The sequence below is a fragment of the Jaculus jaculus genome, chromosome 1, assembly GCF_020740685.1.
Source record: "Jaculus jaculus isolate mJacJac1 chromosome 1, mJacJac1.mat.Y.cur, whole genome shotgun sequence".
Lineage (NCBI taxonomy): Eukaryota > Metazoa > Chordata > Mammalia > Rodentia > Dipodidae > Jaculus > Jaculus jaculus.
In genome coordinates, this window is record NC_059102.1 from 62515241 (window position 1) to 62659419 (window position 144179).

The window sequence follows — 144179 nt, forward strand, 5'->3', positions numbered from 1 at the left end:
AAAAAGAAATGAAAGGAAAGGAAAAGAAACACTGTAAGAGATGTCATTGGGCATAGAAAAAAAAAATCAACCAATATAAGATTTAAAACAAACAGGGCAAACATCAAACACTCCAAGTCCTACAACTCTTAGCTACTGACAAGTTTTCAAGTCCAATAATTCTAACTAGTTACAAGTCTCTTGAGTTTTAATTATGCCTCACCAGCTAGGCTACTCACAGTCTGGGTGTTGCAGTCAGGTTCACATTGGTGGCAGAAAACACCTGACTAAGAGCAGCTTGTGGGAAGAAAAGCAGTTTCTTTTGGCTTAAAGACTCGAGAGGAAGCTCCATGATGGCAGGAGAAAACAATGGCATGAGTAGAGGGTGGACATCATCTCCTAGCCAACATTAGGTGGACATCAGCAACAAGAGAGTGTGGTAAACACTGGCAAAGGAAAGCTGGCTATTATATCCATAATTGTGTCCCCAGTAATACATTGCCTCTAGGAGGTGTTAATTCCCAAATTTCCATTAGGTGGGAACCTAGCATTCAGAACTCCTAAGTTTATGAGGAACACCTGAATCAAACCACCACACCAGGAAATCTTCACCTGGTGAAAGCAGCTTTCCATGGTAGCCATCCCATAGTACTGGCATCTCCATTGGGTCTCCACTGCAACACAGTTCATCTTCATGGTTCCATCAGGTGTCCACAGAGGTATCCAACAAGCTTGCTTCATACTGCCCATGGCAATTTCCAAAATACAAAACTGTTGCAAATTTAATGACCTTCTTTTTCCTGTATTTGTTATAGTCCATAGTAGCATTGGGCTATTAATTTGTTAATCCAGTGAGGAATAAAGCAGACTTTGAAGAAAAGGACACTCCTTAAGGATATAGGTACCTTAAAAAGAGTCTTCATTCTTCCTGTTGTCTGCATACAGATCAGCTGTCCCAATCTCAATGGTTGTAATCTATCAATCAATTGCAACCAAACAGGCAGCAGTTTTGGACCAAAGATTTCCTTTCTTTAATGTGCCATATATTTTAGCTCATACCAGTCCATTTCTACTTAATGCAACCCTACACAAGTTATCAGGACACAGACATAACAGCAAGCCTCTCACACAAACTGCTTTTAGCTCAGTCCAAGCAAAGCTCTTTCTCAACCTCATAAGCCATATCTCACATTCCTAGTTCTTGATGCATTCAGGTCTTTCAATTTTGATCAGAATGGTCCAACAAGCTGTACTTACAGCATTGCATCGCCAAATGCTAAAGCCACAGAATCAGGTTTGCAGCATCCACAACTGCACTTCTTGGTAACAATTTTACTATATCAGTCAGCTTCAGATTATTGGCAGGAAACACCTGACCAAGAATGGCTTCTGTGAGGAAAGAGTTTATTTTGGCTTATAGGCTTGGAGGAAACTCCATAATGGCAGGGGAGAATGGAATGGGCAAAGGGTGGATATTACCTCCTGGCCTACATCAGGTAAACCCAGCAACAGGAGAGTATACCAAAAACTGGCAAGGAGAAGCTGGCTATAACACCCATAATCCCAACAATATACTACCTCCAGCCAGAGAAGTAGAATTCAGTCAACACAAGTTTATTGAGACATCTGAATTAAATCACCACATCTGCTGAGAACAAAACAATCCTGGTCTGGAGAGATGGCTCAGAATTTTAGAAGCCCAAGGACCTAGGACTAATTCCCCAGTACTCATGTAAAGCCAGATGCAGAAGGTGGCACATGCATCTGGAATTTGTTTGCAGAGGCTAGAGGCCCTGTCATGCCCTTTCTCTCTCTGTCTCTATCTGTCTATATCTATCTCTTTATCTCTCTCACTTTCTTTCAAATAAATAAATGAAATATTTAACAACAACAACAAACAAAAAATGTAATCCCTCCCATGAAAAAGGGAGGAAGCACATGATGGAAAGGAGGCTTCTAGACATTATAAGCTGTCTGCTCAGACCATGTAGATACCTGGCTGGAATCTGGAAGAGAGATAGTCCCCAGACATTTAGCCAGTCTAGTGCTGAAAGGTGCTACATGAAGGAATGGGGTAAGTGGTCGACATCTGTCCAAGGAACTCAAAGTCTAAGCAACTCAGAAGCAAACAACAGGATGTGATGATCACACAAGTGCAATAGTGGCACATAGCTATAGTTGGTAACCAACTGCTCTTGGATTGGCTAACAGATCCACTCAGTGGAATGGAAACCATATCTAAACTGGGAAACAAGTCAAAATCAAATATTGATTCTGTTTTCCATTGTCAAACTCCCATTAACTGTAGATGGTAAGATGGTCTAAAGTCTTTTAATTATTTTCAAATTAATAGTGGTTATCCAATCTAACTGATGCTGACTTCATTCTCCATTGGACAATCTGCTTCTCTTTTTCAGAACCAATTTGCAATGAATAAAATCAAATAAATAGAAACATAAATTCTCAGGGCATTTTTTTTTTTTATTGTGGAGACACTCTGTATACTGCATCCTCCTGGAGTTTTTAATTATTGCATTAGCAATATACAGTGGGATCTGAAAAATACTGAATATCACTATCTTTGCTTCATTATGATTTCTCAATGGAGCATTTAGAAAGCCACCTGGGGACATACTATTGCCACAATTCAGGAGCACCAGTACCTTAGGGAGAGTTTTGAGGGGTAACAGAGAGCAGCTCTAGTTGTGGCATCCATGTGAAGCTCACTGCCCATGCTCCCATTCTACCCTGCAGTTGAAGACCTTCTTAGTATTGTGCTGTGCTCCCATTAGGAAAACAAGTAATTCATAAAGGAGTGATAATCTCTTAAGCCTATTTCCCTTGGAGATTATAGATAGATAGATAGATAGATAGATAGATAGATAGATAGATAGATAGATTTTTGTGTTAAATATGCACTTTTGTGTTAAATTTCATCCAGTCCTTTGGATGTGTTCTTGTAATCATATCACCAACTCCACACTTATCACTGTGTCCTGTTCTCACAGTACCCTAAATCAAACACATTATCTTTCCATGTGACACTCACATTCCTCTCTAGAATTCCAATTAATACATTTGGACTTGATTTTTGTGTATGGTGAAATGAGTAGGTCTAATTTCATTTTTGCAAATGGTCATCTAATTTGTCCAACCGCATTTGTTGAAGATGCTATCTTTTCTCCAATCTACATAATTGGTACCATTGTCAACTGTAGTTGCTTGCCCTAAGGTCTGGGTCTTCAATTCTGTTCCAGTGGCCTGTATTTCTGTTTTTATTCCAGTACCATGCTGTTTTGTCACTATGGCTTTGTAATATAGCTTTAGATTAGGTATAGTGATACCGTCAGTGGTGTCTTTTTTATCTGAGGCCTTTTGCCATTCCATATGAATTTCAAGATCATTTTTTCAATCTCTATGAAGAATGATGTTGTTATTTTTATTGGTATTGCATTAAATCTGTACATTGATTTTGGTAGAATTGCCATTTTCACAGTATTAATTCTAGCTATCCAGGAGCATGTGAGATCATTCCATCTTCTCAAATCCTCTTCTATTTATTTGTTGAGTGTTTTTTTTCTTTTCATTATATAGTTCTTTCCCATCCCTTGTTCATGTTATTCCAAGGTATTTAATTTTTTTGTTGCTATTGAAAATGGGACAGCCTCACTGAGTTCTTTCTCTGTATATTTGTCCTTTGCATATAGAAAAGCTGCTGATTTGGGGCATTGATTTTGTATCCTGTCACTTTGCTGAAGGAATTTATCACCTATAGAAATTTTGAGATGGAGACATTTGGGTCACTTATATAGGATCCTGTCATCTGCAAATAGAGCTAACTTGACTTTTTCCTTTCTAATTCAAATCTATTTGTTTCTTTCTCTTGTCTTATTGTTTGGGCTAGTATATCTAGTACTATATTGAAGAGCAGTGATGAGAGTGGGCAGCCCTGTCTTGTTCCCAAACTCAGTGGGAACAACTTGAGCTTTTCCCCATTAAGTATTATTTGGGCTTTAGGAGTCTTATATATAGCTGTTATTGTGTTGTGTTATAAAAACTCTGTGCATATTCTCTCCAGTGCTTTGATCATGAAGTGGCACTGTATTTTTTCAAAGGTGTTCTCTGCATCAGTTTGGCCAGTGGTTTGTTTGTCTTGTTTATTTTTTCAATGAACCAACTCTTCATTTCATTGATTTTTAAAGTTGTTTTCTTAGTTTCCAATCCATTGATTTCTGCTTTAATAATGATTATTTCTTTCCATCTGGAACTCTTTGGGTTGGATTCTTCTTGTTTTCATAGCACCTTTAGGTGGACAGTCAGGTTGTTGAGTCTCTGTCTTTGCAATGAAAGCATTTAGGGCTATGAATTTCCCTCTTATGACTGCATTTAAAGAGCCCCATAAGTTTAGGTAGGCTGTGTTTTCATTATTCAATTCTAGGAATTTTCCAATTTCTTTCATTTCATTGTTTAAATGTGTTTTGTTTAGTCTCCAGGAGGTGGTGGAGTTCTTGATGTGTCTTTTGTTAATTTCTAGCTTTAAAGCATTGTGATCTGACATGATGCAGGAAGTTACATCAATTTTAATGACTTTATGAAGGCATGCCTTATGGCTGAATATATGGTCAATTTTGGGGACTGTTCCATGGGCTGCGGAGAAGAATGTGCATTCTGTAGAATTTGGGTGGAAAGTTCTCTAGATATCTGTTAGGTCTAGTTGATCTAAGATGTTGTTGAGCTTTATTATTTCCTTGTTGATCTGTCTATTGATCATAGTAGAGTATTGAATTCTCTGGGTATGATGGGTTGGTGTTTATTTCTGTTTTATTGTCGAATAGATTTTATTTTATAAACTGTGGTGCCCCTGTGTTTAGTGCATATATGTTTATGATTGTGATATGCTGCTGTGGAATCATTCCCTTTATGAGTAACTAGAAGTGACCTTCTTTGTCATTTTTGCTTACTTTTGGTTTGAAGTTTATTTTATCAGATATTAACATAGCAATGACTGCTTGTTTTTTTTTTTTTTAATATCCACTTTCTTGGAATATCATTTTCCAACCTTTCTCCCATGTGGAGGTGTCTATATTTAGCAGTGAGGTGGGCTTCTTGAAGACAGCAGATAGAATGGTCCAGTTTTTTGACCCATCCTGATAACATGTGTCTTTTGATGGGTGAGTTAAGACCATTAATATTTAAGGTCATTACTATGGTTTGAACTAATCCCTGCCATGGTGAGGTCTTTTATGGGATGTGGTGCTTTCTTGTGCTATGTACTGTTTGAGCCTGGTTTATTTTGGTTATCATGATCTTCTTCTTGTTGCCTATTGAGATTGGTTGTTTTTTTCTGTGTGGAGTATTCCCTCAAGTATTCTTTGTAGGTTTGGCTTTTATTTTCATATAATTATAGAGTTGACCTTTTTTTCATGGAAAGTTTTTCTTTCACCATGTATTAGGAGGGGTACTTTTGCTGGGTAAAGTTGATTGGGTTGGAAGCCATAGTTTTTAGACTTTGAAGTACTCCATTCCAGACCCTTCTGGATTTCAGGGTTTCCATTGAGAAATCTGATGTAATTCTGATGGGATTGCTTGTGCATATTGTGATCTGCTTCTCTCTTGCTGCTTTTAACACTCTCTCTTTGTTTTCATTGTGTCTTGGAGAGTTTCCTCTTTGGTTCTGTGTGGAGTTCTGTTTCTTGTATATAGATGGGCCTCTCTTGCAAGATTCAGAAATTTTCATCAATAATTTTGTTGAGTATGTTCTCTATGCCTCTAGTCTGGATTTCCTCTCTTTTTGGTATACCATTGATCCAGATATTTGGCCATTTTTGGGTATCCCACAGTTTTCTCATATTCTGTTCACTTGATTTTTTGAACTTAGCAAAGTTTTTGCCTCCCGATCAATTTCTTCTGTCCTGTCTTCAAGGTCAGAGGTTCTGTTTTCCACATGAGTAACTGTTGGTAAGTGGCTCTAGAGATGTTTTTGTATAATTTCTATTTGATTTTTGTTTTCTGTTGTGTTATTTTGTATTGTGTCTGTCTCCTCATGAGGTATGATTTCAATTCAAGTTCTGATTTTCTTGTAGCTTCCTGTAGTTCATTCTTGCATTTGATCAAGTCTTCATTAAGCTTAATCAATCGATTGTTGAGGTCTTCCATATCTTGACTTACCTTCAAATTTTTTATATATCTTTTGAGGGGTCTGACATTTTCTTCAATCCAGTTAAGCCTACTGTCAAAAGCTGAGTACTCTAGGAGATTATTCTGTTCAATTTCATTGATAGAATTGTTGGTTCTTTGATAGCTTGCCTCAAGTTCAGTAATTTTTTTTTTTTTTTAATCAGGGTCTCATTGGTTATTGTGCTTTCATTTTGGGAATGAATTTCTGTTGATTTATCTTTGATATCATTGGAAGCCTCCACATAGGACTAGGCATTCTTCATGGAGGTCTCTCAGTTTTCTGATTTTCATTGACTTTTATGCATTGTTGTCTGCCCATTTTAGGAAGACTCTTTATTTTATTGAGGAGGAAGCAAGTTGTTGTCCTTTGGCACATTCACCCTCTGACTCACATGAACAGGGATGTTTGTACCTAGTGGCCAGTCAGGATACCAGAGCAAAAGGCCTGATTCCATAGCTCACACAGGGACGAGGCTTCCCCAAGCAAGGCCCAGTGGGAACTACCAGGACCAGGGGACTGGGAAAAGCAAGGGGACAGGGATCTGGCATACTTCATGATACACCCTCCTTTACACAGACCAGTGCAGGCAACCAAGACTGGTGGGAGAAGCCCCGAGGTGGGTCTGACCTACTCACTCCAGACTGCTGCACCCATTCACACACTGTCTGCACAAGGAACTCCCATGTTTGTTTTTTTTTCTTTTTTTAACTTTAAGATTTGTCAAACCTATTTTGAATAGTAAAACACACACAAAAAATTAATTAATTAATTAATTTAATTTAATTAAAATTTTATTAGAGATGCCAGAGGAGTAAAATGAGTGTCCTATATCCAAGTAGTTACTAATTTTAAATATGTTCCTAACAAGATTTTATCAATATCATTCTCTATATAGATATCTATTTTCTTTGAGACATATTTTGTAGATATTTGTCCCTATAGCCCAAAATATTTCAGTAACTCTCAAAATAAAGTTGTGCTTTCACAAAATCACAATAGTATCATGTAGTTCAGGAAATTTAACCTCCACATAATACTCTTATTTAATACAAAATCCTTTTAAAATTGTCTTCAACTGTCCATTAAATCTCCCTTATGACATTCTCCTTCAAAATATTAATGTTAAATTATGTGTGGCATTGATCTGGTGTGGTTTTTTTTTGTTACTATCCCTCGATGATGGGGATAGAACTTAAAAGCCCACATCAAATCCATGCAATCAGTTTGAGAATGCACCTTGGACACTAGAAGGAAAGCTAGGAAACATACAAAGCTGACAGTCACTATGTTAACAACAATCAGCCCTGGATGTTGGATGGTTGAAAGGGAGAAAGCACTACATCTCCATTTTGAATTATCAGTATCCTTGTGACAAGTTTATGGTATGGATAAAAACGTTCCTTCCCCACTAGACAATGGTGGAAAACACCTTTGTTTCTTTATGAGTGTTGGCCCTTTGGAAGTATATATTAAGTGTGCTTTGTCTTTTCATTCCCAAGCTTACTTACTTGGACCTTTTACATAGTATGAAGTCACTTATAATCTGATGACAACAGGGATGACAACTTAAATTGCCTTAGCCACATAGAAATTCTTCTTCCAAGGTACGCTTATGCTAGAAAAATGCTAATCTCTGGGATTAAACCAAAGATAAATTTTGACTCCAACTCTCACAATTATCATACCTTTGGCTAATAACCAAATCATTTTCCAAACAATCATTCAGCAGATCATTCTGGCTATTGATAATCAGGAAGCAGTCTTTTCCTGAATCCCATGCCCCTGGAGCCCAATAATCTGTTTTCAAATCTTTATACTCATTGAACATGGGATTAAGACAAATTTATTCATATTTCTAAGTGACAATTTTGCTGGGCTCCCATGGCAGGTAGTGCTTGGGAAGGACAAGGCCTGCTGGTTCCTCCCAAGGGGTTGAGGAGGAGGGTGGGTGTCGATGGCCAGGAAGAAAACCACTGAGCCAGGAGTCTTGTCAAAGCAGGAACTCACTTTATTGTTACAGGTGGGTGTTTATATAATGTTGAGAATGAAGGCTGGGATTTTAGGATGGGGTGAGATGTCAGGGCCAATAGCATACCATGACCTTTGAGATGATTTGTTCTAAGCATGTACAGCAGGGACTCTAACTTCCTGTGTGAAAGTAGCAGGCCAGGGGCCATTAGGCCCCCTGTTGAGTCATAGCTGTGTGGAGGCAGTTTGCCAAACTTTAGCTAGGCTCATGAAGTTCACTAGGCCTCATATCCTGGCCTCTCAAGGCCCAACATCTCCCCCTTTTGTTTTTGTAAGAGCATTAGTCAACATGGCCCCTGTCTTAGGTTATCCCCCTCTGGGGATCTTACCTATCACTGGGTACCAGGCGTTTAGCTCACTGATAACCCAGTCCATGGCCTGTCTTAGGTTGTCTCAGTCAGTCTGAGATCTTACCTGTCATCAGTCACATGGAGGGCAGAGGAGGTGGCAGTGAGTCATTTGAGGAACTTAATTTCTGAGTTGTCAGCCTTTGATAATGTTTCTCAACCTGATGGATTTTTATTGCCTCTAGCCACTGGTGAATGAATTGTGTACTTTTGTTAATTACACAAGGCCAGACAGTGCGGATAAGGGAAAGGAAAAGAAGTAGTAGAGGGAGGAGGCAGGGTAAGAAGCCATGCAGGCCTGCCCACAATTGGTTGTCCTGGAGGTCCTGCCATCTCTTCTCCAGGTCTCTCGAAATCTTTTGATCTTGACTTGAATGATTCCCAATCTTTTGGCATGGAAACTGCATTTTTCCTGTAAAAACAAGCATATGCCTCCCATTTCAGCTGTTAAATAGGTTTAGTCCCCTCCTGTTTTGTAAGATTACCTCAGCCAGGGAATCTATCTGTTGTTGGAGATCAAGGATAGTGTTGGACATGGCTTTTATGTCTCTGATATTCCCAACCCAACGAGTAGGGGCATATGGGCAACTGTAGTTGTATCATTGGAGATTACTGTAAGCCGCCGGGGAGGCCCAGATCAGAGACAAAGCTAGCAATCCTCTGCAAAGGAGGGAATTATTTGGTTTAGAAGGGTGACAACCATTTTAGGAATAGTCTTCGGGGTGGGGGGCACTCCCTGGAGGTGTGATTATCAGTGTCCCCTTTTTGGGGTAAATATTTTAGGTTCCTTGCTGGTACCCACATGGGTCTTTTTTCATCTTGAGGGAAGACACATCCAAACTCTCTCTCTGCTGTGAAGGGTGGGTCTGGTCCTCTCCAGGCCCCAGACAATGGGTCTCTCCATTTGACCTTGATTGAGCTGTATGTGACAGAGGATGTCCAATGTTTTTGAAATGGAGACATTTTTCATTTCTAGAATAATTTCAAATATTCAAGATGAATAATGCTTTCTTTAGCTGATCATGGAGGGGGTAGTGATTCCCCTTTTTGTTTTTGTAATTGTGATTTAAGTATTTGCTTATATCTTTCAATGATAGCTTGGCTTCGAGGGTTATATGGTGTAGGGAGCCAATGCAGACGCCATTACAAAATGGCGCTGGCTTCCTGCCAGTCTTGAGGTAAACAATTCCACTGCAGGGGGCTAATGCAGATGCCATTACAAAATGGCGTTAGCTTCCTGCCAGTCTTGAGGTAAACAATTCCTTATTTGGGCAGCACCTTGTCCTGAGCCTATCCCGTGGCTCCTGTTGGGCGGGTGAGCCTATGGCAGCCAATCAGCAGGCGCCCCATAGTATTCTGCCCTATAAAAGCAGCTACACTCCTGCGCCCCTCGCCCCTCACCATCAGCTTTCCTGTTAACCAAGAGGCTCTCCAATAAAGTGTGATCAAGAAGGATCTTCGTTTGCTGGTCATTCTTCTCCTGCTGGTCAGGGGGTTCGCCGCAAAATGGTGCCGAAACCCGGGACGCCGGGTGCTTTGTGGTCACCGGGCGAGGGGCCGAAGAAGATCCAGAACTTGACACATGGAGAGGAAGACGTCGGTAAGGAAGACGTAGGTAAGTCATCCCCAGTCATAATGTTTTTTCACTTAGATCCTTACCTGATCCTTCTTATTTTCATTCCTGTGTGGTTTATTGTCCTTATCGTTTGCTGTGAGTGCAACATGGGCAATTCTCAAGAAAACCACATGGAACTTATTAGAAGGGGATGAGAAATTCTCGCAAGACATCAGGATAGCCTTTCTGAGTCAGATTCAAAGGGGGAGTCAAAAACTAGGCCTAGAAAAAAAAAATAAAAAAGAAGGGATTAAACAAAGAAAAAGGTTTACAAGATGAGCTCAGAGAAACAGGTGAAATCTATAATTGCCCCCCCCCCCCGAGGGGGAAAAAGGAGCCTTTAACAGGCTCTATCCTCCCATTAAGGAGCTTATACATTTAAATGTACTTGACACAGATGAGGAGGCTAGCTCCAATTCTGCAGAGGAGGAAGAAGAAGAATTATTTAAAGGGGAAGAGGAAAGACAAAAGGAGGCCACCGCCTGTTATAAAAGGGAACAATATAGGTCCCCGCCTAGGCGCCCTCTGCTAACAAAGGGGCCTAAAGGCCAAGGGTGTGGTCCTTTACAGTTGATAGAGCCTTCCGCACCCCCACCCTATAACTCCCCTGGGGACACATGCCGCTTCATTAAAACAAAAACCTGGTTGCGGCTGGCCTCCGCTTTTCCCGTTTTTGAGGACCCAGTAACTCAACAAAGGAGACATGAACCAGTTTCCTATAAACAACTAAAGGATTTGGTTCAGGCTGTCAAGTATTTTGGACCAGGTGCAGATTATTCCGTTGCGCTATTGCGCAGAATCATTACAGCTCCTTTGACTCCTACAGATTGGACAGAGTTGGCAAAGGCTTGTCTTTCAAAAGGCCAGTTCCTTGAGTGGAAATCTTTGGTTACAGATAATGCTCAGACACAGGCTAGACAAAATATCCAGAATGGCCATCCGGGATGGACAGCTGACATGCTCCTGGGGCTCGGCCCTCACATGGCTAACCAAGTAAATTTTCCCATAGAGGTATATCAACAGGTTAATGACATTCACTATCGAGCATGGAGAGATGTCCCCAATAAGGGGGAAGTAGCTGGCAACCTGACAAAAATTATACAAGGCTCAACAGAACCTTTTGCAGATTTCGCTGCCAGATTGATGGAGGCTGCTGAGAAAACTATAGGTACTGCAGATCATACCATGCCCTTTGTGCTCCAGTTGATATATGAGCAAAGCACAAAGGAATGTCAGAGAGCTATCAACCCAGTCAGAAAAATGGGAATTGAGGCCTGGATCAAAGCATGTCGCGAAATTGGCGGGCCACTGTCTAATGCAGGCCTGGCCGCTGCAGTTCTTGCTGCCACAAAGTCTCACAGACTCAAAATTCAAAAGGATGTTTTAAATGTGGACAGCTTGGGCATTTTAAGCGTCAATGCCCTCAGGCTGGGGAATCTGCCCCCCTAGTCAGGGAGGGACCAAAGCAGCGACCACCTGGTACTTGCCCAAGATGTAAGAAGGGTAATCATTGGGCTAATGAGTGTAGGTCAGTGAAAGATATTAATGGTCTACTTATACCTCCCCTTCAACGTGCTCAGGAGTCAAAAAACGGAATGAGGGGCCCCCGTCCCCAGGGCCCACAAATTTATGGGGCACTCCAGGTGCCAGTCCCAACATTGGGCCCGCCGCCGTCCTCCCACTCAGAAGAGCCACATCAGGCTCCGCAGGGCTGGACCTCTGTGCCGCCTCTGGACTGGTCCTGACCCCTGAGATGGGTGTACTAGCCATAGAGACTGATGTCCGCGGACCTTTACAAAAGGATACCATGGGCCTCCTCTTAGGATGTTCATCATCAACTTTAAAAGGATTGCTTGTTTTCCCTGGAGTCATTGATCCTGATTATATGGGCACAATAAAGATTCTCTGTCATTCCCCTTATGGGGCTGTGTCTATTGTACCAGGAGATCATATTGCTCAATTGTTGATTTTGCCTTCTACTCATTCCTCATTCCCGGCCCAGCAGAGAGAGAGGGGAGATGGATGTCTTGGGTCTACCGGGATAGACTTGGCTTGTTTATCACTAGAATTAGATCAGAGACCACTTTTACAGTTGACCATAGAGGGAAAGACATTTTCAGGCCTGGTTGATACAGGTGCAGATAGAAGTAAATTCAAATGAATTCTTGGCCCAAGTCTTGGCCCCTGCAGAAATCTTCTCAGACCCTTCAAGGACTGGGATATGCAGAAACACCCCAGATGAGTGCAAAAGAACTAACCTGGTATACCAATGAGGGACAGAAGGGAAAAATACAGCCTTTTGTATTGGCAGTACCAATCAATTTGTGGGGTCGGGACATTCAGTCCCAGTTGCGCCTCCGTCTGACTAATGACTATTCGGAGGCTAGTAAAAATATGATGAAAATACAAGGCTTTGTCCCAGAACAGGGACTGGGAAAATTCCTCCAGGGACGTCCAGACCCAATCATCCCAAAAGAAAAGTTGGGCCGCTCTGGATTGGGTTTTTCCTAGGGGCTGTTGAAAACGCTGCTTCCGAGAGAGTCCAGGTGCCCATTCCTTGGTTAATTAACAAAGCCATATGGGTTCCTCAATGGCCCCTATCACAGGAAAAACTGGAAGCAGCAAAAGTCTTAGTCCAAGAACAGTTGAATCTTGGCCATCTAGAGCCTTCTGTGTCCCCCTGGAACACCCCAATATTTGTGATTAAAAAACAATCAGGCAAATGAAGATTGCTCCATGATTTGAGAGCGGTTAATGCCCAAATGCAGATTCTGAGGCCTGTTCAAAGAGGCCTCCCAGCCCTTTCTGCCCTGCCCAAGGGATGGCCTATCATAGTTCTAGATGTTAAGGACTGTTTTTTCTCTATACCGCTTTGTCCTCAAGATAGGGAACGTTTTGCTTTCACTCTTCCCTCAGTTAATCATGAGAGGCCGGATGCTCGTTTCCAGTGGCGTGTGTTGCCACAAGGAATGGCTAACAGCCCTACTATCTGTCAGCTTTTTGTAGATGCTGCGTTGGCCTCTGTCCGCCAGGAGTTCCCTTCTCTTCGCATGATTCATTATATGGATGACATTTTGTTAACAGCCCCCATATTGGCTACCCTACATTCCTCTTTTCAAAGAGTTATTCAGGCCTTAGAGAATTATGGCTTGACCATTGCCCCTGAAAAGATTCAACAGACAGATACTGTTACTTTTCTGGGGTCTGTCATTAGCCCTTGTTCTGTGGGGCCACAAAAGATGTGCATTCGCACCTCCCATTTACATACTCTCAATGATTTTCAAAAGTTACTGGGAGATATTAATTGGTTGCGAGGATTCCTTCATGTGCCTCGATCAGAGCTGTTGCCTCTCTTCTCCATTCTTGAAGGCAACCCCGATGTTCTGTCTCCTCGCACGCTTACACAACCTGCCCGTGAGGCACTTAATAAGATTGAAGAGGCACTTAGTAAAGCACAACTTGATCGGTTTGATCCTTCTAAACCACTTCTTTTATGCATCCTAAAAACTAAAGATGTCCCTACAGGAGTGATCTGGCAGGAGGGACCTCTATTATGGCTTCATGGAAACTCCTTGGGAGCCCGCACTTTCCAATATTTTCCACAGCTGGTAGCCCGACAGGCTTGTTTGGGGCTTAAGTATTGTTTATTACACTTTGCAAAGCTGCCTGACAAACTCATCATCCCCTATACTAAGGAACAGGTAGAAGTTTTGTCTGGCACTGTGGATGATTGGAGCATTCTCATGTGCGCTTTCCCAAATGTCATAGATAATAATTACCCAAAGAGCCCTATTTTGTCTTTTGTTAAAAATAATTTGGTGTATTTTCCTAAAATCACTGTTCAAGAGCCTATTACATCAGCCCCTGCCATCTTTACTGATGGTTCAAAGTCTGGTCGTGGGGCCTACTTGGTACAGGGCTCGGAGCCTATTGTAAGAATGTTTAGACCTGATTCCCCTCAAATTGTTGAATGCCTAATTGTTTTGGAGGTCTTTCGGACATTCTCTACTTCTTTTAACTTGTTCACGGATTCCCTATATGTAGCTAATGCGGTTGCTGGCCTAGAGATTGCCGCTTCGGTTCGCTCTGCTAGTCTAGTGTCTAATATTCTTTTACAACTTCAGTCTTTAATTTTACAGCGAACTTGCCCTTTTTATGTAACTCATATTCGGGCGCATTCGTTGCTGCCTGGCCCCTTATCACAGGCTAATGACCTCGTGGACCGGGCCACTAGGCTCACCATGATTTCTCTGGAAGATACAAAAGCTTCAGCTACTGAATTCCATAGACTATATCATGTTCCTACAAACACCTTGAGAAAGAAATTTTCTATTTCTAGAAATGAAGCACGAGACATTGTAAAATCTTGTCAGTCTTGTGTCACCTTTCTACCCTCCCCACATGTGGGTGTTAACCCCCGGGGCCTACGTCCTGGAGACCTTTGGCAAATGGATGTGACACATCTTCCAGAGTTTGGGAAAATAAAATACCTACATGTCTCAGTGGACACATGCTCAGGTATTAATTTTGCCTCACCATTGGCAGGTGAGAAGGTCTCTCATGTCAAAACTCACTGCCTAGAGGCCTGTGCTGCTTGGGGAAAGCCACACCGCCTAAAAACTGATAATGGCCCAGCGTACTCATCTGGTGGCTTTCAAGCCTTCTGTGCCCAAATGCAGGTTGCTCATACCACTGGCCTTCCTTACAACCCACAAGGTCAAGGTATAGTAGAAAGAGCCAATAAAAGTCTAAAAGCTCTTTTATTTAAACAAAAAGGGGGTATAGTGGAAAATGCAACTCCCAAGGAAAGAGTGTCTTTAGCCCTTTTTACCCTTAATTTTTTAATCTTGGATAATAATAATAAATCTGCAGCTGACAGGCACAGTCAACATGTGATTCAATCATCCAGTGAGATGGTGATGTGGAAGGATGTCTTAGATAATAAATGGAAAGGACCGGATCTTGTTGTAATAAGATCCAGGGGAGCTGTTTGTGTTTTTCCACAGGAACAGGATTCCCCTCATTGGGTTCCAGCCCGGCTGGTGAGGACAGTCAAGCGATCTCCGGAGGAGGGTCCAGGAGACAGTGATGTCCATCAGGGTGGAGATGATGAAGGTCTTGTGGATAATCTTCCTCCTGTGCCTGGAATCCATTGAAGGAGAGCCACGTTGGGGTATTCTGTGAACCTTTCCCAAACCTATGCCGGTGCTCCATTCTGCCACGGTCTTCCCTCGCTTCTTTACAACTCCATTTTCAAAGTGGATTTTGTGTGGGAAAAATGGCAGCTGCACGGACTTTACACCCTTTGTACTGTTACAAGGAGGACTTGTAGCTTACAATAATGTGTCTGGGACCCTCCATACGGAGAATCAAGTGGAAGAGAAAGAGACACAAGATAAAGGGGCATCTTGGAAGTGCCTCAATACATCTGGGGGTGTTAATGACATTGGACATGGCTGTGGGAGGAATACTTCCTTTGCCCCTGCGCCAGTGTGTGTTCATCCACCGTTTCTGTTCGTTCTTAGTAACTTCTCTTTTAGTAATTACACCAATGCTTCCTGCTATCTGTCATTTTAAGGAAGGGGTAGGAGTGGGAATGTTCCTAGTGTGCTGCCTGGGAGGATGCGTACTTTGCCTCTGGTTGATTTGCCGCCTGCGAACCCAGACCAAGAGAGATAAGATGTGCTGCCTTGGAAAGTGGTTCCTCCCCCCAAATTTGGCTGTCAGCTTTAAAGGGCAAATAGCTCCCCTGGCCCTTGCACTCTAAGGGTCTCAGAGTACCCATTGCATGAGGATGGGCAGGGATCTGGTAGCTTTCGTTTGACCGCCGCCTTTGCACTCTCAGGGGACCTGTCCCGTTGCACTGAGGAAGGGGAGGTTGAACTTCTTCCCTTGATCGGTCAACACATCATGAGGTGCGGACCTGATCGGGAAGATGGCTATTTTTCTGAGCTATGCCATAAGTTAATAAAAAAGGGGGATCTGTAGGGAGCCAATGCAGACGCCATTACAAAATGGCGCTGGCTTCCTGCCAGTCTTGAGGTAAACAATTCCACTGCAGGGGGCTAATGCAGACGCCATTACAAAATGGCGTTAGCTTCCTGCCAGTCTTGAGGTAAACAATTCCTTATTTGGGCAGCACCTTGTCCTGAGCCTATCCCGTGGGTCCTGTTGGGCGGGTGAGCCTATGGCAGCCAATCAGCAGGCACCCCATAGTATTCTGCCCTATAAAAGCAGCTACACTCCTGCGCCCCTCGCCCCTCGCCATCAGCTTTCCTGTTAACCAAGAGGCTCTCCAATAAAGTGTGATCAAGAAGGATCTTCGTTTGCTGGTCGTTCTTCTCCTGCTGGTCAGGGGGTTCGCCGCAATATGGGATGCCTGTGGCATGTGTAATTTGCCACATTTGGAGGAAACTTGTAAAGTTTTTACTTACAAAGCAGGGGCCATTATCTGTTTTTACTTGATCAGGCAGCCCGAGAGTGGCAAAACATTGAAGCATATGACTAATGGCATGTTTAGATTTTTCCCCCGGCATATGTAGATGCCCAAGAGGCATGGGAGAAAGTATCAACTGATAAGATATATTTAAGTTTTCCAAAGGGGGAATAATGAGTAACATCTATTTGCCAAAGATGGTAGGGCGAATGCCCCGAGGGTTACTCCCAGAAGTTTGGAGGGGGGGAACCTGGAGGAAGGGTTGGTAAGAACTGCATGTCCTAATAAACTTTTTAAGATTTTTATTTGGTATTTGGAGGAATCTTTTATAAGGCCTCTCCAGTTGGTGTGGGTTAGGGAATGATATTGGATAGCCTCTGAGACAGTGTGACAGTGAGCTGCAGAGGCCAATTGATCGGCCAAGCTGTTTCCTTTAGACAGGAAACCTGGTAAATTTTGATGGCCTCAAAGATGTTATATGAAGATAGGGTGGTCTCTTTGTTTAAGTAGGGTGCAAGCCTGGATCATTAGGGTTGGAATCAAGTCTAATGTGAGCTTCAATAAGATTGGGCAGTAGGTTTACCACATAGCAGCTGTCAGAAAATAAGTTGAATGGCTCCTGAATAGTATGTAGAGCCAGAACAACTGCCAAAAGCTCTTTGTACTGTGCTGATCCCTCTATTTCCTGAGAGATAGACTTGATGGGCTAAGGTTTGACCCCCAATTTAAAGGGGGAGATACACAACCAAAGAAGCCCCCAGGCACCCCCCATCTGTAATGGCAATGAGGAAGTCAGGGTTGAGTTGCTGTAGGAAAATCCTGGGGGGCGGGGTCTCCACTCCAGCCTGGAAAAAGAGCTCATCCACTTATGAGGGCCATAATAGCAGTCAGTGGTACCCAGGAACCCTTCAAGTGCCATAGCGACCCTTACATTGTCTCTTTGGAACCAAGTAAAATCAGTTATCTTATACAGGGTATTAATGGAGTGAGGCTCAGTACCAAAGAATCTAATGGCAGTTTCCCTTCCTTTAATGATGTAATCAGCTACTTGGTTACTTAAAGAATAGATCCCTAGAGGCCCCACTGATTGAGAGGTGAATCCACTGAATAGGTTCCCACTTTTGAGCCAACAGAGCAGTGGTCAGGGTCTCCCAAGGGAAAAGGTAGAGGGAAAGAGGGAGATCAGGGCTGAATCGTTTGAGATTAGAGTTATCTATGGTCTCTTGGACTCTATGGTGGACTTGTCTCTGCCCAGGTGCAAGGGTTACTTGGGACGAAAGATCAAGGCCCCTTAGTAGGTCGAACAAGGGGGATAATTCCTCAGTGGTTATAGGCATCCAAGTCCTCATCCAGTTAATTTCTCCCAAGAGCTTTTGGAGTTGAGGAAAGGTGTAAGAATCCTGAATATAAAGTTGTGGTTTAACAGGTGAAACTGTATGTAGGGTAAGGATCAAGCCCAAGATCTTAAAGGGAGGCACAGTTTGAACTTTCTCAGGAGCTACTTTAAAGCTGTGAGTATGAAGGATACTTAAGACATTGGTGGGTAAGGTCCTGGGGTGTGGAGATATGTAGGCACCCAAGAATAATATCATCCATGTAAATATAAAACAGGGTATTAGGGAGATTGATAAAAGAAGAGAAAATGGATGACAGGTAATATTGACAAATGGGTGGGCTATTAGCCATGCCCTGAGGTAAGGCAGTCCACTCAAATCTCCTATCTGAGCCACAAAAATTAACAGTGGGTACAGAGAATGTGAATTTTTTTATGTCTCCTGGATGGAGAGGGATAGAGAAGAAGCAATCTTTAATGTCAATGATAGTATTATGGTATATATTGGGAATAGCTGGGATCTATGGGAGTCCCCTCTGGGAGGTTCCAAAGGGGATCATGCATTCATTGATCTTCCTTAAATCATGTAAAAATTTCCAGGACCCATTAGACTTTTTTATGACAAAGACAGGAGAGTTCCAGGGAGTAGTGGAGGGACAGATATGTCCAGCCTCCAACTATTGATCAATAGGTATGTGGAAGGCCAGGGAGTACTCTCAAAGGGATCAAGTGAGAGGTATAAAGATGTACCCTTTCCTGGGGTTTTTAAAGCTGTGTCTATAGGAAGAGTAGCCAGATCAGGCTGTATACTTTTTCCTTTGTCTTTTGTTTATGTTTGGTTGGCCTTGGAGGGAAGTAGCCCTTGAGGTCCAAGATTGTAGGGAGGACCCCTAAGGGGGGTATTTGACCCTTCTTCATATGTGCCCAACAAACAAGGGCCTCTACCCTATACCAAGTGTCCCAATCAAAGAGATTTCCTTTCAGCAGCCATGGCACCAGCTTAGGAAGGCAATCCCAGGTCTGTTGAACCTGATTATCAATTAAATTAAGCCCTCTACTCTTTAGGAGTGCCCTGAGAGATACTAAGGCAGGATTGTATTTAGAGGTAGACTGTCCAGTACTATAAAGTCAAGAGAGAAATGTCGATAAAATTAGGGCTATAGCAACCCACAGACACATGAGTACAACATGAACACAAGGAGCCAAAAGATAGGTAAACATGCTGTACAAAAGCTGCAGATGCAGCTTGCCTGCAAACTGAAAGTGAAAGGTAAGAAAAGGGAATGAAGAGATTTTGACAAGCAAGAATAGGTTATAGAAACAAAGTTTAGCATATTAAATATGAATCCTGCCTCATAACTTATGAGGGTACACTCACCTGCACACTGATTGACCTCCTTAATAAATGCCTCTCATGGGGCACTAGTCTGCCGGGTTCCTGTTGCACCATGTTTTTTGCCAGATGCCGGGCTCCCCCGGCAGGTAGTGCTTGGGGGACCAGGCCTGCTGGTTCCTCCCAAGGGGTTGAGGAGGAAGGTGGGTGTTGATGGCCAGGAACAAAACCACAGAGATGGGAGTCTCCTCAAAGCAGGAACTCACTTTATTGTTACAGGTGGGTATTTATATAATTTTGAGAATGAAGGCTGGGATTTTAGGATGGGGTGAGATGTCAGGGCCAATAGCATACCGTGACCTTTGGAATGATTGTTTCTAAGAGCACACGGGTGGGGACTCTAACTTCCTGTGCAGAAGTAGCAGGCCAGAGGCCATTTGGCTCCCTGCTGAGTCATAGCTGGGAGGAGGCAGTTTGCCAAACTTCAGCTAGGCTCATGAAGTTCCACTAGGTCTCATATCCTGGCCTTTCAAGGCCCAACATAAGCACCTATAAAAAATAATGGTGGGCTATAGAGATGGCTTAGAGGTTAAGCGCTTGCCTGTGAAGCCTAAGGACCCCGGTTCGAGGCTCGGTTCCCCAGGTCCCACGTTAACCAGATGCACAAGGGGGTGCACGCGTCTGGAGTTCGTTTGCAGTGGCTGGAAGCCCTGGCGCGCCCATTTTCTCTCTATCTGCCTCTCTCTCTCTCTCTCTGTCTGTTGCTCTCAAATAAATAAATAAAAAATGAACAAAAAATATTAAAAAAAATAATGGTAACTTCCCACTTGGATCATTCTAGCAAGTATAATGTTTCTCAGAAATGTTGCTATAACAAGTGCCTACTGCATGTTTCTGACCTATCTAATAAAACCTCCATTTAACAATGAAAATATTTCAACAAAAATAGTAGTTTCTTATATATACCAAGTCTTCTAGTGACATTGATATTATATTTTTTTCTTTTTTTCTGAATGCCACTTTTATTAGCTTTTCTTTGACTGCTAGGCAAATCTCAGTTAAGGACCTCTGGAATTGTGATTGTGTCTTTTGCTTTCATTCTTTTCATTTTCTTAGTCATTGTCTACAGATAAAGGTTCAGATTTACTATCAAAAAAGAATAGTGTAAGCCAGGCGTGATGGTGCACTCCTTTAATCCCAGCACTTGGGATGCAGAGGTAGGAGGATCACTATGAGTTCAAGGCCACCCTGAGACTACATGGTGAAATCCAGATCAGCCTGAGTTAGAGTGAGAAAAAAAAAAAAAAAGAATATTGTAGAGAAGAATGTGTGTGTAAAAGTTGTCTTAAAGTTAGAAAAGTAATACCAAAGAATAATATTCAAATTGAATGAACTTCACCTGCCTTTCACCAAGTCACCAGTCATCGGTTAATCTTTGCAGTAACAGAGGCAGAAGGACTAAGTAAACAGCAAGCAGAAGAGGTGGGTCTCCAGTGCAGCTCAGAGGCCACAGTGATGCTGGTCACCAGTCCACTGAATCAGAAGCTCAGCACCATGACTCAATAGGGAGGATTAGGACACTGAAAGCACCTGGCTTAGCATTTTTGTCCACTGTGCAGTCGGTTGTCATTCGTGAAATCACATGTGTCAGAGCTGGAAAGGAACTTGTTTTTCTAGCTCAATAACTTCATTTTATAGAGACATGGAGAAATCAGTGGACATGTAAAAACTTAACAAATTATCAGAATAGAGTTTTCTTAAGACTTTTTGTTTGTTTGTTTGTTTCCAACTCATATACAAATCTAAACCTTTGAAGCTGTAATCAATATATGAGAGAGAATATGTGGTATTAGACTTTCTGAGCCTGTGTTACCTCACTTATGATACTCTTTACCAGATCCATCCATTTTCCTGTTTCTGTTTTCTTTGAGGTAGGGTTTCACTCTAGTCTAGGCTGACCTGGAATTTACTATGTAGTCTCAGGATGGCCTCGAACTCACAGTGATCCTCCTACCTCTGCCTCCTGAGTGCTGGGATTAAAGGTGTGCACCACCACACCCAGCTAAGATGTTTTATTTTCGAGTTCTGAGCTGTACATTGCTAGCTTTGACCCATGTGTCACTGTAGTTGTGTTAGTGATATTTGATTAAATATACAATGTCCACTGATGTATGCAATTATATGGATTTTATTTTTATACTTTATTCATTTGTCTAAGAATAAAATTACGTAATGCCAACATTTTGTTTATATTTCTGCATATTTCATTCATTAGGTTTGATTAATTTTACCTACAGAAGAAAACATTTAAATGATAGATTACATACACAAATAAAATACTAAAATTATTTTCAGTAATTTCCAAAGAAGTCTTGATTCTTTAGTTCCAAAATAATAATCCATTAAATAGACTCAATGGTCAGTGAAGTTTAAAAATACAATGGACAAAGTACTGCAGATAGGGCTGGAGAGATTGCTAGCAGTTAAGGCACTTGCCTTCAAAGCCTAACAACATAGGTTTGATTTCCAGTACCCTCATAAATACAGACGCACCAAGTGGTGCATGCATCTGGAGTTCCTTTGCAGTGTCTGGAAGTACTGGCATGCCCATTCACTCTCTCTGTTTCTAGCTCTCTGTTCTCTGTCTCTCTCTCTCTGCTTCAAAACAAAGAATATATATACATATACATATACATATTCATATATATATATACATATATATATATACATACATATATATATATATATATTACTGTAGACAGTATGAATGTTTCCTGAAAAGTTCCTGGAGCTTTTCAGGTTGTGTTTAAGTCCAAATCTCTCAGATAGGACTCTTATATTCTTATTGACCATTGCTGGCAAGAGATTTAGAATGAGTGGTCTTGATTGGAGGTAACCCTCCTCAGAAAAAGAGAATTATGGCAGAATACATTCATTATTCCCTAATAGCCATATGTACAAATGTGACCAAAGGAGACATCTATCACCTCTCTTCTTACACATGGGCCTTAAGGACAAAAAGGTACCGATGCTCCTCTACCCATGACTGTGTCCAAGTTTGTCAATGGTGATTATGGTGTTGCTATAGCATTCCACGTTCCTCTCCCCTAAGGTTCATTTTCAAGCAAAGTAGTTCTTGAGGAAAATATTAGAAAAAAAGGGGGAAAATCTTCAGAATTAACTTTTTGTTATTTGTGTATGTGTATACTATGTATGTGTGTGCATGGTTTTGCACGGTACAGTGCACATATGATGTACAAGGATGGAAAACTTTAAGGTTTTGGTTTTCTACTTCTACCTCGTTTAAGACAGGGTCTCTATTGTTTTATTTATTTATTTATTTACTTTATTTTTTGGACAGTTTTATTTACCCCTCTGGAAACATGAGAATGAATATCATCTAAGAAATGTAGTGACATTTCTAAGTAAACACAGGAATGGAGTGAACAAGACAAAGATTATGCTATAATCTGTATTACCACAGACTGCTGGTCAGAGCACACGTATCTCCCACTGTACTAGGAAAGTCAGAGTATACCAGAGAAATGACAGCAAAGATCAGCAATTCAGTGCAAGACTTTGGGGGAAGTAAACTCTTCAGTATGGGAAGAAGAAGCTTTGCTTAGAGATGGAAAAAGGGTCACATTTCAAAAGAGGGCTACAGGGGAAAGAGATGCAGGAAATGCTGCTGGGGCTGTGAAATGAAGGTGCTGTCATGTGTCTCCCAAAGGAATGCTCTCCTTTCATAGGTCCTACCTTCCATTCAGAGGCCTATGGTCTTACCTCCTAGTTCTGATTGGTTCTTTTCCCTTTTAGTATTATATTCACTAGAAACAGCATAAACATGGAAGCTGTAGGTAGGAAACAATACCCTGAGCATCAGGGTTCCCTCTTCCTGCAAGGGTGTGAAAATTTTATCCCAAGTGCTTTTTTATCCTAGAGGGTGTGACAATGGCATCAAAGGAACATATTCATGGTGTGTGGGCTAGGATGCTACAGATTTCTGAATTATATAAAGAAATATTGGAAGTAAAAATCACTATGGTAGATCCAAAGAGTTTTCCCCACCTCCAAGGAAGCTGTATGGTTCCTTAAAGCTGTCTATAATAGCTGTAGTCAAGGCAAATCAAGGAAGCTTGGTATGTCACTGATGCTGTGAGACATGTCCCATCCTGCCCCAACATAAAGGGCTGGGACAGATGTAAGTGTTCAGCTACAACCTCCATATGAGATGTTTCCAACAACATTGAAAAGTTGATTCTGTCATTATCACTGTGGAGTTCTATATGATGCTAATAATCCTATTGGCATACATCCTCATACATAACAGTAGGCTGAAAATGACACTGTAATACTAAGTGATTGCAGGTGATCTCCTGAAAAATTACATCAACACTTTTTCTTCTCTCTAATCATTCTGGGTCATGTTGGGAAGAGGACAAAGGCAACTAGGCAGGATTGTCTCAAAAGTATATAGAAGAGTTTAAGGAAATATTGCTTTCACTGAGCCTTTGTAACTTTCTTCTTATCTTCCCCTGATCTACATATTCTTTAGTAAGAAAGAAAATGCCAGAGCTGTGACACACCTATAAATCACTTTATTTTAATTAATTTCAAAGTGTCTCAGTCAGCATCATATTGCTGGGTTGAACCTCCAAACCAGACACAGTTTGTGGAAGGAATGAGATTTATTTCAGGCTTACACATCCAAAGGAAGTTCCATAATGGGAGAAGAAGTTGATTCCCCCTTTCACAGACCTATGCACAAAGAAAAGAAAATCACTATCATAAGCAAATGCACACTGGGAACCCCAGGCTGAGCTCAATAACTTCACATACACTGAGGGCTGCGATTCAGATCCATCCCCAGTAAAACCTTAGGGCTGAAACCAAGGATACTGCCACAGTGACACCTCAAGCCAGCATCTGGGAGATCTGAGTTACAAGCATTATTAAACTCCTGAATCTGTATGGGACATTTATTTAAACTACCACATGAGGGATTTTATTTTTAATCATATAATGTTGCTTGTCATAGATTTAATTAGTAAGGCAGAATCATGTGAGCACATAGTCAAATTATTCCTACTAGAAGCATAAGCTTAGGGATGCGAAGGGGTGCCATATGCACAGAGCTTAGGCATGTCATTATGTAGCTGTGTAAGCTTGTGACGGTCACTGTCACTCAGCTACTAAGAAGCAGTAGCAGGACTAGGGGCCAGGATTACTGCCTGGCATTTCCTACTCTCACAATACCAGTAGCTTTTCAAACATAAAACATTGCAGCTTTGAGACAGAAATTTTTTGATGCACATTCTGTTGGCTATCATCTAGTTTTTTCAACATGTGTTTTAAACCAGTTTTCTCTATTTTCATTCCATGTGGTTTAGCAACATAAGAGCTCCTTTCTAACTTCAGGGATGGATACATAGTACAGGTTGGACCAATAAGAAGCCTTAATTTCTTGAACCAAAGGCTTCATATAGGGCTAGACAATTGCCCCAGTCAAGCTGGTCAGCACACTACCCAAGGCAATCACCTGGACAAGAAAGTATGCTTGCTGACACATCTAGCATCCTCAGTGAGATTTCAAGGAAGTAATTACTATACAGCCTTACTTTTTATGCTGTGCTGTCTTCTGAAAGTTTCATGAACCCTTCCCTATTCATGAATTTCATATAATTCAACCAGCTGAGCATAAGAAACATTCAACACTGAACATGCACAATTTTTTCTCATCATCATTACCTCAACAATATAGACACTCCACATGGAAATTAAATTGCATTGAGTATTATAACTAATTGAGAAATTGTTAAGAGTACAAGAGAGAATATGTATATAGTCTGTGTCAATATAATGCTAGTTTATATAAGGGACCTGAGCTTGTAAAAATTTAATGATCCATAGATACTTTATTTAAGATGATCATCATCTTATTGCACAAGCATTCTTATCTACTAACTTCCCTCTTCAGTGAATTAAAAGTTCTTTACACTTGTAAGATGTAATGCACCATTTTGAATGTCAAGTACCATAAAGCCAACTATTTGAGTTGAAAACTATTTTTCCAGTTCTAACTGCAGTTTATGCAATCTAGAATGCATTACCTTTGTAGTAGATACTTGATAGAGAGAGGGACAAACACTAGCTCAGAAAAAATGCATGGCATGTATGGCTTGCCTTGTATAGTTTCAAGAAATATTACAAGCTTTGTAACCTTGTCAAAACACATTAAATTGGTATACTTCCAAAAAGATTCTATATGCTCAGCTCTTCTTTGTATAATAGTTTTTAAATCTTTTCATTTCTTTAGATATTATATTCTATACATTAGAGACAAAATTATCAAAAAAATTTCAAAAAGAGATATTATAGTGATTACAAGTATGAGTTTCGTAGATATTCATTTGTTCTGATTATGGATACCTGGCCAAGAAGATATTGTATGCATTTCTGTCACCTCAAAGTCACATATGATACTCAAGTCTATGAAAAACCTTTTTAATGCCAATGCCTACATATCAAAATAACAAGATTTGGTAAATTTTCTGAAGCAATTAGGTATAGACTTCAAATATGTACCAAACTAAATTTACAAATAATCACTATTAAAACACACTCCTAAAATCCAACAGATAAAAATTGTGCACAAATATTAAAATGGCCTTTACTTTTGTTAAAAATTTTTTTAAAGCTGCCTCATGGGAATCTAAGTGATAAAAGAAGCAACAATTTTAGGCTGAACATTGTTGATACAAATCATGGCAATTCTACTAGAATACAAATCTCTGATGTTTAGCCTTTCTCTTTCTAAAAATGGTTGTATTTCTTGTGCAATAGGCGGGACACTGTGTGTGTGTGTGTGTGTGTGTGTGTGTGTGTGTGTGTGTGTGTGTTTGCACTCAGTACAATTTCTCTTTTTTCTAATGCCATTTCTCTTAAAATTTCTTTTATTTTTCTGTTACATTATCAAATACTGATTAAATTGTGTTTTAAAAACTAAAATTAGTAGGCAATTTTTTAAATATTCTTTTCTTTTTTTGATAGTTGTGTACATACTTAGTGTGTAAACAACCTTGTTGGTATTATTGTTAGCCTCCTCCTTGTTCTTCCCCCCGATGAAAGGACCCTCCTCATTGAGGATTATGGGTCACGCATTATGGGGATATCCATTAGTTATGGGGAAGCAGAAATGTCTCTTTGCATAATGTCCCAACTTGTGGCTCCAACAATCTTTCCACCCACTCTTCTGTGAATTTGCCTGAGCCATGTTGGGTTAGTTGTATGTCTACTTCAGTTATGAGGTGTTTGGAGCCTGTGTGTCTCTGGATATCTGGTTTGGTAGGAGTTGAGTGTTCTCTGTGTTGATCTCCTTCACTTTTGTGTTAGTACCTGGTTTACCAAGAAAGTAGCACCCTTTCTCATTTCCCCAGTTCCTCTATGGTTTCAGCTGGAGCCCTGATGAGGTGTGATGGGTTGATTTTCTCCTCAGGATCTGTGTCCATCTGAGAAAGAGAAGCAGATTCTCCAACAGAGAGTGATGTCAACACTGGATAAATGGGTTAACCATTATTATTTTAGAGGGAGGTTGACAGGTATAGGCCTTCTTATAGCCCAAGATTGGTTGGAGCTTGATATTGGGGAGCAGACTTGCTTTTTTATTTTTTATTTTTTTGGGGATATGGTTTCTACTTGTTTCCCAATTCCAGCTATAGGTTCCTTTCCTTTGAGTGGATCTGTTAGCCAATTCAATAGCAGTTGGTTACCTACCATGGCTGTATGCCACTATTGCATTTGGGTGAGCATCATGTCAGGTTGTATGCTACTGAGTAGCTTAGACCATGAGTTGCTTGGACAGATGCTGGTCATTTTCTCCAGGTGCTCTTGTAGCACCTTCTGGTACTAGACAAGCTAATTGTCTGGGGACTGACTTTCTTCCAGATTCCACCCAGTTCTCTCCATGTTCTGTACCAACAGCATCTTTCATAGTAGGGTCTTAATATTAACCATTGGTAGATAATCAAGTGTTCTGACAGAAATCTGTCTTCTTTTGGGAAACCTTGTAGGTCTCTCTGATCACAGCTTATTGTGGATGTTAACCGCATCTTGGTGCTGGGAATTACAGGCCAGTGGCAAAAGAAAAGAAGGAGGAAAAAGATAGACAATATAAAAGAGAAAGAAAGGAGAGAGAAAGAGAGAGAGAGAGAGAGAGAGAGAGAGAGAGAGAGAGAGAGAGAGGAGAAGATTAAGGTTAGTCTTCATCATATCTTCTACAGGGCCCTTTGATTCTGGTGTTTCCTCTAAGGACCTGGTGAAGGTTCAACCTTTAAGTCTGTCTTTTAGAATATAAAATTTTATGGTACCATTCCCATTGGGTCCAGTTTTGCATGCCCCTCATTACTCTCCTGTCCTGCCCCCCCCCCCCAGTGCCCCTTGAGATACCTATTGGGTATGTCAGCCTCTTGGGCAGATTCAGGTTAGGAGCCATAGATGAGTGAGACCATGCGATGATTGTCTTTCTGTGATTGGGTGAGTTCACTGAGAATGATCTGTTCCAAGTTCAACCATTTTTCTTTAAATTTCATTGTGTCATTTTTCATTTCAGTATGAGTTCTAACAATTCTGATAATACCAAAAGGAAGTGAACAGTACCTACAATATTATGGAGGAAGCAGAAGTTCAAGAAGTGGAAGTTATGTCTTCACAAAGCTAGCAAATATGGAGTTGGCAGCAGTGTGGAGAAGACTTCCTATGGCAACCCTTAAAGTAATGCATGTGTAATATACAGTGATTAAATACATGCATGTACACTTTAAAATTCCACACATACTTATGATATTTTTATAATCATGAACAGGTAACAATTAGAGAACAGAGGAACAGGAGCTATGAGGCTATGAGGTCTGTTTTGCCTTTTCCCAGAAACTGAACAAAAACAGGCACTAGAATGACCATGCATTCCCTCTACCCTAGTGTGCTTTCACTATCCATTCCTTTATTCATATGTGTGTTTGATTATTCGTTAATTTATTAACACTATATTTAACTGTTGTTTGTTTTAATCCTGGTCTTATGGTTGTCCCATCCTTAGACAATCTCCACACCTAGAGAAACTACATTCCTAAGAATATTGCTACCAGCCCCTGACTAATGGGAGAATACGCCCATATTACCACACCCAGATTTCAAATTACTGTTTGTTTTACAACAGGTCAATGGGAGTAAATCAACTAACAGTAAGTACTTGAAAAGGTTTTTATCAAGCTTTTGATTTTGGGGCGGTTTGCCTCATGAAAGGGAACAGACCACTAACACCACTATGAGAAACTGCATAAAGAAATACAATACTTTCTTTTATTACAGTTGAGACATTCATGATGTGAAAGCAAGCTTGCTTTGGAATCCTGTTTGTTTTTTTTTTTTTTTCCAGTTCTCATTTTGTGACCTTGATCAAGTTAAGTCCAAGATTGTTGTTAAAGTTTGAGGAATCAAGGTTCAAGAGGGGAGATATAAAGTTGGACTGACCTTCAAGGAAAGCCCTTCCTAACACTGTCAGAGTCAGAAGGAAAGCTTCAGTCTTCTCAGGGAAACAGAGCCTTTAAGACCCCTTGTGAGAGAGTGGAGAGAGGGAAAAATGTTTTTCTATGAATAAATGGTCCTAGATTGGTTAGTATAACCCATGTATACTTAGAAGTGTTTGAGATAGGCATTTGGAAAGCCCCAAGCACATTCTTGGTAAATGGGCATATAGGCAATGGATCTAATTGATACATGATTGCTGTGTGTGACAGTGGCCATTCTATCTCTGGGACTGGGGACAGGGTTACTGAGTATTTTCTTACCATGCCTTCAGCATTTTTCATATAGGGCTTTGTTGTCTTAAATGGCATGTTCTCTTAAAGGGACTAGGGACTTGTTTGTGATAGCTGTTCAGGAGAAAGGCTATAGCTGATAGTGGCCTACCTGTTATTCATAGTCTCTGTGAGAGACTGTATTAGGAGAGTATAAGTTCTAAGAGTTATCACTTGCCATGTGGAGAATAATACAGTATCCAAACCATAGGTCAAGAACAGGGCAGTGGAGAATTCCTACCACATTCAACAAGTCAGAGGATAGTCACTACTCTAGGTAAAGGAGAATACAGGGGAATCCAATGCTCTTAGAAGTTCAGGCTCTAAAGACTATTGGGAAATAGCAATATAAGCAAACATATGACATTTGATTTTGTGTTACAGAAGAAAAGATTTGCAAAGCAGGATGAAGACCTAAGATGGACTACGGAGAGACAGAAACAGTCTTAAGAGACATGGATGGGAAGAAACCTATCTGCCCTCCTACCCAACATACTAAGTCCAATAACTAGAGCTCTGGTAACAACAGATAGATGATCAGTGAAAATAAACTGAGTTTATTTAAATTTTTCTTTTGTGGTGTTTCTATATATGTGTGATATGCATATGCATTTATATGCATGAGCATATATGTGTGACTGCCCACGTATGAACAAGGAGGAAAGAGGTCAATGCATATGTCTTCCTCTTTCACTTTCTTCCTCATCTTTCACAACAGGCTCTTGCACTGAGCATAGAGCTCACTGATTCAAGTTGACTAGTCCGCCAATCCAAGAGATCCTTCAGTTTCTGCTTTTCTAGCACTGAGATTACTGCTGTGTGACATCACCCATGGATTTTCTCACATAGGTACTGGGGATCCAGCCTCATGTCCTCATGCCTATACAGCAAGCACTTGAAACACTGTACTGTTACCCCAGCCCCAGTATTTAAGTTACATTCAACATTTTTAAAAACTTATCAGGAAATGGAAACTTTACTATTTCTATAACAAGATGAAATGAAAAGTTGTTTAAAAAATGCTATAAAAATAGAGAAGAGAAAATGGTAATTAATTTAAAGGAATGAACATACTTGTTTCTTTCATCTTTTTCCTTTCCTTCTTTTTTGTTTTCCAGTTTTTCAAGGTAGGGTCTCACTCTAGCACAGGCTGACCTGGAATTTGATATGTAGTCTCAGGCTGGCCTCAAACTCATGGTGATCCTCCTATCTCTGCCTCCCAAGTGCTGGGATTAAAGGTGTGAACTACCACACCCAGCCACCATACTTGTTATGATTTAGATTTCTCATCATGTCCCTTTAGAGATAAGAATGGTTCCTCTCATATAACAAAAGGAAGGCTAGAGAGACATCCTCGTAAATGCTGCTTCTCAAATTCCTTTCATTTAAAATACTCAATAAGCTACAATGACAGATTTTGCAGATCATTTTCTGAGACTTTAAGAGACATGGAGCAGGGAACACAGAATGACATTATACTTTCTCCAGGTATGCAACACTCCAAAATCACTTGGAAATTCATGTCTACACAGGTATGCTAAACATTAGCACTCCCATTTATTTGATTGGAATTTAAAAACTCTTCCAGAAGGTAAACAAAAAATTTCCACTGGGCTTTCCTTGCTCCTTATTTTCCCAAGTGCCTGCATGCATACATCTAGCTACATACTGTCTATGTTTTTGGATTTCTGAACAAGCTATTCTTCACTCAAGCCTAAGATTCTTTCATAGATGAAGAGAGAGTTAGAGCAGTTTTACTCACATATCTCCTGATTTTTAGGTGCTGGGCACACATGTGCAAAGTTGAACTAGGATGTTCTTCAGATCATCCTTTAACTGGGCAAAGTGGCTTTTCCAGGTTTGTCATCATTAGATCATGACATCAAACTTCAATGACCTAAGCTTATTGGGAAGACCCCAGAAGGACCTCACAACTTCAATGTGTAGGATAAAGCAGGGTTTTAGGCAATGGTTCTCAAAGAGGTTCATGTTCTTCTGTCATAGATGGAATCGGACCTGTATTGTTTGTCTAACCTGCAAAAATTCTTAATGTTTGAGCTGCTTAGTCTATGGAAAATGAACTGAAAATGGAACACATGGAGAAGTGATGACAGAAATCATGACTTAGTTTTATTGTTACATGAAAACGCAGCAAAATTTAAGGCATAATTGAGCATATTGAACTTTGGCATGTGCAGGAACTGGTGTCCAAGGATTCTTTTGCAGAAAGCTTTCAAGTCATCTCATTGTTTTGGAATGTGGAAATAAATATTTTTAAATGCCTTTCTGAGGCTCTGTTTTTATTTTTCTTTCCTTTGTCTCTTCCTGTTGCTCTCAGGGAGTTGAAGGTAGGAGGCAGGATGAGAGCAAAAGATAGGGCAGGGTGATTTTCTTTCTTGAGATTTTTCCACTGAAACAAACGATTGTAGTACTTGTAGTGAATATTTATTCAATCTTCCCTGGCATATGATTGCTTCATTAAATCTTTTCATCTTTGGACTCTATTCAGAGATGACATTGGCTAGGAATGTGGTTGTGGCAGAATGGCACATTGCCCACAGTCCTAGCTGCCCTGGCTTCTGGGAAGTGCTGTAAACTAGGCTGGCTCTTCACACTGTCTTGAGAAGTTTTATCTGCAACAGATATGTTATAAGTCACAGCTAGAGATGGGGCCCATTGACATAACAGTTAAAACAGGACAATAACAAAGATGCATTCCAGCAAGAACATCTAAGGGAAGAAGCAGGTCCTCAATACTATTCATATATATATTTTTTTCATCCTCTAAGCTGAAATAGAACTTGAGCCATTTCTGAAGTTAACCCTTTATAAACTGACCTCTGTCTTTCACCAATGAAAATAAGCCAACAGAGAATAAGAACAAAGGCATTGTGTAAGCATTTGTCTCAATATAAATGCAAACCATTCACATAACCCTTCCATTGAATGGCCTTCTGGGATGCATTTTTCTGTCAGCTTCTACAGTAGAAATAACTTGAGGTAATCATTGCCTGTTGCTCTGGGCCCTGTTTCTTCTGTTCTTTGGAAAGACAACTTTGTTGTGATTTTTTTAAAGGTCCAACATACCTAGATTACCCATTGTCCTACAAACTTGCTTCTTGTTGGTTGCTACCAATGGAAAGTATTTGTAAAGTCCTAAATACATGAACTATTTAAAGGAAATATAGAGCAATCTATACATGGAGTTTTCAGTTCCATCTGACACCAGTGATATGAATATCCTAAAATTAGTCATTCTCTAGGATGAAATATAAGGGGGTTTCAAATGCTTTTCTACTATATATTTTCTTAATAGATAGGGTTTTTAATTGCACATTGTCAGGGCTTAGCTAGCTATGACAATCACCATTATTTTATTGTATTTTCTCCCTTCCTCCCTCCCTCCCTTCCTTCCTGCCTTCCTTCCTTCCTTCCTTTCATTTTTCTTCCATCTTTTTCTTTTCTTTATTTCTTGCTTTATTGAATCAGTAGGTCATGTGGTTCTGCTTCTGTGAACTGAATTTTCCAATTTTATGAAGATTCTGCTCCCTATTTTTCCTACTTTTTTTTTTTTACATTTAGCTCCTTGTTCCCTGTTGATGTTTCTATATAGTCAAACAGTAAGACATAAACTAGCATCATTGTTTTATATGTTGACAGAAGATCTTTTCAGCACCATTTGTTGCAAAGACTATCCTTTCTACCTTAACTTGTCTTAAATTAGTTGCTAAAAATCAGTTTATGACACATATGGGTTAATTCTGGTCCTGCACTCCTAGATCATTTGTCTGAATATATCTTAATGTTAGTATCTCGGAGCTTGATTACTATAGCTGTATAGTAAGTATTGATATAACAAAGTGAAAGTATTTCAACTTTTTCTTTTTCAATATTGCTTTGATTATTTTGGATCCCTTGATATCTCACAGAAATTTTAGGACAGATTTTCTATTTTTGCAAAAACAGTCATTGGGCTTCATTATGGATTGCATTAAGGGAGTCAAATCTTTCACTCATTTTACCATTATGATGTCACTTTAAAATTAAACCTATATTTCATGTACTTTTTTTCTATTTTATGTATGGTTTTCAAAACAGAATAGTTCTCCTTTGACTGACTAGGTATTTTCCTTTATTTTTTAAAATTTATGTAATTCAGGATATCAAGTATTGAGACAGAATTGGGTCAAATATCATTCTAGTTTTTCCAATAAATGAAATCTAATATGAGGTTTGTGTGCTGGGGTTTGGAACAACAACAATCTCTTTAGTTAAAGGAGACCCTGGGGTTCCAGTGATCATAGAGAAGGGTCTATCTGGGTAACTTATAAATGACAGACAAAGCCCCACCTAACACAGGTGCTGGGACTTCTCAACTGCTCCTCAGCAGGCAGCGCGACCTCTGGTAGGGGTTTAAACCTTGCTGAAAGATGGGGGAATGCCAGCTGTCCTTTCCACTGGGAGGCGCCATAGAGCCTGAAACAAGAAGCAAGTTCCTTCTGGCCACTCCTACCTTCCAAACTGCTGCCAGGGCATCCCATTGGGTGAAACTAACAAGAGAATTCTTTTTAGTTCAAAGTGCTATGCAGCATTCTTAAAAAATCAGGACAAAGCTGTCTTTCAAAGGATATAAATGGGGCCTAAGGGTGACGGGCAAATGATTACTTCAAACTATTGCTTCTCATTGTTTCTGAGAGGGAGACACATCCAAAAGGGTCATCCAGTGGAAGCTTTCTGTGAATGGTCGGTGGTTGTTTTGAGACAGAGATATACCTGCTGTCATTGCTTTTCCCTTAGGGTAGTTTATATCCTCAGGCTTGAGTTTCTCCACCAGGTGGGGTCAGGTCAGCTTGCTAAAGGTTTAACTTCAGAAACAAGTAATTATAGGTCTGTTTCAGCTTAGAAGGTTAAAAAAAAAAATGATGAATAGTGAAGGAACTGCTTCTTCGCTCAGATGTTCTTGCTGGAATGTGATTTTTTTTTTTTTTCTATTACCATACATCCTTTGTTGTCATGTCCATGTGCCCATCTCTGGCTGTGACTTAGGATACTCCTGTGGCAAGGAAAGGATGTGTTCCAGTTGGCTCAAAAAAGAAAAAAAGGAACTCGATTTTAAAATATATAACAGGAATACTAGAGACATTTCTGGAAGTGCAATAAACAATACACAGACCTTACATGGAGGAAGTGGTGTTCTAAAATGATAGCTACTGGTGTTATGTCTTATTTATTCATTACTCATTCATTAGCCATGTACATTCTCTACTAAAGTGGTTAGGTCTGGGGCAGGAGAGGACAAGACATTAAAGGAGAAGAAAGAAGTAAGTACATAAGCCCAAAATGCAATGAACAAAATGTGTAGTATTAAAGAGTTTGAAACATGAGAACTTAATTTCACTAACATTAGTACATAAAAGGCTTTTGTAAATGATAAAGTGTAAAGCTAACAAGATGAGTAGGAGGTGACCAGACTGAGACTGTTTGTAACACTGTAGTCCTTCTCCAGTGGTTGATCTCTTTCATATCCATACCGGAGCACTAAGGTTACTATTTTAATAGCTTATTGTTTTAATAGAGGATAAATATTATGTGCGTATGAGGTTAATGGAGGCAATGTTGCCCTAATTAGTGAATTTTTAAAATATTTTTTAATTTAATTTATTAGTTTTCTTTTCAGTGAATACAGGCAGTTTGGTACCATTATTTAGGCTCATCTGTGATCTACCCCCTCCCATTAGACCCTCCTTGTTAATGAAAAGAATGTCAGAGTTACATGTTGGGTCATGATTTGCAGAGACATTTATCATACTAATAACTGGGGGCTAACTCCACAATGCATGACCCATTTTCATTAAAATATTTTTTTAAATTTAATACAGAAGGAGAAAGAGAGAGAGAAAGAGAGAGAGAGAGAGAGAGAGAGAGAAAGAGAATGGGTGTGTCAGAGCTTCTAGACAATGGAAGTGAACTCCAGATATATGTGCCATGGCTTAAGTGGGTACTGGGGAATTGAATCTGGGTCCTTAGCCTTCACAGACAAGCACCTTAACCACTAAGCCATCTCTCCAGCCCTAATTAATGAAATATTTTGCTGTGAAATCTGTAAAATATAGTCAGTTTCACTGAGCCTGGTTCTTTATATTTGCTTTATAGAGTATTAGGAAGCTGACATTTTAAATTTGCTATCATTTTTCCCAACACCTAGTCCTTACATAATTTACAAATGCATGCAATAACTTGCTTTACATACTACATTAGTAACTCATAAGGTCTATTACACTAGCTAATGGATCTGTTTCTTTTTCTCTCCATTTAATTGGCACAGAGCAAAATGTAATTCAGGCTTATAAACAGTCTCCTACTTATTGAGGCTTTTTATGTTAAATAAAGAGTTGAGAGTATGGAACACCTAATGCTAAGCCTTGGGGCATCACTGATCCCATGTGGCTCTTGGAGCTGGCATGCAGTCCTGACTCTGTCTGACTTCCCATATGTGCCATACTAGTTACAAATTAGTGTCAGCCACTTTGAGTAGAAACTGATTGTTGTCCCCAGCATTTCCAATTCTCAGAAACCACTACAGGTAAATCCATTGATTATCTAGGCCCTCAGGGATAGATCTGGCTCCTTTCTTGATGCTCATGAAGTCAGCATATCTGTGTGGTCACTAATAGGTCACAGATATGAACGACACAGAGAAGAATCACCAGAAGCAGAACCTAGTTGCCTGCTGCACTGGAGAAATGGACACACAATATTGCCTGTTTATCCCAGCAACTAAGCCCTGCCATTTAAAAACCCTCCATGAAGGAAATATTCCATTTGAGAATTTCTGAACAAATTATAGAATTTGGCATATGAAAATTAAAAAAAAAATCACTGACCCTGAAAAATCCCTTGTACTTTTACGCATTCTATATATGTGTGGTGGCAAGGGACAGGGAGGGGGCAGAACTTGACACTGGCATCTATCTTAAGCAATATCTACATTGTTCTTTGTGACAGGGTCAGTTGCTGAACCTGGAGCTCTCAGATGAAAATAGAGTAGCTAGGCTATGAGTCCTAGCCAGGTATTCCTCACCTCTAGCTCCATAGACCCAGGATTACCAGCACATGCCACGACACCTAGTATCTTTCCATGGGTCCTAGGGATCAAATCTCATGTCTCCATGCTTGTGGTCCAAGCACTTTAACCCACTGAGCCATCCCAAGGCCCCTTTGACTCTTTTATTAAACTATGAGGAGAGGTAATAGACACTGAAATCTACTCTTTGTTCTATTTAATTTATAATATTACTCAAATTTTTGGTTTCTTATGAAAATACTTTAGTAAAAATAAATAACTAGATTTTGTCTTTGTTAATAATATTTTCTAATATCTAGGTTATTTTTTTTCTCCACATAGTGGTAACTTGACTACCAAAGACAAATTAAAATACAAAAATTTATTTCATCCTTCAGAATGAATACTTTTGTTACACAGGAAAACTTCTTTTGCCAAGTCACTGAAAATAAGCCATTTCGATAATACCCATGTTGGATTAAGTAGAATATCCACACAAAGTTATCACAGTAATGCAAAATTAGAAATTTTCATTTCTTTTTAATATTGCTGCATTCAGTGGGGGATGTGCAGAGAAAGTTAGCAAGTTTACTAAGAACTTGAACATGCTCTTCATACCCAGTCCCTGGCTAAGAGCAAAGGCTAGCTACCAGGAGCCAGCTGTGTGACTCAGTATTGTGCAACTCTCTGCCAACCCGGCTCATTGTGCCCCACTGTCCTTCCCTATAAAATTGGCATCAATCTAGTGTACACATGCTGAGATTACTATGAGACTAGAACAAGATCAGGTTTCTACAGTTTGTGTGTAAATAAAAGCTAATTAAAATCATACCACATTATTAACTGCTTGTAAATTGTCTCTTTGGTCCTCTCTTCCATGGTAACACCTTGAAGATAGTGATTCTTATCTGGGGGGGACCCTCAGATCACAGCAATGACTAGGAACAATTTGGTAGACATGGGGGAGGGTGAGCATTATGAGCATGTAGGGAGTAGAAGTAAGAAGCATGGACAAACTTCCCGTCACGCTCGGTGTCCACTGCCAGCAAAGACTCGCACAGCCCAGGGCCCATAGTGGCAGGCTGAGGCACTGCTGACCAGGCTAGGGGGCCACTTGCCGCTGGGTGTGTGTTGTGTAAGTATGAGATGTTGTCTCCATTCTCTCCCCTGTCATGCTTGACTGAGAGTTTTAGGTGAGGGCAAGTTCAGGGTCATTATATTATTCACTGTGGCCATTCTTGCCATGCCTAATCAAGGAACAAGGAAAGCCTCCAAAATACTGGATGAAGCTTGTCGGAACTGCCCTTCACAGTAAAACATTTCACAGTAAAGCACTGTCTGTTGTGAGGGACTTTGTGGTGAGTGAATACTGCAAAGAAAGCTCAGAACGTTTGGTTCTAACAAGGTGCAGAGTGTTTGAGTTCAATAGTCAAAACTCATACTCTGGACCAAGAAAGACTTCATCTTGATTCTGTCCTGAATTTACCACTCAGCCCTGTCTTTGAAATTCCAGAAGTTCTGGTAGCAGTGTGTTTATTCCAGGGATGCTGTGGAGGATTGCGGGGCAGTGTGCATTGTCTGTTCCCAGCACTTCCCAGCAGCCAGTGGCAGCTGCACCTGACACTTCCTTGGTCACTGTTTCTATGAACCGTGAGATCAGTGCCTTCCTTTGACAGAGCTAATGAAGTGATGTACATAGCAAAACTTAATAAATATTCATGATTATGATTATAAACTTTTCACTTCAGTGGCAGAAAGTTCAAGGAGCTGTAGATGAGTGAGACTATGTGACTTTTTTTTTATTTATTTATTCATTTTTTTTTTTTTTCTGTGATTGGGTAAGTTCACTGAGAATGATCTGTTCCAGGTTCAACCATTTTTCCTCAAATTTCTTTGTGTCATTTTTTTCTTACTGCTGTGTAGAATTCCATTGTGTAGATTTACCACATCTTACTTATCCATTCTTCTAGTGATGGACATCGGGGTTGACTCTAGCTCTTAGCTATTATGAATTGAGCCACTACAAATATGGTTGAGAAAATCTCTCTGGCCTGTGGTTTGAAGGTTTTAGGGTAGATGCCCAGTAAGGGCATAACTGGGTCTGTTGGTATCTCTATAGTCAGCTTTTTCAGGAATCTCCATATTGCTTTCCAAAGTGGTTGTACCATCCTATGTTCCCACCAACAGCGGATGAGTGTTCCTGCTTCTACACATCCTTGCCAGCATTTATTTTTGTTTGATTTTTTTGACGTTTGCTATCCTTATTGGGGTAAGGTGGAATCTCATAGTTGTTTTAATTTGCATTCTTCTGATGATTAGGGATGATGAACATTTTCTTAAGGGTGTGTTTGCCATTTGTGTTTCTTCCTCTGTGAACTGCCTGTCCAGCTCTTTGCCCCATTTTGTGAGTGGGGTATTTGACTTCTTACTGTTTAGATTTTTGAGTTCTTTGTAGATTCTAGATATTAGGCCTCTATCAGTTGAATATCCCGCAAATATTTTCTCCCATGGGCAATCTATTGGCTTTGCTTATTGTATGCTTGTCTATAAAGAAACTCTTCAGTTTCATGTGATCCCATTGGTTGAGTGACTAAGATCATGAGCTACTGCGGTTTTGTTCAGGAAGTCTTTTTCCATTCCTATATCATGGAAGGAAAATTTGCAATTTTGTACTTTTATCTTGTCTATAGCAATTATAATCCCTGAAAGTTCCAGGAAGAGAAAAAAGAGAGGAAAGGAAAAGAAAAGAAAAGATAGCAGAACAAAAGCTTTCCATAAAAAGAGACTTGGGCACCATAGTTATTATAGCATCCTTGGCTAGAGAAGACATTGATTTCCTATACTTGTATGTCTGGATCTGGCTTCAATATATGGAATTATCCCATAAATATTTGTGCCTTTTATGTGAATATCTCTGTTCATCTTTTTTTGTTATTCATAGATGAAGCTACACAAATGAGAGATGGATGGGGGGTTGGTTACACATGAAGTTCTCCTCTGGCCTCTGCACACACAGGGGCACACATCTACCTATAGATGTGTATACTCTACAAATATCAACCCCACATGTACAAAAAATGAATAATTGAATATTTTGATAGAAAATTAATTTCTTGTGATGTATTTATAAAGTTAAAGCTACTCAGACTTCCTGAGGTTCTGACAGGAGGATTGTGCATGTAATGCATTTTTTCTGAACTGTTAAGATCTATTGTGAGTATTTCCCTCTCTCCTTCAAAGATCTGCAGTGCTCCAGAAGGTGTTGCTGAGAGATATACCAGACTTGCACACCCACATGTGATTTTATGTCAAGAACTAATGCACTCTCTTCTGTAACTATTGTGTGCATTCTCCTTCTCTCCTTCAAGGACCTGTGGTGGTCCAGGTGATACAGTTGTAAGATACAATAGGCTTAAAATATCACATGTGAGTTTATGTCAAGCAGTTAGGAACTTTCTTATGTAATGCCTTGAGAGGTTTCTGTGATGGCAGCACATCAAGTCTGTCCTGACAAATTCTGAGAGATCGAGAAGATATGCAGGAGACAAAGCCCACAGGAGAAGAAAAGGGAGTGTGAGAATGGATGGTTTGCCATCAGCTCTAGAGACGTGTCCTCAGTTTGTTTCCAGGTTTTCCACGGACGGTAATTTTGCACTACAACTTTGAACTTGTTTTTGCACATATAAAGAAGGAGTAAGCCGGGCATGGTGGCGCATGCCTTTAATCCCAGCAATTGGGAAGGCAGAGGTAGAAGGATCAATGTGAGTTTGAGGCTACCCTGAGACTGCATACTGAATTCCAGATCAGCCTGAGCTAGAGGGAAACCCTATCTCCAAAACAATACACCCAATAAAAGAAGGAATAAAAATATTATGTAAAAATATAATGTATGGTAACATTAAATGAGTTAAATTGAAAAAGTTTAAGATGTGTTACATCATTCTTGGTATATAATGGCCACAACTTAATAAAGTGTTTATAGCACCTTTGTGGCAATAAGTTTTGCATTACTGGCAGAAATCACCTAAGAGCAGGTTTTGGGGGAAAAGTGTTTATTTTGGCTTAAAGACTCAAGGGGAAGCTTCCTGATGGTCAGGGAAAATGATGGCATGAGCAGAGGGTGGACATCACTTCCTGGTCAACATCAGGTGGACAAGAGGAACAGGAGAGTGTGCCAAACACTGGCAAGGGGAAATTGGCTATAACACCCATAAACCCATCTCCAACAATACATTCCCTCCAGGAGGGGTTAATTCCCAAATCTCCATCAGCTGGGAACCTAGCATTCAGAACACCTAAGTTTATGGGGGACATCTAAATCAAACTACTACAACCTTACACCTAAAATATGAGACAAAATAACAATATGGAAATTCATGTTGCTTTATTTAAGATAATGATGAACCTTTTTCAGGCTAAGTTGCTTAAGAGAATGTCTTAAATTGTTATTCCCAAGGGTATAGAAAACTTTGGCCTGGAGGCTGAGCTAGAGCCAGAGCCAGAGCCATCAGATATGAACCTTTGTGCTCATCATTGCCCAGGCTGTGGGTCTACAAGAGTATGAAGATTGGGACATACTGTACTAACCTAGGGAGGAGTGCTCATCATAAGATCAATACCATTGAGATGCCACATAAAGGACTAACTGGTGGAAAGGTCATGACTCACAGAGCCAGCTCCTTCTTTATGAAAGGGCAATGGGGATTAACGAGATAAAAATCTGATAATTGGACAAGATAATATAAATACACATATTTAATTGATCTGATCAACTGATTTAGTAAACAAAGCAGCTCATAGTACATGATTCAAAATAGCTGCTCAGCCATTCACTGTTCTGACATAATTTTTCCCTTTTGTAAGGGAACTTTATGCATAATTATACTTGAGTTGGTGGGAATGTGTGTGAGAGAGTGAATGTGTGAGTGTGTGTGTGTGTGTGTGTGTGTGTTGACTCTGGTAGTGTAAAGATAACAATGATGACTGGTGACTTGGTTCAAAGGCAGTGGAGTTCATTTATTTTGGATAAACTCTGTTTTTTTGGCACATGTATATGACAACTTTTGGACACACATTCTTCACTATGCTGTTCTTTCTTTTACAATAAATCTTTATGCGGATATCATGACTTAAAAGTAAAAGAAGGTGAAGTCTTGGAAGGTGGTCCAGTTGACCAGCATTGGCCATGTAAGCATGGGGGCTCGAGATCAGATCCATTGCACCCACAGAAACGCTGGTGGTTATAGTGGCCGCCTGCAATCTCAGCACATGGGAGACAGATATGAAGGATGTGCAGAACAAACTCTCTAGGTAGACTAGCTGAGTTGGAAAGCTCTGGACTCAGGGGAGAAACTCTATCTCAGGAAAACAAAGAGGAAGTCATTAGGTATCAACCTCTGGTTTTCATATGCATACACATATACCTATACTGCCCATCCACACTGTAAACCTCCCTACACACATGCATACACATCACATAGACACATGGGTAAACATCAAATGTACCCACACAAAAAATAAAAGAATCCTGAACAAAACCCCAGTAGCTCATGATCTTAAAGAGTCACTCAACCAATGAGATCACATGAAGCTGAAGAGTTTCTTTACAGACAAGCATACAATAAGCAAAGCCAATAGATTACCCACAGAATGGGAGAAAATATTTGCGGGTTATCCAACTGATAGAGACCTAATCTCTAGAATCTACAAAGAACTCAAAAATCTAAACAGTAAGAAGTCAAACACCCCACTCACAAAATAGGGCAAAGAGATGAACAGGCAGTTCACAGAGGAAGAAACACAAATGGCAAACACACCCTTAAGAAAATGTTCATCATCCCTAATCATCAGAGAAATGCAAATTAAAACAACTATGAAATTCCACCTTACCCCAATAAGGATAGCAAACATCAAAAAATCAAATGAAAATAAATGCTGGCGAGGATGTGGAGAAGCAGGAACACTCATCCACTGTTGGTGGGAATGTAGGATGGTACAACCACTTTGGAAAGCAATATGGAGACTCCTGAAAAAGCTGACTATAGAGATACTAACAGACTCAGTTATTCCCTTACTGGGCATTTACTCTAAAACCTTCAAACCACAGGCCAGAGAGATTTTCTCAACCATGTTTATAGCGGCTCAATTCATAATAGCTAAGAGCTGGAATCAACCCAGATATCCATCACTAGTAGCATGGATAACTAAGATGTGGTATATCTACACAATGGAATTCTATACAGCAGTAAGGAAAAATGACACAAAGAAATTTGTGGAAAAATGGTTGAACCTGGAACAGATCATTCTCAGTGAACTTACCGAGTCACAGAAAAAAATTGCCACATAGTCTCACTGATCTACAGCATCTAACCTGAATCTACCCAAGATACCTTACATACCCAGCAAGCATTTCATGGTGTAGACACTAGGAGAGATGGGGAGGGAGGGGAGGGCATCGAAGGGGTGGGAAACACTAATCTAGACCCAAACAGCAATGGTACCATAAAATTATACTTCCTAAGAGGCAGACCAAATGGCTGAACCTTTACCAGGCCCTTACAGGAAACACCTGAACCACAAGTCACTGGAGAGGGTAGGATCAAGTGTAACCTAAATCCTCTACATCTTCCCTCCCTCCCTCTCTCTCTCCCTCTCTCTCTCTCGCCTCTCTAACTCCTATATATTAGTTACCTTTTTCCCTCATTTTCTCAGGGGGCACTTACCTGTAACTCCCAGTACCAGCATGGGGCTATCATCCACAATGAGCCTTTGTTCAGAGAAACCTACAAGGTTTTCTAAAAGAATGACAGATTTCTGTCAGAGTGCTTGATGACCCACCAAAGTTAGTGGTAAGACCCTATTGCTGCAGACACCATATGAAGCTGACATGTAAAATGGAATGGCATGGCTGGATACCAGGAGAGAGTCAGTCCCCAGACAGTCAGCATGTCTAGTGCCAGAAGGTGCTACATGGGCAACTGGGGGAAATGATCAATATCTGTCCATGCAACTCATGGTCCAAACTACTTAGCAGCAAATAACCTGTTGTGATACCCACACAGGTGCAATAGTGACACACAGCCATGGTGGGGAACCAGCTGCTTTTGATTTGGCTAACTGATCCCCTCAGTGGTAGGAGACCCATTGCTGGAACTGCTAAACAAGTCAGAACCATATCCAAACATAAGCCCACTCTCCAATATCAAGCTACCATCAATCATGGGGTATAAGAGGGCCTATACCTATTAAACTCTCTATAAAAAAAAGTAAGGGTTATCTCATTTGACCTGGTGCTAACTTACTCTCCATTGGAGAATCTGCTTCTCTTTTCAGATAGATGCACATCCTAAGGAGAGAGCCACCCCATCATACCTCAAAAGGGCCCTGACTGAAACTAAGGAAAATTGGCAAAACAAGCAAGGGTGCTGTTTTCCTGATGAACCAGATACCAGCACAAGGGGGAAGGAGATCAACACAGAGAAAAATCAACTCCTACCAAATCAGAGAGCCAGAGCCCCAAAGGCCCCCAACACCTCATCACTGAAGCAGACCAAAAATGAACCCAACATGGCTCAGGGAAATTTTGCACAAGAGGGGGTGGATAGAATGTCAGAGTCACATGTTGGGTCCTGATATGCAGAGACATTTATCATATCAATAATTGCGGGCTAACTCCAAAATGCACGACCCATTTACGTCAACAAAGAGGGGCCAATAGGGAGGGTGTAGGTCATGGATGAGCCTAATAATGGTACCCAACTGCCTGTACTTGCAGAATAGAAAACTAATAAGAAAATAATAAAATAAAATAAAAGAATAAGGGTGAAAAGAACAGGCATATAATCAAAATTCTATTGGGCTTTGACTGAGACAACACAGAAAGAAATAGAAAAAGCCTTTAGACAACAGGTACAATGGAGCCGAAGACCTGGTTTCTAAGGAAAGTATTATTTTTGTTGAAATAATAATTATGTCAATATTTTCATTAGGTAGACCAGTTGTGTTAATTCAGTACTTCTTGTATCCTAGAAACTTTGCTAAGCAAACATTCTTTTATTTACTGGAATAATCTCAGTATGCACTTAACATTATTAATTCTTATATCAGACAAATTAATTGTAACCTACTTAGAAAATGTATCCTATTCTGAAGGTACTGAGTTTATAACAGAGATTTTTCTATGAGACGAACACACCAACCAGGCTCTAATGGTCAGGCTCCTGAGTTGTCACAGTGATAACTGAATGGTTTCTTCATTATTAGTGTCTTGACTCAGGCTATTATTGTGCAGGATTCTGGCCCAAACCATAAGCTTACATAGCTTCCAGGGTCCTGAAGTTCAATCTAGGGAATTTTGCTGTCATCACTCATGCTCCTTGTGATAGAGTTTTCATCACCAACATGGGAAAGTAGAATTGCATCTATAGAAAAAACATCCCAGGGTAAGTTAGCAGATAAACCTGTAATGGGGAATTTGAGTACACATGAAAGTATTATCTGCTTCATTTAGTGTAGTTTGTGAAAGGAAACCAGTGTAGGTGAGAGGTTGAAGTACCACCTGCACAAGTGTACTTCCAAAGGTCCCAGAGAATTTCAACAATACAATCTTGCACATAATACCATGGGAAACATATTTAGATGACTCCTTACTGAATTATGGGAAGCAGTGGCTGAAATATTCACCAGAATTTGTCCTCACCTCAATTTTCTTCAACTATTTCAAGAACAATCCAGCAGTAGATATCTAGGAACAAAACAAAATAAGAAAGTAGGAAAAGGGAAGAGAACAATTCTAGTATACTAGATGTTTGAGGTTCTGTTTCTGGGGTCTGACATTGTCCTTGCTTGAACAGTAAATTCTAGTGGCTACCACAGTTTCTTCGCCTGGAATAGCCTAATGTGGCTATTGTTGACACTGAGATAATACTTATATCTATTAAACTAAGGCCTTCCAAAAATTCCTTATTGATGGGCTAATAAGGAGCACTCTAACATTTCAAGGTTTTAAGAATTATTGCAGGTGTGCATTTCATATAAATGGCATTATGGAAATAATTTCCAGAGGTACAGTATGAGGAAATATAGAGCAGATACTTTCTGTTTAATCCTGCAATGTTTTATTTATACAAGGAAGATTTAAATTTCAAATATTTAAAGTTGCTTCTGGGTTTTGTCTTGTTCTGTGCTCAGACTTCTTTGTTACTTGTTCAAAATATTCTGGTTTCCTACCATTACATTAGGTTGTCTGCTGATTAATATATTTACAGACAGTTTAAACATCTCTTGTAAAAATGTATACACTGTCTCTTTTATGAAAATATAACACTCCTCTGTATTCAGATAGTTTTGATTTTCAATATCCAAGAGTCTTTTAGTTTCCCTCAGGGCTCTCATTTGTCCAGTTTTAAAAATGACAACGATTTATAATCATTATAAGGCGATTCAGAGTGAAAATGTTATAGCTTCATAGAAGTTTGAGAAACTCAAAATTAGAGTTTAAATTATTTCAGGTCAAAGTATCTGCTGAATTCCATTCATTCTATCATTGTTATATGTGACTACACTGTCACAGAGTATCTGATATTGAAAGATGATCAATTTATTATATAAAATCTGACTTTGAAAAACAAAGTTAGCCTAATGACCCCAGACCTTGAATTTTATTTGTTGAAATGAGAAGTGCTAGAATATGTATACAATTTATACAATTCTCAGACATTCTGGTTTTCATTAGGTCTAACTTGCTTTCCTCATAGGAGCACAGCACAGGACTGACAAAAGTCCTCAGGGCAGAAGGGGGTGCCCCACTGTGGAAACAAGCACCTCTCCACAGGGCTTTCTAAGGTCTCATCAGAAAAATGTGGCTTTCTATATTCTCATTGAAAAAATCATAGCACAACAAAGCTAAGGATATTTGAGGATGTCCCAGAACATACTACATGTTGATAATGTTTAATTTGAAACTCCAAGATGATACGGGTATAGAATGACTCCATGACTCCAAGTTGTTATTATTTTTTTTTTAATCAAATACCCTGAGAACTTATGTTCCTAGTTCCTTTGATTTACTATAGACTGGCTCATCATTAAGGGTCATATGAAGTCAAGTTTCCTTCATGAGGTCCCTCTTAAGTCCACATGCCTCAGATTCCCCTCTGTGCTTTGACCCACCACTGCAAGTTTATGTTGCATAGAAGCCTCCTTTCCATTATATACTGCCTCTCTTGTTCCAGGGAGGGATTGTGTTCTTGCTCTTTTGTAGAAAAATGACCTTCAGATAGTGGATCATTCCCAATTTACTTGCCTGGGGCAACACTTCTGACAGAACTACATAGGAACTCTTTGAATGCTTACAAAGGACAGGTCCCATCTTTCTCAAATGTGTGCTATTTATTTCAAGAAGCATTCTGCAAAATTACTTTTTTTCCACGTTTGTGGGTGGACAGATTAGAAATTTGGAAAATACTTCTTAATGTAACACCGTTTTTGAATGACCAAGATAGCTAATCACAGTAACTCCAAATTACATATAACACTTTAAACTCAACAAAATCATGCAAAGATGTCTTTATTATGTGTTACATTCAGATTACAGGTGGGATTTCATTTGAAAAGGAGACACGACAATCTAGGAAACACTTCAAGACAGTCCAAGGACATAACCACTGGGAACAGAGCAACTTTTACTCTGTAATTAGTGTGTATGTTAAGGGACAGAAACTAAATGACTACTGGTCCTCTTCTCTCCAACAAGGATTCTAGTTAAATATTACAGTGGAAAGCATCTAATAATGACATAGCTAAAAGGGTCTTATAGCCAATTCCATTCCTTTTATTTAGTATAGAAACTGGGGTTACATTGAAAGGCAAATAATTCTTTCAGAATAAGCTACATGTTTGCTAAGTGTAGCATTAATACTAATGATTTGCTTATGTTTAAAAAAATCAAGAAAAGTAAAAGTCTGTATTTAAGTCTCACTACATTAGTGACTGTGGGAGGTGGTTAGCTCTTGAAGGAGAAACTTTCTTTATTCTTGTCGTTTCTTTATGAGTTCTTCTGAGATATTTTCACTGCAACTGTTTTGAGCTCTGTGTATTCACGAAGACCATATTCTCCCCTGAGAGAGAAAAACAAAAGTTATCCATCTTCTGTTGTGTACAAAAATCCCAATGAACTACAAACCCTGATTTGGTATGTGCTGCATCCCTGACTAGGGGCAGTGGGAGGTGTTAGCAGTGTACACACTAGTTCATGTAGTACCTCGCTGATCACTAGACGTCTTCTAAATACAAATCCTTCAGAGATTATTCATTATTGATATCATTCTAATTGAATATAGGAAGTGTCTATTAAAAATACTATTCATCCTCTCTAGAACTTGATCCAGATTTGAATCAAATCCATATGATATAGAACAAGTTACAATATGTCATCACTGAAGTGTAATAGATTTCAATGGTCAGCTGAAGCAAAACAGTATTTACCATGTCTTTTAGCACTAAGGTGGTGAGGAGGTGGAAAGTGTCCACACTTCCTCTTTAATTTTAAGGTGTGTGATGTTTTTGAAGCTATAGTTTTAACACTATCCTTTGATTCTTGGGCAAAACAAAAACCCAGCATTAATAAGCAAGCACAGAGATAATATTTGAAATATGTGCTGAAATTTATTTTCAAATATAATCATGCATAGCATGTATGTGTCTTCATGCAATAAACTCAGATCTTCACAACACTTCTTTGCTCCCCATCTCTGAAAGGAATTGTGGAATATGAAAAATCTTCTGAAGCACTGAGAGCTTCCTCCTCAGGTGTGAAGTGACTGAAGTTCACCAGTGTGATACTGAGGAGGACTGTAAAAAGAGATGGACTTCTGCCACTTAACCCCTTCATTGCCAATCCTATGTTCATATATTCACAATCCAGGCTTGGGCACTTTTGGTTACCACTGAATACATAAGTGCTTCATAGCACTATGTCTGATGCTTCAGAACCTACTGCAAACCAATCAATTCGGCTTGTACTTTGAGCACCATGTTACTCATGGGAGTCACTGGAGCTTATCAGGTCAGTAATTCTCTTTAAACAATTATAGCACATGTCTTGTTTATAAAAAGAAATCACTGTTTATTAAGTATATTTTATTAGCAGTCATCTCAGATAAAATTTTTGAAGGATTAATTGTATAGTATAACATACTCCTTTGTATTTTTTTAAAGATGTAACTGGTCTATAGCTTCATTATAGATTTTAAGGAAATTATGGATGGAACTTATTTTCAGTCCTTTTCTTATTTTATTTATGCCTCAAACTTAAAACGTGACAATATTAAAATAACCCAAATTGACATATGTTGTCTATTTCATTTATATCATCCAACTTAATTATTTTATCAACATGGCCTGGGATGTGTTCACTTGTGGGTCCCAGTGAATTCAGTGCCCTTCAGCACAATTAACTGTTGGGGTTGCTGTTTGTACAAAGTAAGCAGATCTGTCAAGAAATTCTCCAAGGAGGCCAAGGAGATACTCAGTGGTTAAGGTTGCTTGCTCCATGAGCTTTCCAATGGGAGTTTGGATCTCCAGCACCCTTCTAAAGCTGGACACAAAGTAGAACACATGCCTGTACATGTGCATTGGGATCAATGCACAGAGTAATGGGAGATATAATCAGGAGAATTATAAATCTTTGATGGAAGCTACTCTGGCCTTCCCTGTGATAAAACAACAGAGGTGGCCATGTCTCAAAGTGGAAGGAGAGGACCAACACCCCGAGGTTGTCCTGTGACTTCCACATATGCGCCCATATGCAAATGCATCATGCACATACAAATAATAATTTAAGAAATAAAGGATCTTTGTGATAGTAACAGGCTAGAGATCAAATATTCCATAGGCCATTCCACTCTCACAATCATCCTAAGGAGAGCAGTGGTATTTCCACATGGCCAGGACAAATTTCTGAGGAATTTGTGACATGAACACTGCTCTTCCTGCTACTCTGGTATCAGCTCCAGAATAAGACTGCCAACAGGCCTTCCATGGCTCAGAGAACACTGTGGAAGAGGGGCTGAAAAGAATGTAAGAGCCAGAGATTGTGCAGGAATACTCTGTGGCATATCCCACAGGGAGTGACTGAGGCCTCGTGACCCCACAGTAAAGAGGACCACCAGGGGAATGAGAACAGGGGTAAAGGGATAAAATTTTATCACCTGCAATAGTTTAATAATGTATGAGGAATATATAACCTCAGAAAGAAGACAATTTTAATCATTCCCCATGTCTGGCCATTGTTGCAGTCAGGAATCAAAGGCAGATCTGTTAGGTTCTGGGTCTTCTTTGCTCTCTGTTCATTTTATTAATTTTTATCCTTTAACAAATCATAGACTCTTAAGCACAGGACAAACCTCAAAGACTTACATCCTTCTCCCGATCCTACTCTCACACAAACCTTGATTTTATCTTACACATGAACATTTTTTTTTAATATTTCATTCTTCATTATCTTTATTTATTTATTTATTTATTTGAGAGCGACAGACACAGAGAGAAAGACAGATAGAGGGAGAGAGAGAGAATGGGCGCGCCAGGGCTTCCAGCCTCTGCAAATGAACTCCAGATGCATGCGCCCCCTTGTGCATCTGGCTAACATGGGATCTGGGGAACCGAGCCTCGAACCGGGGTCCTTAGGCTTCACAGGCAAGCACTTAACCACTAAACCAACTCTCCAGCCCACACACATGAACATTTTGAGGGTCATACCCAGCACTCTATTTAATGTTATACTCTGATGTCACTCAATCTGTCCTTAAACACTACTGTGCATTTTAAATACTTCTCTAGCTTCATGAGATATAAAGGATAAAACTTTTTACTTATTCCTTAAGTCCTGATAGTTACATGGAGGATGAAACATGTACCATGTGTGGGCTTCTCAGGGCCTCCTCTTTAATACATAGTGAATACATGTTGAGAATGTCATTCCTTCATTTTAGTGCCTTCCCAAATGCAATAGTTTTACTGTATTATTATATATATTACATTGTATTTATTACTTGTTGATCAATTAAGACAAACAACAAAGTTCATGGCTATTTCATGTATCAATGTTATCTTTAGAAGTAGCCATTCTATGGGAAGTTTTAGAGTCTGTCTTTATGGTTTGTTTGATGCATTCTTACTCTTTTTTTAAATTTTTATTTATTTATTTATTTATTTGAGAGCGACAGACACAGAGAGAAAGACAGATAGAGGGAGAGAGAGAGAATGGGCGCACCAGGTCTTCCAGCCTCTGCAAACGAACTCCAGATGCATGTGCCCCCTTGTGAATCTGGCTAACGTGGGACCTGGGGAGCCGAGCCTCGAACCGGGTGCTTAGGCTTCACAGGCAAGCGCTTAACCACTAAGCCATCTCTCCAGCCCGCATTCTTACTCTTACGTTGTATTTTCCCTCCATATTATTTTTTGAGATAGGGTCTCTTTCTAGGCTAAACTGGCCTGTGATTCACTATGTAGTTTCAGGTGAGCATCTTTCTAGTTATTAATGCATATAAGGATAATTTAAGAAGTGAATTTTTTAATGTGTTAAGATAAGATTAATCAAAATAGTGCTACTACTTTCTATATGTGTGTTTGTGTATGTATGTATATGTATATGAATATATGTATATATATTAAGTATATATACCTTAATATTCTAAGCAACCAAAGGATACCAATTACATTGAAGTATACATATTCTCAATCTAATTACAACTACAGAACATATTTATCTAAGTCAACCTTCGTTTTGATTTATATATTGAAACAGAAAACAACTCATTCAGGTTATTTAATAGGTTAGAGTTTAAGACTTGAACAAATATAAATTTAATGATATTTTGGTAACTGGTTAAATTTTAAATATTTTTATTTATTTTAAAGAGAAAGAGGGAAGAAAGAGAGAGAGAGAACGGGCATGCCCGGGCCTCCGGTCACTGCAAATGAACTCCAGACACATGTGCCCCCTTGTGCATCTGGCTTATGTGGGTCCTGGAGAGTCAAACCAGGATGCTTTGGCTTTGCAGGCAAATGCCTTAACCACTAATCCATCTCTCCAGCCTGGTACCGATATATATATACATACATATATATATATATATATATATATATTATTTTTTTATTTTTATTTTTTTGGTTTTTTGAGGTAGGATCACACTCTTGCCCATGCTGACCTGGGATTCACTATGGAATCTCAGGGTGGCCTCAATCTCATGGTGATCCTCCCTACCTCTGCCTCCCGAGTGCTTGGATTAAAAGCATGCATCACCACGCCCAGCTCCTGTTACTTTTTTGAAATGTACGTTCAAATACCTAGGTTGTTCCTTTCTTTGCACACTTTTTTATGAATACCAATTTTGGACTTTCCATTTCCTTTCTGAATTTTTTTCCAAATGGATTATGCATATGTACAAAGAGTAACTCTAGAAGTATGTAATAACTCCATCTCTAAGATAAGTACTCAGTACAGTTCCTTGTGAGTAACAGGAACTTAATAAATTATTTTCTTTTGTTACTGCCTCTTTGCAATTATGGAGAACTTTTAACATTTAATAAGCTATTTGTTATGCAGCACCAAGCAAAAACATGTAATGTTTTATTTAACATGAGGAAAACAGGCTCTTTTCCTGGGAGGGGCAACTGTTTTTATTAAAATAAATTAAAAAATCTATTATCTTATAATAAAGTTTTTCTTACAGTTCTCGTCCATTTCCAGACATCTTGAATCCACCAAATGGGCACTGAGCAGATAAAAGCATGTAGCAATTTACCCTAAAAGGAAGTACATTATAGATGATACTTAGCATATTGTATAATTTTAAAAGATCTAGGGAGCGCTTTAAAAGCCCAGCTTATTTCAATATAATGTACTGCCTATGAAAACTACAACAATGTAAACTGGAATGCAGTTAGTATATACACACGTGTATATGTACATGTACACATATGTATAATTCCTATATATATACACATGTATACACACACACACACACACACACATATATATATGTATATATATATATATATACATATATATATATATATATATATATATATATATACACACACATGATTTAGATATCAATAACTGGAAGAATTATGCCTTTGAATCATTATCATACAGAACATCATGGCTCTAAGATGTGATAGTTTGAATGATAACCAAGAGAATGGCCAATAGGACCTAGAAGGAGTGGACTGCCTTGCTATAGGTTGAACTTTGTTGCATATATATTCTTACTGCCATGTTCAAATTCAGATTTCTGTATTTTCCAAAGTAGAATCAACTCTCTTTTGTAATTACCATGTTTATCATAATAGTTAGTTCATTATTTTTTTCATTAATTGATTCAACAAACTGTTTAAACAGGATGTTGTCAAGAGTTGGACTTGGATCAATTTGTTAACTAGTTTTCATAAGATTTATTTTTTAATTTTTTTAATTTTTTTATTTGTACTTATTTATTTGAGAGCAACAGACAAAGAGAAAGAGGCAGATAGAGACAGAGAGAGGGAGAGAAAATGGGTGTGTCAGGGCCTCCAGCCATTGCAAATGAACTCCAGATGTGTGTGTCCCCTTTTACATCTGGCTAATGTGGGTCCTGGGGAATAGAGCCTCAAACCGGGGTTCTTAGGCTTCACGGGCAAGCGCTTAACTGCTAAGCCATATCTCCAGCCTAGTTTTCATAAGATTTTTTAAAGATTCTTATGTGAAGAAATACAAGTATAAAATGTGAACAGAATTAAAGGGAAGCTTAGGAGAAGATCAATCAATGGTAGAGGCGAGGATTGCAGTGTTGCATGCCATATACAATTTCTTTAGCTTTAATTTTTTTTACTGGGCAAAGTTAACAGCAAAATTCAAATCACCTGCAAGATTTTTACTAAACAGAGAAGGGAGAAAACAATATTCTGATTTTATAATTTTCCTTTCTTCTATGCTATCATAATAGTTGGACAGAAAAGTGACCTCCATTAACTTGCATTCTTTTTCTTCTTTCATACAAAGTATCACGCTAATTAATTGCAAACCACCCAGCTAAGCTTGCACTGTATGAATCAAGCATCCATAAAATGTTTGGACTTTGACACAGGTGAATCAAGTTAAAGTTCTTGCAATTTAAGTTCTTTAATTTAGTTTGAATTTTACTTCTATCAGCTATCTTTCTAGAAGGCCATGTAGTTTCAAATAATACAATTAAGAGTGGAAAAGCTGTTGATATGGTAAATACTAAGATGGAATCCCTTTATTTGAACTTACCACACAACTCCAGCCTGCAGAGCAGATGATACTGTTAAGGCTTTATCAAGATCTTTTGTGAAGACGCCTGCTGCCAGTCCATAAGTAGTGTTATTTGCTCTCTTGATCACGTCATCTATAGATTTGAACTTCATAATTTGTTGAACTGGTCCAAATATCTATACCAGAAGAACAGAGGAAGAAAAACAGGTTAAAATTAAGTATTTTAAACAACACTGTAGTTTTTTCTATGTAAACTATTCTACATTCGTTAAGATATTGTCTCTTATTTCAGACCTGTGAGTCACAATCAAAATAGGTAGCAAAAGCAACAGTAACAATGCTGTGTGAAATTACCTTTGGACCAACATAGGAGAACAAATAAATAAAGCATTTCTAGATGTCGTAATTAAGCTATTAAAATCTTTACCATTACACAACAAATTCAAATGTGAATTTCTCTGGAAAATTTTTAATATTTTTATTTATTTGAAAGCAGAGAGAGATAAAGATTGGGACAGAGAGAGGAGAGAGAGAGAGACAGAGAGAGAGGGAGAGAGAGAGAGAGAGAGACAGAGAGAGAGGATAGGTGTGCCAGAGCCTCAGATCATCTTGCCACTTAAAACCAAGTCCAGATACAAGCATCAGTTTGTGCATCCAGCTTTAAGTGGGTACTGGAAAATCAAACCAAGGCCAGCACAGTTTTGCAAGCAAGTTTCTTTAACCACTGAGCCATCAGTCTATCCCTGGCATCTTGTCTAATTTTACTCCTAATTTTCTTTGTCTTCAAAGTTCTTAGTAGCAGGCCCAAGAAAGCAAATCTTCACTCTCTTGAGTAAATGAATAGGTAATGACTGATAGCTATATTAAAATAAATCAGTGTGCCTTTGATTTCAATTTCACCTATTATACCATGCTTACATCTTCTTCTAGCTAGAAATATTGTGTAAATGAAGACAGATTTTTATTCAAATTCTGCTATCATAAAATCTTACATTATATATAGCAAACAGAAAGATTCATTATTGGAAGACCTTGAATGTGGAACCACCCTATATTAATGTAAGGCTGAGTTTCCTGTCCATGGCTTTCACCACAGGGCAGGAAGTAAAATTCCTGATTTGCTTATTCTAGTGTGAGCCTCTCTTTCATATTTGCCAGTTAACAAAGCCCACACCCAATTTGTTCTGTATCTCAGCTCTAAGTTGGAAAACACAACAGGATTTTATAAGTATACATATATGTTTGCCTTTATGTTTCTTCTATTTATTTCCTCTATATAACAACTATATAAGAGCTATACAAAAGCTATATAAAAGTAATAAAGTCACCTTTCTCTTATATTGATGTTGTTGAGTATTTATAGAAAATAAACCTCATATTCTGTGTCATATCCTGGACATAAATTTCCTGCTTACTATATAATTCCTTAATCATCCAAGGCCACTGCCTAATCTCTGCATGTATTAAAGGCCTCAGAATCCCAGAGTTAGATTATTGACAATTTGAAGGCAAAGTAGGTCCCCTGAATTATATGCCATATCTCTGGCTAACATCTTTATTTATGTGATTTACTTTGTACTCCACAGTCTTCGCCCTTAAAGTGCCTGGGAGCCATCCTTTCCCTCTGTACTACTGAGATGGTGACCTCCTTATGTTCTACACAAAATTGGATCATTCAGTGAATGTCTTCCGGGAACTGGTATATCTCATGTCACATAATGATGCACATATTTATTCTCATTATCACAAAGGAGAAAATTCTTTTCCATTTCTTTCTTTTTTTTAAAAATATATTTTTTAACTTATCTAGTTATTTATTTATTTATTTGAGAACGACAGACACAGAGAGAAAGACAGATAGAGGGAGAGAGAGAGAATGGGCGCGCCAGGGCTTCCAGCCACTGCAAACGAACTCCAGACGCGTGAGCCCCCTTGTGCATCTGGCTAACGTGGGACCTGGGGAACCGAGCCTCGAACCGGGGTCCTTAGGCTTCACAGGCAAGCGCTTAACCGCTAAGCCATGTCTCCAGCCCCTCTTTTCCATTTCTTAAAATGATGAGAGAAGCACCTATAAAAGTGGTTAAACACTTTATATTATGATTATAAATACTTTACAGGCCCTTTGGATTTCTTACTATATTAATTGTTGATCAGTAATGACTTAAGCTTTTATCAATGAAGCTTTTCATGATACTCAATCAGCTAAAAGATTTAGAGGAACAAAGAGTCAGTATATACATGGGGACAAAACATGGCAACCAAAAAAACAGAACCACGGACCTCCTCCTTGGCAATGCGCATCTCATCTGTGACATTGGAGAAAACCGTGGGTTGGACGAAGAACCCTTTATTTCCCCAGCGTCCACCGCCACACTCCAGTTTGGCCCCTTCTTTCTTTCCACTCTCGATGAGTCCAAGTATTCTGTCATGTTGTTCCTTGTCAATCTAGTTGTAAAACATCACAGGAAAAGGGGAAAAATATATATAACTGATAAAGGAAGCACACTGTGAATGAGGTCTTCAGAACGCCAGGGCACTGCTGTTAAGTCTAGTGTCATCTCCACGCAGCTGGCAGGGTTCAACAGGACATTACCCAGAGAAAATCCCCTCACTTCCAGACATTTAAGAATGGTGTACCATTGCTTAAAGGAAGAAATTACTACCTACAACCATACTAACTGGTAGTTTTGTATAGAGCTTCCCAATTAATGCATTCTAGTGTCCTTGGATGTCAAGGACCCATGTTATTCCATGCAAAGCTTCTCTGGCTTATTCCAAGGTACTAGAAAGTATATCTCAGAATCATTATATTTTCAGTTCTTTTTATGTTTTATTCTTATTTATTTATTTGTGATAGAGAAAGAGACAGAGAGAGTGAGAAGGGTGTGTCAGGCCTCTAGCCATTGCAACTGAACTCCAGATGCATGTGCCATCTTGTGTATCTGGCTTATGTGGGGCCTGAGGAATTGAACCAGAGTCCTTAGGCTTCACAGGCAGGTGCCTTAACTGATAAGCAATCTCTCTAGCCCAGTATTTTCAGTTCTTATTTCAAGATATATTTTCTTACTCATAAGATTTCTCAGTGTGTGCCCACAGTACGTATCCAGTAACAATCCGGTCTCTGCATATGTGCTGCTGGAAATCCCATATAATCAGTTACAGTACTGCATAGTTCACTGCCTTCTTGCTGACAATGGTACCTACAGTGACCAGCTCTGATTTCAGCTGGTAGTAATAGAATATGGTTCTTTGGGCACCCTTCTAAGCCTTTGTAATGGTAAGGAGATTCTAATATACTGGAAAGACAGAGGGACAACCAGCTAGATTATGGATTGGTGGCAGAAAAACTTAACATTCTGGCCTGGTTAAATACAAACTTTCCTCAAAATGCTCCCAACTCACCAAGGATGAGTTTTTCTTTCTTAATCACCCCCAGGCCCTATATCATAATGTTTGGATGAAGCAGGGGCCTCTTCTACTAGATGGCTCCTTGTCTCAGAGGCTATTTTATGAAATGTAATCTGTGGTGGTTTGATACAGGTGTCCCCCATAAATTTAGGGATTCTGAATGCTAGAGTCCCCAGATGGCAATTGGAAATTAAAGCCTCTGGAGGTGGTGTATTGTTAGGGGCAGACTTATGGGTGTTATAACCAGTTTCCCCCATGCCAGTATTTGACACACTCTCCTTATGTGGTTGTCTTTCTGATGTTGGCCAGGAAATGATGTCCACCCTCTGCTCATGCCATAGTTTTCCCTGCCATCATGGAGCATCCCCTCGAGCCTGTAAGCCAAAATAAACCTCTTTTTCCCCACAAGCTGCTCTTGGGTGGGTGATTTCTACCAGCAATGCAAATCTGACTGAAAATAATACATCATTTTATTGTTGTAATGGTGTCAAAATATATATTTAAATTGTTTGATTGTGAATTATATGATTCCTTAGGATGAGGGGTTGAAATCCATATACATCAAAAAGATATATGTACATCCATCTAATAAGTCTGGCAACCATAGACCAATAAGAACATTGAAATTAGGTATAAAGATGACTCACTATTTTTAAAAGGAATAAGTTAAAACATGTAGCTCTATATAATTGTCATCACATATAGTGACATTTAACTTTTATTCACTTCAGAACCGTGCAACCTGATGGGTGTGTTAACCCATATCACTGCATAGTGACCCCTCAAGACTGATGTCACCATCCCCATTTTATTGGCTAAGAGATCAAATTTCAAGGAAATTAGATTTTTTAAAATAAAAATACTGGGCTGGAGAGATGGCTTAGCGGTTAAGCGCTTGCCTGTGAAGCCTAAGGATCCCAGTTCGAGGCTCGGTTCCCCAGGTCCCACGTTAGCCAGATGCACAAGGGGGCGCACGCGTCTGGAGTTCGTTTGCAGAGGCCGGAAGCCCTGGCGCGCCCATTCTCTCTCTCCCTCTATCTGTCTTTCTCTCTGTGTCTGTCGCTCTCAAATAAATAAATAAATAATTTTAAAAAAAATTAAAAAAAAATAAAAATACTGACTTTTGGTCCATGAAGTTAAGTAAAAACATCATTTCACAAATGGAGAAAGATATGCCTATAGAAGCCCTCATATATAATGTATGACACATATATATTGCAATTGCTTCAACACTCAAAACTCAAACTTCTCTTTAAATTATGTTTTTCCTGAATAAATATATTTGATTATATTTTATCTGAAATTATTTTTGTTGTGAATTTTAAAAATATTTTATTTATTTGCAAGAGAGGGAGATAGAAAGAGGCTGGATGCACCTGGGACTCTTCCCAGTGCAAATAAAATCCAGACTCATACACTACTTTGTGAATTTCACTTTACATGGGATCTGGGGAATTAAATTCTTGATGATAGGTTTTGGAAGCAAGCGCCTTTAAACCAGCCCTGTGGTGATACATGGTGAAGATTCTGTAAGTGCACTAAAGGAGCCTCAGTAACTTCGTGCCAGAGGAGGCAGCACTGGGCTGAAGCCTGCAGATTTCTGCCCCTTCCAGTGAGCTCCACCATAGAACAGGTGGGAAGTAGCAAGGGCAGAGAAGATCCAGGGACTTCTCAACCTTTGCTTCTCAGATGACACTGTTCATTTACTTACCCCACTTATCAGTGCAACCCGTGATGAACACCTATTGATTTATGGAGACTAAAGCCATATATCAGTCAGTTAGATTACTGGATTACTTACATTAGGATCCTATGACTAACATTTTTATAAGCCTAGTTTAACTCATTCCTCTAAGAAATAATAAAGCATTGCAACTCATTTTTTGAGGCTATGACTGAATTGCAAAGACTCACTGATGAAAGAAAATGTTGACAATATTCTATGCTAAGTATTTTGAATAGTTTCTGCTTTTCATTAATCAATCATTCTATCTATAATCTGCAAAAGTGTTTTACATTTATGTAGCTAGAATTAGGAAATATGCACAGCAAGTTGGGCCTAAAAAGGACTTTTTTTCTTGAGTCAGATTGATTTTCCTTTGTACTATATCCTTACCTGAGGGCCTTGATTTATTCCCGAGGCCAGAGGATTTCCAAGAACATACTTCTGAGCTCTTTCAACACTCCTTCTCACAAACTCATCATAAATGGATTCTTCCACAAAAAGCCTGGATGCAGCTACACAGCACTGGCCTTGGTGGTAGAACAACCCTTGGTGTGCGAATTCAATGGCACTGTCCACTGCAGAGGAAACATGTCAAAGAAAAAAAAAAAATGTTGCGTGTTTTGAGGTAGGGTCTCACTGTATCTCAGGCTGACCTGGAACATACTCTGTAGCTCTAGACTGACCTCAGACTCACTGTGATCCTCCTACCACTGCCCCCCAAGTGCTAGAGTTTGAGGGCATGTGCTTTCATGACCAGTCCAACAATAAATATTTTTAAAGACTTGGTACATATATAATATAACATATAACATGTATTTATTTCTTAGAGACAAATTGGAGATAAAGAAAAATCACAAATTTTCAAGGCAAAGACTAAATATAATCTACTCTTTAAAAGCTAGATGAAGATGGACATAGTAGCACATGACTTTAATCCCAGCACTCGGGATGCAGAAGTAGGAGGATTGCCATGAGTTTGAGGCCACCTGGAGACTACACAGTGATTTCCAGGTCAACCTGAGATAGAGTGAGACCCTGCCTCATAAAAATAAATAAATAAATAAATAGAAATAAAAAAATAAAAAAGGAAAACAGCTACATGAGAAATTACTCTTTGGAAAATTTTACTTACTGTGACAATAATAGCAACATAGAAGGTCTAAGAGAATGGTGCCTATTGCTAGAACTTCAATTCAGACAATTAATCATAACATCAAATGTCATTACAAATAATTACAGTTTTACTTATACAATTGTGAATGTTTAATTTAGGCTTCATAACTTGGCTAAATGACAAAAAAATATCTGAAATAGCTGGGCATGGTGGTGCACGCCTTTAATCCCAGCACACGGGAGACAGAAATAGGAGGATTGCTGAGAGTTTGAGGCCAGCCTGAAACTACATAGTGAGTTCCAGGTTGGCCTGAGCTAGAGTGAGAGACCCTACCTCCAAAAACAACAACAAAAATATCTGAATTATCTATTTCCAGAAATCATTTCAAAACATTCTTAAATACATTGTTCAATATGAGACATTATCTTTCTGAATAAACTGCCACAAAATTTAAAAGAAACACTGATATTTAGAATCCTTCACACACCTAATGAATCTTATTTGAGAAAAGGTACTTTACAAATCTATCCAAATCATACTTGATATTATTTCATTTATGTATATATATATATGCTTAGCAGCTCCACTTACATTGTAGTGCACCTAGATGGTTTTATTAGGATTTTCTTGAATATAAACAAGAACAAAATTTTCTTAGTATTTTCATTCTTTAAGTACTGAATGAAAATTCAATCCAAAATTACAGAAACTAAATGTGAATCCTTGAGCTAGTGATAGCTGTAGCTAGTGATAGCTGTAAGTTATAGTGGGTGTAGTTTATAGACAGGTCTGGTAAATTAGAAATCATGGCCTATTTGTAGAATGATTGACAAGGGAGTATGTTCTAAAAACAAACAAGTAAGATCACATCATAATCATTGGCAAATTCTATGAACCAATAGAGTTTATAGACTCATACCAATAAGTCAACTGTTTTAAGAAACAGTTAAAAGAACTCTTGAACATTTATTCTAGTTAATTAACTCCTATTTAGTAAGAAATCCCAGGAGTTTATTTGATACTTCAAAATTATATATGTTAAGCTCACAACATTTTATTGGACTAATTACTAATTATTGAATTGGTTTTAATTTCCATCTGGACAGTCTTAATGAGTAGGTGACTGACCGTGAGGGAGACGGCAAACAGGAAGCTGCTGTCTCCAGGCTGGCCTTGACTTTCAGGTCTGATGTATCTTATTGTGCTCACTGCAGCAAGAGATAAGGAACTATACACAATGGACCCTGACGCCTAAATGCAAACTATTGATGTCACCTCAGTTTTCTATTGGGAAGTAGCATTCTATTCCAACCCAGGAAATATTCCCATCTGTGCTAATTTATCTATATGTTAAAAGTTAAGATAATATTAAAGTATTTCTAGAGTCATTAAGGACCCTTGTTAATTCCTTGTATCTTGAAGCCATTACAAGATTCAAGTTCTCTGTGTAAAATCAGTCATGAAAAAGGAAGGAGACCAGTTAGCAAAGAGACGTGCACTCACAGTCCGCATCAGCAAACACAATGCAAGGGCTCTTTCCCCCCAGCTCCAGGGTGACCCTCTTCAGATTGCTTTTCCCAGCAGCCTCTTTGATTAGCTTGCCCACCTGCAATGGAACATTGTGAAGGAGGAGGCTCAGGCAGCTTGCAGGAAGAAACAGGTTTGTTGAAAATTTTCAATTTTTATGAAGTTTATGTCACATTCAAATTCATTTGGAAGAAACAGTAAAACATATTTTTCAAGATTTGCCATCATCAAATCTAAAAGGCCCACAACCAAGTAAGAAGACATGACAAGTCAGGAAAGGCTCATGGGTAGGAGAGCTAATGCTTTAGTTCTGAGAGGCAGACAGAAGATCATTTGCCATTTTCATCTGAACTTCATCTTTCTGTTGACAGACAAATCTTGTCCCAATGACACCTCAACTATTTGACTTTTCATACCTCTATTGACATGTAGAGGACTCTTCCCCAACAAATTTGCATTCTCTCCACCTCCTCACCTCAGCTTTCTTCATTCTGTGCCTCCCCCAACCAGGACTCCTTTCAACTCCTACCCACATTTGGTCCCAGCTCTGATCTCATGTCCCCTTGAGTCCTCACTGATGACTCTAGGTAGACATGACTTTCTTCTCCTGATCATCCAAAGAGCCACATGTGGAAAAACTCTTCTGGAGTCTGCGTCTAAATTTAATCATTTGTATCTGTACAAATATCCCAAACAGGCTGTCACCTCCTTGGTAGCTGTGATACTGTTTTGTCATTGCATACTTCTTCATAAAATTTATCACAGTTGACTTATTTAACTATTGATAGATTACTGACCCTTACATTTTCTCTGACTCTTTCCCTTCTCTAAACTTGCAGCTATGTGCAGCAGAGTTAGAAAGAAGAAATTGGATCTATGTTCTGTGCTGTGACTGTGGTTTGCTAGAATCCTACTATTCTGGCTTCTTATTGAAGGCTAGTTCCTTCTTTGCAGACAATAACAATGTTTTCATTGTATTTTCTTATGTTGATCCTTTTCCACCAAGATATTTTCCTTTTAAAAAATCTTTTGATGTGTGTGGGGGGAAAGTGTCTTTGCAAACATGTGTGAGTCCTCACATGTGTGAATATGGGCACAAATGTGCAATGACACATATATGGAGGTAAAGGACAACCTCAGGTACCTGTGTTCCCTGGCACCTTGTTTTTGGATAGTTTTCTGCTGTGTTCCCCCAGCTAGCTAGACTGCCAGCCTCAAGGGGTATCCTGACGGCCTCCCATCTCAATGTAGGTTCTCTGGGATTATAGACATCCACAGCAGTGTCTGGCTTTATATGGTTCTGGGCATCTGAATTCAGACACCTATGCTTTTATAGCCTGTGTTTTATCCACTGAGCCGTATCCCCAGATCCAAGATTTTGTTTTTAATATATATGTTTATTTTTATTTTTATTTATTTATTTGACAGAGGGAGAGAAAGAGAGAGAGAGAATGGGTGTGCCAAGGCCTCCAGTCACTGCAAATGAACCCCAGATATGTGTGCCCTCTTCTGTATCTGGTTAACGTGGGTCCTGGGGAATCAAACTTGGATCCTTTGGCTTTGCAGGCAAAAAACTTAACTGCAAAGCCATTCCTCCAGCCCCCCAAGATTGTTTTATGGTATTTTTTTCTTTTTTCTTAAAATTCGATCTGTTTTATAATTACTTATCCTTCATTGTAGATGTGCTTACACCATAACCCAATGAAATGGTCCTGCCTTTCTATTTTAGAGATAATCATTTTTATTTTACTGCTTTTAGTTTTCTGGTTTTCTCTTCATATTGTATTGTAATAAACAGTTTCTATTTCATCAGAACAAACAGGTAATTTAAAATCTTTATGTAGATTATGAGCAAACTGCTATAGTGTATTAGCTGGTGGACCAAAAATCTGATGTTTGCATTTTGCTTAAGGTTTCATAATACTATATACTAATCTATTCTAAATGTACATTCCAAGTCAATAGAAGCAAAATTGTGACTATTTTCATTTATAGTGATTCAGAATTTTCTGTGTTTATTCTGGGGAGATGGTCCAATGGCTAAAGGCGGCGATATTGCACTGGGTTCAGGGAATAACAGCTCCTGATACAAAGTGGAGTCATGGTTTACCATCAAGACACAGAAATATACTTGCAGTCCCTATTCGAGAAGGCTAAGGAGCTTGTGCCTGCCTTCCTCTACCTTCTCTGCCATGGTACAACCTATAGCTTCTCCATTCTTACAGTGATCAGCTTTCATTAGACATTCCTAATTTTTCAGTACACAGTAAATCCTAAATGTTTGCTTGGCTTCTTCTGTGCCTTATTTAGGGATTGGAAGAATGCAACCTTGTTCTACTGTATGCCTATGGGAACCAAAGAAAAGCTATGTTTTAAAAGGTCAAGAGAAAATAGAAATTAATGTCTCATCATTTCAATCTCTTGTTCAATTTGAAAAAATATATTGTAGTGTCTATTGGAATTAAAATTTTGTTATAAAAATATTTCCTTAAAATAGAGATCATTTCTCCAAAGGTCAAGCGAATTCAAGGACCCACATGCAAACTGGCATTCCTTCTCCTTAGGCCCTTTGCAGCACTTTGCCTGCATCTGATGGCCAGCTCAACCAATGAAAGACACTCATGCTCACTTTTCATTCTTTGTGCTGGTGAGACATGAGTTATCCTATGTGCTGAAAGTTAATAATGTCAGAGCCTACACAGAATACTTGTGACACTTTCTTTTGCTTATAAAAAAAAAAGTGATTCACCCTTCAGAATAGACCTTTAATGTGTCTCCTTCTTTCTTTTTCTTTATTTCTGTTTCATCTCTGCACTGCCCATGTTTACTGTGTTTCATGTTTTTAACGTTTTGTCTATTCCAATGGAAGGCAGACACACCAAATATTTAACCTAAGTTATCAGAAACATGGAAGGAGCTGAATTTCAGGCTTCTTTCCAGAACATGCTGGGAAGCCAGAGCCCTAAATAACAGGCGAAGTCTTTTGCTGTTTAATGTTTGTAATCAACAGGTGATAATTCTATTCATTCTTACAAATCATTGTGGCATAATTTATATTTCTTTTTTTTCTTTTATAATGTTTTTGTTCATTTTTATTTATTTATTTGAGAGTGACAGAGAGAGAAAAGAGGGAGAGAGAGAGAGAGAGAGAGAGAGAGAGAGAGAGAGAGAGAGAGAGAGAATGGGCATGCCAGGGCTTCCAGCCATTGCAAACAAACTCCAGATGTGTGCACCCCTTGTGCATCTGGCTAATGTGGGTACTGGAGAACTGAGCCTCAAACCAGAGTCCTTAGGCTTCACAGGCAAGCACTTAACCATTAAGCCATCTGTCCAGCCCATAATTAATATTTCTATTATAGGCTCTACTAACCATATGACAGGCTTAGAGAATATTTTTTACTAAGAGATGGTAAATGAGTATATTATCATTTTTCATCTTGTAACAGTTATTTCTGATGGTGTTCTTAATTGTTAGCCTGAGAGAATGATCCTACCTGTGTGGATCCTGTGAAGGCCACTTTGTCGATATCCATGTGAGAAGAGATGGCTGCCCCTGCAGTTGGCCCATAACCAGGAACAATGTTCACCACTCCAGGAGGAAACCCTGCCTAAAAGGTAAGAAGCAAGCAGTTAAAATAGAATTCAACTTCTTATTACAGAAACTAAGTAGAGTATGTGATTGAGTCTGTTTCTTTCTGCTAAATTTCTGAGTTGCCTAAGTGGATTTATTATTATTATTATTATTATTATTATTATTATTATTATTATTATTTTGATTTCTAAACCAATGTAAAAGGGACCTCCAATCTATATTGCTGAGGGATACTTTCTTCTAAATGTACTTGGCTATCATTGGATCATTTCTCCAAGCTATGTCAAATTTCATGATGATAACTCAGAAATTTAAAGTATATGGTACATTATGTATATAGAAAGAAAGCAACATATTTATTATCACCATCAGCAAAACTAAGAAGCTAAAATGATATCACATTCTCAGTTTGAAGCTGTTGATTTCTCATGACATAATGCTGGAGTTGCAAATCCCTATGGATATTACTAATTATTTGGATATCAGGTAAGCCAAGTCCTAGAAGAAATCCTCAGACTTATCTGGTCCCAGTTTATGAATCCAAGTAGGAGGCAAGTTATCTACTGAATTGCACATTAACATTTTTTTTTGTATTTGTATCAAATTCCTCATTTTGACATCTCTTTTACCTATTTTAATTTAACATGAAGAATATTTTTTAAGATATTGGTTACAATTTCATAAATTCTAGTTTCTAGTGACTAATACCTTATTATGAGTTTCTATAAAATATTAAGGACAATGTCAAATGGTTTTCATGAAAAAAATCATTCACTGATTTGGATATCTGAAAATTAAGTTTAATGTGTATCTTGTCACGTAGAACAGAGAAGGAAATATAGAGTAAACTCAGAAAAGTAAGTGTAAACATATTCATTCCTGGATATGTGTGTCTAGCATAACACCACCTAATGTTATAAGTTAGCTTCCTGGCATATTGGCCTCCAGTTTTTAGGAAGATCACACTTAAAACTTTAAGTTTCAATAAATTTACAGATGCAACCAGGTTAGTTATAAACCAGGCAGATACAAAACACTTTAACATTTCAACATTTGAAAGTATGCTGTATTTAGTTCACCATGAATGTATGGTCATGAGAGTTGGACAAAAGAAATAATTGGAGTCCTTTCAGCTTGGCTTCCTATTTGCATTTGGGTGAATGCTTGTGCTGACTGACAGAAATTCCAGCCAGCAGCCCTTTTACTTGCTTCTCCATCACTACACAGGACCCATTTGCATACCATGAGCTCCTAGCAGCACTAAAGGAGAGCCTCCTGTGTTGAATTAGGACTCCTCATTTTCCTCACGGTTGCAGTTAGGAGCCTTACCTCTTTGATTAGAGATGCCACATGAAGAGCAGTGAGAGGAGTTTGCTCTGCTGGCTTGACAATCACTGTGTTTCCACAGCTAAGGGCAGGCGCTATCTTCCAGATTAACATAACCAATGGGAAGTTCCACTAGAAACAAAAATATTGGCAATGGAATCTTTGCATTGCTCAAAGCCACACTTACTCATGTAACTCCTGCACTGTAACCTGCTTTCTTGATAGGTGTTGAATAACAATTGTTCAGTGTTGTTTAGTCATCCAAGTATAAATGATAGAAGCTCTAAGTAAATCTTGTGGGAGAAGGGAGTAGAAGAGAATCCCTCAAATGTAATCAGATGTGGTTATTTGGATTATTATTCTACATGGAGAAAAATCACTGCATGTATATAATTAAGTATAAGGTAAGTTATTTATGCTTAAGAAGTCAAAGCCTGGGACATGGGTCAGTTAGTAAAATGCTTGGTGCTTAAACATGAAAATCTGAGTTTGAATTCCTAGCATCTAATTCCTAGTATTGGGGAAGTAGATAAAAGCAGGATCCCTTGGGTTGGAGTACTTTATGTTTTCTTTTTAGCTTTGAACTGATGAAGGGTTTCATTAGAATGTTGACATTGTTACTGTTCAGTCTCACTGAACAATAGGAAAGTCTGTCCTTTTATCTAAAATGCTCATGGTACTGCACCATATTTTTTGCTTAACCTTTTCAAGTATGCCAGCTATGTTTGGCCAGCATCCTATATGTTAGCATAAAAAGAATTCTTAGTGTTTCCATTCAAAAGCACTTTTATTGTATTGGAATTTGGATGGGCTAGAAGGTTGAAATATCGGATCTTGTTATTTCAAGCTAAAATGCTTGCTGTGCTGCATTCCAAAGGTCTTGGATAATTTTTCCTATTTTAATTAAGAAACATATTTAAGAATTTGAACATTATTATTGCTGCTGTTGTCCATGAGAAGTATCATTAAACAGAAATAAAAGTATTGTTAAACAATTAGGCAAGCTAGACTAGACATCAATGGTGTCCCACTGCAGATTAGCTATGGTGAACACAGTTATAATCTTTAGAGCATGTAATACGGGAAGAAAACACAATACAATCTCTGAAAGCAATCCTTGGAGTAAAGCCCAAGACTTGGTGTTGTGAAAATGAAATATCCTCAAGAGATAAGTCAGGATGTATATCAGTTTCTGGACTAATTCACATCTAAGAAGTTCATTCATAGGAAGAGCAAATTACTTCACATTTCACCATTATATAAACATCCATGTGTGCTATAGATGTGTGCTATAGAAGTTTTACCACAAGTTTTATCACCAATGGACTTGAAGATTCCTTCCTTCATCCCTGCCCCACTGTGGCTCATGTAAGAGAAAAACTTACAGGAATGATCTGGCCACATACACCGATAGGTTCGTGTCTTGTATAAGTAAAAAGGTTTCCATCTGGAAAATAAACCACACATTGCTCTGATAAAGATGCTTATTGTATAATCATGGAGAGGTTGTTTGAAGTTTATGTGAGAGGATGCTGTGCAGTAATTAATAAGGGGAAAGTCCATATCTATAACTTTTTACAAAATAAAAAACTTAAGCCTTCAAATAGTAATTCAGAATGAAAAGAAATACCCAAGTCAAGTGCAATTCAAGGTCTAGAATGGGAAAAGTTTCAAAGATAATTAACTCTATCTGTCATCATATAGGTGGGCAACTTTCTTCATTATCCCTATCCTCAAAATTTCATAGAAAGTAGTTAGAAAGAAGTCAGGGTCACTTCTAAGAGAGGAGGCATGTTAAAGTGTGTTTCTAACAGTTCAAATTCTGTCTCCCAGTAGTTTAATTGCTTTAAAGGGTCTCACTTAAAGCAAAATACCTTTCTACTGACTTACATATAATTTTCCTTTTGTCTACCAAGCAAAAAGGGAATATCTCAATCTATGAAAACTATGTTCAAGTTGAAAGAAATTTACTTTCCATTGTAACATGACTTATTCATGTGCCTCAGTTTTATGTGGATTCCACAGGTGTCTGTATGACTATCATAGAGATAGTGTTCCTTCTCAAGGTTAGTAGATATGTAAATGGCTTTTTCATGTTAACTGAGGGTGAAGTAACACAGCTATAGAATAATTTCCTTGTGTCTCTGTTGACCCATTCTTATCTTTTCAGTTGAATATTTAAGTTACACTGGGAATACCCATTACGGCCAATCCAGGAAATGGGTTATGGATATTACTAAAACAACTGCATTTATATGAGTGAAGTTATATCTTTGCTCTTTTTTTCTTCTGTCATTTGTTTATTCTGTTATGTGAATATCTCATTAAACTATATATACAGACATACAAACACATACACATATGCAAGGAATCTTGGGCTATAAGCAGAGTCTATCTTGCTTTGCAGCTATTTTAAACATACCAATATGAGTTAATTCCTCGACTTAGTTTGGTCTCTGTATACACAGCTTGATCAAACACAGATAAACATACCTGCATCTACTAGAATGTGCAGACTCTTACATTATGATAAGGGGTGCATATGTTATTATGGTAATGCAACTCAAGTAATTTTGAGGCCGGCTTTAAAAAGCCCTTAGACGTTTGCCTGAAATTAATAATGGAGTCTAGGAGAATGTTCTAACTTATCCATAGTGTTATCTCATGCATGTTTATGCTGAAGAAACTCGAAAGAAACATTTTCAGATTCTTAACAAAACTTCCCAGATCAGAAGTATGTTGATACAGCATCCAGCAAGAAATAATTTGACCCTATTTACATGACTTCCTTTAAAGTGGAATGTTTGTAAGAATACAGCTGAGTAAAGGCCTTATCTTACCCCCATTCTGATGGTTTGTCCAGGCTACTTACCACTTGGTATTGTTTGACCGTGGATCTTGTCAGCCCAGCCTGCACAGTACTGTAGTGCCTTTATGCAGCCTCCTAAGTCCATCAAGTATGCATTAGCAAATACTTTTCCAGCATTAATTGACTCCATTGTCTGAAAAATAAAGCAATTTCAAAAATCTAAAAATCCACATATAATGAAAAAATTAAAATTATATAGTTAAAATTTTAACACTAGATAAATAAATGTTATGTACTAGAGAACTTTAGAAAGCAGAAATCTTGTTATTTTGTCTAAATTTGGGACAGATTTCAAAAGACTCATTTGTGGAAACATACAAAGATTCTGGTAGGATAGATAGTGAAATTCTGGTTATCTTGGTGTTTTCTGGCACATGGTTAATCCCTTTCAGCTAGTCAAAGTTTTAATATCGGTTACACTTTCATGTGTACCTTTTTGAGGTAAGAAGGTACATAGTCTCCTTAGTAAGATCAGACTTCTAACAAGTCCCACCTGGGATCTAAAACTCAGTGCTTGCAATTGTCAATGATGCCTCAACATAATTCTTAATTTTTTTTAAATTTCATATAGATATAAGTTATTCACCCAAACTTAACACCTGTGTCTTTAATCAGTGGGTTTTCTTCACACAGTTTCTATGAAATGACCTTCTGGTTTGGGTAGTACTGACATAATTATTTCAATAGTCAGACTATAAAGTTTGACATTTTCTAGTTTCTCTTCCTTCTCTCCTTTTTAATAAAGTATTTTATTTTATTATTCATTTATTAGAGACAGACAGAGGGAGAGAAAGAGACAAAGAATGGTCACTCCAGGGCCTCTAGCCACCGCAAATGAACTCCAGATGCATGTGCCACCATGTGCAACTGGTTTATGCAGGACCTGGAAGAATCGATCCTGTGTCTTTAGACTTCACAGGTAAGTGCCTTAAGCACTATGCAATCTCTCCAGCCACTCCTTCACTTGTTATGCAGAGATTAAGGGGCCCTTAGGCATCTTACATCCTACTGGCTACCTGGCATTGGGCACAGTTGAGGTTTAAGCAGCCCTGAGCTGTCAGGTATGACCGAGGACCCCAGGACATAGGAGGTTGCAGCAGGCCTAGACCTTGATAATCTTGCCTTGAAACTGGCAGGAGTGGGGCTGCTCTCTTCCTTCGCCTGATAAGACTTAGGTCTCAGTTTCCCCATGGTCATGTGATCTTTTACCACTCAACAGGAAGATCCTTATATGTTATGAGGTATCAGCCAGCAGCCTTAACACAGACAATCCCCCTGTAACCTGAACCCTGTACCGTTTCCCACTACAACATGAGTGCTTATAAGCCTATTCCTCCAACAAATGAATGAGCTGTCTCCTGACATTCTTTTTCAGGTGTTTCTTTCTGTTGTACTCATGGCCACTCAAGATGTTCCACAGTTGCCTGGATGCCCCTGGGAAACTTATGTGCAGCAGCCCAGGCCTGTCAGGAACCACAGCTGGCACCTGAACAGGGACCCTCTGAGACACACCAGCATAGGTGAATATTCCCCTGGGGGACATCAACCCCCTATAGCATTTCCTGCATGACTGAGGGCTGGCAGGTTTCTACCTCTCCACCTTTACTTTCGGTTTGTGCCATCACAAGGGACCAAATAAGGTGAACAGGATACTGATGTCTCTTGTCTCAGGCCACTCTTCAGCATTGACTGAAGACCCCTAGCCCTCTGTTCAGACCCCAATGGCCTACACGGGCATTGGCAAGAACCCAATATCTCTCTTCTCTCTACACACACACACACACACACACACACACACACACACACACACACACACAAATGGTGATGCAATGACCTCTTCAAAGCCTGTAGGGAAGTTTCCAGTCTCTTAAACTTGCAGACAGCCTTGCTTCCAGACCTTGGGGAAATCTCCACCCTCCCCCAGTGCTATCCAACCCTCGGGAACATTGCCCTCTGGTCTTAGCATCTCTGCTCTTTTTCTAACCTGGGCAAGATCACCTCTCACCTAAAGAAGTAAGAAAATCAAGGTTTTACTGGCAGGCACTGCCAGGAAAAGGTTACAACCTTCATGAGATGGGCCTGAGCTGCCAGACATGGCAAAAAACCCTCAGGCTACAAAAGGCCACTTCCTCCCTCTCCAAGCCTGGCCCACTTGGACTTAAGCTTCCTCATAGCCCTGTGACCTTTGGCCAGTTGTATAGGAAACTCCTTATATGGTATCAGCCAGCAGCCTTCACATAGCCCATCCTCCTATGACTCACTTCCCCTACTATGTAGATCACCTGACTCTGGAATGGACATCCTTAGACATGGCAAGCAACCTTTGAACCCACCAATCCCCTTAGGACCCTCTTCCTGCTGTCTCTCAACTGTTCATAAACACATTTCCCTGTTGAATAGACCAAAGTACTCCCTGAAGCAGTCTCCCAGGTTTACATCCCATCACACTCACACCACTCTAGACCCTGCTCTCCATGGTTGTCTGGAGGCCTCCAGAGAACCACATCCCCAAGGATCCAGGGACTGACAGCTTACAGGCACTTCTCAAGGCTAGAGCGATTAAGCTCTCCCACAAAGAAGCCATCTTCTTTTGGGAGGAAGTTCTTCAGATTGCCCCCTGGATGATTTCTGGGGATACATATGACCCAGACATATGGACCCACATAGCTTATATGGCTAGGAGATGAGAAGTTCAGGAAGGACATCTACCCCCCCTCTCTTTCTTCCCAATTACAGTGGCTAATGGACAATGCATTGGTCCTTCTAAGTCCACCACCACACCAAAATTGGAAGATGACTCCAATGAGGAGGGCACTGAGGGCCATCCAAGGGCAGATCTCAGTTCCCTTGAAAAGGCTACATAAGAAATTAGAAAAAAAAAATGCTCTAGATTTCCCTATGCCCACCTCCCTTTATCCACCCCTACCACCTTACCCACCTTACCATCAGAGTTACACCCCTCTGGATTCATGTTGCACAGGCCAAAAGAATCCCAACATGATAAATTCCCGTAACCAGGACCTTTCTACATCTGCCCCCTCACTTACACTCACTTGCACAACAACTATATGAACTCTGAGATAACAGTAAAAATACATATAATCAAGGAGTTGCAGCTTTTCACATTAATGTCCAACCAACACAGGCTCAGCCCCTACAGTGGTATCCATATCAGGCCAATGACCTTAAAGAACTCAGACAGGCAGCCAGGGAGGATAGGGTCCATGCTCAATGGACTAAGTCCCTCCTCCAGAGCCTACAGGACTCCCTTAACCACCTCTAGGATTTCTGGCCTTCACTGCTTATCCCCATATTCCTTCAATGGAAAGCCCTCTATAGAGATAGTCCTTTCACTAACTCCTGTGATGAACGCTGGCAGGTGGAGGTGACAGGAAATCTTTACACTCATGGCCTCTCACTATCTCCTTCCACTGGTCTTCATATCTCTAAACAGCTTGTTCCTGCCCTCTGCTCAATTCTTACTCACCACCACATTCTTTTGTAGGAAATACAAGTCATGGAAAAGATACCTGGGCACAATACACCCAATATGTGGCTAACCTTCTCCCCTTTACTAACCACCCCAATGTTTCTAACTGCTTCTCTTATGTGTCCACCACCCCATCCAGCCCCTGCTAAATGTAGTCCCTATTGATGCCACCATTGAATACCCCCCATCTACAGTGAACTATTCCCAGCCCTGCCTTACTAATTCCCCTCTTCGATGCTGGTTGAGGTATGCTCCTTTTCCTGTCCAGCTCTAAGCTGACCAGAGCTGAATGTCTCCTCAATATTTCCATTACCAGGACCACTTGTGTCAAGACATCCACTCTCCTATGGTGTGCAGGGCTAACCACCTCATGCATAAATGTTCCCTCTCCCACTTGCTGTTCCCCAGTCTTGATTGTTCCACAGGTGTATCTCTACAAGGAAGAAGAAGCAGCCTACAAGCTCTGTCTGTGGCTACCAAGAGAAATTTTAATCCCCCTACTGTTGAATCTTGGTGTGATGCTGTCCCTGGGTGCCTCTGGTGCTGCAGGAGATGCTCCTATCCAAACCAACCGTCTCTCAAGGGACTTCTGAGACAAGTTTGGCCAGGCCATTGTATCCACTACCAACAGCCTCGAGTCTCTTCAGAGACAATTAAACACTCTTGCAGTTGTGTTACACAAAAATCATAGAGCCTTAGACTTCATCACTGCTGAACATGGGGGTCTTGTGTGGTCTTGGGAGAATTCTTTTTCTTTTCTTGTCAATGAATTAAATGTTGTTGAAAAAAATGTTAAAACTCTTTAAAAAAAAAAACTCCACAAAGAGCTATTCAGCTGCTATAAATCTGATGACCCCACCACCTGGTTCTCTAATCCCATAGTCACTTGGCTCTCATGACATGAATGCTTATAAGGCCATACAACCAACAAATAAACAAGCTGTCCCATGACACAGTTTCTCAGGTGTTTCTTCCTGTCACATTCATGGCCACTTGAGACCTTTCTCCACAGTTGCCTAAACACCCTGGAAAACTGATCTGCAGCAGTACCAGGGCAGCCAGGAACCACAGTCTGGCAGGATGGAGAGGTGATTAACTGTTAAGCTGTTCTTTCTTGGTATCATATTATTCACTACCTCAAAAGATAAGCACATGTAGATTTTGTACATCTTTGCTTTTATCTCAAGGGCTCTTATGCAGTTAATTCAACAAACAAGGCAAATGAAAGAAGATATTTTGGAAAGTTTGTTTTCTTCCTATATCAAATTTTCCTCAGTGCAGCTTGATTGCACATATGATGAAGAATGGAATTTCAAAGGGGAAACTGCACGGGGGGGGGGTATAACCATGGGATATTTTTTTTATAATTATGGAAAATGTTAATAAAAATTGTGAAAATAAAAAAAAATATTTTCCCCCTAAAAAATTATTTATTCTTTTTCTTCTGTGAAAATGAAAAGTGATCTCCCTAAATTATGGACATTGTGAACAGAGTAGTGTCAGAAAAAGTAGCCACCTCTTAAATATTTAGGTGAGTTAGGATAGTGCTAAGTAATATTTATTTTAGATAAACATTTTTAGCATGTTTCACAAAGTTAATGAATTTCCTGCTAACACAGTTCAGTCAGGAAGTTTGTGTAATCTAGGATAGCAGTGTAGGGACATCTGACTTTGCCAATGGCTCTGAGAAGTTTTGGACTAAAGGAAGGATATTTGTGTGTTATGATGATCACTGAAACCAAGTTCACTTGCCAGTTCAAACATTGAGGGCTTTTGAAAGCTCTCACTATTCATCTAGTTGGTTAATACTCACTGCCAGCAGCAGACGATCCCTCTCAATTAGCTCAGCAAGCTTGTATAGTAGACGTCCTCTCTCTGAAGCATCCATGGTGCGCCATGGGGAGCCAATCTGGAAAGCCTGTCTTGCAGCCTTCACGGCTTTGTCCACATCTGCCTAGAAATCATCAGGAGTTCAGTTCCATATGTTCATCATATTAGATGAGTAAATCCAATAGATATACCAATATGAAATACACCACAGCTCCTCAAAATTAGTGGCTGTGATTCTATTAGTCCCAAGTTTGGCATATTCCATACATTCCAGTAAATTCGCAGTAATAATCTGAAAATGGGTTCCACATATCTGTCAAATGGATGAGCTACTAGAATTATTTTAACACTCGTTAATTTATCCTAGTTTAATATGATATCAGATCACAATTGTGTATTGCTAGGAATTCACAGCAAAAGATGCACTAGGAATCCCACTAGCTCCTGGAAACTGAAGAACACACATTTAAACAATAAAGGGGTAGTAGATGAAATAAAAAATGAAATTGTAAAATTTTTAGAATTGAATGACTATCAGAACAAAACATACCAAATTTTATGAGAGACAATAAAGGTGGCCCTCAGGGGAAAATTCTTAGCACTAAATGCCTTTGTAACAAAGACAGAGAGATCCCAAATCAATAACCTAACCATCCACCTAAAGGCACTGGAAAAACAAGAAGAATCCAACCCAGATGGAAAGAAATAATTAAGATCAGAGCAGAGATTAATGAATTGGAAAGTAGGAAAACAATTAAAATTGATGAAACAAAGAGTTAGTTCTTTGAAAAAGTAAACAAAATTGATAAACCCATGGCCACTTTGATCAAGCAAAAAAAAAAAAAAAAAGAGAGAGAGAATTCAAATTAACAAAGTTAGAAATAAAAAGTGGAAATCACAACAGACAAGTAAAATTGGGAGAATCATCAGGATTTATTTCAAAAATCTGTGCTCCACAAAACTGGAAAATATGAAGGAAATGGATGAATTCCTGAACATGTTCTACCTACCAAAGCTAAACTCAGAGCAGAATAATCTAAATAAACCTATCATACCCATCAAGATTGAAAAGGTAATCAAAAACCTACCCCCAAAGAGCCCAGAACCAGATGACTTTTCAGCTGAATTCTATCATACATTCATGAAAGAACTGAAACCAATTTTTCTCAAACTGTGCCACACAAACAGAGAACAGGGAAAGCTTCCCAACTCCTTCTATGAAGCTAATATCACCCTAATACCAAAGCCAGGCAGAGATGCCACAAGAAAAGAAAAGTATAGGCCAATTTGTCTGATGAACTTAGATGCAAAGATCCTGAACAAAATCCTCACTAACCGAATTCAATAACACATCAAAAGCATTATTGACCTTGATCAAGTAGTCTTCATCCCAGGAATGCAGGGGTAGTTCAACATATGAAAATCTGTCAATGTAATATACCACATAAATAAGCTTAAATACAAAATTCACATGATCATTTCAGAAGATGTAGAAAAGGTGTTTGACAAAATAAAACATCACTTCATGATCAAAACAGTGGATAGAATAGGCATGAACAGCTTATATCTCAGCATAATAAAGGTGATTTATAAAGCTCCTAAAGCCCAAATAATATTTAATGGGGAGAGACTGAAGGCATTACCATTAAGATCAGGAATAAGACAGGGGTGTCCACTCTCACCTCTATTCTTTAACATAGTACTAGAAGTACTATGAAAGAGAAGGAAATAAAAGGGATACAAATTTGAAAGGAAGAAGGTAAGTTAGCTATATTTGCAAATGACATGACTCTATACATAAGACTTGACAACCTCCATCTCACAACTCTTAAAGGTGATTAACTCCTTCAGCAAAGTAACAGGACACAAAATCAATGAACAAAATCAGTAGCCTTTCAATATGCAAAAGACAAAGATATAGAGAAAGAAATAAGACACATTGTCCCATTTTCAATAGCAACAACAACAACAAAACATACTGGAATAACATGAACCAAGGATGTGAAAGACCTATACAATGAAAACATAAAACAAGAAAGAAATTGAGGAGGACTTTAGAAAATGGAAAGACCTCCTATGCTCCCAGATAGGCAGAATTAACACTGTGAAAATGGCAATCTTACCAAATGCAATATACAGATTTAACACAATACCAATAAAAATTCCATTTTTTCTTCACAGAGCTAGAAAAAAAATGATCACAAAATTCGTATGAAGTGGCAGAAGGCCTCGGATGTCCAAACATATCCTCAACAAAAGAAACATGTCTGGAGGCATCACCATACCTGATCTAAAGGTATATTACAGAGCCATAGTAATAAAAACAACATGGTACTGGCAAAAAAGAAAAAAAAAAACAAACAGGATTATAGATCAATGGGACAGAATTGAGGAACCAGACTTTGGGTCAAAAAACTGCAGCTACTTGATATTTGACAAGGGCCCTGAGAATGTAGGCTGAAGAAAATGACAGTAACTTCATCAGATGGTGCTGGAAAAGCTGGATAACCATATGCAGGAAAATAAAACTCGATCCACACATCTTGCTATGCACAAATATTAAGTCCAAATGGATCAAAGACATCAGCATAAGTCTGGAAACTCTGCTACTACAGGAAGAAAAATAGGAGGAACTTTCCATTATATAGGAATGGGAAAAGGCTTCCTGAACAAAACACCAGTAGCTCAGGACTTAATCACTCAGCCATTGGGATCTCATTAAGCTGAAAAGTTTCTTCACTATCAAACATACAATAAGCAACACCAATAGATTACCTACAGAATGGGAGAAAATTTTTGCCTGCTATACAACTGACAGAGGCCTAATTTCTAGAATCTACAAAGAACTCAAAAATCTAAACAATAAAAAAATCAAACAATCCACTCACAAAATGCGGGTGAGAACTAAACATGGAGTTCTCAGAGGAAGAAATACAAATGGCAAACACACACTTAAGAAAATGTTCATCATCCCTAATCATCAGGGAAATGCAAATTAAAACAACTATGAGATTTTACCTTCCCCAAACATTAAAAACTCAAAATGAAAACAAATGTTGACAATGATGTAGAGAATTAGGAACCCACATTCACTCTTGGTGGGAATGTAAGATGGTATAACCACTATGGAAAGCAATATGGAGATGCCTAAAAAGGTTGACTATAGAGTTAAGAACAGATCCAGATATTCCCTTACTAGGCATTTACCCTAAAAGCTGCCTGCCTCAGTTCAGAGAGATTTTCTCAGCCATGTTTATAGCTGCTCAATTATAATAGCTAAGAGTTAGAATCAAACCAGATGTTGATCATTAGATGAATGGGTAACCAAGATGTTGGTATATCTACACAATGGAATTCTACACAGCAGACAGGAAAAATGACAATGAAATATGAAGAAAACTAGTTCGACATGGAACAGATCATTCTCAGTGAACTCACCCAGTCAGAGAAGATAATCATCACATGGTCTCACTCATCTTGGTGTTCATTTTATGTTCTATCTCACCCATCCCTTTCCCTATTGCTCCTGGAATTCACCTTGAACATGACAATGTCCTAGAAACAATCCATTCTACTTTCAAAATCCTACACATTTTGTATGACACAGCTCAATATTGTAATCTATCTCAATCCTCAGCAGAAATCCAGATTGATGTCAGATACCAGTTAAAATCTTGTTAATTTTCAGGCAGAAAGACCAGTTCTTTATAGCCACAAGTTACTATTTTGACAGCATGGATTTTGTTTTACAGGTGAGTAGACCCCATGCACAGATAGAAGAATCAAAATTTTGTTCTGTAACTGAGTTCACATCAGTACTAATGTTCTAATAATGTTTCCTTCACAATGAATATGTACTGCTTATATTAGGATATTATTGTAATGTAAGCTGCAAGATTTATTATTCTGGCTTACAATAGACATATCAAAATATTTTGTTAACTATCATAAACTTATCATATGACCCTGGTGTACCATGACCTGTAAAATGGCTCAATCTGTAAGATAGTTGACTTAAATGAATGAGCAAATGAGTTTAATCCCCAGAACTTGCATTTAAAAAGAGCTACATATAGGTGCACATACTGAGATATAACCTGAGTGCTGGGAAGAGGAAGTCATGCATGTCCCTGGGGTGCACTAGTAAGCCAGTATAGCATACTAGGCAAGCTCCAGGCCAATGAGAGAAACCATCTCAAAAAGTGGAGGATAGTTTCTGAGTGTAATGACATCTAAAATTGCCTCTGGCTTCCACATGTGCACAGACATATGCCTGTGCTTCACCACAAGTATGCTCAAGTATTCACACAAATATGCATAAGCACATGGATACACACATAACATATGCAGAGACAATAAAAGGGGAAATCCTGAGATTTGCCACCAAACACTATATATGGACCATGGCATTGAAAATGTCCCTATTTAGAAGGAATGAATGTCCCTATTTAGAAGGAATGAATGAAGAAGGTAGTTTAAATAATAATGAGACATCCCATGTCTCTCTCTTTTTTTAAAAAATTAACTATTTATTTAAAACAGAATGAAGCAGACAGAGAAAGCCAGAGAGTATGGGTGCACCAGGAATTCTTGACACTGAAAATGAACTCCAGTTGCAGGTGTCACTTTGTGCATCTGGTTTTATGTAGGGATATTAAAGTCGGGATATCAGGGTCTGCAAGCAAGCCTCTTGACCACTGAGCTATCTCTCCAGCCTCTCATATGTCTCAGAATTCTAGTTAAGGAAGGACTGAATTTTTCAACCATCTCTCTCAGAATGTATATTTGCATATTAAATTCATTCAGAGATGGGGAAAATAACTGCCAGAGCATCTTTCTTCCAAGGTTTTCCTGTGCACTTATGTTCATGGGCATTTGCTTATATTACCACCAATTGCTAGTTAGGCCAGGCTTTAAGATTAGTTAACAGATCTGAAAAGAGCCATTGAAGCGAAAAGAAAACAGTTCCACCCACATCCATACTGTGCTTTGAAACCAAGATTTGGTCTTGCTCCTCTCCCTGGCTTTATGATACCCTGCAAGGCAGGATGTGGACCATTGTCAACCCCACCGTATTCATAAATGCAATCCCAAGACCGTTTGGCCCATTACCTAATGAATCAGCTCCAACATATCAGGTTTACTGTTTCTATGTAATTTAGCTGAATTATACTTTTCACTAAGCTATGTTAGTTTACCATTTCATTTGTTTCTCAGTAACATTGTTTGAACAATAGTTCCTAAAAGACAGAAGTATTTGAATTCTAAAACAGAATACAGCTATAGTTATGTTGGCTGGGAACAAGCTCTGGCTTGCAACAAAAAGTTTGTATAACCAACAATTTAGTCAGAGGTATCATTTCTCCAGCTAACCAGATTAGCATTGAACTTGACCTGAAGCTTAGGGTGATGTGAATAAGCATCTCTAGTCTCGTCTATGCAGGAGAAAGTGTCAGTCAGCAGAGAGTGCATTTGTGGTTGCTGGATGATCATCAGCTGTCCCTTACATGGTTTAGGAAGAAGGTAATTCTCAAACCTTCCAGAAAGTCACCAGGCTGCCTGACAAGTTTCCACGGAAACACAGGTGTAGTGAATCCTATTACTTATAAAACCAATCCCAGGGACAACCCAAGGTGTTCCTCCTGGGAAGCCAGGGGAGAGCAGTGTGTTCAAAGCTCTAGAATGAAAACAACAAGAATTGTTTTTCCATTTTATAATTGCAAAATACCAACAGATATACACTAATCTTTGTGACCATCACTTATAACTGTGTTGAGAACAAGTGGGAAGCTGCCAGATGTTGGTCATGTGCGCATCTATGCCTTTACTATGTATGGCAGTGGTTTCCTCCTCACACTTGCTAGAGCCAATCAAGCAACTAGAAGGGCATTTGAAGTAAGGTAATGCTGCATGGATCTCTGTAAGTCGGATTAAAGGCATTTATTTTCTTGGTTTGAATATGTAGAACACATCTTTTAGAGGATCTTACTCTAGCCCAGGCTGACCTGGAACTCTCTCGGTAACCTCAGCCTGGCCTTGAAGTCACAGTGAACCTCCTGTCTCTGCCTCATGAGTGCAGGGATTAAAGGTATATTTCAGAACACATTTTTGTCTTCTCTCTGGGAGTAGTTCATAGGATGTGGCTCTGTCTTGTCCAGGGCACATTGTTGTCTATGATCACCATTTCTCCTCCCATGTTTAATCTTACAATTCATGAAGGTGACTGTCTCAACAGTTTCTAACAACCCACTTTTTTTTTTTTTTTTTTTTCTGCTTGCATGTGGTGGCTGGAGCAGAAGGCTTAGTGTCCCTTTCCATCATTCTTCTGCTAGTTCCTGTTTTCAGCCAGGGTCTCTTACTGACCTCATGAGCTTGCAGTGTTACATGAGCCTCAGTTATTCCCTGGTCTCATCCCTCTTTCTGGGACTGGGGATATAAATGTAGGTAACCATACCTAGAAGCTTATATAGGTTCTAATGATTGAAATTCTGGTGATTTAAATTTCCCTCAGTCCCTCATGCTTAAGGAGGAAGCTTAGCTGTCTCTCCAGCACCCCTCTCCCAACTAACAAAGATTTTACTTGCCAAAATCCATATTTTTCCCTTCATGCATCTGTAACCATTGCAACAAAGACCCAAAACAGAAAAGGCAGCCTCTTATATAAAGGGTACCAGAAGAATGGGTGTATAAGAAGAATAAACCTAGTACCCTGTCTCTCACTATCAATAAAATTTAATTCAAATGAATTAAGGATCTAAATGAAAGATATGAATCTATGATATTACTAAAAGAAAACCCCTGAGAAAGATACTTCAGAAATTATCAAAATATATTCCTACTTTTTCATAAATAATATTACCTTGTTTTATGAAAAATTATACAAAATGTCTTATGCTTCAGGGGGATATAGGAATTGTGTTGCGTATGTGGGTGTATGGCGTATGTACATATAGAGATGTGAGTGCCCTATGTGTATAGGCCAGATGATAATATATGGTACACTCTTCTAACATTCATCTTTATATTTTCTTAAAAAAGCGACTCTAGTTTAACCTGGAGCTGCTGTTTTGGTTAGCAAGTAACAGCAATTCTTTGGTCTTCCCTTATCTCATTCTGTAAGAATAGGGCTACAGACAGGGTCATACCCAGGTTTTCATATGGATACTGGGGATAAAATCCAGGCTATCTCGGGTTCTCTCTGACATTCATATTTAAGCATCAAGTATCCTTACCTACTGAACAATCTTGTCCGCCATGTTACCTGTGTTTTAATGGACTTTCTAAAAAATTCACGTGCATACCAAATTTTAGAATTATGCCCTTTGTAACAAGTGATATCATTCTTCTTTGTTAGCTAAAAATATGTACATTCAAAAGAGTGAGTTTAGGGCATAAGTATCCTGTGGAGATGAATAATGTGGTCCCACAAGCTAAAGATTGTTATTAGAAAAAAAATCATTACCAGGGTGGAATATCTTCCAGCAAAGAGTTGTTGGCCATGAAAGCCCCTGATACTTGCAAAGCACTTGCCAAGACTCTTGGTTTTTCACCAGGACTAGATGGTAGGACCCTATTGTGAAAGAATCCACATGCATGGGCTACACGGTTGCTGAGAAATAAACTAGAGCTGAGATGGAAATCTTCTTTCTACTAACTAGCAGTCAGGATGCTGGAAATTCTAGACAGCCTGTTAGGGGAGAAAAGTTATCAATGTTCTTAACCAACTGTGGACACTGCAATTGGTGCAATGCTGGCATGTCTGTTGTGGAGGAAACCAACTGACTTCTGATTGGACTTCAGCCCTGGTCCATGAGAGGGAATCCTGCCTGGTACTGAAAACCTAACCAAAATCCTATGACTAGAGAGGTCATAAGCCATAAAAGGGAAACTATGACCACTCCCTGGATACATGGATATATTAAGCCACAAACTGCCTTCTCAATACTTATATTTATACCCAAATATTTTTACTATCCTCAATGTTGTTTAGAGAAGCTTCTCTTTACAGATGACCGTGACCACTGGGGAGATTTAAAACTCTCCAAAGTGCTGAGAAGAAGTAACAGAGGAGTGTTCAGCACAAATTGAGACATCTCTATCACAAGCTTCTAGGCTCAGGACCCATTGCAGCAGAAGGGCAGAAAGAATGGAAGAGCCAAATGAAGGGAAGGAGTGCTTACAATACTGTCTTTCAGGCACAAATTGGCCATGGATTTCATGACTTCACAGTGACTGATGCTACCTACACAGGACCTGCATAACCAGAAAAAAAATGATGGTATCAAAATAGACTAGTTGAAAAGAAGAAAAGATTCAAGGGAGAGGAAAAGAGAGGGTGGAGGGAAGGGATTATGCTCATGACATATATTTGGAAGTTGTCAATAAAAGGTTAAAATAAATAGAACAGGGTCAGTACTTGTTTTCTAGGGTGATGTGCCTAATGTGTATGGCAATAAAAGCTTTCTGGAAAGGATATTTAATTGATGCATTCCAAACATTGGTCCAGAAACTAACATACAACTGTGAGATTCTAGGTTCAGTTGTGCAGGAAGTGATGTTTTAGACTAACTTAGAAAGACCTATATAGACAAATGCAATTGTTTAAAATGACTCAGAAGACTGTAATTCTACCAGAAGGCTTAAGCTGAAAGAAGTATAAATCCTACAATGCATGAGGCTTTCTGTGTCTGGCATTTGGAAGAGCTTCCTATACTTAGCCCTCCAAGTGTTTCCGATGTCCTTTTTTTACATGAAAAGAAGAGGGAGGTGAGCGAGGATGAACACAGACACTGCAGGTGGTGATGGGCGAGCCCCTGAGGATGACGTTGAGGGAACGAGAAAGGCGCAGAGAAGGCAGCAAGCATGTTCGGGGAGGACATTGATAGGGGGAAAGTAGACTTTTCAGGTTGATGAGGTGGCCTGGGAGAACAGACACACACAAAAGGCTGAGTAATATGATTAAGGACTTTGGGATAGACTTTACCCCTGAGTTAGAGAGAAGCACAGTGAATAATTTATGCATGTGTGAAGTCTTTATTCTGTACGAAATGTGAAATCTGAAAGCAAGTGGCAGATGCCCACTCCATTCTGTTTTAATTTTGTAAACATTTTCTTCCCTATGTCACAAGTCTGAATCCTTGCCCTCCAAGACTTCAAGGGTCTCACTTTGTTCCCCTAAAACAGCATTCTCAACGCAGGGACTCCCAAAAGGTGAAAAAGTCTGAGGTCTATAGCTATCATTTCTTTATTTTTTTTAAATATTTTTATTTATTTATGAGAGAGAAAGAGAGAGAGGCAGATAGCCAGAGAGAGAGAGAGAGAGAGAGAGAAAGAGAAAGAGAGAAATGGTTCACTAGGGCCTCCAGCCACTGCAAACAAATTCCAGATGCATGTGCCAACTTGTACATCTGTCTTATGTGGGTTCTAGAGAATCAAACCTTGGTCCTTTGGCTTTGCATGCAAGCACCTTAACCATTACATCATCTTTCCAGTCCTAGGCTATCTGCAAATAAGCCTGCATGACTCCTTAAATACTTTGAGTTTTGTGAACTTACAGAATAAAGCTTAGGCAATGCTGTGGGCCTGGACTGGAACCTGCAATTCTACACTGAGGTGTTTTCACGAATGGAGACATTCTCAAGTTAGCTGACTTCATCTTCTGTCACCTTTTCATGATGCAATTTTCTTTATATTTTCCTTGTGATTTTACAGAGATCTAAAGACTTATAGTGCCTGAATGATTCAAAACCCAAGAAGCCATATATCTATGACATGTTTTAACTCACAGTGAGGCATGTGAACTTAAAAATTTTGAGCATCAAGTTGGCATAAAATGGTAGAGGTGGTCGTTGAAACTTACCTTATCCCCTTCTTCTACCTGGCAGATTACCTCTTCAGTTGCTGGATTAAGTACAGGAAATTTTTTGCCACTTACTGAGTCATGCCATTCATTGTTTATGAAGATCTGTAGAGATGCAGAGAAAGCAAAGAAATAAAACATTTATATATGGAGTAAACTATTTTAATTTTTATAAAGTACAGGCAAACATTACAGGATATTTACATGTTACATATTACTACCCATCTCAAAAATGTTTCGTTGCTTCTTACCTCCTACATATCAGAAACACATACACAGAATTATATGTGCATATAAATATGGTTGTATGTGTAAGTTTTACAAAGCTATGAAGTCACATCAAAAGTAGAATAGGGAATTCGGCAAATGACTTAGACAACAGTGTGTCCTTAAAGATATTTGAGGCCAGGGCCAAATCCTGAGTGGGCTTCATCTTGATAATTCTGGCCCCTGTTTTCCACTTTAGAGTCATAATTTGCTTATTTGGTTTTACTAGTGATTTATTATCACAATTGGCTAAGTTGCAGTGCTGCATTTTAGTGTGTTAAAGCTAGCCTTGGAGTCAGTTATTAACAGAAGTTTTATTAGCAAACATGGCTAGGGCATTTTTACCATAGACTATTTAGAAAAATAGGGCTTTCATTCTTATTTAGGTAAGAATTCTCATATTTATTTTCTGATGGGATCAGGTACTGTATATCTTAGTGACACTTATGAGAAAAACACATACAGCTAAAGAAATTGATATGTATATTCTACATATGAATACATTAAGCTGTTGTGTTGTTTCAAAATGTGGTGTGGGACAAGCCCTATTGCTCACATCTGCAGCCCTACAATTATTTATAGAGCAAAAACACCATCCTTTATTTGTGGAAGAGTTCAAAAAAATTTTCTGCAAGGTGAGAACTGATAAGAAAGAAACTATGCATCAGTAAATGAAAAGGAGATATGCCCCAGTTCAATGAACACATAAGATAAGATGTGGAAAGTATCATAGATGGGACATGGGAAAGATGCAGCTCAAGAAATCCTGGTTTCTCTAATAGAGTCATGCAGTACAAATATAATCCTTAAAATTATTCATCTTATGCCTTGAGAAGGAAAAGTATTAGCATCTTACTTGAAATTGAAGAATGAGAAATCTAGATTAATGTGCTGCCTTGTCCAATGTCTCATTGAGTGAATCAGCTTGTTGGCTGTCAGAAACACACATTATTGAATCCTATAATTACTCTTTTACGCATCACTAGCCCTTACCTCTTAGTGTGTTTCTTTCCAAAGAATGCCTGGGAAATGCTTTAATCAATGTGTCCCAAACTCATCTCTCTGTCATCCTCGTCTTTATCTTGTTCTCTCTCCAGACTAAAGTCTAGAAGCTGGCTCATCATATTCTCCCTGCAGTGCGCATGCACACACACACATGGAAACACACACTCATACACTTTCCTTCAGTTTAATGGCATAGGAATCACAATCTACCTTTTCATATCACTTTGTTGCTTATCACTATAAAACACCACTTCCTGGTCTTCCTTCCCCTTGCTTATTCTACCTAATTAAAATTTTATTTTACCCTGTTATAAGAATCTTCCTGAAACCAAGCAGTTCAAATTTGTCTGGAGCCCTCCTCAGACTCTATGCTTGGTGCCCTTTGTCACGGGCCTTTGCAGGACACTCACGTGGACTGTGGTGTGGCCTCAAAGTTTTGCTGACCTCAGGTCTTTTGTTCCCTAAGTTCAGCACTTGTTTTGGCCTCATTGCCTTGTCAATAAAACCAGGGGTCTCTGCTTCACCTTCACTCATGCTGTTCCTCTGCTGGTTTCCTGTGCTTCAAATTCACCACAAAACCTTCCCTGGAAGATTTCAGTAGTTGCTCCAAATGGATGTAACCACTTGTCCAAAATAACATGACAGGATTTTACCATGAAATTAGACTATTCTGTGCTTTGTCATTGTTAGCTGTCTACATATCACCCATACAATTGCAAACAAAGGAAATCTACAGATACCATAACACCTGTCCCTAGTTCTATAGTCAGACTTCTACAGCTTGTTTAAAATTCTGTCATTAGATCTGCCTTCCCTTTGCCCTACAGATTCTATTAACCCTCAGAACTTCTATCAGTAAGATAACAGAAAAATTTGTCATTTTGTCATAACTGACTCAGAATTACAAATTTCACCATATGATTTTTACCTTAAATCAGGTTAGAAGTCACACACTGAATGCTTCATTTTTGTAGTATGTAGTGAGACATGCTAGCTTCTGCCTGAATCCTCTTGTCTTTAGCTCGATAATAATTTGTACATTCAAGTTCTTAATGATATGCCCTTAACACACAGTTCATTTCTTTCCTATAGTCTCATTATAATAGTTTTTATACAATTTCATTTCATTATCGGAATCATGCCTCCAAACTATATAAAAATTCCTTCATGCTGGATGTAGTAAATGTTGGATAATTGGGGATTAATGTCAAGTGATAACTGAAGGTTGTTTGGCAAGCTTCAGGCGAATGTGAAGATCAGCTGTAGATAACTTGTTAGCAGCCATGATTCTGCATTATTCAGTTTTAGCTTTTAGTACAAAAGAAAATCCTGAATACACCTTGATCTTGGGCATATATTCACATCATTCTGAATAGCCACATGTTTCAATCGTATTTTTTTTTTTTTTTTGTCAAATAATGTACATTAGGTCTTCGGAGCAAGCTCTGCACTTAGGTGCAGTTGCTGCTTAAGAACCAAGGAATCCTGAGCTAGAGAGATGGCTTAGCATTTAAAGCATTTGCCTGCAAAGCCAAAGGACCCAGGTTCAATTCCACAGTACCCACATATGCACAAGAGGCACATGCATCTGGAGCTCATTTGCAGTGGCTAGAAGCCCTGGTGTACCCAATCTCTGTCTATCTCCTCTCTCTCTCTCTCTCTCTCTCTCTCTCTCTCTCTCTCTCTCCTTGCAAATAGATATATAAAAAAAAAATATTTTTAAAAAGAGCCAAGGAATTCCAAGCCCTCCTCCTAAATTTATATTAAAAAGTTTGGCATAGAACATCTAGAATCCTTGTTTATGAGGGTACCAAGACTGGATGAAGCTGGGGCTTGTTGATATTCAGCAGGTCTGGGTTGAAGACACCAATTTAAGGATAGACAGAGATGAGCAATAAGCGAACAACTGACATTCTCCTCTGGCCTCTGCAAACATGGGCATGCAGGCATACACTGCACCTCATACACACCACACCACATACCTACTCGACCACACACACACACACACACTACATGCACACACAGTAAAAAATAATGATTGTGAGAAATATTTGGCAGACACTGAGGGAAAATGAGAATGAGTTAGCCATGGCCTTATTCTTGAATGTTGATAATCTAGGAGGAGAATGGATTTAAAATCAATATCAGATGATGAATTGAAAATTTAAATAGCTAATGCAGTATTTTTATCAATACATTGCACAATATTTCTTGTAAGAGAGGGATATGGACTGGAAGGGTGTATCCTTGAATACTGCAATAGGATTGATGGATAGAAGAGAAATCCAAAGCAAGAGATGGACCAACTTGAGGTATTTGCAGCACAGCACAGAATTGTAGTGGACTGAGGATAAAAAAAAAATTATGTGGGGGCTGGAGAGATGGCTTAGCAGTTAAGCGCTTGCCTGTGAAGCCTAAGGACTGCGGTTCGAGGCTTGATTCCCCAGGACCCATGTTAGCCAGATACACAAGGGGGCGCACTCGTCTGGAGTTCGTTTACAGTGGCTGGAAGCCCTGGTGTACCCCATTCTCTCTCTATCTATCTGCCTTTCTCTCTCTCTCTCTCTCTCTCTTTCTCTCTCTCTCTCTCTCTCTCTCTCTCTCTCTCTCTCTCTCTCTCTCTCTCAAGTAAATAAATAAAAATGAACCAAAATTATTTTTTAAGAAATTCATGGGTATGTACTGCATTCTGAATCTGAGAGGAAAATATAAACTACCTTGTGGAGCAAATATGTTTTAGGACTGATTAAAATATGCCCCTATTAATTTGAACTAGAGCCACCTGAGTCCCAGGAATTAAGGAGAGACTACAGCAATAAATCAAGAATGACATCACAATGCTGGAAAATAGATTGCTATACCATCCTCAAAGTAGGACTCTATATTCGGACATTGATGGACTATATGCATTCTGTCCCAAACAGATATTTCAACATTAAGGCAAAACTCAGGATACATAGTAGGTTTATTAAGACAGCCCTAAGGGCCAGGTTATGCACCATCCACTTTTCCCACTTAGTTATAGTAAACTTATTGGCAGGAATTACCTAAATCACTTCTTTTTACTGTTCTAATTTTCTTAGACAAAATTTGGTGTTTGCCTTCTATACCAGTAAGACCAAATGAAGTTGAAAAATCACCCTTTCTGGTAGTTTATTTTATGGTCATATGAAAAAATATAGTCCAATGAATGTTTATTATTATAAATAAAAATACATTTTAGGCCTGTTAGGATGATCTGCCATGGTGATAACCACATTTTTCACTTGCTATTTTGCCTTTAGCAAGTTTAGTGGGAAAAAGATGGTGTTATTAAAGAAAAATATTTTAGTTTAACCACTTTATTCATATTTAACCAGTAGCTGTATATATTCTCATTATGAATTTTGGACATAGGTTGCCTTTGAATAATATTTATGTATGTGCAGTAGACGTCAAATTTTTTAGTGTTTAATGGAATTAACAGATGTTTAAGCACACACTTAGAATTCAATGGCATTCTATCTGGAGAAAATGGGAATATTTAGGCAATTTAAAATTTTATTTTGTGCTTTAAAAATCTCAGATTTAAAGAGATGCACATATATCATTTTGTTTGTGGGATACAGTTGAGTGTAGGAGTTGTAATTTTTAGGAAAAAAGTCTTTCCAAAGTAAAAGTTATTGTGTCATAATTTATTTGGTACAAGCTTGTAATTCTAAATAAATAAGAAACTTCCTGAAAATGTTTCTAGATTAGGCTTGTTATTATGAGATTTGGGTGCCTGTTGGCTGAAGTAGAGGGACCCTGACTTCTCCTCCAAGGTTCCATTAATTTGTATTTTCTCTGCAGGGCATAAGCTGGCCCAGCAACTCCAGGTCATGATCAGGGAAAGCAAAACATACTCTGTGGCTGACAGATTATAGCAAATCATAATTCCTATGCACAAAGCATTCCTTTTAAGATAGATCAAGGGACAGGGAAGATAAAGACAATCCTTGCTTTAGGTCCTCTTTGTGGATTTCCAGCTCTGAAGGCTGGAATCATAGCAAGGAGAAAGTTGGGTAGAGAAGACAATGTGAGAGAAAGTATAGATATAAAAAAAAAAAAAGACCCTCTGCTCTTTAGGTTTGTAAAATGATACAAAAGACAATGGGAAACAGGTGAAAGAAAGATGACAGCGAGGGGTGAATAGAACTAAGAGAGATGGAACAAGAGAGGCAGGTAAGACTTTGAACATATGAAAGAGTCAAAACTTGGTCTCTAGCAACTACTAGTCCAAATGCCAAGGCAGCAAAATAAAATGCTGAGACTCAAATTGAAACATGCAAAAGGAATCAAGAGGAAATAACAGACCACAAAACTATGTAATATGTAACTGAAGTCAAAAGACTGCTGACAGAGTGACCAAAACATGAAGCAAAGAAATAAAATTTTCCTTTCATTTTTGTTTGACATCATATAGTAGCTTCAGTAAGATGATTGTACTGCCAGTTTATCTTGTTTACAAAGCTCCTCAGCCTTCTCTCTTCAGTCAGGAAGAAAGAAAATATGTTGTAGTGTTTATTTTGATTTACACCACCCTATGTTCTGTAGGTGACAAGAATACTTGTTATTAATGCCTGACATTATATAGCTCCTATAGCAGAATTTAGCTCTGGAAGGACTACAAAGTATTGTATGTATGTTATATATAATTTTATAGAAAACTGGCAATAGAAATTCTCTTCTTTCTAAAAAAGGGTTAATAGAGGGCAAAGTTCAGCTGTTATTATATTCCTTGGAGTTTTAAATAAATGTTGGCAGAGCTGAAGAAATGGCTTATAGTTAGACTGAGGGCAAGGTGATATCAGTTCACAATCTTGTGAGTTGTGAAATTTGTGCAGGCTCCAGCAAACTCCCTTACCAATCCCAACATCGTAATAAATAATAGCTATTAAATATCGGGAAATCAGCAGTAGCAATGCCTTTCCTCCCTTCAAGCAATGTTGCTATGTTTGTGGGGACTTTAGAGTGTACATACACAGAAGCACTCATGGTGTGCAGGTTTATACAAATAAAACAATAGTTCCTTCTTATGTAAAGAGAAATATGGCAAGATACCCAGGACATGACTGAGGCCAGTAGTACAACGTCCTACATTAACTACTGTTTAACTATGTTTTTCTATAAACATACTTACCTATAGTAAAGTTTACTGTTATATAGGCAATGTAAAAGATGAACGCCACAGTATAATCATGACACTTCACTATAACAACAGTTGTGTGAATACACTGTCTCAAAGTATCTCATTAGATTTTCTATGTGCATATAAAGAAATCAGTTTCTGCTTTTTAAAAATGCATTTTATTTACTTATTTATTTGATACAGAGAAAGAGGGAGAGAGAGAGAGAAAGAGAGAGAGAGAGAGAGAGAGAGAGAGAGAGAGAGAGAGAGAGAGAGAGAATGGGTGCCCTAGGGGCTTCAGCCACTGTAAATGAACTCCAGATACATGTGCCACTCCCAGCCTTGTGCATCATGGTTACATGGTTCCTGGAGAATCAAACCAGGGTCCTTTGGCTTTGCAGGCAAACGCCTTAACCACTAAACCATCTCTCCAGTTTTCACCTTCTGGCTCTCTTATGTTGAGATCATTGGGCAGTAGAATAAGTGTTACTTGAACACAGCACTACACTCTGCTACTGTGATCTGATGACCTAACCTCTGTAGTTCCTTCCCAAAGTTAATTGCTAATCTCAAATGAGATTAAATGGATGAAGTCAGTTTTCAACCTTGATGGGTAATGCAAGTATAAATCTCACTAGCATTATTCCTGAATAATTTCAGAATCCTAGGATTATCGTGGAGTGTTCAAGAATGCCCCAAGTAAATAAGAAGTATTTGGCACTTTCCACTGATTACTTAATTGTGACAACCATCTTCCATGTAGTTGCCTTATTCAATGTTAGTTCACAAATAGTAGAGCTCAAGTTCAGACAGATTAGAAGGTTGGCCAAGATGGTATTATGAAACAAGTATAAACAATGAAAATCGCTTCCATGTCTGTCTTATTAAACTACTGCACTTAGTAGGCATTCATGTGTGAGTTCCAATGCTTGCAAGCCTCAAGCAAAGAAAGAGCTACTTCCATCAGAAGTAAAGTGGGTTTTCTCAAATGAAGTCAGTGTTACAGCATGGTCAATTTTGCCTTGAACATAGCTTTGTCCTGATGTACACAAACTGTTCTTTCTCTCAAATATACTCCCTCAGTCAAGATACCCCCAAAAGCATTCCAGACACACACATTCCCTCTCCCTCTCTCTCTTTTTACATTATTCCATCAGTTCTTTGGACATTACTAGTTCTTTATCACTATCTTTGCAAGTGTATTATTACTTTTTAATCTTTGTTCTCCCTAGTCTACATGGACACCACATGTTCTTCATCCCTCAGGCATTCAGTGCAGAACCCAGCTTCCTCCTCATACTCCCTATTAGCTTCTTTCTATCTGAATGGGGGATCAGTATCCCCAAGGACCAGAGAGAGCTGAGCAGCATAGACAATGACTCACCTCCAACATTCTCCAGAGGAAAAAAAATGTCACAATATAGCTATTTCATGTCACAATGCGACTGTGACCTTAGGCAAGTCACTTGTTAGCATGAGGGCTCAGCCTGTCTGTACTCAGTCTTTTTCTGTTACTGTGTTTGTTTAGACTAGTTACTTTACCAGTGTATCCCTCTGTCCCTTCACTGGTAAAGGAAATAGTAACTTCCTAGTAGAGTTGTTGTGAAGAAGACAATAAAACCTTTGTAAAAGAACTTAAATAATCACCAGCAGAGAAAAAAACAGTGGACTTTTAGCTGTATCCTGTGTATATATAAAATGTCATTAACTGATAAAACATATTTTTAAGCATGAACAAACTATCATTTAATGAGTTAGGTTTCATAATTATGCTAATCACTGAGGTTTTAGCCCTCTGTGAGAAAGCTTGTCTTGAGTTTCCCATTTGTTTATTCTTTGAAAGTTTGTGAAAAGAGGATGGAAAACAGTTACCAAATTCTGTTAGAGAATATTCTTGATCTCTGAAGTGGATAAACACAGGAACTTTCACTCTGGAGCAGCATTATTTGGGTGGTGATAGAGCAAGCAAGAAAGAGTGACAGAGAAAGTTAGAGAAAATGATATGAGAGGTACAGTGTGTGCAACAGAACTCAGAATGGGAAGATAAGAAAACTTTGGGAACGATTCAGAAAAGCAATGGGACTATGGAAGCTAATGTGAGCCAGCAACTTTCCCCGGGAAGGACACTGTCTCAGTACTGGACACTCATAAAATGCCTTTACTAGGTACCTTAAAGGGGATAAGAGACAGGTTTTGCTTGTTTGTTTGTTTTGAACATCATGTTAGTGGCCATGGCCCCTGGCAACACAGATTTAGGTTCCCCAATTCCATGTTGCATGATGTAAACAAGTTAATGGCTTTATAGTTATAGAACAAAAGAAGACATGTTTCAATAACCTTCAGGTAGATGGGCTATAGCAAATCTTCACCTTAGATTTCAGATACTGTCTGATGACACTTTTGGCCCTTGGGTTGGTAGAAGCTGGGGGGTCTGTTTGCACATTCCAAAACGGTAACTCCTGATCAACTGATAGTCACCAGAATGTTAGTTAGATACCGAAGTGGGCAATAAATGTTTCTTAAGGGCTAAAGGCAGTCCAATGTCATTTCACTCTGGTCCTTGCGAGTGCCTCTTCCTGTTTTCACAGAAGTTCTATCTGTCAGTTCTGTCTCGGCCTTGTACAAAGTAGATGGAATGTCTTTCAAAAATTTTAGTCTACACCTCCCAGGTAACAGAAACCCTCATAATCCCCATCTGATGTATGAGAAAACAGAGGTAGTTCAAAGTGATAGAATGCTATAACATTTCCAGGCCCTCCTCAGGGAAGGACTCAGAACTTGGGGAGGGTGGGCAGATGTGGAGTTTGTTTACAAATGCAAGGGGAATAAAGAGAACAGGCTGAGGTGCCTTTTCCTCTGGGTTTATGTTATGGAGGCTTTCAATTGCAAAACTTTTTTATATTGTTGTACAAATATTTCTTAAACTCTGTTTTTTACTTCATCGCCCCATTCAAAGACTAATCTATCTGGGTTTGGTGGCTCACCCATTTGATCGCTTGGAAAGTTGTGATAGTAGGATCGCTATGAGTTTGAGGCCAGCATGGACTACAAGTGAGTTATGAAGAAGCTTGGTTTAAAGAAAAAAGAAAGATAAGAAAAAAATATAACAAAATCAAAAAAGAAAGAATCTGAATGTTTTAGAAAATAAATTGTAAAAAGACAAAATTATTTTGTCTGCAGGAGAAGTATTTCTCAGATTAGAACATGTAGCTCTCTTACTATAGTTATTTTTTTTTCTTTTTGTTATTCATCTCTTCTTGCTTGTTCCCTCTCCCTTGTCCCCTACCAACATGTTTCTTACAATAATAAAGAAGCATATTTTTAAAAGTAGGAAAGTAATATCAAAGTCAGAGGCTGTTTGGAAAAGACTTTCACTAATGGTATAAAGCTTGCAACCAGGAAACTTACTTAATACTAACATTTTCCCAATTTCTCTCGCAAATGAAAATCCAATACAATACTTCAGTAGGACACAGTATAAAGAAAATGTGAACACTTTTGAAAAAGCTCACCCATTTAGATTTAATTAATACATAGCTGGTGTCCTCCCGAGTGTGAAAATGTAACGTACAAGTCAAACAATATACTGCTGTTTGAATAGAACAGATTTAGGTACAAGACCAATGATAAATCACAATTCCCTGACATGCAGTTTATATTTACATAGAGAAATACATGAACACAAAGCAAAAGCCTGCTCTTAGAATCTTGTATCAACAATTCTTGGGTCAGTCATTATCTCTAAGGCATTATGCAATGCCTTTGAAGTAATTGGACTTCAATCTCAAAAACATTGTTTTGCACTGTGAGTCTTAGATCTGTAATTTTATATTAGATTTTAAGAAACATCCTGATTTTTGTAGCACTTTTTATTTACATGCTTACGTGATTAAGAAAGAATAAATCAGTATAAGACAATTAACATTGAAGCTTTCTTGAGATACGCATACAGACATTACAAACTTATTATAAGCCAAGTTAAACAAAGAGTAAGGGATCAGCTAGACTACCCAAATATCTTCTCAGCTAGTGTAAGCATTGTCAATAAGTTTGATCTTCATGAAACATCTTTAAAAGTATCTATTTTAAAAGGAACTTTCTTGCAAAAGAGAAACTTGAAAGAAAGTGAGGGAAAGATTGAAATCTTATGCTATTAGGGGCATATATTTACCAAATATGAATGACTGGAGAATAAGGACTCAGCACTTTTTTTTTTCATGTACTCATGTGCAATAAAATATTGGGATATAGTGCTCTCTAGTAAAGCCGTGTGAAATAGCAGCTGAGCACACTTCATACGTGCTGCCCAGCCATGTTCAAGGCACTATCCCCTCAGCTGACATTGTCCTGAAGGCAGAGCCCATCCACTGAGCAGCTCCCTCATTTGATGAAGGAGTTTCTGAAGACACCAGAGACCACAATATTTCAAAACTTTCTAATGTGAGCAAATAAATAATACTGGAGGGCCCATGGACATTATATTAGTTTATTGTTCTTGGTTTCACTGGTCCATTTTAAAGTGAAAATGATTCTGCTGTCAGAGTGCCCAGCAGCAGTTCCTTGAGAGGAGCCATTTGTAGTCCTCTGGGCTGCGAGGCAGACAGTGCACAGGGACATGTCTGGTCTGCAGGTGTGTGTAAGGCACCAGTACTGTCCTCTTGCTCTCAGAGTTGCCACAGTTCATTTCTTACCCTACTTCCTGCCACACATCTCATAGTTAACTTTAAGTCATTTCAGCTAGACTCTGTGTATGTGTATGATTTGTTTATTTTTTTTTCTTCTTGAGTCCTAGAATATGCAAGAAAAGCAGGCATGTAATTGCAAAATGGGCAAAATTCAGATATTCTCAGAACAACATCAGCCGGATCCATTTCCTAGTTCTCCCTAGCTGCAGATTTTGAAGTCTGGGTCAGACTTAAGTCTCTAAATATTTGTCAGTTAACAATTACTCATTTGCTCCAACAGCAACAAGCTTCCCTGGAAAAATAAATAAGAATACTTTCTTTTTCAAAATATGCAACATACCACAAGTCCATTTGAAGCTTTTGGAACAAACTTCATGCAATGAACAGAGTAGAGTCCTCAGTAATACTCATTTCATTAAACTATAAAAATGTCATCATATTTCAGGGTGCTGTTTTGCCTTTTACAGCAGCATTTCTCATGTGTTTGGCTCCTTCCAGTAAGTTCCTCTTGTGAGAATTTTCCTCTCTCAGCATACATGCCACTGCGCTCAAATAAATACAACTGCTTACTACAGCCCACTGCATTCTCACACAAGAAACCTTCTCACAGAAAAGAACACCTTTCATTTGCAGATGGTTCAAGAAATACATTTAATCAGAAGTTTTCTGCTACAATTCAGAATTTACTGTTGCATCAGGACACTAACTTTATAAGCTTTACATTTTTATATGTGGAAAGTTACACAAGTTCTGTTCAATTGACCTTTCAGGCTTTAAGTAGATGTCATTTCTGCAAATCTTAGGGAAGCAGTGTTTCTGGAGTGTACTCACCTTGGTGTGTTGAATCTTCAGGTTGGCAAGTGGGGCAGGTATATCTGGTGCTCCTGGGGAGATCATAACTGCTTCTGCTCCTGGAACACAGGTGTCAGGCTCAGCGATTGGTTCTGGAAGAGCACTTGTTCTTTTATCTGCACTGGCTAAGCTTTATTTGCATATCAGAACATGATTGGATGACAGACTCAGAGCAGACCAGAAAGGACCCTACTTAATTGTAACACCTAGGGCAGGAAGCCTTTGCCTTAAATGTAAATCCTTAAGACTCCAGAGCTGAAGTTGCATCTGGAGACAGTGTGCTATTTGCAGATGAATTAATTTACAAACCCAAAACCTGTGATAATGGTGTAAGGGTGTGCAGGCAGCTGCTCTGGCCACTCAAAATGTGTGTGTGTGTGTGTGTGTGTTTTCATGTTTTTTTATGCTACTATGTAACTTTCCATTCTCAGAGAGAACTGTAATCAGAGAATGTGAGAATTGAAAAAAATGTTTTAAAGAGCACTTGTCAGTAGGAGCTGGGGAGGAGAGGGCCCTCACCATGTGTCTTTAGGACAAGGTTGCCAGAAAATCAGTTAATTTCTCATAACAATAGCATGGTGTTGAGGGAATGTCCACTATCCTAGACTCTTCCTTCAGTCAGTTTTAAAAGCTCAGTGAGTCAAGTATATTTTTAGTGATGGATTAGCAGACTTAGTATGATTTCAGAACCTTAAAAGTATCTTTCTTTATCTTCTTTGTGGGAACAGAAAACAGTAAGGCTTTTCAGGGACTCAGAGTACATTGTCACCCACAGCCACCACAATTAGCAATGTGCCAAGGTCATTTGTGAAAACTCATTTAAAATGAAAGTAAACTCTGGTTTGGCCAGGTGTCTGCACTTACAATCATTACTGTGGTCAACTGTGTGAGAAAGCATGTAAACAAAGCTCCAAAATAATGTAATTAGAATTTGTAATGTTTCAAGCTGAGAACATTTCCAAGGCCAGTTTTTCACCACAGTACTCCCATGTGAAATATGTACTTTATGGTGCTGAAACTCCAGTGTGAGTCAGAGGAAGAACAGGATAAAATTCTTTGGATGTGCTATTAAGAATTAACAGTAACTATTTCTTACTAGTAAAAATGCCTCATCTCCTGAACAGAGACTTAGGGGGGGGGAAAGGGAGTTATTCAAGAGAGCCTCAGTATCTTTTTCCATCTTGATCGGGCTCTCCATTGTGTAGACATGTAGAAGGTCAGAACTTGCTTGTGGCCACAGATCTCCTAAGTTGATGGCCCAAATCTCATTTCAGGCTTATATGACTCCATCACCCAGGTTATTGCTCCCTCTTTCCTCTCTGCCCTGTTTTCCATAAGGGGATTACTAGTTAGGTTCAAAATTTATGCTTTTATAAATCAAAGACAAAGCTCTCCATACTTTCTCTATAAAGGACAGATTTTAAATATTTTCATCTTTTTGGGACACAGGGTTTCTGTTGTAACTTGTTCTTCCTTGCTTAAAATGAAGTGCTGAAAATGGGGAAATGAGGAGAAAATGTGATTTTTTAAATAGAATTAAGCTAAAAAATAAAACAGGAGGAGACCAGATCTGGAACTTGAACCAAGTTTCTAGATTCAAAGGCAATACCTTATAGAATGCTTGGAGTACAGTATACCTCTTGCTCGAAGCTGAGTAAATACTTCTGTGTTCATAGAATCTCTCTCTCCCTCTAAATTGTTTTAAATAAATGAAGTGTTTTCTTCTTTCATAACTGTATTTGGAGTTGAATGAACAATTACACAACAGCTGTTTCATAACGCTGCAGTGATACTCTAGCCAATGTCTAAACAGCTGTGCTTTGCTGCTCTCCCCTCCCAGCTTCACAGGCGACTGTGGATTCAAACACTGGTTTATTCAATGTACAGGATGTGAATGAACATGCCTTCAAAACATCCTTGGTGTGTCATCTTATTTTCTGAATGAGTATACCCTTCATTGTATTTTGTTGGAAAACTGTGTGAGAACGGTCTCCTTAAACCAGGCATTACTGCATGTACTTGAAGGAAGCAGCTTTGGAAACAGGCTGCCACACCTGCCCATTTAATTTCAACAAATATTTACTAATCTTCATTGATGACCTAGCCAGTCTTCAAACTGTACTTATCTTTTGTGCCCAGAAACCACAGGCCTGAGTCCTTTTTCTGATGTTGGTGTTGCCTGGCCCACACATACTTTGTAGAAAGGTACATTTCTGAGAATCATTACTTGGGTAAAAGATTCTTTTATTCTTCTTTCCTTACAGCGGGGAAACTGATTTGTTGAGATGATGGGGGCCATGTATTACTACTTTAAGACTGAATTCAGGGTGGGGCATATGCCAGGGCTGGTACATTGCCACTGGGATCTCAACAATGATATTTGCTCTTCTTCAATTTTTCACTGACAAGCTGATCTTTCTCTCTCTCTCTCTCTCTCTCTCTCACTCTCTCCCGTGTGTGTGTGTGAGAGAGGGAGAGAGCACGCGCGCGCACGCCCGCAAGAGCGAGAGCGAGAGAGAGAGAGAGAGAGAGAGAGAGAGAGAGAGAGAGAGAGAGAGAGAGGGAAGTATGAAGTATGAGATGACAGTTTTGTTGCAAATACTCTTTAATGCTAGGAAATATATATACCCTGACATCTACAATTACTAAAGCTAACCACAAACACTCCAGATTCTGTTCAATTTTCAGTCTCTGACAAGGTAAAACTACCCGCTCGCAGGAGTAATAATGTAAGGAAATAAAAACAAAATAATCATGATGAATATAGCATAATTGTATAGCAAGATAAAACTATTAATGCAAACATTTGAATATTTGAATCCTCTTAAAATCCGTGTGCGGAACTCCTCTAATGTAAGGAAGTAGGTTATTTGGCATAGAGAAGTGTCATAAATGAAGAGCCCTTCTGAATGAAATTAGAGGCCTTATAAAAAAGGCCCCAGGGCTGGAGAGATGGCTTAGCGGTCAAGCGCTTGCCTGTGAAGCCTAAGGACCCCGGTTCTAGGCCCGGTTCTCCAGGTCCCACGTTAGCCAGATGCACAAGGGGGCGCACGCGTCTGGAGTTCGTTTGCAGAGGCTGGAAGCCCTGGCGTGCCCATTCTCTCTCTCTCCCTCTATCTGTCTTTCTCTCTGTGTCTGTCACTCTCAAAAAAATAAATAAATAAAATTAAAAAAAAAAAAAGGCCCCAGAGCTGTGTGTGGTGGAGCATGCCTTTAATCCCAGCATTTGGGAAGCAGAGGTTGGAGGATTGCCACGAGTTCGAGGTTACCCTGAGACTGCATGGTGAATTTTAGGTCAGCCTGAGCTAAAATGAGACCCTATCTTGGGAAACCAAAAAGAAAAAAAAAAAAAAAAAAAGGCCCCAGAAAGGCCTCTTGCCCATTTCTTTTTTCTCTCCCTTCTCTCTATCCCTCTTTCCTTCCCTCCAACCCCCTTGCTTCTCCCTCCCTCTCTCCCTCCTTCCTTCCTTTCTTCCTTCTTTTTGAGGTACGTTGGATTAAATCCAGATCTTCACACAGTCTAGGCAAGCACTGTACATTTGAGTTATGTTTCCAGGTTCTCTAGCAAATTTCTTCACTGTGAAGACAGTAAGAGAAGTAAGTAATCTGAAACCCCAAAGAAGGCCCTCATAGAGCCTGAGCCTCCTGGCACTCTGATCTGAGACTTCTAGCTTACAGAGAGATGTAAATCCCTGTTATTTATATGCTACCCAGCCTCTGGTTTCTTTGTTGTACTAGGCTAACTGCCCTAAGACAGCATCTTTTCATATTTTCTGATTTCAAAATCCTAGACAATTTATTGAAACTCAGTTCCTTGATTAATCTTGTGCACTTTCCTTTGAACCACTGTTTCCTTCAGCATTGCTGGATTAGCCCTGGGGCTATACATACATGTGCATTTTTTTATGATTATAATTGTATCAGTCACTAACTTATTCTTATGCCTGTTTGGGGTTTAGGCTATAATACTTTGGCAAAAGTGACCCTCATTATTCAGTTGTTGTTAAAAAGCAGAAATGAACTTTGATATGCACTTTCTTTGTTGTTGTTGTTGTTGTTGTTTTGAGGTAGGGTGTCTCTCTAGCCCAGGCTGACTGGAATTCATTATGTAGTCTCAGGCTGGCCTTGAACTCAGGCGATTCTGCTACCCCTGCCTCCTGAGTGGTGGGATTAAAGGCATGTGCCACCACGCCTGGCTTGATATGTACTTTTGTGGGTTCATTTCTATTTATTTTCCCTTCTCCACTGAGCAGAAATTCCTCACCTTTGATTTTTCTGGTTTTGCACAAATTTTTTATTATTATCTGCTTGTCACAAAAATATAAGAACTGTCCCTTTCATCAGGTACAATCAGGAAATTCATTGGTTAATAAGGACTCTAAAATAAACCAGGATTTAAAGCCTTCATACAATAATTATTTAAGGTTAAATAGACTATATATAAACCTTATAGTTTAATATAATTTCTTGGAATTGGGTTTTCTTTAAATATGAAATAATTTGTCCACACAACAGTCATTGCTTTGTATGCAATTTCTACTTTGTTTCCTTAGTTTGGAGAGATAATAAAGATGATAGTAAACACTGGAGATTAGTTAGGCAATATGCATACTACCCACTTTTAAGAATTTTAATCTTGTCCCATGATTTCTAAAATTGTCTGAAGGCACAGGTTTGTAGCAAGGTACTTAATAACTTGAAAATATTGAGTGTTTTCAATGTATCCAGTTTGGTTTCCTTCTCTTTTATCACAAATGCATCATTAATTTAAATCACATTCATTCAATCAAGTAATAGGAATAGTGAAAATTAGCTGTTGTAGTTTAGATATAAAATATCTCTCACAGGCTCATGTGCTTAATACTTGGCTCAACATAATAGTGGTGCCACTATTTCTGGAGGTCGTAATACATTAGGAGGTGAGAAGTTTTACCTGGTGTTTTTTTTTTTTTTTTAATCTCTCTCTCTCTCTCTCTCTCTCTCTCTCTCTCTCTCTCTCTCTCTCTCTCTCTCTCACTTCTGCATTTCTCTGAACAATCTCCTCTGCCTCTTCCTCTGGTCCAGAATCAATGTGGCCAAGGAATTTGGTCTGAAATTGCTGTAGCCATGAACCAAAAGAAATAATTCCTCCTTTGAGATGGTTCTGTCACGCAAATTAGAAAACTGACTAATACAATGTTATTTCTTATGTTCTGAAAATGCGTGATCAAAAAAAACAAAAAAGGTTTTGGCTGGAGAAATAGCTCAGTGGTTATGATGCTTGCCTGCAAAATCTAAGGATCCAAGTTTGATTCCCCAATGTCCATGATAACATCAGATGTACAAGCTGGCACATGCATCTGGAGTTCATTTGCAATAGCTAGAGGACCTGGTATACTCATTCTCTTTCTATCTGCCTCAATCTCACAAATAAATAAATAATAAACTGTATATTTTGAAAAGATTTGATTTGCCTTTTTAAGTTTCAATTAATTTTTAATTATTTAAATCTAAGTAATTGAGGTGAATAATGGCCCCTAGGGATATATTTGTAATGTGAATGCCACATGATAAGAGAAAAGCCTTCAAGTAGCCACAGTGAATACCAATAACACAATTGAGGAGGTTGGAGGACAGGGGATATAAGAGCATAACTTTTTATAAAAATACTATTCATTAATAACAATAAATAAATACATAATAAATGTTCTGAAGGCTTTAAAAAAGAGATAAATGCAGAGAAGACTTAACTATGAAAGCAAAGGCAGAATGACTAGCTGAAGAAAAATGCTATGCTTTTGACTTTAAAGCTCATGGAAGAGACCAGAAGCTAAGGAATTTAAGGAAGGAAGCTTTGTCAACTGGAAAAGGCAAAGATATGGTTTTTCCCTTAGTTGCTGGAAAAAGCAGGCAACTGCTCAACCTTTTGACAGCAACCAGTGAATTGACTTCAGATCTCTGAACTCTGAAATAAGAAGGTATTTGTTGCTTTTGATGAAGTGTGCAATAGCCATGGGGAGTGAGGAAACTGCTGGATAAGAGCTCAAGTTGAGAGATACCAAAAGTACTTTCTCTCACTGATGATGAGCCAGTCATTCTGCATATCTTCCAGGCTGAGAATTGAGTGTCCAGAAGAAAGCCACACTTCCGCTGGAGATTTTACAAGGCTGATTAAGTGATTAGAACTTTGTGAGTGTGGAGAGCTGGAATGTTGCAGAGCAAGAGCCAAAATATCTTGGGCTATCTTTCCACCTCTGCACCTTGCCCACCTCTGAGTCCATCTAACATCCTTGACACTATCAGTTGAAATCTCTCGGCCTATTTTAACTTAGCTGGCCACCAGTTTCAACCAACTAAAAGCTAAAAAGGTCACCAAATAGCATCTGAAACCTACGAAAGAGATCGCTCTGTTTTATGTAAGACACCTACCTAATGTGCCACTACTGTATTAGAAAAGTGCCTTGACTTTTGTCTTCATTTGGTTTTATAACTAAAGATGACAAGCCAGTTTCTACTTTGGACCTGATTATATGGGCAACCTGAGTCCATGCTCTTGGGTCATGTTCACTCTTATTTCCCTGAGGACTAAATGCTATCTTATTTCCTTCGAGATGAGAGTTTTGTTTTGTGTGGACTAAGTTGATTGTTAATGTCTAAATGTTTGTGTTCAAACAAAGGTGGGCTTTCTATGTATACTTGTAATGAAAACTTCCCAGTTACTTTGAATCTTGAAAATGTTCCAGTTCCAAATGTAGTATAAAAAGTAAAATATAATACATAATGATACTTGTGGAAGCTATCATTTTTTAAAACTTTTTTAATATTGAAAATAATCTAATAAATATTCCCAGATTAGTGACTGTGATATCATTTTATCTTCCAGGTCCTGAGTTTACCCTCTAGATCCTTGGTGGATCCTTAAGCTAAATATGACACCTAGTCTTATAGCTGATTTTATAAACTTGAGAGCTACATATTTATTTTATATGAGCAATAAAATTTTTATCAAATTAAAAGTATTTACACCCAAGCCCCATATTTTAATTTTTAAAACTTCAAAAGAAAAAAATATTCAAAATTATTCAAGAAATGATTCATGAATCATTTGAGATGCTAGGTTACTATAGTTTCTTTTTTCTTTTTTCAAATGAGTAGAGAATATTCATGTAAAGCACTGGAGAAAGAAAACAGAAATGTGCTTATTAAATACTTTTTTATTTTCAACATTTAATAAAAGTTCTGTAACCTGTAGCATTAAAAACAAATTAAAGTATGGCTTCATTCACTCTCACCCAGTGAATTACACACAACATAGCAGAGATTCTGACATGATCGGGCTGGTTTGAGCCCAAGTGTATCCCTGCATGTGCAACTTCTCAGCTAACACATGGTCCAACAACTCCCCCAGTCCTTGGACCATTTCTTCCTATGGCAACCGACACTCAAGATGCAGAGTAGAGGGCCCCAAAGCTGTAGTCAAAGTCCAACTTTAAAATCTTTTAAAAAGGAACACTGCTGAGTCAGAAACTCTAGGATGGATCCAGACCACCTGCAGGACGCAAGCCTTCCTGGGGGATCTGAGTCATGCTTGAGTGCGAACCTTGCCCTCCTGCTCACAAGCCATGAGCAGATTTCCACTATGTCCTCTAGCCTGCCGGTAAGGACTTACGTTGCCGAACTGCCATTCAGTGTTTTAGATGTCTAGCGGAACTTGTTATGCTTCCCCTAAACCTCATCTCTTTCTTGAGCTTTCTTTTTCTCAGAATAGAAAGCAGCACAAATGTAGCCATTGGTGGCTTCATGTCTCTGTTTCCCCCAATGAAACCATTAGTTAATTTGAATGTAGCAATGGCTACTTTCCATCCTTAGCATTCTGTTTTAGATCGAGGTTTTAAAGAATATATGATTTGAATGACTTATAATCTAAATTATGTTTATGACTTTAATATATATTGATGTTTAACTTATGGTTAATATATACCCACTGAGTGTGCAATTGTCACTTTTCATATCTAGTTGTATCTATTGTAATCGCTGTTGTACTTTGTATTATTTTTTTCTGGCTTTGGGTTAGTCAGGATTAGGTACTGCTTCCCATGCTGAAAGAGCCCTAATAAATATGCAGGTAGGATGAGGTCTCTCTCAAAATCCAGGGTAGTGAGCAGTCTTGCAGGAAGTCATGATGTCCAGAGCTGACTCACACCCACGTTTCCTCTATCTCCTGCTCACTACTGTAGCATTGCTGTAGTTTCCATGACTCCTTGCCCCCTGATGAAGATAAGGAGCTACAATTCTGTTCACCACACTGCAAGTGCCAAGATTCAAACTGACCAAGAACAGCTCAGCTGAATTTTGAGGATCCCCTATTTTCCTATGACATTGGTTACAGTTTATTTATCCCTTCTCTTCTTTTCTGATTTGTAAAATTCCTTAGATTTTTTTTAAATTAAACTCAATATTTTTAAAAACTCAGAACTGATTGAGAACATTTGAATTTGTCATTCCTATCTACGAAGAGTTTTGTTGCTTTCATTCATTTTGGTTGTCATATCCTTTGTTTTGTTCTCTTCATGTGACTTATTTTTTACTTTTTGTCTCACTGACTTCTATACATTTAGGTAATTGGATTTTAAACTGTCCTTCTTTTTGCTGAAAGCCCTAAATTTCAATTCAATCATGTCTTGAAAAGAATAGGCACATTGGCAAGCAATATTTTTTTTTGAATTTTCAAGTTAGGGTCACGCTCTAATCCAGGCTGACCCAAAATTCACCATGTAGTCTCAGAATGGCCTCAAACTTATGGTGGTCCTCCTACCTCAGCCTCCCAAGTGCTAGGGTTAAAGGCATGCACCACCATGCCTGGCAACAAATAATATTTTTTTTTTCAATTTAAAACACTTTTTAACTTTTTCTTTCTTTCTTGACTTTCTTATTATTTTTTTGTTTTAAATTATTCATTTATTTGTAAGCACAGAAAAAAACTAGAGATAGAGTGAGACACACACACACACACACACACACACACAGAGAGAGAAAGAGAGAGAGAGAGAGAGAGAGAGAGAGAGAGAGAGGGAGAATATGGGTATATCAGGGCCTCATTCTGCTGGAAACAAACTCCAGATGCATGTGCCACTTTGTGAATTGGGCTTTACAAGGGTACTGGGGAATGAAATCAAGACCATTGGGCTTCACAAGCAAGCATATGAGTTGACTTCCTTATTATTGTGATCAATATCTCTCAATATTTCTTTTGATTAGTAATTTACAAGCCCAACATATATATTCTTACAGTAGTATAGTTGCATGGTATATATTCTACATATGTAAGAAAGTGCATATATAGCCACATATAAGTATTTAAAATATGTATTAATATCTTTTTTGTTTTCCCTTGGAAAATTTTCCTAGTAATCATTATCCATTTTTGTACTAATACAGGTGGAAGTACTTGAATTTAATCATCTTTGTATATATCTATGAGGAATAAAATATAATAGCTTGTGAATTATATCTTGTCATTATTATCAATGATTATTCTAGAAATTACACATGTTATTTTCACTTAGCAATCCTAAAATTAATTAGTAATTTCCCTTTCTTCCTTGGCTCATCCAAATACCTTAGCATTTCTGAATTTTCTTTATTATTGATGACTACTTACATATAATTGCTGAATATTTAATTAAATATTTGAAGGCATGTTCCCATATGGATATTCTGTTGTCCACTCATAATTCCTTTGACATCCTCACTCTCTCTTTCTCTTTCTATCTTGCAATAAAAACACTTAACTTTATTCTCTTACTAAATTTTAAGTAGGCAATAAAATTATGTTAAATTATCCAGAAGTTGTTCACCTAGCATAACTGAGTCTGTGTATCATTTCAAAAAAATTCCATTTTTTTTCTCTTTTCCAGTGTTGGACAATGAACATTCTAGTTTGAATATTTTTTAGTTTTCACATGTGGAGAGAGATTTTCACATGTGGAGAGAGATTTTTCACACTATTTGTGTGTCTACCTTATTTCAATTTATATAATGTCTTCTAGATTCATCTTTATAACAAATTCCATTTTTTGATGACAGAATATGTATATATTCCATATTTTCTTTATTCATTCAACTGCTGACAAACACTTTGATTGTCCTCCATATCTTGCCCATTGAGAATAGTGCTGTGAGGAACACTGAACTACAGATGTACTTCAAGATGTTCACTCTATTTTCTTCACATGTGCTCAGAACAGGGTATGCCAGGTCTGGGGTAATTGTCTATTGTGCTCTGTTAATGTCACTTCTAGATCTTTTGTTGTATCTATCCCCACACTTCAGACATCCCAATGGTATTGTAAGTAACTTTTTTTTTCTTTTTTTGAGGTGGGGGTCTCACTTTATCCCAGGATTATCTGGAACTCATTATGTAGCTCCATGCTGGCCTTGAACTTACAGCAGCCCTTTTACATCAATCTCCTGGGTACTATGTTTAAAGGTATATGCCACCATACCTGGTTTATAGTTAAATTTTTATTTTCAATTTTATTTTCCATGTTGCCTTTTATGGATAATGCAATCAATTTCTGTGCATTGATTTTGTTTCCTGACACCTCCAAAACTCAATGATTTGTCTTGATATTTTTTGATGAAGACATTCCCTTAGATTTTCTACATGGATGAGTATATAACCACAAAATAGCGATACTTGAACTTCTTTTTTTCCAACCTGAGTGTCTTTCTATAGTATTTTCTTTTTTCCTGATCACATTTCAGTGAAATGTTGGATAGGTGGAGGGAGACTAAAGTTCTCCTTTTCTGGCCATAGGATAAAACCTTCCATCTTTCTTGGTTTGGGATATTTTGTATGAGACAGTGGATACTCTTATTCTTAGGTAGCTGATGTATATTTTATTCAGAAAAGGATGGTGAATACCTGCCAATTTCTTTCATGTATGGTGATGATCATATGGTGAATTACACTAATTGATTTTCAGAAGACAAACTAATCTTCCACTCCTGGGGTAAATTACATTTGGTCTGAAACTAATCTCCTATGTTTTTCTTGAATCAGTTGCTTAAGTTTTGCTAATAATATTTACATATTATTTACAAAGGATGGTAGTCAGAAATTTACTTTTCTGGCAATGGCTTGGACACTTCCCTTTCTCCTCTCCCTCCTGCCCAAGGCATTCTAGGTTAGCAATTATTGTCTTTCCTTTGTTGCTATGATACCACCAATTGAAATCTAATAGTTGTCTCTTTGAGGGAATTTTATCTTTTCTGTTGTTCTTGGTAAGTGTTTTCTTCTATCTTTTCTTTAACTTGATCAAGATGGGATTTCTTTGACTTATCCTGCAATAAGTTCAGTACGTTTTGAATTTGAATCTGTAGTATACTCACAAATTTGGAAATGTTTTTTGGTATAATTTTTCTTCCTTATCAAATTTTGTCTTCATATCCAAATGTGTTAGGCCTTTATCTCATCTTCTCTACTCTATTTTCTTATCCTTGCATTTTTTCTTGTTAGAAATTTTCTCCCTAACTAGTTTTCCATTTCCATGTACTTTCTGTTAAAAGATTTATTCACTGACTTCATGGTAGACACCATTTCTGGTTTGAAAATGATTTTATGTTACACATTTCAAAGTCCTAGATATATGTTCCAAGTTTCACTTTTGTCTTATACCCATGGACATTGTAAAGGCTGTGTCTGATAATTTCAACCATATGTTTTTATCTATTTTTTAAGGATTTTGTTGATGTTTTCTTTTCTTCTTATTTTATTAGATGAAATTTACTAGAAATTTATTTCAAAATTCTGTCTGTAGAAATAGAGACATAGAACAGTATAATTTTCAAAGAGTATTTGTATTTGCTCCTGCAAAACTCCTGGTGTCTTTAGCTATTTCACACGACTGTGTCCTGACATTCTGGGATAAAGGAGGAGGCTGTCATCAGGGCTGTCTTGCACTCTGCATGCTGTGGGCTATGCAACACGGGGTTGGAAAGTGTGCAGCGCAATCTCTTTGATGCCCAGCTAGATTTTCCACAAATACCACAAAGGTAGGCAGACAAGATCCCTTCTCCATCCCTCAGATCTGGACCAGTAGTTGGCAAAGTTTATGCCTCTGGGTGGATTTGTTTGTATAAATATTGTACACAGTTATGCTAGTTTCTTTTTTTTATAATGGGGATTTCACCCAAAGATTTTTGCTCCGCCATTATGAGAATCAGTAATCAGCACACTGTCCTTTGTGTTCTGAAATTTTCTTGATTACAATTTAGATTAAATGATAACTGTGAAGTACCAGTTTATTTTTTTCTCAATCATTTACCAATTTTCTCTCTTCTATACCATTTTTTGTGATATTATCATTTTTAATGTGATATCTCTAAGTATGCATTGTATTTCTCTTCTCTTGGACATTTGTTTTGATACTTAAATCTGTGTTTCTTAACCTTCATTACATTTCCAGATTTTATAATGTGTATTTTGATTAAAAAATATGTGGGGCCTTCTCACTCTGTAGTTCTGAGTCTATCTCAGACTAACTTGATTTAATTTCCTCATGCTTCATGTTAGATGAATATTTCAAATATGCATAGTAGTGAGCCTGCTCTCTCTTCATTTATATTTAACCTGCTGTTTAGATCATCCACATTTGATAGTTCAGTGTTTTTTTTTTGTGGAGTTTTGTTTTGCTCCATGTGCTGTTGTCTTTTGATGATTCAATTAAGACAATCTCAGATCATCATCTAAATAAAGGGTTCAAGAGAACTACTAGTTGTATTATATATTTGTGCATAAATGGTTAAGATGAAAGTCTAAAGTTTTTCTGTGGACTAACATTAATGAGGTCTCAAAGTAATTTAACTAATTAAATAGTGTTACTTGGTAAAGCACATGCAAGTTCATTTGGGAGATGACACACTTCACAAAGCACGTTTCGGTGTCTCATTTGTCTAAATAACAGGTCTAAAGATTGCTTTAGGGAGTTGAGCATGATTACACAGATTTCGGTTTGGAAAGGGAGACTCCAATCATGATGTTTCTACATTTTCTGAAATTAGGGTTTACTAGAACTAAATTACAATGAAGAATTATGCTTCTGGCTTGCTTACTATAAGAGGAAGAGGCGACATTTTATTCTTGCCTATCTGCTATCCATTTCTAATGCCTTTGGGAGGCACTGATTTAAAAGGTCTTCCTGCTGAAGCATTGGGAGTACTGATAAGGAGTAATAGTCTTTGTTTAGGAAACCTCCAGGAAGAGAGAATATTTATTTCCATCCTTGGTCTCTGAGGAGAGGACCAAGTTGCCCCCCACGCATTCATCCAGTAATTTTGCATTGCCTTTCTGAGTGGGTAGAAGTTATTCAAAGAACTGACATCTCAGCTCCTATCTAGTCTCAAAGCAGTCTTTACTGTTCTTTTATGGCATTAAAGCACTGGTGTATCACCACTAAAAATCCTTAAGGGCTGGGTCAGCATGTTTGCCTCCCAATTTTTAGATTATTCTGTTGTTGTGACTTCTGCAGACTTCTCATCCTTTCTGCTTTAGCCAATGATGTATTTGAAAGCAAATATGATATTTGTACATTGCATTTTTGCCTGTATTTCAGAAATTGAATTCTCATGGAATCTAGATAGCTGTGATGAATGAAATAGAAACTATTTTTTTTTCATCGCAAAAGAAAGAGCACAGCCATTCAAGAATTAATTGCTTCATAAATAGTAGATTCCAATAGTATTTTGGGGTTTCCCTTTTTCCAAAGTTTTGTATTGAGTAGCAATTGATTTCTGAATTTATTTTTATCTCCTTATAGAATATTTTTGTAATGATTAAACTGTAAAGTGAAACGTATCTGTAGAGTCAAGCCTCTTGCATTTAGCTTTGCCCTTTCATAGGACTTTTCGTAAATTAATGTTGAAAATGGTAAAATTACAACATTTCATGTTACTGCTGTTCAAATATATCTTTTTTCATATATTAGTATTTGGATGTCCAATTTAAAGTAAAATCAAGTTCAAATCTACCAGTTTTCAGATATATTTCAATGTGTCTATAAATATTTATACTTTTCTCATTTAAAGCACTTTTATAGGATGAGTTAAGGTCTTCTTGGAAGCACCATTCTCCAAGTGCAGACAGCAGCATCAAGTAAACATGTCAAAAAATGCTTTGGTTGTCTAAGATGAAAGTCAAATCTGATCACAACTGGAAAAGTGCTACTGACAAGTGCTTCTGACCCAGCTTCTCTCCTTCCAACATTTTCTCTGATCATAGAAGAGACAGTATACTGAAATTAATTAGTGAAAAAGTCCATAATTAAATGCCATTCTTCCATGTACATAGACAAATCTGAAAAGTACTTAATTCATCTTTATTACCTACATGATAAAGAGAATGAAAATTGGAAGAGGCAGACATATTCTTCCCACAGAGGCATGTCAGGGTCAAGAACAAACTCAGAAAATAAATTATCATTCGTATATTTAAAACCTTCTGTGCATCACTCATGGCTACAGAGATATAGGGAGTACAGCCACAGCATGTGATACGTAGCCAGGGAAATGAGATAGTAGCCAGGCAGCAGAGGGACACTGGCAGCTTGGTGACCACAAAGAGACGCTGTGCCCTTCAATCAAAGACCTTGACAATGGCATCTGTGAGGTGTTATCAGATGACTTTATGGATAGAAAACTCTCACAGAACTCTCCCTAAAAGAATCGGGAATTTAGAAGCAGCTGAGCCAAAATGCTGGTGGTAGTTATATGAGGTGCAGATGAGGAAAAATGATGACTATAAAGAGCTGACTTTGAAGTGCTGGAAATGTTCTCAATTGGATAACAGCATGGCTATACCACATTGTGAATCTTTTAACTGCTACTGGACAGTTGAAAGTGATAATTTTATATTTAAAATTGCTGTCACTTTAGGCTGTGTGAATTTCATCACAAATTATTTTTAAGAAATAAGAATGAAAGACAAAAAAAATCCTCATTTTTGACCATGTGTGACAACCCCCAGGCCTACCCCAAATAATGGTGATTCTTTAGGGATGGGAATCTTGAGATACAAGGGAAAATAAAGGCCTGTGAAGACTGCTTCCACTTATGAGGAAATACACTTTCCACTTTCAAAGTGCGGCAGGAACAGGTGCTCCAGGGAACTTTGATTTTGACACCATTTAAAATATTTTACTCTCATGATGTCCTACTATTTATTTCATTTTCAATTCTTAGATGTTGTGACAATGTAAATAGCAATTGGCATGTATTGGATAGCATATCAAGAATATTGTAAAAGGTCAGCTTTTGTATATTTTTTATTGTTTCTGATGTTTTTTTGGAAGACTAAGAGACAATTTCACTCATGTTTCCCTCTTTAAAGATAAGGCCCAAAGTGGGTATTAATCCAACACATTTGTAAACTGTCCTGATTAGTTTTGGAAAGGTTTTTCAAAATATCTTAGAAATAGGAATTCATTTATCTCCACAGTTAGGCCACAATGACAATCTTGCATGGAATAGCACATTAGCATGAAGCGTTTTAACATTTTAAGACAAATGGTGTGTGAATATAGGAAGTAGTTTCAAGTGATAGTATCTGGGTTCATTCTGCACCCAGCTTTCAAAACTCTCTTTTCAACAGGAGATGTTTCTACCAGGATACAAATTTTCTCTCCAAAAGAAGTAATGACACATTTCCTTTCTGCATATTCTTGCATGAAGACCAATTTCTTAATCACATAGGCCATAAACACATTATTGACTAAAATTATCTGTGGGCACTTCAGACTGTTTGCTCAAGGCAATTGGTATTCAGAGTTCAAAGTCCTGGAATAATTTTGAAAAGTTCATTCAGCAATAACTAGGTGTTTTTTTTTTTTTTTCAAATATGAAGTTAGGTCTGCAATTCAAGCCCTCCAAACTGTAAACTTCCAAGAAGCATAAAGTTAATGCCAAAAATATATCCTTTGGGTCCTATATATGTACATGTAGATTCCTCTGAGGTCTACAGAGCTGTGAATTATTCATTCTCCATTACTTGACTTGAGTTTACCATTGCAGGGGAAGGGAAATGACATTAGGCAGCACTCTTATTTCAAAAAAATGAACCTTAAGCTGGGCATGGTGGTGCTCTCCTTTAATCCTAGCACTTGGGAGGCAGAGTTAGGAGGATTGCCCTGAGTTTAAGGCCACCCTGATATTACATAGTGAATTCCAGATCAGCCTGGGCTAGAGTGAAATCCTACCTTGAAAAACAAAAACAAAAACAAAAAATAAATAAATAAGAAAAAAGAAAAAGTGAACCAACCCTAGTCAAAATGCTTTTTGCTTTTATATATGCCTTCATATTTGGGCTATCATTGATAATGTCCTATTTTATAAATCTACTTTATCTTGGTCAGCACATAGAAGGAGGCTGGTGGTGGTTTCCCTCCAAAAAGCTAAACATAAAAGTTATAATATAATTATTGATAAATACAAAGCTAAATTTAAAAAATCACATCATTTTTTGAAATGTCTTTTAGGCTTAGGAAAGTTACTTGTCCTAGTAAATCCATATTACATCCTGTTGTGTTCCGTATTCATTCTAATGAAATAGTCAATAGTTGATTCTTGTTCTGGAATTGTACACACTATCACTTTCAAATGCTAGAATTATATTCCTTTCAAATGCTAGAATTGTATTCCTTATTCAAAGTCAGAGTTTCAAAGACATATCCTGATGCCCAGAAAATAGCAACAGTGACAATGAGAGGTGTTTCTAGTTATTAGGGACATGAACGTGCTACAAATGTTATGTAAATCTGAGTGCGAACCATCATATAGTCTCACTGTAATGAACATTGTGGTAGAATTTTATGACAGCACCATCAGAGTCCCACTACTTCTTAATGCTTCCCAATATCCAAGTCAGTTCAGACCCTATTTTTTTTTAACTTTCCACCTGCTATGGTTATGTAATAGTTATATTCTAAAAGGTCTCTTCATCCAGTTGTCACACATACATTTTCTCATCCATGTAGCAGCATGTACATTGAGAAATGCCCTGTTTCTCCCAGCTCCTGAACAAATGTGGTAGATACAGAGAGAAAAAAATAACATGGCATTTAATAAGCTCTTCTTTGATTAATTTTATATTTTGTATACTGCAGACATTGATGCTAAAGTGAAGAACCTGGGTTTGAGTCTAATGCCCATCTGGTACACTACTAATAGTTTATTGCTTCCAGGTACCTTGTCATGATTCAATCTAAATTGGCATAGAAAAATGCTTACATTATACTTGAGAGGAAGGATTTCTGACAAGCATGAGGCTTAAGTCACAGAATCTTTCTAATAAATTAATTAATGTAAAATTCAATTTTAATAAGCATCACATATTCCTATTCCACTGATTTGGGATAACCTGCTCAACAGACTCCATGTTACCTGTTGGATAATATTCAAAGGTACCTCCCACAACAGTTGACTTATTTATTTATTTTGTCTTGTAAAGCAAAAAGGCCATGCTATCCTACTAACATTCTTATTTTGTGACAGATTCACAATTTTTAATTCTAAATTTTTTCTTTTTTTCTTGGGTTAAAAAGTTACATGATTAATGACATAAATTAAAAAACGATTTGATGTATTTTTAAATGAGTTATTCCTTATTTGGGGCCCAGAAAAAAATTTTTCCTTGATTATCTTTTTTTTTAAGTGGCCGGTTTAGCATTAACATTAAAGGTTTTTATTTACCTGGAATTATTTTGTCTGCCTGCTTTCCAAATACCATTTGCTGAAGAGATATTCTTCTTTCCCCTTCGTTTTTAGTGATAAATTGGTTTCAGTATGTGCATTATATTTTTCACATTTGATTCTACTTAGTCTATGTCCAAGTGTATACATTTGGACTGTATAATACATAGATATTTTGTGTGCTGCTTCATTTCAAAATCTACCATAAATAATTCCCATGTTTCTGGATTGTATTTAATATTTATGTACATTCATTTTTGTATCATTGTATTACCTATTTGTATATATTGATGAGATACTCTTTTCTCAGTGTATTGGATGTTGTATAGAATACTGTAATAAATATCTCATGTATTTATACTTTTATTCTTCTAAATAATATCCTTATGATATAATCCTGGGAAAAGGGATGTTAGAAAAGAGAAAGGCTGTTTTGTGGTTTTAGACATCATACCTTGAAAATTACAAAATATTTGTGGCCTATATCATGTTATTTGCTGCTTTAAATTATAATCAAATGACATGATACTTTGGTTTATTTTTACTTTAAATTTATCTGACAATATGTTAGGCTAAATTACCTTGACTCAGTTTGCTGGGCATATGAGTACATAAATATAATATACATATCAGATATGAATATGTATTCTTTTTTATTTTATTGTTTTAGGCAATCCCAACACACTGGCCTTTTTTAAAATGAAAACGGAAGCAAGAGAGAGAGAGAGATAGAGAGAGAGAGACACTGTTTGAATAGGTGTGTCAGGGCCTCCAGCCACTATTATTAAACTCCAGATGCTTGTACCATCTTGTGCACATGTGTGACCAAAACACTTCTGTCATCTTGTGTGTCTGGCTTAGTTGGGACCTGGAAAATCAAACATGAATCCTTAGGCTTCCCAGGCAAGTGCCTTAACTGCTAACCAATCTCTGCATACCTATTTTCTTTTTTGTTGTATTTTTTTATACTGAACATTGTACCAGCGCCTTGTGCATGTTTGGCAAGTGCCCTGTCACTCTGTCATGTCCCTGTTCCTTGTTTACATTTTATTTTATTTATTTTATTTTATTTATTTTTGCTGCTTCTTATTGTTGTTGTTGTTTTGAGACAATGTCTACTAAATAGGCCAGCCTGTCTCAGGGTTGCGAGCATCATCACTCTGGGTGTCTTGGTGTTCCCATGCACATTCTAGTAAGTTGTTTTTGGCTCACAGTCCTATACTAAGTAACAACTAGTTTGATTGTTTTCAGAACTATTATCTCTTTTAAGCTCTGCCACACTGTTTTCTTATTCCCTTACAAGAGTAAAGACTCTCTAGATCTAGCCTTAGCATTTGAACAGAGTGCTTTCCCAGCTGCATTCTCTGGCACAGAAGTGGCATCTTGTCTGTGAAGCCACTGTCACTTATACCTCTGGGAACTGCAGATTGAATTACTGTCCTGTTCGGAGTTGGCGGCAGAGACTGGCTTCAAAGAGGAGGACTTGTGTGTCTATCCATTCACAGCAGTAGTGGGCAGGGAAGCCAAGCACAGTCAAGGCCCCCTCATCTTACAGTGGGACTGAGCTCAGCCAGCCTCATATCCCATGGCACTTGGCTCTAGATGAAGGAGCAGTGAGTATTATGTCGGCTGCTTATACCAAGCTTGGACCTAGTCTGGAGTTCCCAGGTGGATGGACACACAGTCATTGCTTCCTCATATGGGCTATCCAGCATTGTGCCAGAAGCTTCTACTCACACATTCAATGGGTCACTGATCCTTGGTCATTAAGGACACAGCTGCTCCTGTCATCATTCTTGCAGATTGTCATTCACCTACTCTTTTTCATTTTACCTTACTTTACTCTATATTAGAACATTTTCAAGTAAAAACAGAAGCTCATCTCAAACTATGTTAACAACAATAAGAAAAAGAGAGACTTTACTGAAGTAACCATCATAAGAGGAGAATTGACTTCACATATGCCTGGATTAAGATGTTCAAATTACGCTATTGGGGTTCCATGTTCTCCATGCTTACCTGTGTGTTAGCCAGAACTGGCCCAGACATATTGCCAACCATCTTATTCAACCTATTTTGTGTGGTAATGTACCTATGTCCTTCCTTTAATTTTTGAGCAAGTCAAAGATAGGAGTAATTCTTAATCATCTTTATTTGCATGTATCCTCTATTGCCCCTGGCTAAAACACAAATACGTACACATTGTCTGACTGGAGGCATGCATGAATTTAGATCACAGAATTTTGTATTTAAAAAAAAAATAAAAGTAGGTTTCTATACCACCAATTCAGTAAGCTCCCTAAAAAATAATTTATGTGAAGGGAATGCATCTAATAACATGGCACAAACAGAAAGCAGAAACATGCTGGGAAAACAATTTATTGGCAATGCTGAAAACATTCTGTAGTTTGGAGACTTTTTCAAATAGTGGAGGGAATGACTATATAACAAAACAGAAATCTAGAGATCGGAATAACATAGTATAATAAAGTCAATGTCTTCTGGCTCCCACTCAGGATGCTATATTTCTTATATTTACATATTAACTATTGTTTCAAGACCCATACATTTTAGGTAAACTAGGGTATTTTAAGTGTCTTTAAATTTAATTTTCTTTATATATTTGGCAGAGAAAAGAGGGGAGGAGGAGAAAGAGAGAATGGATGCACCAAGGCCTCCGGCCACTGCAAACAAACTCCAGACACGTGTGCCCCCTTGTGCATCTGGCTAACATGGGTCCTGGGGAATTGAACTTGGGTACTTTGGCTTTGCAGGCAAATGCCTTAACCGCTGAGCCATTCCTCCAGGCCTATTTTAAGTTTTTGAAATAATATGACATCCTAATCTTTCACAATGTTTCTGTTGTGAATATTCACAATATGTTTTTAGTGAACAGAAGACACTCCCAACCCCTTTCAAAATGATACTTGAACTATTATGATCCAGTACATTCAGAACCATTTAACCATGAGGATTTCTTTTGCATAACAAGATGTCCTTTGATGTCCTTGAGTCCTTACCAGAGTGGTGATTATCTCCACTAAGACCATGGCACACATGCCAAGCCCTGTGGTTATTGGGTTTGGGTGTTACAAGTCAAGCTTGAATTAAAGTTTGGTGCAAACAGAAACACCTTCCACAAAAATGCTCTTATGGCTATCAAAACAGAAACCAAATATAAACCCAACTTCAGATGTGTACAGAGGGTGTATGTCCTATTATAGGGCCTTAAGTAAGACCTTTTGAGTTGTATATGTACAAGGTTATAAAAATATCACAAGGAATGATAACTCTGAAGATTTTATTTCTGTGGGTTATTTAATAGCAAGTGTCATAAACATTCTTTATTTGCACTAAATAATGCTAAGTCACTGTGTAAGTAATAGAATTAGGTCACTGTATAAGAAATAATGCTGAGTCACTGTGCAGAAATAGTGTTCCAGCATTATGTAAGAAATTAAAGGTCAAACTATAACTGTATATTAAATCCAAATAAAAAATGCATTTCCTCATAGATAGATGAACAGATGTATGAAATCATGTGCCCATTAATGGCTTTTATTTAATTTTGTCAGATAAAGTAGAAGGCAACTATACATTAATTATCACAAAAAGCCAATAAAGTACCGAATATGAATTATTTGTTCCAGTATAAAACTATTAATAACTTGACATTGAAACCAGTCTGATAAATGCAGTAGCATTTAGAAATAATTTTAGGAAATTCCTTCTTTCTACTTAACAATTTAAACTGTCCATAGCGGTTTGTAATTTTTAAAGAATTTTGGACAAATAATCATTTGATGGTGGTGGTGGTGTGGGATGAAGACACAGTTCATGAGCTTGCAATAACTGTAATTTGGTGCTGCACAATTCAGGAGCACACTGAAATCCACACTTTACTGGTTGTCTTTCTTCTTCCTCACTCTGCTAGGAAAGCGCTTTGCCCTTTTTCCTCTGCTTCATATCCTGAGTTAATGTGAAAGGAGATTCTGATCTACATTTCTGGCTCTTTAACAAATAGATTTCTTGATATAGGCTGGTGTTCATTCTTTGATCTTCTACCGGAGCCTGCTGCTCACAGAGGATATTGTTATGCATGCTGGGGTTCAAGAGAAAGTGTACTTTGAATAACCCTACTGTTCTGTGTTGCTGTTCAGATCTTATATCCCTCAGTATTTTGTAAACCTGTTTCAGCTGTTTCCATTATTATTGTATGATTGTTTAAATATCTGAAAAGGTCTGTGCTCATGAATAATGGGACATTACTTTCATTCATATTTGAAGATGAATAACTTGTTTTCTAACTAGTTAGCCTAACATATTTTGAAAAGACATATAAAATGTATAATGGATTAAGAAAATGTTAACTCTTTGAAACAAAAGCTAGAACCTTGAAAAAACTTGTCTCTTGAAGTAGACTTTATAAAGAAATCCATTTGATTCAAATAATTATAGATCTTTAGTCTATCAAGAATCCCTTTGTGCTGGTGGTAGGAGTGTCCCTTGTTTTTAATTGACACTGGAATTTCCTACCAGTACAAATAAGCAGGTTAGATTATGAGAAACTTTTGCATAGCAAAGGAGCAAAGAAGAAATTAATACAGAAAACACTTGATGCATTTTCTTTCCAGGGAAATGCCCTTCTGAGCCAGGAAGAAGTGTATTTCTCTAAGCCCCTGACATGGTGATAGTTTTATGTAAGTTCAAGAAATTATAAGCCAGTGGATAAGGCTCATGTGGTCAACAAAATGTGCCTGGCTAACCTAAAGTAGGTTCTTTATTTTGAAGTTTCTAAACTCTAGTCCCCAAAATGGGTCTAATTTTATAACTTCTGTGCTTCTGTGCTTTTTTAATAGGAGACCATCCCTGCACAGCTGCCCAGTGAAATGCCAGCCGCCTGGCCAGTGACTGACCCCTCACAAATCTCCATTTCCTCCTAGACCAGTTCTGTGGTGGAGCTGGAGTTATCTTCCAAAGTAGCAAATAATCCCTCCTTTCTTTGCTTAAACTCTTGGACAACTCCCTGTTATGCATATGGTAGAGCCTCAAATCCTTCAAAGACTTGCAGCTTTTGAAATATTTTACTAAAAATAAATATGGCTAAAAGTATCCTAACTAAAAAATCAAAAACTCATTGAACATAATTATTATAGTTTGGTTGGATATCAAATTATCCAAACAATTATATGGGTTGCAGTCAGCATTTTAAAAAATTTATTAATTTTTTTTAATAAAAAGGTTGCACACATTGGTCCCCTCTCCCCTCACCAATTCTGCTGAGGGTCTTTGGTGGGATTATTGGTATTCATTATGGGGACCACGTGACCTCCGTCTGTCTCTGCAGGGTAGAAATGGGGGAAACATGGTGTCTTGGTGTATTCCCACCTACAATGTTCCCTTGAGAGGTGGTGGGCAAAATAGAGATCTGGTTTAGTGGTACTTTCTCTTTACACTCTGGATCTCTGTATTATGAGGTTTGAGTAACCACAGTATCTGTCACCATCACCCTGGAAATGGTTTTCAGGTTAGCCATGAGAGCGGCAGATGAAGTGGAAGTGGCCCATCTCCTGGTAGACGGCTCGCTCTTCTTGATGTATTGATGTTATCTTTGTTCTCCCCAGTATTCTCCTCCATGCCAAATGCTTGCAAGGTCCCAGCTACCCCACATGAACCTCCCTCTATGGAACTGAGGCAGTCAGCATTTGGAAAATGAATTATGAACTAGAGATGGCTCAGGAGTCGAAGGTGCGAGCTTGCAAAACCAGATGGCCCAAGTTCCATTCCAAAGTTTCCATGTAAAGTAAGATGGACTAAGTGACACATGCGTCTGTAGCTCATTTACAGTGGGAGGAAACCCTGGCATGCTCACATTCCCATTCTCTGCCTTTTCCCAAGTTTCTTCTCTTCTCTCTTCTCTTCTCTTCTCTTCTCTTCTCTTCTCTTCTCTTCTCTTCTCTTCTCTTCTCTTCTCTTCTCTTCTCTTCTCTTCTCTTCTCTTCTCTTCTCTTCTCTTCTCTTCTCTTCTCTTCTCTTCTCTTCTCTTCTCTTCTCTTCTCTTCTCTTCTCTTCTCTTCTCTTCTCTTCTCTTCTCTTCTCTTCTCTTCTCTTCTCTTCTCTGTCTTCCCTTGTCTTCCCTTCTCTTCCCTTCCCTTCTCTTCTCTTCTCTTCTCTTCTCTTCTCTTCTCTTCTCTTCTCTTCTCTTCTCTTCTCTTCTCTTCTCTTCTCTTCTCTTCTCTTCTCTTCTCTTCTCTTCTCTTCTCTTCTCTTCTCCTCTCCTCTCCTCTCCTCTCCTCTCCTCTCCTCTCCTCTCCTCTCCTCTCCTCTCCTCTCCTCTCCTCTTCTCTCCTCTTCTCTTCTCTTCTCTTCTCTCCTATTTTCTTTCTTTCTTTCTTTTTCTTTCTCCTTCCTTCCTTCCTTCCTTCCTTCCTTCCTTCCTTCCTTCCTTCCTTCCTTCCTTCCTTCCTTTCTCCTTTCTTTCTTTCTTTCTTTCTTTCTTTCTTTCTTTCTTTCTTTCTTTCTTTCTTTCTTTCTTTCTTTCTTTCTTTCTTAAATACATGAATAAATAAATAAACTACATTTGGAATGCACTGTAAAGAATTTTTTAAGTAAATTACAAGGCTGGGGAGATAGCTTAGCAGTTAAGGCACTAGCCTATGAAGCCTAAGGACCCAGGTTTGATTTCCCAGAACCCATGCAAGCCAGATGCACATGATGGTGCATGCGTCTGGAGTTTGTTTGCAGTGGTTGGAAATAACTAAGGTGGTTGAAAGTAATTAACTCTGCTACATAGCTATGAGAATGATGGGCATCTAAGAGTAGAATTTAAACTAGTAAATTCATGACTCACTGAAAGAAACTTCTAAGGAACAATGCCAGGGCTTGTTAGCAGCAGGGATTCTGAAACTTTTCCAAGTTTGGCAGTCAGGGCCATGGGTGCATACATAATGATCTTTGCTGTGAGAATATTCAGTAGAGAACATTTTCCTTCAGTTTGTGATCTCATAGGAATGGTCCCAGCTTCACAATTCCCAGACTCCCCTGTAATCTTGTCATTGTGAACCAAATTATGGTACTTTAAAAAATAAATCTTTGAAGCCAGCCATGGTGGTACACACCTTTAATCCCAGCACTTTGGAGGCAGAGGTAGGAGGATTGCTGTGAGTTCAAGGCCATCCTGAGATTGCATAGGGAATTCTATGTCAGCCTGGGCTAAAAAAATAAATCTCAATAAACAACAACAATAATAACAACAAAAAAATTAGAACAAACCAAACAAAAATAGCTTGAGAAGAAAAAAATGGTCAACCCTAATTTAGATATCCTTTGTAGATTATAAAATGATTATGTAGACAATGTTGGATAATATTTTATAGGTATCACAAATTAAATCAAATAATAATGCATTAATGATTAAATTTGGATAGTTAATGATTAAGAATATTCCTGAAAGCATTTTCAAAGGTCACAAAAGTTTATGTGTTAAGTAGGAAAAGTATATATGAAGTTCAGATGCACTTGTAATTTTTTGTTATTTGTTTTTCAAGGTAGAGACATACTCTAGCCGAGGCTGACCTTAAATTCACTACATAGTCTCAGGCTGACCTTGAACTCATGGCAACCCTCCTCCCTCTGCCTTCCAAGTGCTGGGATTAAAGGCATGCATGATCATGCCTGGTGTCTCTCTCTAGTCCAGGCTGAACTTGGAATTCAGTATGATCTGGAATTCTCAAGGTGGCTTTAAACTCATGGCAATGCTTCTACCTCTGCCTCCTGCACTTGTGAAATTTTATCTAATTATTGACAGTGAGAAACAAAGGTGGGGTTATAACAAACTAAAATCCACCATAGAGGTGAATGAAATTGATATCTGAATGCAAATTATTTCCCAAGGCATTTCATATTTTGTGGCTATGATGAATGTCATTGCTGTTTTGATTGCTTTCTCATAAAGTTCAATACGGATGTATAAAACTGGTACTGAATTTCATATGTTGATATTGTATACTGCAATGACAATTTATTTTTAGTTCATTTTTGGATATAAAATCTTTATGCATTTCTCTGTAAAATCATGCCATTTATAAGTGGGAATAATTTGACTTTCTCCTTTTCTGTTTGGATGCCATTCATTTCCTCCTTTTGCCTTTTAGCTGTGCCTGTGACTCCAATACTATCCTGAATTAGAGTAGTGGGAGAGGACATCCTTGTGGTGTTCTCTTAGAGGACCAACTTCGCATTTCCCCCATGCATCCTGAGCTTGGGGCTGTCGGTTCATCACATGTATCCTTTAATATGTTGAACAATATCTTCTATACTTTGACAGAATTTTTATTATTAAGGGATATTGAATTTCGAGGTAGAGTCTCACTCTGGCCCAGGCTGACCTGGAATTCAGTATGTAGTCTCAGGGTGGCCTTGAACTCTCGGTGATCCTCCTTCCTCTTCCTCCCGAGTGCTGGGATTAGAGGTGTGTGCCACCATGCCCTGCAAATGCTCCTTTTGAATCTATGAGATGATTGCTTTGTATCCTTCATTCTGTTGATGTGATGTGTGCTTATTATTTGTTTGTGGGGAAAATAATTGAAAGTGAAGTTTTTGCAACCTTTTAGTTCCAAATTGGAACTAAATTGGCAGTTGGCTCAGTGGGTAAGGTGCTTTCTGAGCAAGTGTGCATACCTAAGCTCAGATATCCAGAACTCATGTAAAAGTTGGGTGCTGTCTACAAAGTCCAGCATGTCTATCACAAGAAGAGAGGAGACAGAATTTCCTACATGCGTTTAGACCAGCTAAACCTGACAAACACAGATGTGATTAACAAAAGACCTGTTAAAAACAAGGTAAGAAATGAGAATTGACAACCAGATTTGTCTTCTGACCTCCATCTGCGTGATGTGGTACATGTGTGCCTGAATTCACACCTATGAGCATACACACACACACTTACTCACAGAGGCAATAACTCCAATTCGGGAGAAAACTTAAAATTTAATGGAAATGCTAGAACAAGTGGATACGTGTACAGCCTTCCAAAAATAGAAAATATGGGCTGGACAAAGGGGACACTGGACTCCATTCATATACGTTTTCAGGTGTATGTAGGTACAATGATGTCCATCTTCACACCTATCTGTAAATAAAATTCAATTCTTCGTCATCTGATGTCCTGTGCAAAATAAATGTGGCTTAAGCATCTTTCAATCTTCCTCACAGTGATCTTTGTTTCAAAGTAATAATTTAGATAGGTTTTAATTTTCACATATTGGTAATGTGGGTGTACATCAGAGGGTACATGTTTTTTTCTGATCAGGTATCACATCCATGACAGGGCACTTTGAGAGGATGTGGGAGGGGGTGACTGCCCAAATGTCACAATGATCATGACAGGAAACAATTCCTAAAGCTGAAAACCTTGCTCCTACACAGAATTGAGGAAGACTGCATTGTACAATTGTTAGAGTTTATGTTGGTGTGATTCAAAGTCCAGTGTTAAAGTGTGTTTGAGCATAGATCTCTCCACCCTATCTGCATGCTTAGCACTAGGATATTATTGATATGACTAAATTTGTTACATAAGGGTTGATGTTTAGTTTTAAAAGAATGCTAAAAAGATTTGCAAATGCTTTCTATTACAATATTTATCTCATTATACTCATACTCACACTAGGTTATAGAGGAGAAAAATCATTTAAATTAATACTGTACTGGACATTTATTGAGCACTTAGAATATTCCAGATATTATCTGTTGTAATAATTTATAAGTACAAAAAAATTCAGTGATAAGTCAGCAAATTCTCCAACACCAAGTCATCTCATTATTTGTCCTTTCTCCACAAAGCAAGACAAGCCCTGTGAAAAACAAACCTAACTGTCCTTCTGTTCATGCTGAATGCTATTCAATGGCTCCCCTCAGTCTTTGGATGATAAAATTCAAGTGCCTTTTCATCTGTGTTAAATTACCTTCATGGTATAAGAGCACTTAGGCCAGCCTCATTGCTCTACTTCTGTGCCCATAAATACTTATCTTTGCAATATTATCTAAGTCCCATGACAGAATTTCTTGTGTATGTGTATTAGAATAAACTGATTTCTCCATTTCTGTATCTGTAAATATTCTTTCCTCCTCTCCCTTTCCTTCCACACTTTCTCTCTCTTTTCTTCCTTTATTCTTTTCTTTATTTCTTCTTTCTTTATTTCTCTTTCTTTTCTTCTATTCCTTTCTTTCATTCATTCTTCCTTCTTATTAGGTATATTTCTGTATTACAGGTAAGATTGGCCTAGAACTCAATGTGTAGCCATACATGGCCTCAAACTGATTGTAGTCCTTCTGTCTTAGCTTCTCAAGAGCTGGTATTATAGGAACAAGATTACATGTCCCCCAAAAGCTCCCCATTTCTTCTTCCCTTAGTTATATAACTATTAGTTAACTAAGTCATATGATCTTTTTTTTTCTGAGAAATCTTCCCAAATCCTTTGAGTCTTGAATCTTCAGGCTATTATGATTTCCAACCATGGGATTTTCCATGTATTGATATCTATAATGATTTTTAATATATGAGTGACATGCATCATGGTTCCTGGGAACGTTGTATACTGTGTCTATGACTGAGTTTTCACATATTTTATAAGAAGGCAGAGTGCAGGAAATGGATAATTGCCATGACTCAGAAGACTAAAGAGTGTTCCAAAAGAAATGTGGGCAGCAAAGTATGGCATGACTTGAAAACCCTCTGGCAGTCACACTGGGAGTGTTCAGATTGTTTAATTTACCTGTAGGGTAATTTCTCATGAGAAATGGGGTTATAGAAAGCGGCTGTGTGTCCATTTTGAGGCACCTCACTTCAGTGCTCATGGAGCCAGGTACCCAGGATAGAGTTGCACACTCTGCTTGACATTTCATTCCCTGGTGTTCACATACTCCCTCTGGCTGTCTATCAATTTACTGACCAAAAGGATTCCCATGCTGAGTGCACTAAGTCATCACATAATTGTGTTCTACTTGGATTTTACCTGGAGCCCCAGGTGATGATAATTTCATTGAACTTAATACTACAGCTCCCCAGAGACAGCGGGGAGGGAATCACCTGATGTGTAGTGAAATCAAATCTGCTAAGCAAAATCACACTTGACAACCTGCTTGCTTTCAACAACTTGTGGTTTTAGGAGGGTATTCTCATACAAGAGACTTAAACCTATCTCTGGCAAGAAAATGGGTCAAGTGGCAGGCAGCCTCTTTGAAACCTCATACTTATGCCAAATGATCCTGTTGCTATTATTTGTAAAATGCTGCCTTTCATAAGAAAGATGATGAAGGTTTTTTCTTTCAAAAACAATAGAGCTTGTTAGATCACTAAATATTTTTAAGAGTGGGAGAATCCACCAAGTCAATTAAAAACAAAAGCACATAGAAATTACCAGAAGCAAACTGGCTTAGAAGCTCCTAAAAGTATAGGGGAAACATTAATCTTGGCTGCAGACAATTAAGAAGTCATGATAATGTATACCACATTCATGTAGGACAATAAAAGGCAGAGTGACAAATGAGAACCTCTGGAAGTACCAAGAGAACCCACGGTATCTTTTGAATGTTCTGTATGTGAATCTGTGAATTAAGATGAACAGTGAATCCAGGGCATCATGGCACATGCCTCTAATCCTAGAACTCAGGAGACCAAGGTAGGAAGATCACTGTGAGTCTGAGGCCAGCCTGAGACTCCATAGAAAATTCTAGGTCATCCAGGAGTAGAAAGAGATACTACCTTGAAAAAAAGAAAACAAACAAACAAAAAATAGATGAAGAATCAAAAATGCTACTTGAGTAGGTCACATTCACTTAGTGCATCACCACTGTCCCTCAAGAGATATTTTCCTTCTAAAGCAGAATCTCTGAAGTTTACAGAGATTTCAGGCACTTTTAAATATTCATACGTGACCACTTACAGGAGCTTGTTTCCAGACTTGGAAGCTACTAAGTATATTCAGAGTGTGAATGTCTCCAAGGGATCTTCAATACTAATAAGTATTTAACAATAGTATTATTTATTTATTTTATTTTAATTTTTTGAATTATTAAAATCTGCCTTTCATGCTCTCTTCAATTTGAAAGGCTTCTAGGGGAAGCTGTGTTTCAGATATGGCCCAAACAGATCTTAAATGCGGATGCACAAGAGGTCAGAGTCACCCAAACACAGGGTGTAGGCCACTGGATTTGAGCTGAGAGTCTGGGCATGTGTTTTAGGCTGGGTCTGTCTGACTTTGGGGTCTGGGGCAATTCAACACTAGCTGTGCAATGGCTCTGATACTCCCACTCAAATCTCCTTTTGGACACACTAAAACACAAATTGCTGCTTCACACTCCCACAGTTTCCAACTTAGTATGGTGGAGCAAAGTCAAATAATTTTGATTTTCTATATAGTTACATGAATTTGCTAATACTTTTGTTATGGGACATACTTTTAGAAAGAAGGCACCATACTCATCTTCCAGTCTGCTCTCTTTCATTTTAGAGGGAAGCTGGAGGAATTAGTTAAAGAACCAACAGAGCAGACTTTGCAGTGTTTGAGTGACAATGGAGACTAGTGTACAGTTATGGGAAGTAACACAGTACTATAGAAACTCAGGAAGAGAGGTTGGAACATTTATTTGGACCCTGCTCCCAACATTCTCAGTTAAGTTCTGCTAAAAGGAGGTAAGATTTGTTTTGTTACCTAAGCAATAATGAGGGCACTCTACAAAAGAGTAAAGACTATAGAAAGTTCCAACATCACTCTCCAGTTCTCATCTCTGTCCTTCACCATAGAATATTTTGGATCTCAAAAATTCAAAATAAAAAAAAAGTTCAAAATAAGACACAAATATAGAAAAGCAAAGATGACTTGTGGTTAGGCTGCTGGGAGATTACTAAGATCTTCCCTAACACTCAACATGACAACACTCCTGAAATTTATGTTCATAGAAGAAGGCTGGCCATGTTTTTAATAAAGACTTCAAAGAACTATCATTCTTAAAATAAAGTGTGTTTAGTATTAAACATGAACTAGCATGTACTTTTTGATCCACATATTCACATTTATGTATCTATGTATGGCATGCTACACTGCAGATAAGATATTTTTAATAGTTATGCTGTAATGTGAAACAGGTTTACTTAGCTCTTATGCTAGCAAAATGAATGATGATAGAGCTACCTTTTTCATATTCTAGAACACAAATCCCTCTGTAATTATTGTTTAGTAAAAATATGTGGAAAACATTATTCTGTGTTTTATCTGATGTATTACTTGTCATAAGTAACCTTATACACAATATACCAGTGCAAGATCACAAGGTTTATTAGCCAACTTCCTTCATTGGGTTGGTCTTGTCAGCACTGTTTTCTTTCAAAGAGGGGCGTCTACAAGTTTTCTTCTTTGCACATCATTGTCTGCACAGAGCAATCCTCTGTAAGTGCCACTTGTTGCCTCTTCCCAGAGCCTCAGACAGTCCAGCATATTTACAGTGGCATGTGTTGGCTTGCTGGAATAGATATGACAATGTCTCCCTATTCAGAAGACATTATGAACAAGAACCAAACAAGGCACCTGCTTTTTCTGAAAGAAAGTGCAGAAGCATTCTTTGTGGAATGTACAGTGGGAGGGAAGTTGTGTTGATCTAGAACCAGCTTATGTCAATTACCCGTGGAGTCATTTGTGCTCACACCAACTCTAAGCACAAAGTTGTTCACATGGCATAGGAGACTTTGTAAATAATAGGTTTTGCAAGGGAAGACTTTTGGTTTAATGACCATTTTTCCTCAGTACTTTAGACATATTCTCACTGGTTTTAGTCAGGGAAGTTCATGTGAAATATCCTAAAAATGAAGGTATATTTACATACTATTAAGTTCAGGAATATACTTTAAAAAAAATGAAAGCACATGACTTTTGTTATAAAATTTGATCATTTTACTTGCACCAAAGTGTTATGCATGAGGGAGTTACTTCTAGGTATTTTTAGTAATAAATGACATAATCAATTTCATGAAAATAATTTAATTTCTAAATTTTTTCTGATATTGAATTAATGCAAACTTTAGAGTCAATTATGAAAAAACATAACAAGAATGTAAATGATATTAACTTACTTAGCACAAAGTAATTATAGTCAGGTTTGCTTGTTATTCAATATTGATTAAGGTAGTGTAGAATATAATGGAACAAACCTCCAAGGATTTTCCACCATCACATAAAATTAGATGAAACTAAAGCTTGTATCTGAAGGCTGATATTTCTCAGAATAATAGGACTTATGTAAGGTCATAAAAGTAGAAAACAACTACAATATAATTTGCAATGAACATTGATTTTTATTTTAAATGGTTAGTATAACTTTGCAACACTATTGTCAGGGACTGGGAAGGTGAGTGGTGGAATATGAATGTGTACATTAATATGTAAATCATCTAATCTTTATAAATCTTTCCTTCCTTAACAAGGAAATGAATGGACTTCTCTCTTCTTCAAAAGTAAAATATGTAAAGGGCAGGCATGTTTCTATTAATGAAGAAACATTTCAGTTATTCAGATTCTAAACAGTATTTCATAAATTGAAGATTGTAAATATAAAAGTAATAAAATAATAGTATAAATTAATAAACAAATGAGAAATTAATATTTCTATAACATGGACATCCATCAGTGTATGAAATCTCTAGTTTGTGTAAAAGTTTGCTATATTTCTAGATGTAATGCCTTCAAACTACATCTGATGGTTTGTAAATGTTAGTGGCTGTATCTAGCCATATTGTCCAGGACAGCAGTCACAGGTCATTCGTGACCACAGAATATGTGAACTGCTGAAAGCACCATCACTGAAATGAGATCTTACTTTCATCTTTAAAACATGTTGATGATTCTGGCATTTCCAGCATGAGATGTTACAACATTCAAAACATAAAAACATTCACAGACTGTTCTCTGCTACTCATATCATCTGGGCAGAGTGTGCTAATCTTTCAAAGTGATTTGGCCAAAGGTTTATAGTTCAACCAACTTCCCCACATCTCCTATCAGAGTCCTCATAGTAATACTGGAACATAACTAAAGTAGGTATTTTCCTTATTGATAGCTAACAAACTAGAACTGAATGCCCTCTGGATTGGGAGAGGACAGAGAATGCTGTCATTCGCTACGGCAACAAAACTAAAACGTAAAATTGATTAAGTAGTTTCATAACCCTAAAATTGCATCTAAAAATAAATATATCATTTTAGGCTAAAAACAGATCTAACAAATGACAACCAACTTTCAATCCTAATGCATGTTATATCATTATTTAACACATAAAAGAGCCACAAAATTTATGACAGGGTAGCACATCCTTGCAATATAGTTTATTTAAATGATCTCTTGATGACCCATTTAACTTAACCTATAAAAATGAGTTTTCTTTTGAAAACTTTTCTGTAAACATCCTTTTTTTGAGAAACAATTTTTCGACCTAGTCAATTAAAATCTATTTGCTAATAATCAACAATTTTTCATGATATATATTTTGTTTAATGTTAATGGGTGACAACCTAGGTTGTTGCTTTCCTGAATTGTTAGAGCTCTGAGGATATCTTTCAGATAAGTCCTTAATATTCGTTTTGGAAGAGTGTTTGTCATTTCTTATTCAATGTAGATTTCTTAAGTAGCTGACATTTATTTTGTTTCCAACCACCTGATCTTAGTACCTCAAAATCTGTTTTTCATTTGTTTTACATTTATTCATGTTCTAATGGCTCCCAGTGGTTTTCAATTAGAATTTTTGTAAGAAGTGAACTTTAATATCTTTCAGCCTGTACAATGACTATTGATAGTTCCTCAATGTTAAAAAGCATCTATTTATACATATTGGTGACTAATTCATATTGGTTATATATTTAACAGTACTGATTCTTAACCATTAAAATTGGGAGTATGTAGTTCTTTTGACTACATCATTATATGGCAAAAGTGTTTATTATATAATTAATAAACAATATATTTTACATGGAAATTCAGAGCTGAACTAAGCCACATCAATTCTGAAGAGTGAAATGTTCCTTTACAGCAAAATTGACTTTGAAAAATCTGTTATCAAAAGCAAATTTTCCTTTGGTCTCCCAAACAGTATTACATAGAACCTTTGGATTGCCAAGGCTTAGATGCAATGGGAGTTACAAATATTTTTATACTTCTTTCATTTTCATACTTATCAAGTTATAGTGGTGATGATCTAAAGAGGTTATTCTGGCACATATTTCATCCACATGGACTCAAAAGAAGATTTTAATAAAACATGGCAGAAAGGAAATTCAGTTCAAAAGCACAAACATGAGTTCACCCTGACAATCGCCCATACTCCTCATCCTGTGAGTCATGTAATGGGCTCTGTCATTTTGACATATAGAACGTTTCTTTTCCTCCAACACCTTTGGATTAACCAGGTTGTACAGGGACATAAGGGAGAGAGGGCTGGAGGATGGGATTCCCTGTTGCCCTCACTGCTATTTGTATCAGTGAAATATTTTGAAGTCAGGTCAATGCTAACTTAATAAGGGAGTCCCCACTGGCTTTCTGTCTCATCAAGACAATAACATGGCATAATTGTGTGTGTGTTTCTCTTTTCAACTCTTCTTTACTAATACAAACTGGGACCACATGACAGATTCTGGTTAGCTCAAATTAGACTAATGAGAGAGGGATGATAAATCCTACAACATGAAGATTAAGAAAGTAATCCTAATTTCAAGTCTCAATGATGTTGAATACAAAGGAAATAAATGTTAAAGGTAAATGGGGTCACTGGTGAAAGCAACAATAACCAATCCATGGTTTTACCCACCTGAATCAATGTCCCTATGTACTGTAAGGAAGAATCTATCAATAAGTTGTGAAATGGCACCGACCTTCTCTGACATTTGATTCCTCCCTTGTTGTTAGCTTGGATATGGGAAGGGTGAATAGTAGAAATAGAAACATAATTTTTAAAGACATGGTCTTAGGAAAAATGTATTTCAAACATTTGTATTTTTGAGATGTTAAAAGATTTAGAGAAAGACTGAGATTTACATGCTGTCAATGATACAAAGTAAAAATATATTATGGAAACCTTTATTCTAATTTGATCATATGAGGGAAACAATTATGAATGAAATTTCTTGATCAAATTCCTCATGAAACAACTTACTCCTTCCCATTTCTCATAGTTTAGTATTTATGAAGTGCTGTTAAAAATGAACTTTCAGCTCTTATGTTATTGGCATTCTAATATTTACCAATTTATTGACTTTTCAAACACTACCTATGAATTTAAATTTCTGAAGGTAATTTTTAGTGTTACAAAATCACCTCATAGCAGTTTTGTTATTTAAAATCCATATCACATGGTAAGCTCACTTGTAATTATATAATTATAATTCTAATCCTTGCAGGTACATTAAGGATGCAAAATATCAAAATTTCATCATAATAAAATAGGAACAATTTGACAGAAAACTAGAGAAAATCAAAACCATATAAAGAAATAATACTAAAATGAAATCCAGTTGAATTATTCAAGAGAGTTTCTTATTGAACATGAAATGTAATTTAGGGTTTTCTGAAAGCCAATATGAAATAGTAGAAAATGTTTGTCTCATGACTCATTAAAAATATGATTTTGCTTTTGCTCCTCCAACGAAACAATGCTTTATTGAAGCAGCAGAGCTCCTGAGGCCGCATGCTAAGCAGTTAATTTCTCTGTGAATAAATTTTATAGTACCTGATTGGTAGATTTAAAAAGGAAATTTGATTTCCAAATAATACAAAAAATAGAGAATTTGGATGGAATAACTTAAAGCAACTTGTTGACTCACAATTATTAAGCTCTTTTAGTTGATTCTCTAATCCCTACCTTCCTGTCTTTCTCTCTCCATGCTATATAGAAGTTAAGGAAAGCAAGTTTTAGACAGAGTCCAGCAGACATGATTTCTTATCAACAAGATAGGAAAAGAAACTGTTGTATGAATGAAGTGAGATTCTAGTTCTGCACTCTTCAGGCACTGATCAATACCTGACATAAAATCTTTAGAGGTATTGTCACATAGTCTTGAGGAATAGTCTGTTAATCACCATTAGAGTATCACACCATTCCTGAGCTTTGAGGACAAGTCATATGGCAAAGACAGAGCTAAGAAGGATATAAGGGCACAGCCTCATCAAATTTGATGCCATCTTTACTTGGGGGTTTTCTGCCTATTCTATGGCAGCTGGAAATTGTCATACTGGAAGTCACTGCTACTTGAAGCAATCGTACTCAAAATGATCACTTGTAAGTATGGAACACTGACTGGAACTTCCCAAACACTTAACACCCACCCAATGTAGTGCATTCGTAAATGGAACACTCCAAAAAGCAACCTACTTTAGCCTGTAAAATTTAGTCAGTTTACAATCATACCATAGAGTTGATGCTAAACTATTTAAGTAAATAAATTATAGGCAACCTAGCTGGAGTTGATATAATCTGTTAACATGATTTAAAGTTTTCCTGAGTTCCTTGTATCAATACTTTCCCTTAAGTGTCTGTTAATAATTTTTTATTAGTACATACAATCTACTTAACTTATAACAATAAATGAAAACATTCTTCTATTTGGTTCTTTATTATGCATATTTTCTGTTCCATAGAATGTCTTCTCAGTTTTTTTTTTTTTTTTTTTTTTGTGTGTGTGTGTGTGTGTGTGTGGAAAGAAAGGATTTATTTCAGGCTTATAAAACCCAGGGAAAGCATCATCAAGGCTGAAGAAGCTGGTTCATTTCATCATACATCCACAGCAGAGAGAGAGAAGCAAACATCCAGAGGTCAAGCTGGTTTAGAACATATCTAAGGGCTGGGCTTAAGAACCACCCCAGTGACACACATTTCTAACAGGGCTCTTCCTGCTGCTGACTGAAGTAGGAGGCTTAATCTTAATCAAAAATACTTGAGAATATGGGTGACATTTGCATTTAAGCCATCATACCTTCAATGCATGAACCTTTTGGGGGGACTCTTCATATCCCAACCATAACCCTAACTCTTCATTTGATTATTATTACTAATGATAGTTTGATTTTTGGCTTTTTTGTTAGTCATGTACACAGTGTACACAGTCATGTTAGTACCATCCTTACCCTCCTCTCTGTCTTCCCTCTTCCACAGGGATCCTCCTCATTGGGGAATATGGGTCATGCATTGTGTGGTTAGCTATCACTTGTGGGTAAGAGAATGTTTCTGTGCATAATGACCCAACATGTGGCTCTAACATTCTTTCCGGCCTTTCTTGTGCAAATTTCCCTAAGCCTTGTTGGGTTCATTTTAGGTTTGCTTCAGTGGTGAGGTCTCATTAATCTGGCTCTAACTTCACTCTCCGTTGGAAATTTTGCTTCTATTTTTCAGAAGGATGCGATTCTAAGGTGAGAACCAGCCCATCACACCTCAAAAGGCCCCAGCTAAAACTAAGATTATTTGGGGAAATGAGCAAGAGTGCTTCTTCCTTGGTAATACCTGGTACCAGCACAAGGGTGAAGGAGATAGACACAGAGAATACTCAACTCCTACCGAACCAGATATTGAGGGAGACACAGAGACTCCCAACACCTCATCACTGAAGCAGACCTAATCTCAGTTTTTAATGCATTTCATTTCAATTCTTAATGCTATCTTCAAAATAAGATTAACTCCTTCTCCTCAGGAAATAATACTCCTTCATGAAATGACATTAGATATGAGTCAGAATGTATCTTTTTTGTCCTATTTCTGTTAGTTATCTGCTGACTGCCCACATCCTACAACTGCGTGAAAGTGGATTGAAATATCTGAAAAGAGGTGCTAGCATAAGCGAGCAGTCAAGAGTCTCTGGGAGTGCTCAGCAGGGCAACCTGGTTGGGGTCTGTGTTTTCACTTCTTTACTTGCTAGGCCAGACCAGGCCTGCCCTGACAGGGGTCATCTTATCCCACTCTGCTCTTGGCTCAGCTCTGCCATGGTGTTTTCTGTTACATGTATACTTGTTTGCCTTCCCATGAAGCCACAGTCTGTGCAAATTAAGAACCGTATCCTACTGGTCTTAGTAAGTTCACATCAAGTGCAGTGTTAGATAAAAATAAACAGAATATTTTTTCTAAATACATGAATAGATAACAAGTGAATGGACTCAATTCAGACTCAGAAAAAACTACTCACCAATCCATCTCTCCAGGCTGTCCTAAGGATCAAAATCAGTAAGTAAGGCATGATTAACTATTTAAACATGCGCCATGGGCTGGAGAAATGTTGGAGCAGTTAAGGCATTTGTCTGAGAAGACAAAGGACCCAGGTTCAATTCCCCAGAACCCACGTAGGCCAGATGCACAAGGGGCACATGCATCTGGAGTTCGTTTGCAGTGGCTAAAGTCCCATGCCCATTCTCTCTCTGTCTGCCCACCCTTGCAAATAAATAAATAAATAAATTAATTAATTAAATTAAAAAAAACGTGTTATACAAGTTTCTCTCAATATTTGATACTTTAGTAAATGATTGGGAGATTGTATTAAATTTGAAAAACAAAATTAAGTGTATCATGAAGTTTGATCCATCATATACATTTTGTAAATGCTGACCTTGTGCAGAGTAAATTGAGTCAATTTATAATCCCAGTAATTCTCCCTCCTTAGCTTGGCCCTTGCTGAGGTTAATAAGGGCTGTGGGTATCACACTGCCAAAACATAAAGAGATATGACAGGAAGCCAAAAGGAAGCTGCTGGCTGCCTTGGGCGCTCTGAGATTTGAGCCTAACAAGGCAGACTTGTCGCTGGGCTCTTTGGAGGTGAAATGAAGCGATGGGTTGATGCTGGGCACAGGAGGCACCAGGTCCTGACAGGCTAAGGTGTGACCTGCTGAATCCTAACCATCCCAGACATGTAGGAACAAGTATGCTGGGTGATGGCCAAGGGAAGGAAGGTTGCAGGGGAAGGAGGTGTGTGCAGCAGTCCACAGAGAGTAGAAAAAGAAAGGGCAAGTGAGATTACTGGTCATCTGGCATCTTCCATCACATGCAGAGCAAACGCCAAGCACAACAGCAAACACAACCTTTGAGCATTATTTCCCCAAAGTGTATTTACCGAGTGCTTTCTTGCCTGATCTCCAAGGCTAGGTTAAACATGCATTTGTTAATGTGCCTTTCATGGTCCTTTCTTTCCCTTCTCTGTAACTGCTCTTCTTATTTTAATTTTCTTAGCCATTTCAAGACCTCACTTGTTTTGACATTATAACTTTGACTCTGTAGAAGATAAGCAAAGATAATAATATTCCACAGAACATTTTTTAAAACATGCTTTCTCAACAGGGAAAAGTAACTAAGCATTTATAATTATACTCCTAAATATTACATATTATTATGTATAATGCATTGATAAACATAGTACTTTCTTAGTTAAAAGTTTTTAAGTATCACATATGCATATACATGTTATTCTTCATTTTAAAATACTAACATTTAGAAGTGAATAGACAACTCATTTAATTTAGGCTACTTTTATAAATTTTCTCTTCTTAAAATGAAAAACAATATCAGTAGTAATGTTAAAGTTTATTGTATTTTGTGATTAAGATATAAAATATTTAAATGTTCTTTTACTTGCATGTATCAAGAGAAATGTAAAAAACGTAAAAAACATGAAAAAGTGTAAAGAAAGGTGAAAGTTTTTTTTTTTAAATGTTTAACTTGTGGCCATTACTTTAAACTTTACCCCAGTTCTTCATTTAAATGATATTTGCTCCAATTGAGATAGGGACTGTGTTTTGTTCTTACCTGAATTTTCTGTACCTTGGACATGATTAGAGTACAAAGAATTTAAAATTTAAGATGGGAATGAATAAAGATAAGCTATGTAGCAATTTTGCATATAATCCTGTTTGATTACAAACTCTTAGAGGGGGCAATGATCATTCCATAAGCATGCGACATACTTCTCATCGATCACAAATTGAGTTAGTCATAAAACTATAAAATTCACAGAAAGGAAGATTGTTTTATAAACCAATGAACTTTAATTTTTACCTCATTTCTACATTGATAGCAAAATGGAATGGAAAGTACCAAGAGCACCTAGGCACCCTCGTGCACACCAAGCTCAGCTGACAACACCTCAGGTCACAGCTGAGCCCTGGCTAGACCCTGATCAGCATTGAGAAAAGGGGACCTTGTATGGGCCACTGTCTGCATTAGCACTCATTCCCATTGCACATTCTGGGCAAATGAGCTGTGCCACGAAGCCCCCATTGCTGTGCCATGGGGAAGAGGGCCAAGTCCAAAAAATCTGTGCTCTGACTATTCTTTCTATCCCCCCCAAGCTTTGGTGACCACTAAACACTGTCTCCGTAATGTTTTATTTTCCTGAATGTCACATAGTTGGATCCTCCAGTGTGTGGCCTTTTCAGATTAGCATCTATCACTGACATATGCAGTGAGGCGCTACATGATTTTGTGTGGTTTGATAATAAACTTCTTAGCCTTGTATAATATTCTATTGTATTGATATACTCAGTTCATCCACTTAGCCTTTTAGTTGCTTCCAAGTGTTGGCCTCCAGGAAGGAAGCTGCTGAAAATGTCCCTGCACAGGGCTGCATGTTGACACATTTTCCTTTGTTTGAATGACTGCCAGGAAGTGTGATAGATAGATGATTTGGTAAGAGTATATTATCTATATTTGTAAGAAACTAACAGACTGACTTTCAAGTGTCTCTACCATTTTCTCAGAGTTTTGAATTTTCCCCTTTCTCTCAGGTGTGTCACTGTATCTTATTGTTGTTTTAGGGTTTAGTTCGCTATGGATTTGAGAAATTAAATATAGTTTACCATGCTTATTGTCATCTATATGTTTTCTTCAGTGAGATGTCTGTTCAAATATTTTCAATCACTTTTAAAGTCAATTTGTTGACAATATTATTGCTGAGTTGTAGAAGTTATTTGTTAATTCTGTATGAGCCCTATATAACATGCAGTCAACTGTTTGTATTAATCATTCTAAAATTACTTTTTGTTTCAAGAGGATTTTTGTTGGTTCTTATAGTGTCTGTTTGAATTAAACATCACAAAGAATATATTAAGAAACATTTTGTCTGTTTCTATTCCATGGAAGAAATGCAAAACACTGATATATAATAACTCCACAACTGTCCAGTAGAAATTATCGACTAGTTCATTTTGTTCTGTGCTTCTTTGTTTTGGGGACATAATTTTAGTAAATGCAGATCTATTCATATGATTTCTCATTGTCTTAAATTTGGCAGAATTTATCTTTCAAGAAACTCATCTGTCTCACCTAGATTGTAAAGTTTGTAGGTATGGAGTTTCCTATACTATTCCTTTATCATACATTTACTATGCTTGAGGTCAGCAGTGAGGCCTCATTATTCATTTTCTAAGTTGATAAGTTATTACAACTCTTTTACTCATTATCCTGATCTATATTTAAGATGAAGCTGTTCTGCTTCTGTTGATTTTCTTTCATAGCATTCTGTTTCAATTCCTATTTCAATTTATATTCTGTTTTTCGTTATTTTTCTCCCATTTTCTTTGGAATTAGTTCACTCTCCTTTCACTAGTTTGCTAAGGCAGTGACTTAGATTATCAATTTCCAGCCTTTTTTTTTTCTCTTCTAATATATCCAGTATTACCGCATTATTCGAAGCCATGCTTTTTTAGTGCATCTCATAGTTGTATTTTTCTATCATGTAATTCCAAATATTTAACATATTTGTGACATTATTACTTTGACCCTTGTCTCATTTAGTTAGCAGTGTGCTGTTTAATCTTAAGTATCTAGGATTTGGGGGAGGGTTATCTTTTTACTGTTATTGATATTTAGGCCATTCTTATATGAGTGTAGACATCGTGTTTCTGTCCTTTTTAGTTTACTTAGGTAAACTTTACAGCCAAGAACATTGTCAGTATTTGTGATTATTCAAGATTAGCAATGTCTCTTAGAGATGGAGCGGGAGTGCCAAGGGAGCAGTAACAAAATAGTATGAGGGCTATCCTGCTCTCTCCTCCTAAAGGCCATTCTTCCTCTGTTGCCTCCTACTGACAGAGAGACACAATGTAGCAGAGCAGAAGCATCCAGGGTGTCAGTGAGGATAAGACAAAAATTTTGAAATTGGGAAAAATAAGATTTATTAAACTGGTAGGGGACACTCTTTTGATTATTCTATGCATATGTTCTTGAACTTTCATAAAGCAAATGGTACACCACTGCCTTTGTTTTCTTTCCTTTGCAGACACAAAGTCCCAAATTTGCATACATGTCCAAAGGAATAAAGACATCCCTTCTAGATGGTGTTTATAGGTATTGTGTTCCAGTGACAGCTGAAGAGTTATGAATTCTAAAAAGAGTCACTATCAATAAATGTTATCTGCATAGTAGGAAGAAAACAGAAGAGATGGAAGCAAATTAATCAATATGTATTAGTTCAATGGAATAATCCCTTGGTGTAAGTAAGAGGCTGTTTCCAGAGTGCTCTATGGATACCATTATCTATGAATATTCAAGTAACATTTTAATATTACCCATGCTTATCCTATTGAATATCTTGACTCTTATCTAGATTGTTTCAGTAACTAAAAATTGTGCTGTATAAATGATGCTTGAACTGTATTTTTAAATACTGATAGCCAGAAAAATCAGAAAATGGTCAGATAAGATGTATTTATCCCTGCATCTATTTATCATCACTTGGTTGCAAAAGATCAAATACCCTGTATAAGCTCAAATAACAAGCAAGGGAGAAAATATGAATAGCTGGCCAAGCCCACTTAAACTAATCACTATTCTTAATTCTGTTCCCATTCTGTGTTCCATTTGTCCTCAGTATAATTGATGCCTTACTAATGAATTTATCAGCATCTTAGTTTTTGAAGTGTCTTAATATTTCATGACCTACCTTTTATGGTGTACAACCAAATGTGAACATACACATACACACACACACACACACACACACACACACACACACCAGCACCCCCTAATTAAAAAAAAAAGAAATGAAAAAAATCAGTTGCTTCACTCAATGCAAAGCCCCTTAAAAGTGTGGGGTCAATTCCAAAAAAGTTTTAACTACAACTGAACAGAAATTTTGTGTCTATGAACGCCTGCTTTCCTTGAGGTCTAACCATCCAGCGTGAGATTGAGGCTTATTTTTCTCACTCATGAAAGGATTTCCCAGGATCAAGTGATGGAAGGAAATGAAACAGGAGTGGATCTTGAAGACAGAATGCTAGAGGGCAAATGAAAGCTTTGTGACATATTCTCTTGAGCATCTGTTCAATGAATATTTGCCTGCTGCTCACCCAAACTTATGGTGTGGTGGGCAGCATAACATCCCATTCACGAATAGCAGCTCATGTTTCAAGGTCAAGGTGGTGTGATGGGCAGGAAAACTTTGTTTTTAGAAGGATCAAAAAGGAACTGAGCTGATAACCTCCTCCATGTAGACCAGCTGGCAGAAAGCTGGAAGAAGCCAATCTACATGCAGTTCAATGGGAGAAAGAGATACCACCAGTGAAGATACTCAACAGTGGACACTGCAAGCCTTATAAGTGGCCAGCCAGGCCAAATGAGCCAATGGGTGCAACAGTGGCACCTCTATCATGGTGCAAACCAACTGCCTTCTAATTGAACTGGAGACCTGCTCCATGGGAGGGAATAATATCCTGATACTGAAAACTTAAAACAGGGGTAGTTATGAATCCTAGGGGTATAACATCTGCTATGTCTGGATAAATGTATATACTACGCTTTTCAAACTGCTCCGAAACCACTTCTCTTAATATTCATACCCTTATATTAATGCTATACTCACTTTGGGTAGAGAATCTTCTCTTTTCAGATGGCAGTGACCTTGGGATGACTCAGAAGCTATCATAGTGCTGGAAAGAAATGACTGGAGCACTGAGTAACATCTCGATCACACATTCCAAGGCTCAGGATCTAATGCAGAAGAGGTGGCAGAAAGAATGTAAGAGCCAAAGGAAGGGTAGGACTCCTTACAATGTGCTCCCTCCAGACATAAAATAGCCTGGATATCCATGACCTCACAGTGCCCGAGACTACCTACACAAGACCATCATAAGATGAGGAAAAGATCACTTCATCAAAATAAAAGAGAGCCTGATTGAGATGGGGAGGGGATATGATAGAGAATAGAATTTCAAAGGGGAAGATAGGGGGAGGGAGGGTATTACCATAGGAACTTTTTTATACTCATGGAAAATGTTAATAAAAATTGAGAGAAGAAAGGAAAAGCAGATATGTCAAACAGAACTTGGTTTGCTTCCAAACTCTAGAAGTCTACATTGTGATCAACCAAACACTTTGTGAGAGTTGGTGTGGTCATTTAGTACCTCTGTCTACCACTGGCTGGATTGTCCTCTGTTTCAGATGTCCTGGTAGAGAAGCATCTTGCCTGGCATTCTGAGCTTGTTCCTGGGCCTTCGCTTCCTCTTGTTCCTGCTCAGATTTGGATATTTTAGACATTGCAACCTAGAATAAGATGACTGAAGGAAGGGAATTGCCCACTTTCTGCCATGCTCTGGAAACACTGCAGGAAGCTGGTGGGCGACAGACATGCTGCTGTCAGTTGATGGGACGTGGCTGATAAAATCTTAGTTCCATGATGGGTAGAAAGTAATGCTAGAAAAGAATAAAATTATTTCCGGAGTGGTAAGTTAGCATTGTCAGACACCATCTAGATTGCGAGGGGTCAGTGATAACACACAGTAGCTAAATAACGACTGAAACAACAACCTGAGGCAATCACTCTACTACCTGACCTTTGCAAATGATTCTGGAACTGCCTTGTTTTCATACTATGAAACAGTATGTATTTATTATGGAAACTTAAAAAAATAAAAATTGTCCACAACTCAACATTTTATTGAGTTAAATTTCTTCTTGTGGATTTTTAAAAAAAAATTTAAATATTTTTATTAATTAGTTTTGTATTCAGAAAATGCAGTCAGTTTGATACCATTATTAGGCTTATCCATGACCTACTCCCTCCTCTTGGCCCCTCCTTGTTGAGGTATATGGGTCATGCATTGTGGAGTTAGCCCACAGTTATGGGAAGGATAAATGTCTCTGCATGTCATGACCCAACATGTGACTCTGACATTCTTCCCGGCCCCTCTTCTGCAAAATTTCCCTGAGCCCTGTTGGGTTCATTTTTGGTCTGCTTCAGTGATGAAGTGTTGGGGGCCCCTGGCTCTCTGGCTCTCTGACTTGGTAGGAGTTGGTTTTTCTCTATGTTGATCTCCTTCCCCCTTGTGCTGGTATCTGGTTCACCAGGAAAACAGTACGCTTGCTTGTTTCTCCAATTTTTCTTCGTTTCAGCCAGGGCCCTTTTGAGGTATGATGGGGTGGTTCTCTCCTTAGGATCTACAACTATCTGAAAAAGAGAAGCAGATTCTCCAGTGGAGAGTAAGTTAGCACCAGGACAAATGAGATAACTCTTACTTTTTTAATAGAGAATTTAATAGGTGTAGGGCCTCTTGTAGCCCATGATTGATGGTATCTTGATAATGGAGAGTGGGCTTATGTTTGGATATGGTTCTGACTTGTTTCCCAGCTCCAGCTATGGGTCCCACACCACTGAGTGGATCAGTTAGCCAAATCAAGAGCAGTTGGTTTCCCCCCCCATGGCTGTGTGCCACTATTGCACATGTGTGGGCATCACAACAGGCTATTTGCTGCTAAGTAAGTTATATCATGAGATGCTTGGACAGATATTGGTCATTTTCCCCCAGTCGCCCATGTAGCAGCTTCTGGCACTAGACGTGCTGACTATCTGGGGACTGATTCTCTTCCAGCTTCCAGTTATGCCATTCCATTTTACATTTTGACCACATAAGGTGTCTTCAGCGGTAGGGTCTTACTACTAAAGTACTCAGACAAAAACCTGTCTTTCTTTTAGGAAACCTTGTTGGTCTCTCTGATCAAAAGCTCATTGTGGATGATAGCCACATGTTGGTACTTAGAGTTACAGGTCAGTGCCCATTAAGAAAAGAAAGAAAAAGATAACTAATATACAAGAGTTAGAGAGAAGAGAGAGAGAGAGAGAGAGAGGAAAGGACAGGGAGGGAGGGAAGCTGTAGAAGATTAAGGTCAGTCTTCATCATACCCTCTCCAGTGTGTTGTGATTCAGGTGTTCCCTCTAAGGGCCTGGTGGAAGTTCAGCCATTTGGTCTGCCTTTTAGGAAGTAGAATTTTATGGTACCATTGCAATTTGGGTCTAGATTTATGGTCCCCCCCCCCCGTTGCCCTCTCCTTCCTCCCCACCCATCCTAGTGTCTAGTACATGAGATGCTTGCTGGGTATGTAAGGCATCTTGGGTAGATTCAGGTTAGGTGCTGTAGATGAGTGAGACAATCTGGCAATTATTTTTTTTCTGTGATTGGGTAAGTTCACTGAGAATGATCTGTTCCAGGTTCATCCATTTTTCCTCAAATTTCATTGTGTTATTTTTTTCTTACTGCTGTATAGAATTCCATTGTGTAGATATACCACACCTACACACCTCTTCATATTGCACACAAATGCATGCTTACACACACACACACAAACACATACACACACAACTTCATATTACGTACAAATGCATACATACCACTTCATATTTTCTAAAAATTTATGTCATGTTCTATTTGAGATTTTTGTAAACAGTTTTTATACTTAATAATTACATGTACAATTAATATCTGTATTTGTCTTTAAATAACTCATCACATAGGGTTCTGTTCCACATATATTACAATATAATTGTGTTTTAAGTGGCACATATTTTAATAAATAATTTCATTGGAAACTTTTACAAACACTTGTTGATATACTAAATTTGGTGGGAAATTATACACTTTACTTATTATATTGTATTTTCATCTTACAGATATATACAGTTCAGAGATACTTTTCTTGTTGTGAGCCTTTGTAAAGTACTATTGTCACATAAAGGAAATAATTCTCTGAATGACAATTTAGATGTAAACCCTCCTCCTCTTCCTCTCCCTTATCTTTTCTTCTTTCACTCTGTCATCACATTTTGATGTTAAATGTAGGAATTGCTTGAGTTACTGTACATTTTATTCTGGAGCACAAATTATGTTTAAATATTCATGGAAAAAGATTTTGGGAGATGATAAGAACATCTTGAATAGAGACTGAAGAAAATGGCAAAGATATTTAACATAGCTTAAAAAGGAATTGTTTAGCAAAATCAATCTTATAATTTTGTCCTATGAGAACAAATTTGGATTGAACATATTCTTTCCTTACAGATATGAAATGCTAAATCTTAAAACCATCTGTCTTCTTTCTGAAAGTTTGAAATTTGAACTTAGGTAAATCGAAATGAAAAGTCAAGGATGTTATTGTGTTGCTAAGCAACATTGCTATTCTGAGATCCCCCAACCGAGTGCCATAAAAACTTTGGGCACAAGAAGCATGTACCCAAAGCAAGTGAGTCAGACCCAGCTATTTCCAGAAGAGCTCGTAAGGAGCCCCAGCAGTCTGCAACAGGGAGGAAATTATCTGCAGGATATTTTGCCTTTCTTTTGCAATGCGAACACATGTGTTTCCTCTTTCTGGCTCCCAAATCAGATATAGTCAGGGAGTTAAGACATATTCTGCTCCATTCTACAAAGCTTCTCACGAAGAAGTAGGGGCCTCTCCTCACTGTGCAGAGATGAAGGTCACATGCCCTTATTCACAGGGCAGAAGCCCACTCTCAGAGTCACTTAGCTGGGAGGCAGGCGTCTCCTCTGGATCAGCTGGCCAGCATGAAGAGCAGGAGGAAGGTGAATAGGCATGCCTGTGTTCCTGCTCCTGGAAATGTTCCGTTTAGATTCCAGTCCATTTTCCTTCTTGTCCAAATGCCAGTTTCACATGCACTGGGGTTTTATTTGTACTTTTGTTTCTGTCCTCAAACAACTGCTTTGAAAAGAAATTTGGTGAAGACAAATTGTTTCAATCTCTAACGAGTTTGGCCAAAGTGGAACTTCTGAGAATGATAAGGAGTGATGCAACCTATGAAGATGTATTGATTTAATAGCCCAGAACGTCAAGACTCCACTCCCTACAGAGTTAGCAAGGATGATTGAGGAAGACAAATAACCCTGGGAACATTCTATCTCAGACAAAGGACCAGGCAAGAGTGCACGGCTTGCATGGGCAATGATATTCACATTTCTGCATTGATTTATACTTATTTTATCTGGGGAGGTGTGAATTTACCTTTTTGAGCTCTTCTTGAGT

General features: G+C 38.2%; 1 protein-coding gene across 1 annotated transcript; it reads right to left on the reverse strand.

Moving 5' to 3' along the window:
- Positions 1 to 46717: 46717 nt before the first annotated feature.
- Positions 46718 to 96273, reverse strand: Aldh1a1 (aldehyde dehydrogenase 1 family member A1). The gene is made up of 13 exons (XM_045155598.1): positions 96123 to 96273; positions 84186 to 84290; positions 74310 to 74450; positions 69010 to 69139; positions 67523 to 67584; positions 66141 to 66269; positions 64714 to 64827; positions 61196 to 61298; positions 58969 to 59153; positions 55725 to 55889; positions 53463 to 53620; positions 51899 to 51973; positions 46718 to 47283 (listed from the first exon to the last, which is right to left on the reverse strand). Exons 1-13 carry the CDS (start codon positions 96186 to 96188, stop codon positions 47211 to 47213), a joined length of 1506 nt encoding a protein of 501 aa, XP_045011533.1. The 5' UTR covers positions 96189 to 96273; the 3' UTR covers positions 46718 to 47210.
- Positions 96274 to 144179: the final 47906 nt, after the last annotated feature.

Coding starts and splice junctions, on each gene's coding strand:
- Aldh1a1 (XM_045155598.1), bottom strand. CDS start 96,188: ATGATCTCCCCAGGAGCACCAGATATACCTGCCCCACTTGCCAACCTG. Junction 84,291..96,122: donor TGAAGATTCAACACACCAAG/GTGAGTACACTC, acceptor GCATCTCTACAG/ATCTTCATAAACAATGAATG. Junction 51,974..53,462: donor CTGCAGGCTGGAGTTGTGTG/GTAAGTTCAAAT, acceptor ACTTCCTTTTAG/GGTAAATTGCTACATGCTTT.